This window comes from Neolamprologus brichardi, chromosome 11 (genome assembly GCF_056152115.1).
Source record: "Neolamprologus brichardi isolate AB-2024 chromosome 11, ASM5615211v1, whole genome shotgun sequence".
Taxonomy (NCBI): domain Eukaryota; kingdom Metazoa; phylum Chordata; class Actinopteri; order Cichliformes; family Cichlidae; genus Neolamprologus; species Neolamprologus brichardi.
Genome location: NC_142114.1, coordinates 28,946,370 through 29,068,579, shown reverse-complemented (window position 1 = coordinate 29,068,579; position 122,210 = coordinate 28,946,370). Strand labels below are relative to the sequence as shown.

The 122,210-nt window shown below is 40.0% G+C and overlaps 6 protein-coding genes and 1 long non-coding RNA gene across 8 annotated transcripts; 1 reads left to right on the top strand and 6 right to left on the bottom strand.

The window, feature by feature from the left end:
* Positions 1-12,226: 12,226 nt before the first annotated feature.
* On the bottom strand, positions 12,227-18,510 carry LOC102788757 (protein rapunzel-like). Its single transcript, XM_087848500.1, has 3 exons — positions 18,366-18,510; positions 15,546-16,042; positions 12,227-15,430 (listed from the first exon to the last, which is right to left on the bottom strand). The coding sequence occupies exons 2-3, from the start codon at positions 16,037-16,039 to the stop codon at positions 14,740-14,742; spliced, it is 1,185 nt and encodes a 394-aa protein (XP_087704626.1). The 5' UTR covers positions 16,040-16,042; positions 18,366-18,510; the 3' UTR covers positions 12,227-14,739.
* Positions 18,511-18,530: 20 nt separating this feature from the next.
* Positions 18,531-28,133, top strand: LOC148100701 (uncharacterized). The gene is made up of 3 exons (XR_015719791.1): positions 18,531-18,813; positions 19,332-19,429; positions 28,066-28,133. It is a non-coding gene; the product is annotated as an uncharacterized LOC148100701 (long non-coding RNA).
* rpz (rapunzel) lies at positions 22,143-30,819 on the bottom strand. 2 transcript variants are annotated; one of them, XM_087848501.1, is made up of 4 exons: positions 30,396-30,819; positions 29,355-29,433; positions 26,871-26,942; positions 22,143-24,973 (listed from the first exon to the last, which is right to left on the bottom strand). In XM_087848501.1, exon 4 carries the CDS (start codon positions 24,924-24,926, stop codon positions 24,243-24,245), a length of 684 nt encoding a protein of 227 aa, XP_087704627.1. In that variant the 5' UTR covers positions 24,927-24,973; positions 26,871-26,942; positions 29,355-29,433; positions 30,396-30,819; the 3' UTR covers positions 22,143-24,242. The 2 variants fall into 2 exon arrangements, with proteins under 2 accessions (XP_087704627.1, XP_087704629.1); XM_087848503.1 differs by lacking the exon at positions 30,396-30,819 and having other exon boundaries at positions 29,355-29,450.
* A 1,205-nt stretch (positions 30,820-32,024) lies between these two features.
* LOC118455000 (uncharacterized) lies at positions 32,025-40,033 on the bottom strand. The gene is made up of 4 exons (XM_087847845.1): positions 39,396-40,033; positions 36,144-36,428; positions 34,936-35,026; positions 32,025-33,008 (listed from the first exon to the last, which is right to left on the bottom strand). The coding sequence occupies exons 1-4, from the start codon at positions 39,781-39,783 to the stop codon at positions 32,588-32,590; spliced, it is 1,185 nt and encodes a 394-aa protein (XP_087703971.1). The 5' UTR covers positions 39,784-40,033; the 3' UTR covers positions 32,025-32,587.
* A 2,053-nt stretch (positions 40,034-42,086) lies between these two features.
* On the bottom strand, positions 42,087-54,197 carry LOC148100700 (uncharacterized). Its single transcript, XM_087848499.1, has 5 exons — positions 53,733-54,197; positions 53,489-53,651; positions 44,069-44,163; positions 42,841-43,000; positions 42,087-42,734 (listed from the first exon to the last, which is right to left on the bottom strand). The coding sequence occupies exons 2-5, from the start codon at positions 53,613-53,615 to the stop codon at positions 42,571-42,573; spliced, it is 546 nt and encodes a 181-aa protein (XP_087704625.1). The 5' UTR covers positions 53,616-53,651; positions 53,733-54,197; the 3' UTR covers positions 42,087-42,570.
* A 1,897-nt stretch (positions 54,198-56,094) lies between these two features.
* LOC118454999 (interleukin-21 receptor-like) lies at positions 56,095-61,873 on the bottom strand. Its single transcript, XM_087847844.1, has 8 exons — positions 61,759-61,873; positions 59,484-59,622; positions 59,214-59,371; positions 58,921-59,072; positions 58,668-58,827; positions 58,022-58,118; positions 57,855-57,939; positions 56,095-56,631 (listed from the first exon to the last, which is right to left on the bottom strand). The coding sequence occupies exons 1-8, from the start codon at positions 61,871-61,873 to the stop codon at positions 56,095-56,097; spliced, it is 1,443 nt and encodes a 480-aa protein (XP_087703970.1).
* A 13,133-nt stretch (positions 61,874-75,006) lies between these two features.
* il21r.1 (interleukin 21 receptor, tandem duplicate 1) lies at positions 75,007-85,644 on the bottom strand. Its single transcript, XM_087847843.1, has 10 exons — positions 85,522-85,644; positions 82,614-82,798; positions 82,266-82,347; positions 81,911-82,022; positions 80,675-80,853; positions 80,107-80,249; positions 79,810-79,996; positions 79,571-79,646; positions 78,204-78,297; positions 75,007-75,812 (listed from the first exon to the last, which is right to left on the bottom strand). The coding sequence occupies exons 3-10, from the start codon at positions 82,324-82,326 to the stop codon at positions 75,105-75,107; spliced, it is 1,560 nt and encodes a 519-aa protein (XP_087703969.1). The 5' UTR covers positions 82,327-82,347; positions 82,614-82,798; positions 85,522-85,644; the 3' UTR covers positions 75,007-75,104.
* Between the last annotated feature and the right edge of the window lie 36,566 nt (positions 85,645-122,210).

Genomic DNA, 122,210 nt, shown 5'->3' with positions numbered 1-122,210 from the left:
AGTCGTCCAAAGCCACTGAAACGTAGGATCAGCCGAGCTGGTTTTCAGTCACCGAGATGTCTGCGCGGTCTTGTGGTTACTGACTGAAGGAGAAAAAAAATATACAGTGGAAACCGTCATTGGTATCTGGAGGAAAAGGTGAATGGGCAGGTGCCAATTTACGGCCCAGCAGGAGGTTTTGTTTTAGGTGATTTATTCTAAAGGTGATAAACAAAAAAGAAGAAAATCTAATTTTTAAAACTTCTGTTAGAACAACTGTTAGGTAACATGAATTAGGTACCTCATTACACTGCTGGTAAATGATGAAGGAGGTTATAAAACGAAAGATAAACAGAGAAGGACAATAAAAAGAGAAGAAGAGAAGTCAGAAGGAAATAAAAAGTGTGTGTGCCCCTTTTTAGTTTGAACTCTTTTCTTTGTCCAATGAAAAAATGATCTTTTCATTTACTTATCAGAGCAAGTAGCAGCACACCGAAAAGCCGAGGATAGAAAAGGAAAATATAAATATATTTGTAACTACAGGGGTCCAACAAAGAATGGCCACGCATCATACTGATGTCTTCGGAAATTTATTTCTCTCTCTCTCTCACTCTTATTGTCTTCAGACACCGTGAAAACTGAAGAAACACAAAGTTTACAACATAAATGTTTTGAGCTTATCAGTCTCTCATATCAGTGTCCATAAACAGTCTTGTGCAAGCAGAACAGAAAAAATGCACAATAATGGATATCACAAAAATGTCCGTGTAGAACACGTATGCAACATTATACAAACAATATACATGAAACCATACCGTGTGCGCCTCTCGGACCACATGCAGAATAACATTAACGTTGAGGCTGTAAATGCATCTGTAGCCATGTATCCATGCTAGCTCCGGTCATGTGACAATTACAAACTTTACCTCATACAAACTTTACAGCACTTTACATATTTAACAAACCCATATTTTCTAATCACATATTTTAGACATGTTTTTTTAATTAATGTTACACTTTTATCATCTTATCTTGTAAATAAATGAACTAAATTAAGCATGAATCTATCACAGAAACATGAAATAAACAACTTTATTTTAACTGTCTCAGGGACAGTTACAATATTTCACAGCAGGTATGTTGGACATGCTATGTGTGCCATGGTCAGTGTTGGGAAGGTTACTTTTAAAATGTATTCCATTACAGATTACAGATTACATGCCCTAAAATGTATTCTGTAACGTATTTCGTTACGTTACTCAATGAGAGTAACGTATTCTGAATACTTTGGATTACTTAACATATTATCATGCTGTTTACAACTACATCAATGTACTATTGCTGTGATTTATTACTGTTACTGAAGGTCCGCGGCTCCGAACCGTAGTAAAGGGACCTCTGGCTAATACGGTTCCATGTCGGCTCGTAGCTGAAAACTAGCTTTACTTTGTCGTCTGGGTCAACTCTGCTTGCCAGAGACAGAGAGAGGCGTTGAAAGGCTGCTCCAACGGAACTTATTGTTTTTGGAGGAAAACACGAACACGGTGTACAGTCGAGTCTTAATAGCTTACTTACAACTGGGCTCGTCAGGCTCTCTTCTTGGCTGCAGTGGTTATTATTATATTTACATGCTTCCAGCTCCCGTTTTTGCTCGATGACAGCTCGTACTTTTCCTTTTTCTCCCTCCCTCGCTCACAGACACATAACGTGTATGGCAGTCCATTCTCCCTGCAGCACGGACTACACTGCCTATGATGCTACATTCTTTAGAGCTATACCTGTAGCATTCTGCCTGTTAGCTTAGCACAACAACAACAAAAAGGCCTCTCTCACCCAGGAAACACGCAGAGAGAGAGCGTCACCCTGTAACCATGGCAACCGTAACGCTGCCGCCTGGAACAACAGAACGTAGCTGTCAAACAAAACCCAAACAGTCCTGACCCGCCACAGCATGAAACAGGGAAGTACCGCCGTGTAATCCATTTATTTCAACAAAGTAACTGTATTCTAAATACCACCTTTTTAAACGGTAACTGTAACGGAATACAGTTACTCATATTTTGTATTTTAAATACGTAACGGCGGTACATGTATTCCGCTACTCCCCAACACTGGCCATGGTGTCTACATTTCAGGGGTTTTAATGCGGTTGGATCATTGAAAATGAGCGGAGATGGAGAGAGTAAGTTCTTCTATGAAAAGACTATTGGAGACTTCATTGCAAAAAGAATATTCTGGAGAATTAAATGAGAGTTTTTGTTATTTTGGGTTTTTTATGAACAGAGAATTTGACCCGTGATACAAAGACATTTGTATAATTTAATTCAACAATTTAAAGGGATCATCACTTTAATGGCACGTGATGGCGGTGCCTGAGAGATCAGCAGCTTCATCCTCCGGGGTGATGGCTTTCTGTACAAAACATCAAATTTGCTAAAATATTTCACCCCTCGCCAAAGCAGTGCACTAAGCAGCCAACCAGCTCCCTGTGCCTTGCATGCAGCTTGTTTGGGTTAAAACACACTTACATATAAACACCATCTTGAGCCTGGAATTTCAGAGATGCCTGAAATTTCTCTATTTCTTTATCTAAATGTCCTTCAGGGAGGTTTTGTGATGAAGTCAGCCCAGAATGTCAGCACACACTGTTTTTGCACAGGAATGTGTCCAGTGTGGGTTTTGGAGCTCACGTCTGCATTCTGAGTAATGTTGGGTTTCCCCTCGCTGGTCCAGATGCTTCCAGGTCACAGAGAAGCGGGCATAAAGAGGCAGACTGAAGCATCTCTTTGGTCTAAATAAGTCAAGAGAGAGCAAGGACAGAGGAACAAGTACTTCCTCACTTCATGTTCATGGAAAATGAAAGCGACCCAGCAGCTACCAGTTCCCCTTTGCTCATTTTCAATAGTAATAATATGCTTAACCTGAACCATGTGGACAAAGTTGTTGCTTTGAGACATTTTAGTGTCTCAGATGAATCTGAGGTTTAATAATTAACAATAACCACATTCAGTGGACCAAAACGTTGGAGTCAAACCCTTATCTATCCCCAGCCTTCTTTTTATTGAGTTGGTGTGTACAGTTTTTACAGGATCACCATATAACACAAGTGAACTTTGCCCAGTCTGAGTCACGTACCAACAATCTGTATGCACAACAGAGACACTGGTGGCCGTCTGGCTGTCCTCCTTGATAAAAATCCATCTCAAGCAGATCGATACAAACTCGGGTTGGATTTAAGGAAATAGATGGGGAATCACAGGCTGAAAGTAGGCAGCGTATTGATTGCAAGCAAATCCACCTCACGTCAATAATTGCCCTTCTACAAACTGAGCCAAACCACCTTCAAGCTCCATGTAAATTGGAAATCCAATTACTTCTTGTGGCATTTCACTCAATCGTTTAGTTTTACTACTAATTCTCTGAAAACCTCAAAAAACTTGTTCTGTAGTTGGTTTACAGTTACTTTGGTCATTACAGCCTCCTGTTGGGTTTCACTGACTTCTGAAAGTCAGTTTGGAGCTGTGAAAGGAAACGACAATTAGACATCATATGTATTTTTCTATGTCAAAGTTTCGAGGTCTTAAAAATGAAACTAACATACAGGATAGGAAATGACCACGGTAAGTCACTGATCTCTCTGCAGATGCATAAATAAGCCTGGGGGACAATTTGTACTCTTCCAGACCCTCCCTGAATGTTGAGGTTACACATCACCATGCTCTGCCTGGCTCCTAAATTATACTGTTGCTTAAAGAAACCACAGTGTGATTGCTACAGAATCCCTCCCACACTAACTAAAATAGACTGTTCCTTCAAAATCTGCTTTAACAAAGTGGATCGCTGCAAAAGAATCGTCTTCTCCAGTTTTTTTCATAAATATATCAGAAAGAAAATCAAATTTCTGAGAGGAAAACAAACTTTCCATTTTATCAGAAAAAAGTATCAGATAACACACAATGCATGAGAAAAAATCCTAAATTTATAATGTTTGATTTTAATAACGTGTGTGTGTTACTTCCTGTTTTATTCTCTTAGTTCCCGTCTCTCGTGAGCATTCAGTTTTGTTTTTTCTGTCTCGTTAGTCAGAGTCAGTTTACCTGTTCCCAGGTGTGTTCCAGTTTGCTGGTTACCTCGTGTGTATTTAAGGCCTTAGTTTTACTTCAGTCCCTTGTTGTGATCTCTCCTCATGTTCCCTTCTGTCTGTCAATGTCAGTTTTTCCAGTTAGTGTGCTGCAGCTCTGCTCTGCCTTATGTTTTGTTGAAGCTGCCAGAAAAGTTGTGATTTGAGTTCACGTTTGTTTGCAGAGTCCACTTCCTGCTTGCAACACAACCGGCCGATGACACGCAACTATGAGCAAGTCACTAATAAATGACTAATGAACCTACTGCCTGCAGTCTTTGGACTGTGGCAGGAATCCAGAGTACTCCGACGCAGCAAGAACACAGAAAGACCCACCATGACCATCTTCATGTGACAGAACAATGCTAACTACTGCACTGCCCTAAAAAAATATTTTAGCAGGATTCTGGCAAAAATAAGATTTATGAGAATAAAACTCACAGATTTATTAAAACAAATTAATATATTTATGAGGGAAGAAATTTCATTTTTTTTACCAGATCTAAAAAATTCAGGAGACAAACATTATATTAACTTAAATCTTACACAAATACATATGAAAGTTAAACAGTTTTTTTGGGGTAGAGTTATCAGTTATCAAGAATTCAGATTTTTCAGTTATTCTAAACTGGACGTCTTCATGCTGGTATTTCCCTGAGGCCCTTAAACCATTAAGGCTGCGCCTGCATCTGATTCCCTGCATTTGTTGGTCTTCTCATGAGGATTTGATTTCGCTTGTGAGGGATTATCCCACTGAAGGCAATAGCTCCCTGTGACGTGGCATTTCCTGGTTTTCCTCTCTTTCATTTCCCCTTTCTCACGCTTTTACTCATTTACCTCCCACTCCCTCGGGATCGTGATACACAACTTCACCGCCCCCCTCTCTCATGATCATGCTGCACAGCCACACTCACCTACTGCTGTTACAGATTTGGCAAAAGAAAGAGGATGTGCTTTTTTTAGTCAATATCAAAGTTTCTTTAGAACTATAAAAGCATCACTGCTTTCTGTCAGCACATTAAAACCAGCGACTAATCCAAGAAATGTTTCAAATGACTGATGTCCCGATTCGTGATTGAGGTGTGAGACAAATGACTGCTGGTCGGAGGAGGAAATACACCATCACAATCCTCAGCATAAATCCCCCAAATAAGCATACTTAAAATGTTTTTATATGTCAGGGTATAATGCTGCCTCATGTGTCAAAGCAGATACACAACATGCAGCTCTTCTGCTGACAACCTTTGACACACACTCAACAAGACATTTTCTCCGTCTCCACGCCAGGTGCTTCCTGTTGATCGTCTTATTCTCGCTTATCTCTGGAACATCAGAAACACATTCTACAAAAACTGTTACTTATGCATGCACAAAATGTAGTTACAAGCAAAATGTGTCTTAACTCTACCCTAGAAATGAATCTATGTACTGTCTGTGTATGCAGGCGAACTGTCTCGACCTCACTGCACTCTGTCTCACCTCACCAGATAAAGCTTGTAACCTCTTACCAGACAGAAGGCCAACTCTTCTATGAACACATTTTTGCAATATGTGTAATAACATGATTGAAACTACATGTGTAATATATTGAATAAATGTTTTAATCAAATGCCACTATTTAAAGCTTAATAAAAAGGATATAAGAGAATAAACATGATATTAAAGTGATATAAAATGATATAATCCCCACACTGACAGTCAGTACATTCTGTACAAGTGTCCTTTTTTCTTTGTTTCTCATAAGATTGAAAACTTGTCCAGCTTTTGGGGGGTTAGCTTATCTATTTAACAATCAGGGGACATGTGGCTAAAGAGCTGTAGATTACAATTAAGCAAACATAGTTAAGTCAGTAACAGTAACACAGAGTAAAAGCAAAAGAACAGATTCACTTTCTGAGATTCTTCATTACTTAAAGGGTCGCTGACCTGCTGCAAAGGAATCTGAGGTTCTGTATGAGTGCGCGAGGGGGGGGGGGTTCAGACTGCAACACGCTGGGGGTTTGAGTGAGACAACATGGGGCCTTGCAGAGGGAGACTGGTATCAGAGGAGAAAAGAGAGTGTTGGAAGACGGGAGGGAAATGTTGAGGCATTGCAGATGGCCAAGACACGTGTTCACCACCCAGTAGATTTCCATTTAAAAGGTTTTCTGACAGATGGATTCCCCAGATGCATTCACTCTTAAAGTCCTTTGCAGATCTATAAAACCTGCAACAATATGTTAAAACATGCACATAAAAGCTGCAGCAACTCTACAGTGAAGTAATGTATAGTCAGGAATTGTATGCAGAGATTTTTAAACACTTATTGTTGGAAAACACTAAGAATTCTTGTGTAACAAACAACATACAAAAATAATTGTAATACCAACGCCTGCTTCCTCAAAGGGGATCGTTTGATTGTTGGGGTTTTTGCTGTATTACTGCAGGGTCTTTAAGTTAATATACAGAGTATAATATACAACCGACTGTTGCTGTGGCAACAGTTTGCACTCAAATAAAACTGAACTGAAAACTTTGAAGCTGAACCTGTTTGGCACGAGTGTTGGTACGAGACTTTCCAGGCATGAGATGTTACCATCCCGTACATTTTTTTCATAAACTGAAAAATTTGTGAATCTGTTTCGACTATCAAACAAACATCTACTAAAATACTAAACCTAAAAATCTTCTAACATGTTACAGAAACAGAATTCAAGTGAAAAAGGTAATTATTTATTATAAATAAACTATATTATGAATACAAGAAGTTCTGTTAATGAGCTTTACATATTTGAAAGTTGCACCACTTATTTATTCCTCTTTCCAGATGAAGCTTATTTAATATCTAATTGTAAATAATAAAATACAAGCTTGTAATTTTGGTAAATTTCTGAATATTTTTTTAATTCTGAAAATTTTAATACTGTGTTGTTTTTGTTTGTTTGTTTGCTTTTGTTTGCATGTCATATTACATTTATGTACTTTTAATTTGAAATGTTTGTGTTTGGGGTTTGCAGCATTCTTTATAGACTTTTTATTTCTCAGGCTGTGATTGGGTCATTGGCAGTCAGCATCTTTAAAGACTTTAAACCCTTTAAAGAGGCCGTTGCTGCAGAACGGCCTGTGCTAAACCAGGATAGATAGATAGATACCTGTGAGCAGCTAACTACATTTCTAAAGGTAAAACTTGGTCAACAGCATTAGTCTTTGGGTTTGTTTACCTCCTGCTTGAGAGAAAATAAACTTTAGCTAAATGACCCATACTGTATTTGAGTGTGTAGACCTAGCTGCACAGCTGTGCATTTCTAATATGTGGCTAACTGTGGCTAGCAGCTGCATATTGCCTGAAGTAACAGACGTGGCATGGCATTCCTACATGGTTAGATGTACCTTTGTGCATGTGTCAGATGCCACCTTTATGTGGCCTCTATGTTGAATCCTATACTTTGAGATCCACTGAGAATCATAGAATAGCCCATGTTGCTCATGATATTTGGTATCACTACACAGAGGTTAATAGAGCAAAAATTAGGAGTTATGCATTTATTGACTGACTCATCACATCTGTTGGAACGCCTTTTTCTGACAGACCCTCTTTACTCTTTATAAAAAACTGACTAGCTTTCATGGTACTGGGCCTGCGACCCAGTATTTTTGTTTCCGACTTTGGAATTATATTCTTTGATTATTGTTGTTCATGGTTTGCTTTTCTTTAGTCTCTTCATTCTCCCTCTTAGTGTTTATCTCAGCCTGTGTTTAGTCTCGGTCTCCCTCTCTGGGCCTTTCCTGCGTTCCTCGTTTCTTGTTTCTGTGTTCATTCATCTCCCATGTCTCTCCGGTCAGTCGTTGCTCCTTGTCAAGTCTCCATGCCAGTTTCCTGTTTTATTTTGATAGTTCCTTGTCCTGTGTTCCTGTCTAAATGCCTAGTTCTCAGTTCTAGGTTTGTTTTCTTGTGGTCTAGTTTAAATTCTAGTTTCCCATTGTTTCAGTTCTTAATTCCCATGTTCAGGGTTTTGGTTTGTTTTTTGTGGGTTTATTTTATGGAGGTTTTTCCAGCAATAAAGCCGCTGTGTTCATTTAACTTCCCATGTTTTGAGTCCTATTAGTTTGTGGAAGCCTAGAGTTCAAATTGGATAACTGACAGAAGACAGCAAGCGATGCAACCTTAGTCACAGTCCGAAGGTACCCATGCTTTTTCATGAGTTTCACTCAACCACTGCCCATAATTGTCTAAGTTATATCGTACGGTAGTAAGAACACTTTAAACTAAAGCACAGAGACCATAAACAAATAAGAAAAATGTGTCCTGAAGTCAAAAGTAAAAAGAGAAGTAGGATCGTTTTCTCTGACTTTTATAGACCCAGACTTTTACTGCATCCAGAGTCACTGCCCCCTACTGGTCAGAATTCAGATCCTACACATTGACTTCAGCACCATTAAAAAAACTCAGTTCTTGGCTCTGGGTTCGGACCTGCAGTCGGTGTGCCACTGAACAAATGTTTTAATGCTTTTTATTGAATTAGTCCACTCAGAGAGCAGCAGGCTGGTCGATGGGCCACTCGGACTGATGGGTAATACCATTATCCTGCGTGGACAGGATTGGCAGACACCGCCTCACAGCGCTATCCTACCATCCATCGATTGACTGTCTCCTCCAGGGACAGCCTGATGTTAGCCTCCATCCAGTCTTTCATTTGTTTATGAAATATTGATATTGGCTGGTATCTCCTCTTGGAGATGAGGAAAGTCAGCCTGATGGAAAGGACTGTGTTAGAGGAGTTTCTGTTTAGGGAGGTTTGTAAACTGATTTTCAAGTTAATTATTATTTCCGGGATTTCGCCATGAAGGTTTTTTGTTTTATGAAGTCATATTTCCGCTGTTAAAAGTCCCTTAATGAGTCACAGCCTGTAGGAGCAGCAGAGAAAAGGGAAATGTCTGCAAATATTTCCTCTTAACCCTGTGAGCCCTGCTATAAGTCATCATCTGTGATAACTGAACATGTAGTTTGATTGTTTTTCTTAGAAAAAAAAGGGGGGGGGGGGTCTAAAGTCTGGGCAATCATTGTAACTGACTTGCATAATTTAGTACATGCTTCCAAAGCATGGCGTTAAGGCGACTTTAATCTCAAATCGTAAAAGTCCGTTTAAAATGGTGAGAGAAATGAAATGTTCACCAGATACTGAAACAGAAAACGCTTTGAACTGTAAATGGACGATGACAAATGGATGAAAAGGCAATTTATTGGAAATCGTGGCAGCAACAGACTGCTTTTGGAACAGTTACCTTAAGATCTGTTTGTTGATAGCGCCCTCTGTCTGCAAGCCACCGCTAGTACCACCATATTTCCATATTTCACTCTTTCATTCTTAAAATCTTGCCTTAACCTCCTTTCAACCGCAAAACACTACAAGTCTGACTGCTGCAAGATGCCAGCTGGTCAGTAAACAGATGCTTCCACATAATGACAGCCAGGATTGACTGTTTACCGCAGCAAGAGCCTTTTATGCAGGAGAAGAGCCTCTCGGATCAATAGTTGTTACCTCGGCAAAGCCCACACAACCACTAATGAATCCACTGCCTTACAGTGCCGGCTGAATCTGCTTTCCATTTCTCCACAGGGGAGAAAACCAAGGAAATGTTAAATACTGCTGGTGGTCATGTTAATTTTAACATCCAAATCCAGCCACCACAGAGGAAAACAACGAAAAAGGGAATATAAAATGACTGGATTGTTTTAAATTTAAATTGAGCACAATAACAACAGACAAACCGGTCTGTTATCCGTCAGCAGACGCAGGTGTAACGTTAGCAAGCTTGTTGTTTGTTTTATTGTGTGTTGTCGTTTCAGTGGTCTGCACAGAGACTGGTTCTGTGAGTGTTTGAGGGCTGCACTGTTGTCTGGCACACCCATCCGCCCGTCTGCTCCACGTTTTCTGTTTTTTCAGCGCCAGATCAAAGGTGGTAAAACTGTTAGTCACCTGTCTGGGATTTGTAATCACAAAAAGGCTTTGTGCCAGCGAAGTAGCAGGTGGAGTGTTTAGCATCACGGGGAAGTCTGTGATACGTTTTCCTTTGTGTTGTTTTTGTTCTCCAGCATTTTGATTTAGAGTGAAGACGTTTGTGGTTTAAGGCTATTTATAGGGTGTTCTCATCCATATTAAATGACGACTGCAGATCTTAGACCAGTGACAGGTACAAGATGTGCCCAACAAGAAACAATCCCAATCTAAAACCTGTTTTTTCTGTTTGTTTGTTTGTTTTACTAAGTTTAAAAATTAAGTCGATACCACTGCCAAGCTTAACATCTTAGCTTAACTCCCTAAGACCTGAACTCTTTAATGGCATGCATTTTTAATTTCTCTTTGCTATTTGGCACAACTGAGTAAAGATGTGCAAAACTCTTTATTTGGTTTGGTGTGTGAACGCAGCAGCATTTTTCCTGAGTACAAAAACAAAATGAGAAACAACAATTGTGGCCCTTTCAGCAATATGGCTCAGTTCTCCATCAGCAGTTCATCTGCATCTTAAGGATAAAGGTCACTCTTTCGAGGATGCCAATGTTCACATTTTGGACAGAGAGGACAGATGGTTTGAAAGAGGAGTGAAAGAAACATCTATGTCCACTGTGAGCGACCATCTTTGAACAGCGGCGCTGGTTTACGACACCAACTCTCTGCCATCTATAATCCAGTTTTGAGATCCTTCCCAGACGCCTTAACGCCCACTCACATCCTGGGCCATCTGACCTCAGGAAATCGCATGATAGGGTGGGGCCAGGTTTCACAATGAGCTCACCTGAAACCCTGGCTGATTGTGACCCACACCCAGTGTCACACCTTGGCTCAGGCGATTAGAGGATCATCAGGGGGTCCTTTTGTCCCTCTGTGGGGGGAAACTCCCACTAGGTTTAAATCTGGGACTCTCCACCATTTGACCCAAGAACTGAAGAAGCTTCTCGGATGAGAGGTGAAACATCTTCAAGCAACTTAAAGAAGTCCAGACGCTTTTCTTTGGAAGCTCCTTTGACTATGACGCTACAGTCTCGAGACGGTTTTCTTTAGGGTAGCATTTAGGGTTCAAACAGGGGGAAACTGTTCAACTTTAATAAACTTCTTATTAAAACCTCTTAATCTTCTTTCTTAAAATGCCAATTAGAAATGTAATGATTATGTGTCAGATTACTTTTTTGTTTTAGGACAAATAAAGTGCTGGTTTACTGAATAATTTGAGAAATGTTCAAAGCTTTGGAGAAGACTGCTCAAGCTCTTTTACTCTTGCATCCAATCAGGATTTCCACCAGTGGAAAATGATCACAGCATCCAGCCTAGACCTCATCTACTGGTCTTAGACATATGAACAAAATAAGGAACGTGGCTATTGTTATTGGAATAACAAAAAAAAATAGTAAATCTGAAGTGCAACACACATTGCACACTATGATCAATTAATTATCAATTTCTATATAATTCAACTTAATAAATGAATAAGTTTCTTCATGTTGACTTCATGAAGCCCTGATATTGGGGAAAAACACTCATCACAGAATTGAATCCTCTTACACAGGTCACATTGGAGTCTTCGTCTGTCTCTACTTTACTTTTACTTCTGGATTTTATTTTATTTTATTTTATTATTTTGAACTTGATTTATTTTTGATTTTATTCTAGTTCTGATCTTGTCTGATGTTTCCTCCCCCACAGTCTGCACCCTAACAGTCTCTGAAATAGTTTTAATTAGGCTTTTCTATACGTAATTCTTTAATTAGCTTTTTTTTATATACATCAATTTGATCAGCTGAATTATCAGTTGTTTCCCTTTGAACACAGTCTACTTCCTGCTGCACTGCACTGGGTCTTAGGAACAGCGCTTGATGGATTCTGACAGGCTTGATTTACGACACAGGAGCCGAGCAGCTAAAGACCCTGCAGATCCACTGAGATATGACATGAAGGGCATCTCCACCCGCGCTGCACCTACTCGGAGCATTATGACTGATACCATCCTGCTAAGTCAAGCACTTTGCTGCTCGTCTGCAGGATATTAGCTCAGCCAAAGGTTATTCATGGACTATCAAAGCAGAGCTGCAGTCAGGAAATGCTGACTTATGTGTAAATATCAATTCAATTAGCCAGAGTCTGTGTTGCTGAGGGTGCACTGCTTCGGTTTAATGGGCACAGGCACTAACAGTGCTACATAAATCACATTTATACAAGAAAAAGGAGACAGATATTAGATTACACGTGTTTACACATCCATTTGCTTTTGCTTTTTACTCATTAATTATCATAAAGCATAAAAAGACACGCTAGCATTCATTATCCACTAATTTTGTTAACCCTCTCAGGCTCAAATTAAATTTTTTGTTGCTAATGCACAACCAAGTCCTGCAGTGAGTAAAAAAAACTCATAAAATATGTATGTGGGGTAATCAGGTTGTTAGTTTTTAACTGTTACAAATTGGCAACGCCTGCCTGGAGAGGGTTAAGATGGTTTGGTATGAGTAACAAAGCAGATGCGGTTTAAGCAAGCAATAGTTTTTATCTAAATGTCGTGGATTTAAAACAAAACTGAGTTCATAAAAATTTCCTGGGAAAATCTTTGGTTGATTTTTAAATTTCAGACAAAACAACTGAATATTTAATGTCAGGAACAGATGAAGTAAATTGCATTGAAATAGGTGAATTGATACATAAAACATAAATGATGTGAAGCAGTTAACTCGTGTTATCATGTTTAGGCAGAGCACTGGTCGGCAGTGCGCGTCTGGTTCAACATCGAGGGCTTTCACTGTGTTTAGAACACAAGGCACATTGTCGTGTTTCCAACCTCCAAGCCTCTTGTTTTTCACGCCTGAAAAAGTAACCTCTCCGCTCCCTGTCAGGGTTATGTAGGCCAGCCTGCTGAGCACGGACAAAAAGGGAGCAGAGAGCTGTAGATGCAGCCTCAGCAAAACCATCTCCTGAAAGCTGTAAGTAGGTAGAGAAGCCGTTTCTCAAGGGAGACGGTGTTATTACTGCATGCAGCTGAGGTAAAATGCTTTTGAAGTAAACTGTTAGACATGTAGCAATACAGTTTGTAATATGCAAGTGATTTTAAAGAGCTATAACTACGTTTATGTAGAAAATATCCGAGAGTATCTAAGAGCTCGCGCAGCTCTGCAAGAAGTGCATTTGTGGTTTTATTATTTTAACAAAACATTAAAACATGAAACCAAGTTTTCTGAACGAGCTGCATTGATCGGATGTTTTCCAATATTGATTCTAACGTGTCGGTTTGGGTGATGGCGTACGCAGAGCACGATCCAGTCATGTGCAGCTCTAATGTTGGAGTGTCAAATCAATTCTGTTCTCAAATGGGCTTTACTGTAAAACTATGGCGTAACTCATTCAGAAAAAAACACCTCTAGACTAAAAAAAGGAAGATTTTAAAACATAAGCTGCATTCTGAAATCTTTCACATTTATTAAACCTTCCATTCACAACATGAATGTTAAAAATAAGTGCAACAGTGTCCGTTTGATTCAGTCACTGCAAACAAACCCTACAGCTGAAATTAAAAGAATTGTTGTATTAAATGTAGTTTCAGTCAGAGATGCTGGTGCATCTCCGTTTGCATAGAAGCAACGTAATTATTTGGCAACAAAAGTGCTTTGTAATATTTTCAACTTGTAAACGTATTCTTTAATGTGTAGATCGACTGGAAATAATCAGCAAGAATGTGAGTAAATCTCCCCACACGACTAATGCATTAGTTCTGGGCTTAATACCTGAAAATGCTTCGTTTGTGTTAGGGATGCAACGATACCAATTTTTTCAAACCGATACGATACCGATACTTGGATCTGAGTACTTGCCGATACTGAGTACAAAAACCGATACTTCTACCACACACACACACAAATGCAATGAATTGGAAGAAAGGTTTTATTTTATTCTCTGCCGATAAAAAATAAAATCGTAATAAAAATGACCACACAAAAAATTTCAAGTGAAAAATAAGCACTTCTGTTAAATTAATTGTTAAAATTATTAGTAATTTAACAAAATATCACTGAACTATTGGCACTGTCTCGAGCTTTCGGAATAATAAATAAAGACTTCTGTTTGGAATAAAATAAACTTTTAAATTATTGCAGAGTGTCCAATTTCATATCGTGGCTCGAGTATACCTGTGGATTTTCTCTTGACATTTTTCATCGCTTTTCCAAAACCTGAGTTAAAGTTGGCTGTTCCACACCACTGACATTTTGTTTAGCCTAGCTACAGCAGCCTCCAGTTTCTCTTTTTTATCTGGAGCCGCCAGTCTCACTCGCCTAACCCTGTGCCTGTTTAGCGCGGGATGTCCCCCTAGTGGCCAATCTAAAAAATTACAACAGAAATGACCAGCCACCCTCCGATTAATGAAATAAGTTGGTATCGGTTCATGGTATCGGTTAACTTTTACGAGTATGAGTACACACACATTTTACAGTATCGGCCCCGATACCTGATACCAGTATCGGTATCGGTGCATCCCTAGTTTGTGTGATTGGTGTTAATATAAATTATCTGATGATCAATGCAGTGTATCATCAATTTTTCTTTCAGCAACAAAAATGTTAAGTGTCTTCATTCGGATAAACCTTTCTGCCTTAAAATCTTAAAGCCTGGATTATCGCAGCTCTACTCTGAGTGCACACACACAGCCACATTCTTGTGCCTCTCCCAGTAATGACAGTCTTCCGGAAAGCTCCACGCAGCCGCCGACTCCTTGTGACGACTGACTGCGTGAACAACAAACCCGCACAGCTGCTTCTCCAACACCTCCACCACCGCTGGGGCGTTTCCCTTCTTCCCCTGACCCTCCATCACCTGCCTGATACAGTCGTGGGGCACGGGCTGCGGTTTGGTGCTGAAGGACACCACCAGGTTGATGTTGTTCACCTGGAGCACTTCGAACCAGTTCTGCCCTGCCACGTGGTGAAAATGCTCCCCTGCTCGCCAGTTTCGATAGGTGCTGCTCGAATGGTTGATCAGCCGCACTGACCAGCTGACCCAGTCGTACTTTTTCACCAAGAACTCTAAAAGCTGCTGAGTCGAATCCTGAAGATTCTCTTCGTGGTTTTCCTTCAGGAGGCGTTCGGTGTCTAATTTCGCTTGTTCTGGGAAAGCAGCAATGCAGGACTCAATGGCCGACTTCATCCTGGATTCAACTTCTTCAATTTTGCTGCTCCACTCTTGGATTTTTTCCTGCTCTTCTTCTTGGCCCTGTGTTAAGGCACAGTGACCCAGAAGAGCAATCAGACCCAAGCAGAGAAGCTCCTTCATCCGAACACAGAAATCTTCCAGAAGGCGGCGGTTTCGTGCCACATACCTACAACACAGAAGATCAGTTTCATCATACTTTCATCTGACACCCCATCCACAGAAATATGCAGTGGTGATTTGTAAATCCAGAAGCATAAATGTGACAAAATGGAACAATTTACCTTTCTACCACATCTAAAATGGGCTCTCCAAAGCAGTTAGTCCCCATGAGAGCATCACAGAGCACAAGCAGGTTCTTCTCTCCTCCGGTTTTGGCAAAGTGCTCCAAAAAAAGTCTCTTCTTCACCTCCCTAAACTGCTCTTTTGCTTCCAGTATATCCATATACTTCCTAAACTGGTTCCGAATGTTCTCCTCAACAGAGAAGTACTGGGAGTCCAGTCTTCCCTTCTTGAGCTCACAGTCGATGTCTTCCAGCTGACTCGAGAGCACGTCGAGTTTGTTCTTTACTGTCAGGAACTGTTCTTTCACATAGAAGACCTCTTTGCTCTGAACATTATCTAAGGCCAGACGCAGGACAGGAGCAGCAGCCTCGCAAAGAGGAAAGAGCTCGCCCACAGCACTGGCCAGCACCTCGGCCCCCCTCTGAAACATATCCATCACTGCCTCAATGGCCTCCTTCTTCTGGGCCACAACCTTCTCCAGTGGATTAGTCATGTTCTGGGATACAGAGAAGCAAAATATGTCAAACATAGAAACGTAGAAATTAAGCGGCGATTCTTTATGCTGTTATCATAATCATACAAATAATGATAATATATCTTTCCATCTATGATCTTCATTAAGATGAGGAGAAAGTGGTCATTTAACTGGTAGTGCAGTAGTCAAAGATTAGATCTGATGGTCTGAATATAAATCTCTGCACCATGAAAATACTTTTCCAGGTTTTTTGTTAGTTTTCTGAAAAATTCCCACACTGTGAATGAAAAGTTCCTTTTGTTGTGCAAAGAGTCCTTTGGAAGAGAGAAAGGGCCGAGGGAGAAAGGATGGAAAAATCCAAGCACGTGTGGGATTCTACATTTTGCACTCTGCTCACATAAGATAAGATAAGATAAGATAAAACTTTATTAATCCCTCGGGTGGGTTCCTCTGGGAAATTCGGTTTCCAAAAGCACAGCACCGACAGAAGTTACAGAGTTACAGAATATTATATACACACACACACACACACACATATATAAATACAGAGACATATGTAAACAAAATATACGAAGGGGATAAATAGAATAAATAGGAATAAAAATAAAAATACAAGTGAATTGCACATTTCAAGTATGGAGTCTATTGCACCGCTGATTATTAACAAAAAGTATTGCACAAAAGGTAATTGCACAGTGAAGTGAAGAGGCACTACAGCTTAGTTGTTCCCCCCTCCCTTGTCCTCCTGTCTCCCCTCCCTCTCCCCTCCAGAGAGGAGTTAAACAGTCTGATCTTGTCTACATGTTTACACATGTTGTGAAATGGCACTATATAAATAAAAATGAATTTAACTGTTCAGACCAAAAGTTGTTGAACGGCTTGCTTAGATGAAAAAAATCCAGCTTCAGCAAATAATTCTCTTCAGACTGTTATGACCTTGTGTCAGCTGCCTGGATTTACCAAGAATTAAAAATGGAAATATGATCCAACTTCCCTTTTTATAAAGACAGCAGAAAAGGGCGGTAGCTTGCAGAAGAGTACAGAACATTTCTAACTTCTGGAAATGTTACTGTTCCAGCTGTTGGCTGTACTTTTAAAGGCGATGGTTCCCCCACCGGCTGTTAGATGAGAATAATTATGGAGCGCAAAATGGTCCGATGCAAAGTGAAGCTTTGTGTTGGTCAGAACACACTGTTTGACACATTAAGTTTGTTTTGTTGGCATATTATTTATAAAAAATCAATTTCCAGATTTGTTAGCAATTTGTTGCAGACCCCTGGGGGTCCCTGGTCCTTACTCTGAAAGCCACGTCTGTATCTGCGTTTAATATTAAGACAACAGATGTTGCAGGAACAAAGCTCAACTGAACTGTGTGAAAATGAAGGACACTGGTGTTGCTTTCAAATAAAAGCTTTAATGTTACCTGATTAGTAATTGTAGTGTGTTCACTGAATCTAAGAGCAGTGATGCTCTACAGTTTAATACTGTGTTGCTTCACACTGGTAATGAACCTTTTTTCTAAATATATTAAAGCCAACTCTCTATATTTGTTTTGTAAATAGTAGAAAAGATCAATTTGATGCTATAAATACACATTTTCTGACAAACAAGTGAAATGACATTGGTGAATGCTTGTTTTTTTTAACAATATGTCACTGAATTATTATTATTATTTAATCTTATGTCAAAGACTCTTTCTTTCAGAAGTGGAGGAGAGATGTGATGTCAGAAATCTGAGTTCAAGATGAAATTCTGTATTTTCAGAGCATGGTTTGGCTCTGATGGGCACCATTATGTCCTTGGATTACATTTCATTTTTTAAACTACGCATCCAAAAGGATGTAGATGATGATGTCATGTGAACAAAATGGGGGCCTGGATGAGAAGATGCCCTTGGCTCTGACTCATTTTAGATTCGCAGATCAAGGCCAAACCATGTTTAAAAATCATCTTTCAGTCTGACATGTATGAATTACTGTGCAATCCCAGTTCAGACGCTATTTGTGTCTGAACTCGAATCTGCGTCACCGACAACCTGCGACAAATCATTTTGTTTACATTTTAAAAAGCCTCGTAATTCGTTGTATTAATAAAGACAAACATGAGATAAGATACCAACTATGAACATCAAGGTTTAAGTAAATATTCTAAGGATGGGAATTCATGTGCCAGAATTGAACCATTTCTATCTGCCATGCGCGCTCAAAAGAAATGCGCAACGTGGATCTTTTTACGCGCAAATGCCCTCAGAGGATCGGACACACCTTGGAGCATGTTAACCCTTCTGATGAGGGAGGAAGATAAACATTCATGACATTCTTATAGTAACAGTGTTTTTCTGTACCTGAATGAAATGCTTCTACTGCTCCTTCACGGCTGATAAGCTCCAACAGCTGCAGACACGTTTCCCCCCCTTCAAGTTTGAGAAAATTCCCACGGTTCTCTCATGCACTGCTGAGAAGGGTCCAAAACCGGACTGAGAGCGGAGATGCGCATTGAATGCCTGCAAAGGGGGAGAGAGCGCGCAAGAAGGAGAGATAGATGGAAAGAGAGAGAGGAGGAGGAGAGCGCAAAACTGCGCAGGGTGAAATGTGCGGTGGGTCCATTTTCTTTTCAGTCAGGTCACCATGACTGGAAGGTTTAACTTCTTCAACAGAACGGAAATTAATCAAACTGTTTTTCTAGTGGGCGTTTCTTCTTCTTCTTGTTCTGGGGCAGCGTTCGTGCACACTTGTCGCAGATTTTTCACCATTTTATGCCTCAGCTGCTGTGAAAATGATCCAGAAGTTGAGGTAAGACGATCGAAAAACTGTTGTCTTTTGTCTCTTTAGCGTCTGAATACGATGCACTGATTTTCCTTTTAACCTCAACCGCGTTTTCGGATCATTAACGAATTTATTTGACCTTCTGCAGTTTTAGAAACCCCAATGCGCAGAGCCTTTAAGAGCTTTGATGCTGCTGTGAAAATGTTATCACGGTAAAGGATATTTTAAATAATCAGCGAGGGGAATCTGACAACTACCCACTGTGTATTTTTAGAACTACTGCGCATCACTATGTCATCATTTTCTGTTCAGATTTGCCATAAATTTATATACATCCGTGAAACATCTCTTATAAACTAAAGACCATATGTTGTCATTTTTCATCATTCTCATGAGGCTGAGATTAAATTAAACCTCACACACCCGCCTTTTCAGTGCGCACACGACGCGCCCTGAGCGCCGAGGCTAAAACATCACATGTACGGATTCATACTCGCTGTGACGGAGAGCTCTTACAGTTTTCAAATAATACAAATTTTCTTTAGATTCTTCGAAAGGACCTCGTGTCACGAAGAGGGGAGAAGAAAAAGCTCCATCACACGACAGAGGATGTGCGTCGGTGGTTCATTAATCTGCAGCGCAGGTAAGCGCCTCAAAATCTTTGTGTCTCAGTAATCCGCACTGCAAATGCCCGTAATGCGCATTTTCCTGTTTCGATCCCCCAACACTGAGCTGTGAGTCAAACCTGTTCATCTGGATAATAATGCATGAGGGCCATACCAGAGGGACTTAAGCTCGGCGATGCGCTCTGCTTACCTCACCTGAGGCGATTTTTTTTTTCACTCGTTTGTAAATTAATTTCGGGTTTTCCAGCAGAGTCATTTGGCCTCTAAAAATGGAAACAGCTTTTATTAGGCTGACAGCTTTGATACACAGATATGACTCCGTGGACCCTGAAAGAGCGCCGAGAAAACAGGTGTAATGGTGACACAAGTGAAGTACTAACGCCCCCTTGCGTACAAATGAGTAAACTGCACTTCAGCTTACGCCTCTTTGCTGCTCAGAGGAACCGTAATAACAAAGTTCTTATTCATAGCTAAAATTAAACGAGGTATAACTTGTTTTCGGGGAAATTTACACGTTTTGTAAGGAGATGATGATGATTGATGGTTTTGATTTTATGTATCTGGACAAAATAACAAAAACTCAAAAAATGTTAAATACATTAAAAAATGTCAACATTATTAAAGAGTAAAATATTCACTAAAATGGAAAAAACAAAACAATAATTCATGTCACAGATACTTTTTCAGTTTTGATCTTTTTTATTTAGTTTTGTGCTCTACACACCTTAATGTAACTGAGCAGTGACCTTTCTTTGTACATCTTTAACAATATATCTAAAATCTCATTTTTGGGACCAAAAACATTCTTTTAATGGCATTAAATTTATTACATTTGTGTTCCCACAACACATTTTCTTAGTTTATACATTTTAAATGCCACATTTATTACACATCTAAACCCGTTCTTTGGCTAGTTCAGCATTTTTAGACGACAAAAGAGTCAAAGAAATAAAAGAAATAACTGAAATATCTGAAAAAAAATTCTTTAAATAAATTCCAAACCTTTTCTACTTTGGAAGTGCTTTCCATCAGATTGCAGAACCTTGTTGTAGACAGTGTTGGGAAGGTTACTTTTAAAATGTATTCCACTACAGATTACAGAATACATGTCCCAAAATGTATTCTGTAATGTATTCCGTTACGTTACTCAATGAGAGTAACGTATTCTGAATACTTTGGATTACTTAATATATTATCATGCTGTTTACAACTACATGAATGTACTATTGCTGTGATTTATTACTGTTACTGAAGGTCCGCGGCTCCGAACCGTAGTAAAGGGACCTCTGGCTAATACGGTGGGTTCTGTGTCGGCTCGTAGCTGAAAACTAGCTTTACTTTGTTGTCTGGGTCAACTTTGCTAGCAGAGACAGAGAGAGGCGTTGAAAGGCTGCTCCAACGGAACTTATTGTTTTTGGAGGAAAACACGAACACGGTGTACAGTCGAGTCTTAATAGCTTACTTACAACTGGGCTCGTCAGGGACTCTTCTTGGCTGCAGTGTTATTATTATATTTACATGCTTCCAGCTCCCGTTTTTGCTCGGTGACAGCTCGTACTTTTCCTTTTTCTCCCTCCTTGCGCTCACAGACACATAACGGGTATGGCAGTCCATTCTCCCTGCAGCACGGACTACACTGCCTATGATGCTACATTCTCTAGAGCTATACCTGTAGCATTCTGCCTATTAGCTTAGCACAACAACAACAACAAAAAAGGCGCTCTGTAACCATGGCAACCGTAACGCTGCCGCCTGGAACAACAGAACGTAGCTGTCAGACAAAACCCAAACAGTCCTGACCCGCCACAATATGAAACAGGGAAGTACCGCCGTGTAATCCATTTATTTCAACAAAGTAACTGTATTCTAAATACCACCTTTTTAAACGGTAACTGTAACGGAATACAGTTACTCATATTTTGTATTTTAAATACGTAACGGCAGTACATGTATTCCGTTACTCCCCAACACTGGTTGTAGAAAGTAAATCACATCCAGTACTGATGACTATACTGGGTAAAAGGTCAGGGCTCTGTGCAGTCCTCCTACATCCAACAGAGACTCAAAAAGACTAACTTTGCCAACCTCCTAAGTAAATATAATCAGCACAAAGAGGAGCGTGTCTTATACAGCAAATCTGCTGTTCCATCCACGAATATCAGGAAATAGGTTAATTCAGTTATAAATAGGTTTCTAGTCTTATTGTAGCTTTGTTTTTATTATGACGTTTGGTAAATGGTCTGTATTTGTAAAGCGCTTTACACTAAACACAATCATCCACACATTCACACACACATTCACACACTGGTGATGGCAGCTACAGTGTAGCCACAGCCGCCCTGGGGCGCACTGACAGTTTCCGTCATGTTCTGCTGTAAACTGCAAAACCTGTGACGCTGCGGTGACCTGTAATGTTCTCCCTTCGGCTGTAGAGGGCGACAGATTAACCTGATCGTGTCAGTCATACCTGCTTTTTTCACAGCAGTTTAACTCAGAAAAGAGACTGTTGGAGCAAATCAAAATGCAGGATAACAGATGAGCTTTAACAAAAAAAATGATGCGTCCCATAAATAAAGGGAAGTCTGGTCACCTGTATGTGCGAATTACTCAGTTACACGCACACTTTCATAGTGGCAGAAGCTTATTAACATAAGAAAATAGACTTTTTCTTAATCACAAACACACCGATCCATTCTTAATGCTGTTAAATGATTCAGTATGCCAAGTCAGTATTATTGATTGTTTATTTATAGTGCATATACAATCAGGCATCAAATCTGCAGAACAAAAAGAAAACATGTTCACATACAGGGCATACCAAAAAAAGGGCCATATGATCTCCCAAAATATCAACAGAATTTTAACTATATTTACGTAGCATATAGTGTTGTAACAAGATGGTGGCAAACTGCAACAGAACCATAAACCAGTCTGTAACAGAGTCTGTGTTTAAAAAGTAGGAGAAAAGTATGGCTATATATATATATTAAAAAAAATAATTTTAACTGAGGTGTTACTGGATAACTTCTCCAACAAACACTGTGACAACTGACGTTCTAATGCAGTAAACCCACCAACCATCTGATACTCTTGGCATCACCAGTTTTCTAGAAAAATAAGAGAAATTGTTCAAAACATAAAGATTGCATTAAAACAAACCCCTTAATAAAAACACAAAAAAAACGGGACATTCAGGCACTGTTGTTCAGACAGGAAAGGACACAAAACGCTAAAAATGATACATAGTTGCTCAGGATGGCCTTAAAGAAAATGACGGCTCAACAGATGTTAAAAACCTCCCACCAAAGAAACCCTCGGATATCTCCTTACATACTTGGTGCATTTCCTGCATCGCTAAAAAGCTGTAGTGCACATTAGATAGGAAAGTAAGAGTTGCACAGCTGCACAGAACGAGAGCTCAAATACCACAGGTGTGTATTACAGGTCGGGGAAACTGAACTGCAGCCGTCGCTTCATTTGACCTCATAAATGGTAAATAACGACATATTCAGTGCTTCTTGCTCCAGTGAACTGCTCGTTATTGGCAGGTGTAGCGCTGCGTGGAAAATCTGTAGTGTCTCAATGCTTCAAATATTTTCTGCACTCGGGAAAGAAAATAAAGAACTCAGCACAGCAGCATCACTTTAGTGTAAAATAAACTGAACGTAAGAACAAGACAGACACATTTGTTTGATAATTTGCTTAAGATGACACGATTGATTATATTCAATAAAGGATTATATCACAGTAGTCGGTTATTAGATTCATAGATATGAGGCTTTGAGATGCTCGTCTCTAGGTCTAGTTGATTTCATCTGAAGGCTGGTTTCTCCTGCCGTCACACTGATTTTCTCGTAGTGTAATATATTTTCACAAAGTGCATTTGGCTGGAATAGACTGCATGTAAAGCTCTGCAATAGATTATGTTTAAATATGCAGCTGATGCACTGACAGTCAGTTCTCATTCCAAAGGTTTCAGATGCTTCTGGTCATTTTCCCGCAAAGCCACCAGACTCTCCCAGAGAGAGCAGACGTGAACGAGCGCTGGTTAAAGCTATAACGAGGCAGCTCGCTCGCTGTCAACACGTCACATACAGATACTTGTGAAGGACACTTTAGTGTCACATTTAAACACACTGGGGAGGGGCTGTATTTGATACCAAACTAAGATTGTGGTGCTCAAAGAATCCTGAACAGAAATTTCAGAGACATGTGCAACTTCAATGGAGGGAAAGCTTTTTAAAGATTTTTCTTATTTTGGCGTCAAGTTGTTAAACTTTTTAAAAGTGTTTTGTGTGTTTTTTTAATCAGGTTAGACTGGTCCCAGATAAATAACCACAGGGACTCTGCTTAAACTAAGTGCAAATTAATCAGCAAGCAAAAATGTCCGATGAAGGACATGAACTAAAGTCTTCTATCTGGCAAAGTGTGGCACACCTTGTGTGAGCAGCTGAGAACGGGAGTATTTGATGCCCTGGAACGAAAAAAACTTACTTTTTAATGTTTTATGTATAATTAAGTGCGTGCAATTTCTTTAGCGCAGCATACTGAACCCATGGATGATTAATATCTTTTCTTGCCATGAGCTGAAACCACTGCAGTAACATTTTTTTTAAGTTGAGGAATCAGCCAGTCGATGTGAAAGCAGCAGAAACGGGCCATGCTCACGTCTCACACACAGCTCACATGTGCAGCGATCACCAGGCTTTTAAAGCAGTGAAGGGAGACGTTGTCATTGGGAGAGAAAACGAAAGAAGGAATGTGGACCGGCGAGTCCGAAAAGTGAAGAAAAGCACTGATGAAGCAGAGACAACGACTCGTCGCGGTTCTTCACTTGCACCTGCTGAGAGCTTCCTGCATTTTCTCCTGTACGTGCTCCATCTTCTCAGCCCACTCCTCGCTCAGGCCCTCCTCGTCGTCTCCGATGACGGCCGCGTACCCCATGAGGGCGATGAGCCCGATGCAGAACAGGTAGGTGAGGCGCGTGCACAGTCGCTCCATTGTCTGCCGATCGCCTTGCGAGTATTTCAAGTAGACCTCCAGGATGGGTCTACTGAACAGCTTGCGTTTCCCCACCACGCCGTCGTACAGCGTGTGCAGGTTCTGGTCGCCCAGATCGTTGGCGTAACTCTCCTCAAAGTCGTCTTTCTTGCGCTCGCGGTGCTCCGGCCGCGCCTCCACCATCTCCATGAACTTCCTGAACTGGTGCTTCAGGTTCTCTTCGACCTGATTGTACTGGCCGTCCAGCGTTTCCTTCTTGATCTGCACGAGCGTGCTGCGGTTCAGCTGGGAGAGCTGGTCCAGCCCTCGGTTGACCGACGCAAACTCGCGCTTCAGGGTACGAATGTCTTCATCGTCGATGTGGTGCAGCACCACCCGGATCAGGGAACCGGCAACGCCAAAGATGGGGTTAACTACAGCGGCAGCTGAAGAGATGGTGGCCACACACTGAAGCACTTTGACCAGACCCTGCTTCAGCTTGGCCTTCTCCTCGATGATCTCCTCATCCATCATGGCTGAGGTGCAGGTGCTGAGGTCAGAGTCAGGAAGTGGGACGTGATCTGTGACAGTTAGAGATTAGATTAGTTTTATGCATTTCGATCCTGTGCATCTATCAAAATGTCAGTTTGGGTACATGTTTGACCTCAGATTTGGATTATTACACTCTTTGAATTTACTGTGACATAAATATACTCTTGTGCTTTAGATTTCCCTGATCTTTATTTGGTACATTCAATATTTTTCTTAAACAAAGATAAGAAAACATCTATTTTGTTGAGTTAGCTAAAGAAGAGGATTTCAAGCCTCTCAACCAGCGACCCTGGTTTGCAGCGGGCTTTGCGTCACTTGATAATGAGACTGACATGAGAGGACGTTATCGACATAATGTGCTTGTTTTATTAGCAGAAGTTTCTGGCTATGAGTCAGAGAGCCATGGATCTAAAAGGTGAACATGCAAAATTTAAAAAGACAAACATAAGGAATTATGTTTTCATTATTCTGCTCATTTCCAACCTCACTCTTATTCTTAGCCTGTACCAGAGCAGCTTTGCATGATCCACAGTTCTAAATGGTTCATGTTTATCTTGTGTAGCTCCCTCAGTTCACAGTCAGTCTAACTGGCCCCAACCGAAACCAACAGCCAGTGGGTGGTGCTTGTGTGGTTATCACCAAAGCTGCATACCTGAGTGGAGCAGGGATATCTGCTCTCACTGATATCCACTATGATGGATTTTTTTAAGTAGTTTTACTTTTAATAAAACAAACATATTTAGGCTCCCATGTAAGACATTCATGTAAAATTTAATGAATATATTAATAAAGAAAAAGCTTATTGTTTCAGTCTGAGGCAAAGACATAAAATGTCCCGATCATGGTTGGTGATATGACCAAAATCTCATATCCTGATATTAAGACATCTAGATAACGATAACGATATAAATCACAAAAATGTAACATTTTCTGTAAATTCTGTGAATCTCAGGCAGCTCGACTTGCGGAAAGTGTTTCCAGCTGCGCGTCATGTAGCTGGAGTTGAGTGTTTTAACCGATGCATGAAACGATACATTTTTAGACATAAGTTGTAACGGCCGCCGTTTTCTTTGTGAGTATTTATTACACGGCGTGCTGCGGGGAAAAGCCTGTTCTAACGTTTGAGTCTAAGGTTTATTTTTTTTAGCACCTGACGGCTCTTTTTTAATTCTCATCTGTAAATAATCTGCTCTTTCACGTGATTCAGTTTATTTTGAAAAGTCTCAACAGCATCTTGAGCTTTATTGTGAAAGGTTTATGTGGAAAATAAACAAGCAGACACGCTGTGGTTTTACCGTCGTTGTTGCTAACGACAACGCATAAAAACAGGCGCTTGTCCGTTCGTAGTGTGGTTATATTAAATATAAGAGAAAGAGAACTTTAAGAAATTAATATAGCCACTACAGTGACCATCAAAACCATGAAAAAATATTGCCGTAAACAGTTTATTTTGCGACACCACGAAACAAACTATAGCGTAAAATGAAACGATAGACGTTTTTATATCGTCATCTGATATATATGGTTATATCGAACAGCCCTAGTTGGTGATATTATGCTGGGTGACCAGTCAACAATTTGTAGTACACTAATTAAATATAATGCTGTATAAACACATTTAAGTGATGCTAAACTGCAAAAGAATGCAGTGAAATATAATTTATGTCATAGAAGCCTAGTGTGGATCCTTCAATCATCATCATAATAATAAATGTCCCCTGGCTGTGATTCGCCAGGCAAATTGTGTGTACCAGAAGTCTAACGTGTCAGCTGTTTGATAGAAAAGCAGCATTTATTTACAGCTGCCGCTCGCTGTGCTGTGACAGCCGCAGAAAACAAGCATTTCATGGCAGTTTCACAGAGTTTCCAACGTGACAGAGGACTGTTGTGTGTCAACAGTGACACAAAGGTGCTGCTGAAGCTTACATCAAATTTCCTCTCTTCAAGTTCACACTGGAACAATGAGAATATGGATGCTGGTCCTGATGAAGATGATTCCTGAAACAAAAGACAGAGAGACAGATTCAGCACGCTTGGCTCCAACAAAGACGTCTCATGTTACTGATTCTGAACCAGGAAGTAAACAGATTTTTGTCCCTCGCTGGCTACAGTTTTCAGCAGTGAAGGAGTTAACAGCTTCTCTCTCTTTCAGCTGCATTCAGCACCAGGCTGCTCTCTCTGTGTTCCTATGGCCCGAGCAGATAGCTCCTCAGAAGCAAACAGGACGCGCACCGAGACGGCCGGAGTAGCTTCAGGGCGGGACAAAGACGCTCTTCAGCCGCAGTACAGGAACAAAAACAAACGTGGCACGGCCGACTGAGCTGACAAACCCGTTATTGTGTAACAGCAGCTTCTCTGGAAGTGCTTTCAGCCTTCAGTTCAGAGGAAGATTGTGGAAGTTTAAAGTTTAAACTGACTGCTGTAAAGAGCTGATGACGTCCAGTTGTTATTAACAGAACTATACGTGGGTGTTTTCTACAAAGACTGCACGCTCAGCCCTCTCATTTTCCTGTAATTGTCAGAGAAGACCTGTTGGGTGCCGTGGCGTCTCATCACATCAGCGGCGCTGTGGTGACCAGAAGGCTGAGCGAGTGGAAACAGGCCCCACACTCACTGCACGGTCTCGTTCCTGTCTTTGTAAATCCCCGTGACCACCAGGGGGGGGCGGTAATATGCCCACAATAAAAACACGGCCCATAGCAACCATCCCTCTGATTTCAGCACCACCACTGTGGACTAAAAGCACTGACGCTCACTTTTAACCCTTTAGCTTTAGGATAACTTTAAATGTTCAGTTTAAATGCTTGTAATCAACAAAAGTAACAGGATACGATCGACTAATCTAAGTACTTGTGAAACCTGCACTTAGAAGATCACGTTGAATGATTTTACAGCTTTCTTAAATGTCATTTTTTTCAGGAATTTACAATTTTTAAGTGGTTAGTTTTTTTTCAATTTTGGCTGAAATACATTTTTTCTGTCAGTAAACGTGCCTCCACTTTCTGTTTTCCCACCATGACGTTGATAAAAAGCCAATTCTGCTTCATTTTTGGTATCTGATGGCAATTAAATCCTCCTAAATGTCTTATTGTGTCTCCAACCTGTGTCCTTAATTTCACAGAAGGTGATCTGGAGGAGAAGATGCCCCATTTCACAACATAATACAACAACCTGCACGAGGCGATGAAGGTAATGAAAGGGTTAACTGCAGTTTTAAAGCTTTGATTATTTAATACTACAGCAAAATGTGAAGTCGTTTGTATAATCTGAGCTGTATTAATAACAAACTCAGTGAAATGTGCACCAATAAAGGAGCACATGACTGCTGTGCTTCTATTAGCGGCATTAAATTAACCCTTTGTGTTAATGAAATTAATCTTATGTTGACCTTTGACCTTTTCTTAGCAAGTGGTCTCCATCATTCTAAGATATTCGTAGTCATTTGAAGAAGAAACTCAATCATATTTAAGTATATAAGTTTAGGACGATTAATAAAACTCCTAATTAAATGTGAACAAAGTGGAGAAGCTAAAGCTCGTGAGGTTAACGCCTTCTGAAAGGGTTAACCAATCAGTGCTGAGTGGCAGCGTGGCCCTTACAGCCAGCGGGCTGCACACTTCTCAGGAGCTGACAGAAAGCTGTGATTCAGCAGTTGTGACTCAGCTTCTGCATGAATGTGCGTCTGTGCAGAAACCAGCAAAGGAACAATTAGAATAATTTTATTTATTTATTTATTTTTACTCTTAAACAAACATTTGGCGACACCTTGTAACCAAAGCAGCTCTGTGACGTAATCAGGAAATGTCAGACGGCTCTCACCTGTTTGCAAGCAGAGGAGAGGCCATCTTGAATGTTTTCTATAACGTCACCAATGCTCGGCTAGCGCAAATTTACACAATAAACTCCGATAATATTATTCCTAATGTACGCCACTTACATTTTCATTGCTTATTCTGATTATTTTTGTGCTTCTTATTCGTGTTAAATGACAAGATACTTTCCCTTCACACAGCTCAGCCTGTGTGGGGCTTTCCTCTGGGGAAGTGCTCCCTTGATGGCCAACACAGCCAAACAACTACTTTGATAAGGAACAAACAACAATGAAGGGCCATCCGGAGTTCTCGTCCGTGTTTGTAAGTAGTTCTACAAGAATAACATCCTCTCCCAACAGCCCAGGCCCGGCACACTGCCTTCTTGCCCCAGCTCTGGCTCCCCCTAGCAGTCCCTCCATATTTCCTTGTTACTGCACACCATAATGCCCTGACCCTCCCTGATCTATTATACAGTAAAAACACCAAAATACATCTTAAAACCTAAATTTCTCTGTCTAAATAATGACTATAGAGGCTCTACTTGCCTTCCAGCCAACATTAGGCACCATTGGCCACATCAGAACAGAGGATTGCTTACCTTTCAGACAGTGGCTCTAACTATACCTCCCTCTCCAAAGTCCCAACCTCGACAGCCTCCTTCTTCTTCCCAGCAATCCCTGCAAAAAGGACACTTCCATGTCTGTAGCTCATGTAGGGGTGAACAAATTTGACAAAATCATTTCAAAAAAGCCCAGAAAGTCCCCCAAATCTAAAAATGGCCATTTGGGCCCTAAATAAACATGACCTCCAATAACCTATTATAAAATAATTTAAAAAATGGCATTAAAAGGTAAAACCCCCTCCTCAGAAATATACTGTTCTACCCCTATGGTTTCAACTTATTTTGGTCCATCCAGTAGTCATACAGTTAATACTGAACAGGGATTGTCCGTGAGTGCGCAACTGAACTCTTAGGAACTTGCTGCTGCTTTTCGTGCGTTTGGCAAGTCATGGAGCATCTCTGAGAGGCTACACAGACTCCATTGGTGGGATTAATTGGTAAAACGGACCCTTTTCTTATGGACTAGATCAAAAGAATCCGAAGAAAAATATTTTCACGTGAATAAAATCCAACAAAGCCAAAAGTGAGCCGCGAATCCAAATGGACATCTCCAAAAGTGCACAGGTGTATCCAAATGCTCAGGGAGCTCTCAAGAGGCCACAGGAGTATAAAAGAAAATTGTATCCAGCGTAAAAGGTAAATATAATCCTAAATATAACCAACATTTGCCAAATGTGCATAGAAATTAAAAGTTGCATTTTAAAAATGTCCAATTTAAAGTCTACTAAAAAAGTGAAGGGCATTCAGAAAGATGCTCCAAAATGCGCAATGGCACTGTCGACAATATTTTTTTAATCTAACTTATTTATATACATAATTTATTGAAAAATACATTTGTTATTACTGACAGCACCGTAGAACATGTTTTTAAATGTAGATGAGCGCCTGTCTGACCAACAAGGGCTATCTAGCAGACAAAAGCCTGAGGTATAGGCGCTCCCATTCAGTGCGCCAAAGTAATCGTGTATAGTTATGATTTGGTCCTTCATGCGGCCTTAAATAAGAATAAATGGAAACCTTAGGCACAAAAAACGTGCAGCCAAATCCGGTGAATCCTTTGGTGTGAGGACCAGCCTGCTGCGCCGACGGTTGAAGCTGTTTCCCCCAAAATAAACCTCATGCAAATCCTGCTGCCAGCGACCAGCACGATACAGCGTTAAAGCACAGACTTGTTCCTCATTTAACCCGACTGTTCCTTGCGTCGCTTTTTAGAGCAGCACACAGCCACAGTTAGGATGGGCGTTTGCCTCCCAGCATGTCCAGACCTGAGCAAGCCGCGAGTGGGTTAGAGACCCCGCATCCCCTCACTGAGACATCCAGCCTCAAGCAGCAGCAACACAAGAGAAGCCCTGTCCTCCCCGCGCTGTGAAGTGGGAAAAATAGAGATAAAAGCCGACTGTTCACTAGAAACGACAAAGCTTTCAGTTATCTGCTGGGAAAACGGTCCGCATCGACGCTCAGGGCGTGCTGCTGGTACAATAGCGCGTCTGTGAGCCAGTACAGCCTTTATTCAGCACCGCAGCTGCAGGCGGAACTGCAGCCGGACGCACGCCTGTCCTCAGTGAACAGTTGCCACCGCAGCTGTCAGTCGGCTCACATTTCAGACTGTGTGATGAATACACGCAGACATATACTATACTGCAGTAACCGCATTTGTGCAAGATCAGCTGTGCGTAATATTTACGCTCCGCGGTGACAAACCTGTGTTGCAAGACCTTGTTTTGGGTTGTTTTTTTAGCTGGGGGGCAGGAGGAGCGCCTTGTTGACACGTTGAAAGCCACAATATTGAAGCCCCGGGGCAGAGGCTCGGCTACCGAAAGATATTCATGTACAGTGTCACCATTCTTATTATCTACATTAAACAAGCTGCTTTACTGCAGCTCTGTGTGCTGTATACTCTGGGACACCAGACAGATATTGTTTGCGAATGTGTTTAATATTCTAGAATAAATAAATACAAAAAACATGGAAACATTGTCATTTGTTTTATTGTACACATTTACTGCAAAATGAGACATTTTAACATTTCTGTGTTCACCCTGTCTGCCTGCTTCAAATACTCAAGTGTAACCCAGAAACTGATGAGAGTTCATTTCAACGGGAAAAGGGGAGCGACAGTTTTTGTAATCGTGTTTTTAATATTTGACAAAGTCCAAAAATACACTTTAAAGTTTACCAGCATTGTCTGAACTAATAATTCTTTACCCGACACTAAAATCAAAGATGTTGAGCTAAAATTGTAGCCACTATTGATGCACTCACACTGTAGTTACAGATGTTACACTCCAGGGGCGCTGTTCTGCCATGTTAGTTAGTGCCATATTGCCTCATGATACATTTATTCAGGCTCTTTTCCAGTAAGAGTTTCGTACATGCAAATATTGCTGACATGAAGGAAGACAGATCAGAATGTAGAGTTGATCTCATGACGGTTAACTTCAATAACAGTCTGAGACTGCCAAAGGAGCTTGCAAAGAAAAGCGTCTGGACTTCTTTAAGTTGCTTGAAGACGTTTCACCTTCATCCGAGAAGCTTCTTCAGTTCTAAGGTCAAATGGTGGAGTCCCCCAGATATAAACCTAGTGGGAGTCAGGCGATTAGAGGATCATCAGGGGTCCTTTTGTCCCTCTGTGGGGTGATACTCCCACTAGGTTTAAATCTGGGACTCTCCACCATTTGACCTTAGAACTGAAGAAGCTTCTCGGATGAGAGGTGAAACGTCTTCAAGCAACTTAAAGAAGTCCAGACGCTTTTCTTTGCAAGCTCCTTTGACTACGATGACCTGGATGACTGAGAACCTTCACAGACAGTCTGAGACTGCATGACTCCACCAAAAATTCCTGGATGCAGAAGGATGACGGGAGCCGGATTAACTTATAATTTTTAAAGAACATCAAGACAATTTCTTCCAATATTTCTTTGTTTGATATCTTTTTGAAATGTGTGATATGTGAAAGGTTCGATGTTGCTAGTACTAAGATTCTGATGAATCCTGCTGCCTAACACATCATCAAGAGGTCATGAACCGAGGAAATGCACAGATGACTCATCTGAAACACCAGGTTCATGTTATTCAGACCTGAGACAATTCCCATCATCGTTAATTCAAAGCCACAAAAACACAAACAGATTTCATTATTCTTCACACCGCAGTAAAAGGAGCCTCCAACCTGCTGAACAGAAACATCTAAAATGTAAAACTGCTGTCTATCAGCTGCACATTATTCCTCCAGTGTTCATGTGAGGTCCTTCCCTGTTGGGTCCCTGCGTGTCTCCGGATGGGTTCATGTTCTCCAGCAGGTTTCTGTACTGCGTCGTCTCCGTCTGGTGCCGAGCGATTTTTCTAGCGTAGTACCTCCTGGATGCGGCTCTCCAAGCTTCCCTTTGCAGCGTCTGCGACTCTTCGGGTAGCTCCGATATCAGCGTCCTCCTCCTCTTATCCACAAAAGAGCTGGGCTGTGAATACTGAGAGTTTGCGATGTGGGGGAAGTGGCTGGATCGCGATGGGTTTGCCTGCTGGCGAGCTATCTTTCGAGCATAATATCGTCTGGAAGCTGCTCTCCAGGCTGCCCTCTTCAGTCTCTGAGCTTCCTCTGGCAGCTCCGACATTGGCACGCTCTTCTTCTTGTTCCTGAGGAGGTAAAAGGTTGAAAAAGCAAGATTTTACACCAAAATTATTTCTGTTAGACACTTCTAAACTAATAGATATTAGAAATTAATCAACTAAAAGACACCTTGGGAATTTTTGTGCTCTGCGTTTACTTGGTTAGTCTCCAAGCTGTAGTCCTGTATCAGTGTCTTGAGGAATTACCTTTAAACATTTTTTAAAATTGAAAGCCAAAAAAAGAAAAAAGATACGAGGCACGGACTTTGGTTAAGTAGGGTAACGCAGACTCATTGCCCGCATAGAAACTGTGCTGACGTGCGTAATCATCCCACTAAGTCCCGTTTTGAGACAGGAAACACCCTGCATGTGTTAAGTTCCTGCACCGCTGAGGTTGCCCTATATTCCCCCAGTTCTCGCTCTCTTACTCATTTGTTCTCTGTTGTGGTAGAATAACATTTAAGTTGTCGTCAGAGGGTCCACAGATGATCTAATGCACCATGTCTCTTCAAATAAAGTTGGTCAGAGGGTGCATAACACGTTCCTGGAAGTATCGCAATAAAAGCCTAATAAAGAAGGAAAAGGTTGTCTCCAGTAAATCCTTACAGAGATGTTCGTTTGAAACAGATGTAAGAGACGTGGAATTATAATAATGAGTTCATAAGTTCAACAAAATGAGAGGATACTAAATTATAATCAATTGCATGAAAGGTGCCCAACTCTCACAACCACCTTTACAGCGCTGACAGTGTTACTTTCAGTAACAGATGAGTTTAACCCTTTAAGACCTACCATAGAACCAAGTCCGCCAGAGCTTATATTATATTTTTACATGCTGTGGAGCCATTTTTGGGAGCATTTCAAGTTGCTATACATCAATACAACCATTATAGCCTAAATTTTAATAATATGTCTGCATTAAGTGCATAGTAATTACATAAATCGCAAAAAAGTGCAATAAACTACAAAAAAATTGAAAATCGTTTTTGCTTTTTTAACATATATTTCTAGTTAGAGAAATTTAAGAGGCTTATCCCTCAAAACTGTAAATACAAAAAAGTTGCACAAAATAGTTTCCCACCACAGGACATTTATTTTGAGTGTCTTCATAGTTTTATTTTTGAAATACACTAATTTTTATATACTGCAGGAAAAACGAAAATAAATATTATAATGCAAATTTGCAAAAAAGCAGCATATGCATCAAAATAAACTATTTCCAGCAGTGCAATATGAGTCCTAAGCATCCCAGAAACGACACAGAAAGTCATAAAGTCAAACATAACTTTTAAAAACACCAGTATAGGCTTATGAGGCCCTGATGATAAAAAACTACATTTCTGCAAAATGACGTCACTTCCGGTTTTGGGCAGGTCATGGAGGACATGCGATAGTTCGCACTGATGGACGTAGGAAGTGTTATGAACAGCTGATCGGATCGGCAAAGCGTGTTTCTGGAATATTGTGTTTTTGTTGCTGCAAGTGCTTTTTATGCAGTTTTTGCAAAACTATATGTGGAAGGAAACTGTGACCGAGGACAAGCTGATGGCATAAGATGTAAGTACAACTCCTCCGGTTTCATATGCAAAAAAATTTATTGCACTAGCTTACGTGGTTGCAGAGCTACCGGGATTTAAAAATAGTTACGCAAAACGGAGCGTGTCCGCTCTGACCGGCTTTAAAGGGTTAAAGGTGATGGCTGCACGCTGCTGTCTGCACTCCCACAGTGACGATGAATCAATAATCTGCTGCTTTTCTTTCTTTTAGTAAACTGAATCTTTTGCATTTTGACTGCTAGTTAGACAAAAACAAGCACTTTGGTTTCAACAGTTTATAGAGAAAAATACAACAAATCATCAAGTCCCCGAGTAAATAATTATTATGTTTCTGTATTAGCATCCCCTCTGAGGGGTCGCTGGATTATCAGCTCATTAGTTTCTCTGATATAACTCACCTCATGTGCTCCGCCTCAGTCATTGCAGCTCCGCCCGGGTCTGCCTGTGGTTTCTCCCTGAGCGTCGTTCCTTCTCCGGTCTCCATTTTTTCTACATGGATCAGAAGAGATGAACATATTTTTAGTCGTACCACTCCAATGTTGATATTATTTTTACTGTGATTTTATTTAATTACAGTGTTTTTTTCTTTGGCTGTATTTATTTTCAAGCTTCTCTGTTGCTAGATTCCAAAGCCAGACTTCCATGTTAGACCTTCAGTGTTTGATGGGTCAGTTAGGCTACGTTCACACTGCAGGTCTTAATGCTCAATTCCGATTTTTTGATCAAATCCGATTTTTTTGTCTGCTCGTTCACACTACAAATAAAATGCGACAGCAAACGCGCTCTAGTGTGAACGCTCAACGCGGCCGCATGCGCAAAAGAAGACGTCACACACAACGCGCTCTGTTTAGACCCAGAGCAAACAGTATTGTTTGACTGATGGCCCTTAATATAAAGACTTCGGACTTTACGTTTCCCAATTTTTGCTTTAAGTTATTTTGTTATTTACATAATAATGTAAATAACCTAATAATGATCCTTATTGCTGTTTTAGAGGAGCGGTGCTTCAAAGGATAGTTGCAGATTTCTGTCAGAATCTGCAGATTATACAGTACAAATATAATGTTCACGTTTCTCCAACGTTGTCTTCCCAACAGTTTCACCGGATGGCCAGGAAGCGTTCGCGATGTCTTCTCCGGCGCTGATAATTGGCGTCTGTCTTGTGTCAGTGACGTAAAAGACGGATTTAATGCGACTTGACCATCAAACAGCAGCTTTCTAAAACATCGGATATGTATCGGATTCAGTACCACATACGAAAGTGACCCAGATCGGATTTGAAAATATCGGATTTGTGCCGTTCACACTGTCATACCATGATCGGATAGATGGTCGCATAGGGTCAAAAAAATCGGATTTGATGCGCTTTCGCCTGCAGTGTGAACGTAGCCTTAGAAAACAGTGATACTGATGAGTTTAGCATTGTTAAAACAGACGAGTCATTTCCCCCTAATGGCACCATGTGACAGGACTGAGTGGAAAAAAATGTCCTATATTTATATAATATTTCTCATTTGTGCAAACAGCAAAACAAAGAGAAGTAGAGGATTTGCTTTTCCAGTGCTGAGAATATTAATGTGAATAAATTAAATGCAGAGTGCATTACTTTTTACACTGAGACTCTCTTTGTCCTGACACGGACTGCCCGTGCTCTGTTGATGTTCATTCATCTCCCACTTGATTAAGACCGTGTCGACGTCACATGGCTCTTGTTTGACCACGAGGCTGCTGGGAGATGTCGGCATATTTCTGGCTGACTCCGTTACACCCGAAACCTCGGAGGAGCGGGAGGTGCAGCTGTGCTCCAGGACCATTCTGCTGGGGGAAGATGGAAGAGCTGACTCCTGGCTGTGGGAGGAAACGTGTGAGGGGGGTCTTGCGAAAAAACCCACTGTAAAGAAAGGAAACAAACAAAAGAAAGGCTTATTTTGTGTGTTATATTTCCATAATATCCACAGTCACATGTACTCAAGTTGTTCAAACACTGTGTTTTCTAGATGCAACTAGGGCTGCCACAAACGATTATTTTCATAGTCGACTAGTCACCGATTATTTTTGCGATTAGTCGACTAATCAGATCATCATCCATTGGACGTAAAACTACAGCTTATTGCACCAGAAGCATCTGCTCTTATATAACTATCATTAGCTTACAGCTTTAAGTGTTTAAGGTATGTGCTAACTAAAAATAAAGACAAGATGATAGTTTATTAAATTTTAATTAAATTTGCAGATTGTTTCGGTGAAGTTTAATAAACTCCTTGCTATCTAAAATATAACAGGACACTTCTGATAATCAGCTGTCTGCTTGACGTTTATTCAGTTGTGTAAAAACTATAACTTTAATCTCAGCCAAACCGATTTATTCAGGAATAAATAAAATACAAAAAAAAGCCAAACAATAACATTTTTAAGTTATCTAAGTGACTTATATATCATGTTTAACCTGAGTAGCGAAAGACGGCAGTGGGTTTGAAAACGATTTGCCAGGAGTCCAGGGTTCTCACCGGCTCTAGTGAGCCTAGCCCCCGGCTAACTATCAAGCTAGTGGGTAACAGACATCTCCGAAAACGTCGGAGCGCTTTTGAAAATATGTGGTGTCTTGATAAACTGAGCAGATATTTGAGGTTTACACAGCTACATTCTCGCCTGAAAATATGTTAAACGTTTATTTTGTGACCCAGAAGGAATAATAAGAGTAATATTAAGACTAAGTAGCTGCCGCCATTGTTGTAAACTGAGCTGGGCTGCTTCTTCTTCTTCGGGGTTTAACGGCAGCTGGCATCCTTGTACATGCACTGCTGCCATCTTCTGTTTCAGTCCGTTATTACACTCTTAAATCCTACTACTTATTCCTGCGTCTTTTGGGATCTTACAAAGCTTCAAACGACGCATCGACTATTAAATCAATCGTCGACGATTTTAATAGTCGACGTAATCGTGACTAGTCCACTAATCGTGGCAGCCCTAGATGCAACCAATCAAAAGGCAGTATTCCTTATAGACGGAGGAGCTACAACAGCTTCTTTTACACAGAAGATGAACTGGGGAGCTTATAACACAACTATGGATTCATGTAAATTGTGAAACATGCAACTCAGTGTGAGTAGAGTTTAGCATTAAAAACAAGAGCTTGAAATGACAATAACAGGCACCTTTTCCCTGATATACTCCAAAAGACTTCTATAGAAAATCACTCAATTTTCTAATATTCGTAAATCATTACTCAAAAAAAAATCTCAGGGCTCAGTGAGAAATGGTTTTACTCAAAACTGTGAAGTGGAATAATACTTCAGAAGATGAGGTGGAGGAGGACCAGACATGAGAGCGAGAAGATGAGAGCTGAGAGGAGGACATGCCTTTGAGGAGCCTGAAAAGGGAAAAATGTGTAAGCTAGGGCTCTGAAATTGTCGGAGAGGACACGAGCCTGTGAAGGGAATCGTCTTTCCATGGCAGTCTTGTTGATGAGTACCTCCCACTTGTTTGTGTGCTCTGATTTTTTGTTTTTTCCTTTTCTCAAACCCGGTGGCCTAGTTTCCGTTTATAACCACTTGTTTGGTAGTTGTGGCCGCCGGTAGTTTTTTCAGGTGTCATATTAAAAACAATTTCAACCCAATTTCAGTATGGTATTAATGCTACCTTCAGAAATGAGCACCTCCCCTGTGGTCTGTGGTCTGTGTTTTTTTCTTCTTCTAAAACCTGGCTGACTACATGGTTGGTGGCTGTGGCTAGCATTGCCCTGTTTTACGGTTTCATGCTAAAAAAATAAAAAATAATATCTGCCCAACTTCTGTGTGGCTGAAAGTGAAGTGATAAAGACAGGAGACATAGGACTTAGTGCACTTTTAGTATATAAATAAAGTTGAATTCTATTCTATATATTAATTATATAAATCAACAATAAAGGAAGAACTCTTAGCTTGTGTGTGGGACTGGGTGTGTATGAATTCCACTGGAAAGGTTCTAGTTTCCCCTTCTAGTTATCATAATGCCTAAAAACTTCAGAGCCCTACATTAAACAATTTTCCATATAATGGAGAGGGGGTCAGAAGCTCATACATCTTCCTCTGAGCTTTCTCCTTCCTGCTATAATGTCTAGCCTTCCTCCACCCCCTCTCTTAACAGCAGTAACACTGCCTGCTCTACCTCCAGAATTACAGCCACCCCAAGTATGGAGTGCAAATCTAACCCCCATGAATATGGCATGAATAGAAAGCCCAGGATGGCCCCTTGACATTACAGCAAGTCTTATATAGATTGCATAACTGGTGCTTGACATAGAGGTCACAGACTCCTGTCCCCAACAGCAGACAAAATCTTAGAGGAAATTATAGAAATGTTCTGTAATAAGGTGGTGGGTGGCAATGAGAGAGGGGGGGGACAACATATCATATTCAGCCTACTGCAAGAGAAGATTGTGAAGGTGAAGAGAGGCAGGAGCGCACCACATACCATCCAGGGTAGATTATTTTATTAATTGATTTATCTGCACAGCATCCACTAGCTGCTCTTTTCTAGCCTGCCCTGACAAATGAAGTGCAGGGGTGAAAGGACTTGGGCATTGGCCTTTGGGAAGATCAGTTTTTAATATTCTCATCTACTTTCCTTCATGGAGCACTTCCAACAAAACCTCTCAGTTCAAATCCCAATCAGACAGATTGGAAGCGTTTCGGGGTCAATGATCCCGAGGACTTTACAGGCAATTATGAATTGTCAAAGACATTACTTCTCATCTTCTTGTGAACTAGTGGCCTGTAGTGGGTCTATCAAAGGGATCACTCAAGGCAACAGCTGACCGGCTGTAATTTGTCACCAGCCTAAACCTGCAAAGCCAGAAGTGACGCTCGTGTTTACTTACACGATAAACTCGTCTCACAGTCCTGCTGCTCCGCTGTCAGCTCGGTGTCAACGCATCCCGGGTCAAAGTCGCTCTGATCTCCCTTCTGCCGGTCACCGGAGCTCCGGGACCCGCCGAGGCTGTGCTCGTTCTTGAACAGCCCGCATGTGCATCCCTGCCGGCGCAGCACCTGCAGTTCGTGCTCCATCTCTGTCAGTCTGCACTCCAGGCGCTGGATCTCTTTGTCCCTGTCGGCCACCATCCGCTCATACTCGTAATTCTTGGCGCTGTTTACGCCGTACAAAACGTTTATCACCGAGTCTATGGCCAGCCGGATGGCGTTTTCCACCACCAGAGCCTCGTCGTCGCGGAGATGTTGGTGCAAAGTTCTGTTTTTGACCAAATCCATGTTTCCTTTAACTGACCTGTACTGACAGGCTGTGCTAGAGGGAGATGCTAGCGTTAGATGTGAGGATGCGCTGGCTCACTGAAGCGATAAGCCGCGCGCATGCGCCCTCCAAAAAACAACAATTAACACACAAATTAAAGCTTTTTTTTTAGTGATTAAAAATATAAAATGATGGAGTGTTACATTCTTAATGTCACTTATGCCGTGTCTATTACCGCTAGCTGAACAACAGAAGCAGCAGGGGCATCATTATCTTCTTCGCCTAAAAGTGGCGGTCAATAAATATTGACTTGACGGTGATAGCACCGACTACTGGTCATTTGACTAACTACACTAACAGTTACTATAGCAATGGTATGACATTACTGCAAATAAAGTTGTTTTTCTTTAACCTAGAGATTTAACTGACGGACTGATTTTTTTAAATTCATAGTTAAGGAATTAACTCAATCCAAAACTCACAGGTTATCAACATTTTCAGCACTATTTGGTTTATTTTGGGGATAAAACTATGTCCTAATCCTTTTGAATTAGCATAATTTCATCACCCATACTATTGTCAAGTTTTTTAAATCTTTCAGCAATCTTTAAAATATTTCTGAAGTAAAATCATCCAGATCAGTTTGTTGTTTAACTGCAAAGGAGCAAAAGAGAATGGATGGATCTTTTTTTTCCCTACTTATTCTTAATCTATATATTTTCTTTTCTAAAAAGAAAATAAGTTGTTTTAATTCTTCTTGTAAATTACTTTAAATTATTGTTGTGTTTGAATCGAGCTATATAAATTAATGTGCCTTGCTTTGCCAGTTGCCTCAGAGGCCTCACTTGTTTTTGGTTTCATTTGGCCAAACTATTCTGCAATGATCCATGCACTCTGAAATCAAAAGTATTTGTGAATTTCTTGATGCATCTCAATCATCCAGGAAAATAAATCTCCAAAAGTTGATTCTGTTCATCTGGACGTAGCGTTTTGTGGGAGAAACGTTTCGTCACTCATCCAGGTGACTTCTTCAGTCTCAGCTGACTGCAGGTTTCCCCAATCTTATAAACAGAACATTTGCATAATGACTGAAACCAGCTCACTGAAGGAACAATGGGCTGGGAGGTCAGTTCCTTAATCTTAATTATGCAAATTCTCATGACCATTGATCAACAACCACTGACCAAAACCCACTGATCAAAGACCACTGATCAATGGCCATGAGTACCATTCACAGAGAGTTGGGGAATGGTTGCAATCACAGCATTGTAAGATGGCGAAAGATGTACCCTTAGGCCCCGTCCTCCATTCAGAGATGGTCCTTCCCTTTTCACGTAAATGGCCTCCTTGACTCCACGCTCAAACCAGCGTTCCTCCCTGTCCAGGATGTTACATCCTCATCCTTGAAAGTGTCCACTGGCCTGTAGGTGTGAATAGACTGCAGAGTCCTGGCCTGACGAGGTAGCTCTTCTGTGTTGTGCCATCCGCTTCGTCAGAGGTTGTTTGATTTCCCCGATGTATAAGTCCTGGCAATCCTCCTGGCACATTTGTGAATTTATAAAAAAATAAAACTTCATTCATTTTACCATGAAGTGAAACTCTTGAGATCTCTTCTGAGTGTCCTGCGTAGCAGCAATCTCTGACATTTTCCGATGATGGATGAAGCCAAATCTCCCAGACAAAATCTGCACAAGCATGGGCGAACGTGCAAAACTCTGTGAGCCAGCATCATGCTCTACTGATGCTTTTCAGTGGCTGGGACAAGCAGACTCCTCAGAGCTGAAAATTCCTGTCCAATGTGAGGGAGCTTCAAAGCTTCTACCTGGAAACTCTGCAAGTGTGGGGTGAATTAATTTTCATTTTTAATTTGATAATATGGGCTTAATGGATGTAGACTGACTGGCACTTGGATCATTTTAAAAGAAGACAGTGTGCAAGATTTAGGATTCTATTAGCAGAAATGGAATATAGTGATAATAATTCTGCAGTGTTTTCAGTTATGTCAGCTGTCACATTAAACATAATTGAAAATACTGGTGAGCTTCTTTTTGTTGTAAGCTGATAATGAGCCTTTCACATCTGCATAGTGAGCACAATCTCTCCCATCGAGAACACCAGGATGGCACAAGTGGAAACTTATAAACAGTCACCAGATAATCTACCACATGCTTGGGTTGTTGTAATTCACAAATCCACCGCTAGATGTCACTAGTTTCCACACAGTGCACATTTGAAACCAAGTGCAAAAGGAGAAGTCGTTTTTATGAAGAAAATATAAGCAACTAGCAAATAATGTAGAAAAATTAACAACAAAGATGTCATTTTATTGATATCACCACTTTAGTGCGTTTCCTGGCTGGGACTGACAAGCTCACACATGACATAAACAGACAGCATCCTTAAACGTCCCAAACAATAAATGTTTTAATAGTGATGACTACAAGATCTACCTGCATGAAATTAATAATCTTTAGAGTAAAATGAATAAATATGATTATGATTATAGGAAATGGCATTATAAACTGATGCTGAGATATGATTAAAATGCATAGTAGTGTAATGCATGATGAACTCAAACTACAATGGCTATAACAGTAAAAGTGCAAGCATTTTTTAAATAATATTTTAAAAAGTAACTGTTTGTGTTTCTGGTTGTGTCCATCAGGTCCTAACTTACATGTAGCATCACATGACAAACAAACACGACATGATGAATCCTTGTGAGCATTCATTGGAGGGATAGTATTTTTCTTTTCATGCTGTAGATGTAAGAGTCACAATAACATGTGCTGCAGATGCATTTTGTGCTACTCTACACAGTAGTTCCCCATGCTGGTCGCTTCCTTTCCCTTTTCCTGTCTTCTTTTTCTTCCTCCATCTCGGTTTCCTGCCAGCTGCAGCCATCGCTTTATATACCTCTCTATCTCCTCGTCCACGGCATCCTTACAGAACGAGTTCTGCCTGACTGCGTCTGCAGGGGTAAAAGGGGAGCAAAGTGAACACATGAAAGTAAGTAAAGGCTTTAACTGTTTAAAATACACCATATTTTCTTATGTGTCCTGCAGAAGCACACTCACTGAGGATAACTCTCTTGATGGTGAGGTTCTCTATTTTGTGCTTGTTATTTCTTCCCCTCCAGTTGATGTTTTTGGCCAAAGTGTTAGTAAAAAGCTTTGTCATTGTCCTCCACACACTGTGTTTGTTGGACAAACCTCCAGACAGGTCGAAGTAAGAGATCTGCACAGAAAGAATGACGTGCACATTAACTCATTAGTATATACGCCATGTGGCATTCCCCCTCCCCAAAAAACTATATATAATAATTGCTATAAATAACAAACTTTGGTCCTACATGGTTCATATCAACCAGGAAAGAATACGACAAAAAATGACAAAACTAATACTACTCCATATCAACACACCATTGCAAATACATCTAACAGCTGCTTACATTTGCAGAAGTACATAAATCGCTAAACTGTTATTACAATTAAAGATAAATGTTTATTGGTAAAAATTCAGTTTATTTTGACAAAGACCCAGAATGCAGGACCACAGGAAGAAAGAGTCTCACAGTAATTAATCAATCAATCAATCAATCAATCAAAGCTTTATTTGCCACATGCAGGTTGCCCTGCAGTGAAATGGGACCCCCCCCGACCTTACAGACACAACACAGACATTACATGGGGATACAAGTCGGAGATTGGTAGCGTTACAGAAAAACACTGAAATATACACTACAATGGGAAAGTACAAGAGGAAAAAAAGAGACCTCTACTCATGCTGTGCTTCCATGGTAGGACAGCATGAGAACAGGAAACAAAAAAACTCCTCTGCACAAAAAGCACATAAATGTCCACAGCACAACTCTGTGAAAGACATGACAAGCCACAGGATTGGGTGGGGGGGTGTGAGGAGTAATATGAAGCGAACACAGCAGCCGCCCTAATTACAACTCCCTCCCCTCCTTGTGGCACAGTCCTCCTTATTTGTATTAAAGTTACATCATCTTCAGTTTGACCCGCCAAGCAGAAAGTCAAGATGAGAATCAACCAGTCGTCAGACTTCACCAAGCAAAATGCTAAAGTACCAAAAAACAGCACTGGCATATAAGAGCGAAGGACAACTACAAAAACAACTGAGGAGTAAATATAATTTATAAGGTGGCCCAAATTATCATGTTTTCTAAATTTATCAGTAAACCTTATAAAGAGAAAACATTTCCCAGTCATGACATGCAAATGTTAGTGAAAACTGACACAAGTTAAAACTGATAAAATTCCAACATCTGATGATACTTACCATTTTCTTCTTCAGCTGTGGCTCAGCGCAGAGTCTGTGATCCGAGGTTCTTAAATCCTGTACCGACTGCAGCGGCAGAGGAAGCGTCTCAGCATCTGGAGGTTCACACAGCAGATGGATTTTGTGACCGCAGTATTTTTAGAACAGTGCTGTTTTGCTTTTTGATAGTTTCCAGTGAAACGAGAACCTCTAAAAGTATTGCTTAAAAAAGAGATACATAATCACTTGTGTTGTCAGATACCAGAAAGCCTTTTATGTGCTATTCTTAGACTGACTGGAGCTGCATCTACCAAAGTACTGCGTATTTGTAAATGTTCCTTCCTGTTTGGCTGCAGTTTCATTAAGCTGTGACTGACAGGTAGCAGCAGCCTTATATTTGGTTGGTTGGTTATGGAGAAAGAAGATAATTATGTGTGAATTATGTGGAACAATAGTCCAGTCATGAAGGTAGCAGTCTGACCTCCCTCTGCCTATCTGTCACTTCAGCTCCTGTAGCAGAATGCACAGACAAAAGATGCACGTCCTGATATACTAAGCTGGGCAAATTCACACAACACTGATAAGGCAAGAGAGCAAGCAATGCATTAAACAAAGGAAACCAAACTAAAGACTCAGGAAGAGGAATTAGTGAAGAGCTACAGGGCACAGCCAAAGCTAAGGCACTGCACTCAGAGCTTTGAACCATCCTGCCGTGGGAAACGTGACATTGCAGCTCTTTAGTAAATATTGACAGTAGATTTTCAACAGCCAAAGAGGGTTTTGTTCTGGTGCAGACTGTTTGTAAATGTGCCCCATAATCCATTCAGTCTGTCCTGGATCTGTCTCCTTTCAGCAGGACTTGCCTGAAATAACTTACACCTTAGCAGATGCCCAGACCATCTCAAACGGAGCAGCAGCTGTACTCTAAGAGGGGTTTGAGTGTCAGGGTGATCCAAAGAGCTCCACTCTCTGAGGGAGTTTGAGGATGGCAGGGGCTCTCGAGGCAAACTGGTCCTGTTTGAGGGGTCAGAGCAACTGCATGAAGGTAAGAACCAGCAGCCATGGGTCCACCCTGTTGTGAGCAGTGGAGGTCCACTGCTTTGTGTTCAAAGGAAGAAGGCCTTTGGGGTCCAACTTCTGGATGCCTGAAAATTAAAATGAAACCTGATGTTACAGTAACGCTGTAAGAACAGAACCACAGATTATCTCAACAATTTTAATCCATTATGATTTTAAAATACAGAATAATGATGCAAAAATATAATATAAACTGTTATGGTCACACATGGGTTGTGGAGCTGACATAGGGACGTACAGGATATACAGACTGTAATCTGAACCAGCAGTTACATTTAGTCATATCTAGAGAGGATCTAGAGGTTGTGATCTTTAGTAATAAATGTTATTCACTAGGTAAAATAAGTAAAACAATTAAAAAAAAAAAAAATAACCACTTTACATTCAAAATATGCTTGTTTTTGTTTTTTACATTTCATTTTTATTCCACTTTTTTTTTAAAACAGCATTAAACTTTTTAAAAAGTTACCAAAAAATTATAAAAAAAGGAGGAATAAAAAGCAAATAAATTAAACAGAGACAACAAACTGTGGACAACAGAATATATGCATGTTCTAGAAAACCTAAAAACATAAGACATGACAAACTCATGGTTAAACACAGTAACCATACGATTACTATTATTATTATTACTTCTGAATGAAATTAGCACACATCCTTGAGTCACTTTTGCTTGGTGTATTCTGAGTGCAAAGGCAGGAAGTACAGTAACCACCTTTTCAGAAGAGGAAGAGGAAGCAAACCAAACCTACTCACACTTCTTAGAAAAACTTTAGACCAAGTTCAGGAGTTTCAGTCTTTCAGACCCCTGTGAGAAAAATCAAACTGAAACAAACAGTCATAAAGAATTTGCTACTGCACTGAATCCTGATCATCGAAAATGTAGAAAACAACAATAGCGATATACATTATACAGCTTTATTTAAGGAATGGCTTATCCAAACTCTCCCGAGGAGGTGAGAATCATGTCCGAGTGCCAAGCAAAGGTTTTACAGAAAGGAAACACAAAGAGTCTTCATGGTTTCACAGTGAATACAAACTTACCTTTCACCCTCAACAAGACCAACATTTTTTTTACTGAGAAAACTCATGGTAATAAAAATTTTTAGAACTAAAAATATAACAACAGCACACAGAATACAGCCAAGATTATAAATGACACAACTCGTGTGGGCGTGTCCTGCTGTCTCGCCTGCCTTAGGTGATGCCTTTTTGTACAGCTGACTAATCAGCAATTAAGAGTACTTAATTGAAAAAGGTGCGCTCTAGTGAGCTGTGCGTTTGTGTGGTGGCTGTTTGCTCTGTGGAGAGGAGTCCGTTTTAGTTACTAACCCTTTTTAGCTTCTCAGTTTAATGACCAACTCCTGGGTTTTGTTTTCCTTCTTTAACAGGTGATAGTGGATTGTCTATCTCTTTTAGGTTAATTACTAATAAAAACATTACTAAAACCCTTTAATTGAACCATTTTGTTACTTTCCCTTATCCCCAGTCCTTTAAGGGTGGAACGTAACCCACTTTCTTAAAAATGACTTCTTGACAACCATCATTCTACTGATGAGGCTTTAGTGAACAGCAGATGGATCATCCAAAGGGTCAGATGGATCTTTCAGGTTCTGTGTCAGATATTTGCTGGATTGTTTCCTAGATAGTGTTTTAGACAAGCCCTTTTCTTTTGTTCTCCACTTGTCCAAGGACACGACGGACACAATGCTGAGATTAGCAGCTCTGTTGAAATCCATTGTTGATGCCAAAATATTATTTTATGCCTGTTATACTGTATTATCTTTGCCATTTTTCATAGATCTCTGCTAAGCTGTCTGTTACGTGATGACAAACATTCCTTTGAAAATGTATTGGTATAGGAACTGAGCTTAAAATGAGTAAAAAACAAACAAACCCAAAAAACAAACAGCCAATGTCAAAAGGAAAAACTTGGAAAGACCTTCAAAACACCTGGAGATCCATCACTCAAGATCACTTTATGACCATCACAAGGAAGCCCGACTTACTGGAAACAAAGGATAAAGAAATGAGGGGTGACTCGAGACTTTTGTACAGTGCAGTATTTTTTGATTATTCAGTGCTCAAAATAATCCTTATTTATTTTATACTGGGCTCTAGAGTATCTGTGAATGGTCGTCATGGCCATTGATCAGTGGGCCTTGATCAGTGCTCATGAGAATCTCCATAATTATGATGAAGGAAGTGACCTCCCAGCCCAATGTTCCTTCAGTGGCGCTGGTTTCAGTCATTATGCGAATGTACAGTTTATAAGATTGGGGAAAGCTGCAGTCAGCTGAGACTGTCACTTGGATGAGTAGTGTGATGCCTGAGCTTTTAGTTCACAGGTTTAAATTACACACATGTTAGCCTCATGACTTTAAACGTTGTCTTTAATATAAGCTAACTCTATGATAACAGACCAACTTAGCAGATGCACTTTGTGGCTGTAGCAGAGTATGTCTTTGATATGTGTTATAACACTATTATAATCAGTGTTGGGAAGGTTACTTTTAAAATGTATTCCACTACAGATTACAGAATACATGTCCCAAAATGTATTCTGTAACGTATTCTGTTACGTTACTCAATGAGAGTAACGTATTCTGAATACTTTGGATTACTTAATATATTATCATGCTGTTTACAACTACATGAATGTACTATTGCTGTGATTTATTACTGTTACTGAAGGTCCGCGGCTCCGAACCGTAGTAAAGGGACCTCTGGCTAATACGGTGGGTTCTGTGTCGGGCTAGTAGCCGAAAACTAGCTTTACTTTGTTGTCTGGGTCAACTTTGCTAGCGAGAGACAGAGAGAGGCGTTGAAAGGCTGCTCCAACAGAACTTATTGTTTCGGAGGAAAACACGAACACAGCGTACAGTCGAGTCTTAATAGCTTACTTACAACTGGGCTCGTCAGGGACTCTTCTTGGCTGCAGTGTTATTATTATATTTACATGCTTCCAGCTCCCGTTTTTGCTCGGTGACAGCTCGTACTTTTCCTTTTTCTCCCTCCTTGCGCTCACAGACACATAACGGGTATGGCAGTCCATTCTTCCTGTAGCACGGACTACACTGCCCATGATGCTACATTCTCTAGAGCTATACCTGTAGCATTCTGCCTGTTAGCTTAGCACAACAACAACAACAAAAAAGGCGCTCTGTAACCATGGCAACCGTAACGCTGCCGCCTGGAACAACAGAACGTAGCTGTCAGACAAAACCCAAACAGTCCTGACTCGCCACAATATGAAACAGGGAAGTACCGCCGTGTAATCCATTTATTTCAACAAAGTAACTGTATTCTAAATACCACCTTTTTAAACGGTAACTGTAACGGAATACAGTTACTCATATTTTGTATTTTAAATACGTAACGGCAGTACATGTATTCCGTTACTCCCCAACACTGATTATAATTAAACTTAACAGGATAAAAAAAAACTTTATGTCTGAACACAAGAGTTTAAACGTTTCAATATTTAATTGTGTTTTTCAATTGAAGTTACAGTCATTTCAAAAGTATTCAGATCCATCTATCTCTTAAAGGGATATAAATTCTTTATTTTTCCCATCAGTAGTGCCAAAACCTGCATCACCAGTGAAGCATAGTAGTGGTATCATGATTTATTTCTTAACAGTAAGCACAGATCTCTGGTTGTGTTGGTGTTGTAACCACCAGAGATCTGTGCTTTGATGATGTCTTTTTAATTTTTGGTTGAATTTACTTAACCAGAATTTAACCAGAACGTGACCTGTGACCTTTAAAGCCACCTGCAAAACATTTCTAAAAACACGTGTTCACTTTGTCACTAAAACCAAAACAGAAAAATATATTTTTTTAAAAGTACAGGGGTCTGAATTCTTTCTTAAGGGAAAGTAACTTGGTGGTTTTCTAAGTCGCGACTGTGATAACATCTTCTGTGAACTAGCTGGTTTCAAAGCTAATTATGAATCAAATACTTATAATTTATAAAAGGCATCTTGATAAAGAGGTTTTCAAGCTACATCTTTCTGACTCAGCAAATGTCAAAAGGGTAGAATAAATTTTGTTGGGTAAGTAAGCGGGCACACCATCGTTCTTTTTCAAGTATTCAAGCTAGAAAGGCAGTAGGCAGGATAGACCGATTGTTAGCAACAGTGACTTATTCATCGAAGTGATGAAGAAAAATACTCAATATTCAGAGACGATAAAGAGAAAATCCTGACGAAAACTCAAATAAATGAAGATTGTGCGCCGGGCTGTAGAAAGAAGGCTGTAAAGATATGTCATTAGCATCACTGGGAAAAGAAAGGATGTATTTGTCAGTGACAGGCTTCTCCATGATCACTGTTTTAATGACATAACACATCACTGAAATGAAAGATTTGAAGGACTTCAAGGAATGCAGGAAAAAAGACTATTTTTAGATACTTGTATTGACAATCTAATACCTGAAATGCAAAAATAACACACTAAGATTACATTAAAGACTACTCATTCTGTGGTGGTGCTTGTAGTTCTGGCTGATAGTTAAAAAAAATAAACAAGTAACTGAATTAAAAATGTATATTTTGTGCATTATGTTTATAATTTAAATGTCTTTGTTACCCCTGTTTTACGATCATGTGGTGACTTAATTCCTCAAGCTACATTTCTAGAGGTTTGGACTTAAAGATGATGTATTTCACAGGCTGATTTTACAGTGACAGCCATCAACAGTGTCAGATATATAAGCTTTAAACAAACCGAGTTGTTTGAAACTGAGCTATGTTAAAAAGAAATAAATCCTACGGCTTTAATTTTGGCTTCTTTACCACAGCTAGAAAAGCAAACTGATAATTCTGTTTAAAACTGTGCCCATAGATGTGAGGACCATCGTTATATGGCACTGCAAGAGAAATTTATAATAAACACAAACACATTCATTTTAGTATATTCTTGGTACCAGAGGTTATTTCCACGAAAGCAATCGGCACTCATTTCTGTGAAGTTTTTTGCATAAATGTGCACCAGTCTCTGAGGATTTTCTTCCTGCTGTTTAAATCCTCCTGCAACATTTTAATGAAATTTACATTGTTAACGAAGCCAGCCCAAAAGAATGTTCCTTACAGTGTCATGATATGTTTCATATATTTTAGACATGTTATTAGCTCTTGATCTAAGAAATGCCCCCACACTTTTTTACCCCCAGTACCTTAAAGTGGCAGTAAAGCCTAGATGCACATTATTTAAATTAGACAGTGTCACCTAATCTGGAACTAATGACTCCAATTTAAATCTAGAAGTGTACTTGTGTTTTCCTTCTGACTGATGTGCTGTTTATGTATTTAAAGTGATCAAAGAATGTCGTAAAATTATGTTTCAAATATCTTTTATTAGGAGCAAGTATCATGGTTGTTACAAATTGATAGAACTTATGCCCCTTTTTTTTCTCTAAGCTTACAAAACAGACAAATAAACAACATCAAAAGAAAGAAAGAAAGAAAGAAAAAACACCCACTATGGGCCCCAGTCCCCCGACTGCCAGAAAAAAAGAAAGTTTATATTTTCCCAAGGTATGCAAGTAAAGGATGCCAGATTAATTCAAAGTCTTTTACATTATCATTCATGGTATATAAAAAATGTCGTAAAATTAAATGCCATTAATAATGGGTACAGTTATGAGGATGAAATGTTTATCTAAATACATTAAAAAAATCTTTTTTCAACAGCGCTGTCGTTTGTGCTAAAACCTCTGTTGGCAGGTCGCACTCAAAGCCTCCACCTAGACGCACAGCGCTGTCTGTGCTTCAGCATCGACGCGATGAATCATTCAAATGAAGAAGCCACTTTCAGTACTTCCCTCAAAAGTTTCATAATGTTACTCGAAAGCAGTTTTCACACATTCACTGCAGCCGTAAAGTCTTCTAAACATTACCTGAAGCGAGATCGTGAATACCCAGTGCGGTCGAATCGGATATTAGCCGATTTTAACCTCCAAGATCCCTGCTGAGCTCCCTCCCAGCACACTGGGAACGCTCCCTGGCCTAAACCATGCACAGTGATTCCAGTACTGCGAAGTGTTTGTCTGAGCAGACTATTTCCTCCTTTCTGCTACGTGTGAGATAAGACAATTCTAGAAAAACAGTTCAGCTGTTGCTTCGTTAGGTGAAACACTGGAGACTGCTGCTCACTTAAGTCATGTTTCGTTTCCCTTTCTTTCCACTTCCCTGTTTTCCTAGCATTCAGGATATCTGTCACGATGCTCTTTTTTAGCTTCATGATAATTTTTGTATAAAATGAGTACTGCATACATTAAGTTCTCATTTTTATTCTTCAGCCTCCACCTCACCGCATCCTCTTCTGCCACACCAACCCGCTCAGTGGCGGTCCTAGCCTGTTTGGCGCCCCAGGCGAACACTCCCTCTCATTGCTGCTTCACCCTAACATCTGTCTCCCTGTCTCATTCACACACATGAATTCTGTCATGCTTCTGCTGGCTTTCATTCCTCTTCTCCTCAGTGCATACCTCCACCTCTTCTCTAATCTGACTACAGACCTGAAAACCTGATGTAATCCCACCTCCCCTTGAATCCATCTGTCACTTCTGCTGCACAGCTGTCCTTCTTGCCGTCCTCATACATTCAATTCAATTCAATTTTATTTATATAGCGCCAAATCACAACAAAAGTCGCCTCAAGGCGCTTCATAGATACAGAGAAAAACCCAACAATCATATGACCCCCTATGAGCAGCGCTTTGGCGACAGTGGGAAGGAAAAGCTCCCTTTTAACAGGAAGAAACCTCCGGCAGAACCAGGCTCAGGGAGGGGCGGGGCCATCTGCTGCGACCGGTTGGGGTGAGAGAAGGAAGACAGGATAAAAGACATGCTGTGGTTAATAACAGATATGATTCAATGCAGAGAAGTCTATTAATACATACTGAGTGAGAAAGGTGACTGGAAAGGAAAAATTCAATGCATCATGGGAATCCCCCGGCAGCCTACGTCTACTGCAGCATAACTAAGGGAGGATTCAGGGTCACCTGGTCCAGCCCTAACTATATGCTTTAGCAAAAAGGAAAGTTTGAAGCCTAATCTTAAAAGTAGAGATAGTGTCTGTCTCCCGAATCCAAACTGGAAGCTGGTTCCACAGAAGAGGGGCCTGAAAACTGAAGGCTCTGCCTCCCATTCTACTTTTAAATACTCTAGGAACAACAAGTAGGCCTGCAGAGCGGGAGCGAAGTGCTCTAATAGGGTGATATGGTACTACAAGGTCATTAAGATAAGATGGGGCCTGATTATTTAAGACCTTGTATGTGAGGAGCAGGATTTTGAATTCTGGATTTAACAGGAAGCCAAAACAGGAGAAATCTGCTCTCTCTTTCTAGTCCCTGTCAGGACTCTTGCTGCAGCATTTTGGATTAGCTGAAGGCTTTTCAGGGAGTTTTTTGGACATCCTGATAATACATAACCTGCACCACATCCACAACGACACAGTGCATCTACACTTCTCCATCAACGAAGGAAAAATGCTCTCTCTTGGCATGAAACTACTATATAAATATATATATATTTTTTAAAAAAAAGCATAATTTAGACTGGCAGCATGGTGGTTAGAACTATTGCCTCACAACAAGAAGATCCTGAGTTCAATTCCACCATCATGCCAATGTCTTTCTGTGTGGAGTTTGCATGTTCTCCACGTGCTTGTGTGGGTTCTCTCCAGGTATTCTGGCTTCCTCCCACAGTCCAAAGACATGCAGTTAGTGAGGTTAGGTTAACTGGTAACTCTAAACTGCCCATAGGTGCGAATGGTTGTCTGTCTCTAAGTGTTAGCCCTATGGCTGACTGGCAACCTGTGCAAACTGAAGACAGCTTGTATAGGCTCCTGCAACCCTGACAAGGATAAGTGGAAGAGAATAAATGAATGGATAATTTTAGACTTGCAGATTTTCTCTAGGGTTCTTTGGGCAGTAATTGTGTAGTGAAAATCGTGATAAGTTCTAGTGTGTTTGGAGGTCCTTCCTCGTACTGATTAAAGACTGGCATGAAAACTGCAGTATCAGTAAATCAGTCTCAGCTCACTGTTTTGCCCCAGGTTCTTCATGGGTAAATCTATGCACACTTTGCCAACCACAAGCGACTGAAACCTGTAGTTGTGTAGGAGGGAAGCTAAATTGCCTGTTACCACCTCGTTCGTTTTAAAACCTGACTTTATTCTCAGGCGTCTGTCCACGAGTCACGTTTCTCACGTAATGTATTTCTACTGTAACGGCCTTATCTGGGGGTTTTACTTTGCAAACACGCATGAGAAGCATCGTTCTGCCTAGTCAGTGTTATTACTCACTCAGCCCCAGCTTACCTTTTTCTTGACAAATGTTACTGGGCTCGATGCTTACCCTCCCTGCTGGTCCAGCAAACTGGCCTCACACACCTGCAATCAATGATAGCCACTGGGGTCCTGTTTAACAGGTGAGGGCTCACCAGAGTGGGCGTGTTGACGGGGAAAAGGCGCCACTGTGTCATGGCATTTGGGGGAAATTTGTGCAGGAGCAGCTGCACCTACATGTGATGAACAGATAGATGAATAGAAAAATGAGTGGGTGGATTCCATCTAATTCAATATCGACTCATTGTACTTACCACCAGGCTTGACTCAGTGGTTGTTCGGCTGTTTTTAGCGCTGCTGACAGAGCAGGAAAGTTCATCCTGCCGCACTCTGCCCACCTAAAGCCGCAGCACCTTCAGCTCACTTTTACTTTTGTCTGACTTGGACCCCAGCTTTTTTTTTTTATGTCTTTGTCCCTTTCGGCCACCATCCTCTGGTGCTCCCGCACCCTGCTGTTTCAGGTGCCGCAGATAACGTGGGTCACAGTGTTTACAGCCGCGGCTTCCTCTTCGGCCAAATATGGTGTACAACCGCAGAAGTCGGGCTTGTTATTTCCCGAAGTTACTCACACGACGAGCCGCCAACAGATGACAGCAGCACCGGGGGAAAGGAAAGTATCTACAGCCACAGTCTGGTGTTGAAATTCTTAGAGAGGCCAGAAATACGATATAAAGCTTGGTTCAGTTAAACCTCCGCATTTAAATCACCCCGTTCTGCCGAATGACGTCTTCTTCGGTGGTGTTTGAACGTCTGCTCGGCCGCAGCCGCCGAAGGAGTCACAGGGAACTGTAGTTTTCAGTTTAAATCTTTAACACACTCGCACAACATCAGTGAATGATGGTAGAAATATAATTTCAGGATGGGAAAAAAATCAAAACCTTATTTTTGACTAAAGTCAATTTGATGGTGATTCTACAAATGGATTGTATATGCCCTCATCAAAGTTGTAATAGTTAATTAAAGCTGAGGTGAAAATTAAAACTAGATGTGAATAATATTTTAGTTTATTAAAAAATACAATTAAAAAGCTAAAACATTAAAACTACCTTCACTTAATTTCAAAAGCTAGACTTTTCTTTATTGTAATAGCTACAGATTTTCCTAAATCTTACCTCTGACATATATTCTCCATACGATAATGATTAAGAAGACTAAAACTGAACTAACTAAAACTAAATATTCTCAAACAAATAACTTAACTGAAACAAGAAAATCCACTCTGGAAACAAACTGAAACAAACGTGATTTAAAAACAAAAGTTAAAACAAACATAAAATACACTAAAACTAATAATTCTGCCCCTAGATGGTCTGCAAGTGCGATCATTGTTTCTAGAAGGACTTTTTTGGTACATATGTGTGGCTGCCCAAGCTACATACTAATTAGAGACGAGAAATCTATCAGTACTATGGGGGACTCTGGAGGCTCTGTTATGCTGTGAGTGGGAACTTTGCTGGCATTATTTGGGGCCACTTATCCCATTAAATGGTAGAAATAACTGAAAATCAATAGAAAGTTGTTCTGAATGATCTCATTTTGGTGCGAAAACCTGGAGAAATTTGTCACCGTGTGCTGTACGCATGTGTATGAAAAGAGTAACATTTAACATCATTCTTCACCTTAGAAGTGACAGTTAAAGAAACCACCTTTACTTTAGAATCTATTTAATAGCTGTTCAAGTTCACGATAGAAACCACCTTCATAATGTGGGTAGTTTTTTTTTGTCTTTTTCCAAATGCTTCCAAGATGTACCAAATGTAGTAACATGTTGCAGCTACTAAAAGGAACAAAACCTGAATGTGTGCTGAATAAAATGACAAAGCAATTTCCATGGCTGTTACAAAGCATCCCAGTCCACCATGGTGACTGTCATCTGCAGGCTAAAAGACCCACAGCAACAGCACTGGTTATGTTGACTGGAGAAATAAATAGTGAAACTTTCGTATCGAGGTTACACTTTATTGTTCCCTTAGGAAAATTTCAAAACAATTGTTTTCACTGAATATTTGCATCACCTGCACAACAACTTGGAGGTGGATAATGATCCAGGAAAGATCCAAACACATCTCTCACAAGTCAGTAAAACAAGAACAAAGTTACTGATTTAAGCACAGATATGGATCTTTATCTCTTTTATTGTCGATTTCTTAGTAAAAGCTAAATGCAAAGTATAAACATATTGTAAATAAGGTAGATTAAATTGAAAAAACAGAACAAAACACTTTCCCCATACAGCTACAGAAAATCATATCATCCAAAGCTCTGGTGGAATTCACAAATATTCACGTCTTAACATTCTGCAGTCAGAATGCGTCAAGTGTTAACATATGCAAATCAGCCAAAGCAGAAGCCTACTCTATATGTTATATGGTGTTTTTTATGTTTTTGTCATAAAAAATGATAATCACATACATTTGAACAGATATAAATGTATGAAGTTCAAGCACAAACCCGCTGCTATCAAAAACACACAGCAACTTGCAACAAGTGAACTGGCCAGCTTCAAGCCACTTCATGGAGTCTCTCCTGCCATGTGGTCTACAGCCGTGGCTGTCAGTGCCACCACGCTTATGAATTTCTCTGGCTCCAAACAAACCGACAGAACCATTTCCTGCTTTAACTCTCGCGCTTATGCTGGGAATCAGATGAAACTTTTCCATTGCTCTCTTTAGACAATAAAACAGGAACAACACCTTCAGCTGTTTTGTTAAGAATGCAGTAATCACTACAGTAACATGGTGCTAGAGTGTCAACAACAGGACTGCTTGGTAAACTGCACTCTGGGCTTTGTGTCACATCCTCAAAGCTGCAGCCAGAGTCAACACAGCTGATCTCCAGGACATCTTCAGGTGGAGAGGAGGCAATCTCTGCCTCCCTGCTCCTCTCCCAGATGGAGCAGGGGAGCTGAGTATAAGAGGTGTTAGTTGGACAGACCATAACTATAGGAGCAGGAGCCATATCCATCCCAGGCAGGCCAACATAGGAGGTCTGGCACTGAGGGAATGCCAGCTGAATCACTGGAGGGTTTAGGAAGGTCTGGGTCTCTTCTGGGTCCTTCGTTTTGGGTTTTGGCACAACAGCCACTCTATCACTTATCATGCCCTCATCGGCTTTGTGCGTTAGTACATTTTTACCTTTCGGTGAAAGCCATTCCTGCAAATTAAACAAAATGAAGATGCATCAGGTGTGACACAGTAGAAAAAAGCACACTTGTGTACTACCTGCACTCTCAGAATATGAAGCACCAATGCAGTATAGATGTTTAATGGTTTGTCACGGTAACATGCTGCCGTTACAAATTTGACTTAGGGTGTTTATTTTTTTACTTGCAGTTTTTACCATCTGTCATTGCAACCATATTTGAGTGGTTCATTTCTGGTCCTATTGACCGGTGAAAGCTTTCTCTCACAGCAGCCAGATACACAGTATCATAAAGTCTAACAACCAACTCAAGGAGAGACATTTGTAGAACCGCTACATGAACAGAAACAGACTTCTTCTCATGCTTGTTTGTTATCATTGGGCCATCCACTCCTGCTCTGACTGAAAGGTTTCATTCTGCTTCTGAGGGGATTGCCGTGAACTCTTCAATTCATATTTCTAGTGCAGAGTTGAGTATTGTGCTTCCATGAACTGTTTTTAGCTGAATCGTGTTAGCAAAAACTGTGTGATTTGCCATAAAACTTGGTATGAATATGTTAGCACAGGACGAATGTTTTAGTGATGCACCGACTTTTTATCTAAAGTCACTTCTTGTAGTTAGAGTTTATTTATCCTTTGAAAGATCTGGAGCTCTGCGTCACACGATTGAGGGTTTGCTTTCGAGCCACTGGGCTTATTTCAGTAAGACTGATGAACTGTCAAAATCCTATTTTGCTGAATGCTTTCTTTTATCACCAGTTACCAGATGGTCAACGTGATAGACAGAACACATCCTTACACTAAACTCAGCATGTTTGCATTTCTAGTTTGACAATATGCTGGTATTCACATTTTTTGCAGCGTCAGAATGTTACTAAAGTGTCACAAACACCATGAACACTGTCTTTGACTGACACATCAAATAAATAAGGATGCCAGAGATGTTCCTGTTGGGGGTAACCAGCAGATTATCTGCCTACCCATGGACCTTGACCAATCCACTGTGAAGTTATCATTACTATGTGATAGATGTGTATAAAGCTTATACACATCTATCATTAATTATGTGGTCTTCTTACATCTCATTTCTAATGTGTCATTTTGCACTGTGCTTCCATTGTGACCCTTATGTTAGGATTCCTGCACTTAATTAATTTTAACAGAAGTTAAAATTAAGCTAAACGTAAGCATGAAAACCAAAAACTCCTTCAGAAATCACTCATGTATCTCCTCACCTGGAGATCACCTTTATGTTGCTGATACAGAGGCTGAAAGAAAGGAGCCGGGGATGGAGTGTGGGACAGAGTTTTTATCTTCATTCTGCCACACAGATACAAAATATGAATAAGAGGCACATTATCCTCATCAGACATGCGATCATTCCAAAGCTTAGATGGATTACCTTGCAGCTGGACTGTAGAATACAAACAGCAGAGCTCCCACAACCAGACACAGTGGGGACAGATATTTGGCCAATAATATTGATGGAGTTTCTGGTTCTGAAATTACACAGAATTATTGACTCACACTACAAAGATGGCAGCAAGTCCATTATCTATCAAGTATCTGTGCTATTGTTTTTGATAAACATTGTTCAGAGAAAACACCTCACAAGACAACAAAAGGCTCCTTCACACGAGCAGCGTCCCGCCTATGTTTGTGATTATGAATAGCATTAAATAAACCTAAAAATCCATTCCTTTATCATTGTCATAAAATTGCTAAAGCAAATGTAGTTGAATTTTACTGTTAGCATATTTTTAGAAAGCTCCAGATAACAGAGGCCTTTTTTTACTTAATTCAATTCAATTCAATTTTATTTATATAGCGCCAAATCACAACAAAAGTCACCTCAAGGCGCTTCATAGATACAGAGAAAAACCGAACAATCATATGACCCCCTATGAGCAGCACTTTGGCGACAGTGGGAAGGAAAAACTCCCTTTTAACAGGAAGAAACCTCCGGCAGAACCAGGCTCAGGGAGGGGCGGGGCCATCTGCTGCGACCGGTTGGGGTGAGAGAAGGAGATGGAAAACGTGTCCTTTACCTTCTTCTGCTTTGTTTTCCCAGCATGTTGGTTGACTCCATTCACTCCAAGTTTTACTATATGTTGGTCTATATCTTGCTTTAATGCAATATTCACTATTTTTCAGGTGCAATTTCCGATTAATAGATTCAAACTTCTTTTGGGGTGGAACCGTAAAAGTCTGTGGAAACGTTTAAAGAAACAATTATTGTTTGATTCTTTTAGAATAAAACACGTTCTTAGTAAATATACTGCACATAACAGTTCATCTTACTTTGTTCTCACTGCTTTCAGGTGTTTGAAGTAATATTTCATACAGGAGGTAACCATCAAGGTATAAATGGTTATCATACTGACTTTTAAATGTAATGTTGAAAGTCTCTGTTGTTTCTTGGACCACAAGCTCAGGCGGCGGTTTCAGCTGAACTGATTAGAAATATCAATCAAATCATATTTAGGTATATCAAAATGTTCGGGTGCATAATATTTTTTCAGACTATCATTAAAAATGAAGCACATTAACATATTAAGACAAAATCAACAACTACAAGTGTAATTCATACTTACTGTGATCTGCTAAAAGAAAATCATTTTCTAAATTGATGCATTGAGATTCATCACAAATGTCAATTTTATAGGAATCATAGTCCGCCCAAAGCTCATTGTTGAATTGACATTCACAGTAGTAACTGTGACTCATCACCACAAGTGGACAAGAAGTGCTTCTGGAGCAAAAACAGAACATGGACATGTTTGTGAATTTAGAAGCAGAAACACACACTTTCAATTCTGTAAGAAGAATCAAGTATTTTATGGATTTATTTAAGAAAAACTTACTCGAGGGGTTTGAAGTTATCCTGGAAATGTAGGCTGTAGTTCTTTTTGTTCTTTCCCAATGGAATAGCAGTGATGTTGTTGAAGACACAAGTAATGTTGTGTCTATAGTCAGTCACACACATCCATGACGGTACATCAGCTAGAACAAGAAAAAGTAGAAGAAAAGAAATATTCAATTATTATTTCACAGTTTCTGGTATTGATTACTTCAATGCTATACTTATGTATGACAAGGTAACAAATAGTAAGTTATGGAATAGTTTAATAATGATTCAGATCTTTTATTTAAGGAAAAGAGAACATTAGAATTAATATAGACATATAACAGTGTGTAAGTGGGCAGGTTTTAGCTGGTAGAGGTGCAGCTATATAAGGTTGAGGATAATCTGAGGAGCTGCGAAACAAATGAAAAAAAAAATTGAAAAGAATTTTATTTTGTTTGACACACTGGATACTCCTATGTTTTTGTGCCTTATACAATTAACCATGTAATCATCTAATCACTGACTCTGGGTGCTCTGTGGTCTCAGTTCTATTGGATTTGACTTCAGCCTTTGACACGGTTGACCATGATATCCTTTTGGCAAGGTTGGAAATGTTCTATCATGGTTTAAATCATATTTCTCTGAGAGGTCGTTCTCTGTCATGATGGGAAAATATTCCTCTTCTTCTGCCCTTTTTCGCCGTGGTGTGCCCCAGGGCTCGGTATTGGGTCCTGTGTTGTTTTCTCTGTACATGCTGCCCTTGGGCTCCATTTTTGAAAAACATAATGTCTCTTTTCACTGCTATGCTGATGACATTCAAATCTACCTCCACCTGACTGGGGATGTTTCATCTTCACTACATCCTCTGTTTGATTGTCTGAGGGATGTCAAAGACTGGTTATCACGTAACTTTCTTACTTTAAATGAAAAGAAGACAGAAATGATCGTTTTTGATAGAAATATGCCTCTGGGACAACTGACTGGCACACTCGGGCCGGTTGCTAACCACCTCACTGATGCTGTTAGGAATCTTGGAGTTTTCATGGATAGTTCCTTCAAACTAGATAAACAGGTTTCTACTGTGGTAAAAACCAGCTTTCACCAACTACGCCTAATTTCTAAGGCTAAACGTTATATACGACGCAAAGATCTGGAGAAACTCATTCATGCTTTCATCACTTCAAGACTGGATTATTGTAATTCTCTCTTCGCCTCCAATCTTCTCTTCTTCAGCGATTGCAGCTGGTCCAAAATGCCGCAGCACGTCTCTTGACCGGCACTAGAAAGTCTGATTCTATCACCCCTGTTCTGGCCAACTTACATTGGCTTCCTATTAAATACCGAATTGATTTTAAAATGTTATTGTTTACTTATAAAATCCTAAACAATATGGCGCCTGACTACCTAGCTGATCATCGGGCCAACTGCTCTTAGTGCAACCTCGGCTGAAGACCAGAAGAGGCCGTGCCTTTGCTGTTGCTGCAACCAGCTTATGGAATACTCTTCCTCTTCATATTCGCGCATCAGATTCCATTCAGTCTTTTAAATCACATCTAAAAACGTATTTGTTTAACCTGGCATTCAAAGCTAATTAGGGTAATTTACATCTGGCTTTGCATTTAGATTATGTAATTATTTTATATTTTATTGATATCTGTAATTTATATTTTATATTGTGATTTTTTTATCTGTATCATGATTTTACTGGAAAGCACTTTGGTGTACTTCGGTCTTTAAAATGTGCTATATAAATAAATTTTGATTGATTGAATTTTAATAATCACCAGTTTAGAGGGTAAATCTCTTTTGCTAGCAGCTCAGTCATCCCATGTGCACACTCCCTTAAAAGGTTCAATCCTTAAGAAGGCACTCTATTTATTTTTTATTTAAAACCTTGATTGGTAAATAACCAGCATATCCAGCTGTCAAATATGTAGCAGAGTAAAAAGTACATCATTTCTCCACAGTAATAGAAATAACAATCAATTTTACTTGATAAACATTAAGCTACTTTCCATATCTAATAATCAAAATATTAATCAAAGCTCAAAAACAACAACATGTGATATGATGATAGATCACATGTGTGACTATTTGACATTTAAACATATCCTCTGAACCTCCTACTGTTACTGACAACTGGAATGTATGACATTGAAAGCTATGCAATTAATCATAGTAGGAAGAAAAGGATGATATGATACAGCCACAAGATGAGATAAACCATAAGCTGCCTTACTAATGACTTCCCATAGCTAAGTGAAAAACATCTCCATACAAAAGAGCAATACCTTCGATCCCGCTGGTCACTGCAAGGATGCCGTAGCACCAAAGCCCAAACAGGAGCTGCCAGCACTTCATGTCTTTTTTAACACAGGTATCGTTCTGTGGATATGAATAACACATATATGTTTAAAGCCTCTTTGAATTTTGCATTACAATGTATCTACTTTGTGAAATTTGTACCATTTCATCTATATTACAATAGATTGGAATTTATCTTTTCCTACACTTGTCATAGAAAAATAACAAATAAAATGCATCAAGTTTATACGTTTTCATAATGAATAAATTCACCAGCTGACATGAGTTCAGTGATATTTTAGTAAATGTGCCATTACCTCAGATCTGTGGTGCCACTGATGTCTCTGACGGTGAATGAGACATAGAGCTGAGGTTTAAACTTATCAATCACATCACAGGAAGTCTTTTTTTTTTTTTTACGTCATTGGGTTTTTTTTCCCCTCTTGCCTTCTTGGTTTGGGCACGTGCTTTTGATTTAGTTTCATTGTACCAATAAAACTGTTCAGTCTCTGAAGATTATCCTGTTCTTTAAAGGTTTTTTTTCTGTGATGCAAAACCTAAAGAGACATTGTTTTATGTCACTTAGGGTTGCATTTTTATTCGCTTTAGTTTCTTTTTTTAAAAATCAACTTTGTCAAAAAAGAAAAAAAAGATAATTATTCTTCCTAAATGCATTTACTTTTCGGTGGTTTTATGGTCTTCCATAATGTAGTGCAAAGTTTACAATTTATGGGGACCCATTATGTCTACAAACACACACAGACACACACAAACTGTTACTAGTACTAAACTATTAGTGCCCACATTAAACATATTCAAATATTGAGCCAAACAAGTCATTTCTGTTTGCTGTAGGTTACAGAATAAGGAACTCCAATGCAGGAAAAAAAAAGAAGCTTTTTATTAAGCTGAAGGATGAGTCCAAAGTCCAAAAACAAAACAAAACAAGTCAAACACTTCAGAGAGCAAACCAGAAAAGATACACAGAACCAACAGCATAAGACGATGGACTGTGCACACACAAAGGGTGATTAAGAAACGGGCACAGACCTCCAGTAAAACTCTGAACAAAGCACAAGAGGAAAATAAATAAACAGGAAAATAACAGCTTAGATAAATGAAACAAGGAATGAAACATGAACGAACCACATCAGAGGCGAAGCAGGAAGATGAGACAGAGAGAACACTGAGGGAAACCATATAGAGGAGCTATAACATACTCAAAGACTCCAAAATAGGGCTGGAGCAGTAAAGTTATGGGCATCCAAAACTCAACATTTACAAAACCATAAATGGGAACTAAAAAACCCAACAAGAATTAAAGCTTCGTGTTAAAGAATGATAATTAAGCACTAGAACAAGTGAAGATCCTGGACGCAGCTCTGAACACAAATAACAATCTGAGAGCTACTGCACTGGTTTGCTTGTGACTTTTGCTGGGTTTCTCACACTTCAGTGAAGCTACCAACCACAAGTTGATTAGAGATAGGCTCGAGAGAATGGCTGTCTCTGAACGGTTTTCCTTATCAAGATTTAAATCTCATTTGGTGTGGAAAATGTTTTGAACATCAACACAGCTGTTTGCAAAAACTGTAAAAACAAGCTTGGCAGTGACTTTAGATTCGTTTTATTCTTATTACAAGGTCATTTAAATGTAGCCTGAGAAATGCTTAGCCACGCAGGACACAATTACTGGGGTTCTTAATGTGCAGTTTTTATTGCCAATGGCAACTGAATAAACAAAAATGTCCTTTGACCTTCACTTTTGTCAAACGGCAGCCAAATGGACTTGTACTGAACATCAACAGTATGAGAGGTAAGTAACAGGATAAACGATAAATAAAAAGAGGCGCCAGTGCGAGGAATAAGGGAAATGAAATAAAATACAAACTCAAAAATACGGCAGTGGCCTCTCTCTGTGCAGAACAAAATACAAAGAGCTAAATCACACAAGGCTCCTTTAAAAAATGTAAAATCTCAGTTTACTTGCAATACCGGAACACACAGATGATCTCGCAACTTATCCCTTGCATGCAAAAAATGCCTGCTCCGCGCTGCACATACAGGTTCTTTGTATCATCCATTTCAGAAATGCATCATCTTGTTAAAAATACTGACGTTTTACTACTGCACTGCAATTATACCAATATGTTTCAACGAGTTATGTGCATATTTAATAACAATTCAACAATTAAACTCCACAACATTCCCGTTTCACAACTACAAATAAAAGTAAACAAGATGCATTTCTTGTTAAGTTTTCCTGGGAATACTTATCTGGTTTATCTGGTGTAGAGAGGAGAAGTTAGAAAACAAAAATTGCATTCTCCAAAAATTAGATTGTAGCTGTCAAGCACATAAAATAGATCACACTTCCCCACAGCTAAAGAAGCTGCACTAAGCAACTGCAGGAAATTATTCAAAAGCTCTTTTAACTGTCTATAAAGTTTAAATACACTTGCTCCTCTCGACATCAGACACTTTATTTTATTTATTACATAATCCTGACAGATGACTGAGATCCTCCACTGGTTTTCCTTTAATTTCTTATTATTTCTACACTTGGATGTTCACTTTACAAAGAGTGGGTTTTCACAAACCGGGAACGAGAAGTCGACATGGAGAGGAAACTGATAGACATCAGATTGTGAGAAAAGACACATTCACAGTAAACCGACATCGCTCAGTACATGTAAAAAAAAAATCTTTGCTTTGTTTGCATGTTTGCAAATGCATGCAGATGAACCACAGAAAATCAAAACACTAGACTAGAATCAAAGGTCAAGCGTCAAACCAAAGCTATCAACATCACTGTTTGAAGGCACTCCATCACTGAAATACCCAAGTATCACTTTCAGATAGGCCATCGGGAGAGGTGGGACAGAGAGTGGTCGAAGCCCTGTAGCTTTCCTCTCCCTGCATCTAAGAGAGTCTCAAACAACATCCAGACTTTCATGTTTGAAATGATACCAGATGCTAAAAACGACCTCGACCATATTTGTTAATGTCTGTGAAAGTTCTCAGTCATCCAGGTTATCGTAGTCAAAGGAGCTTGCAAAGAAAAGCGTCTGGACTTCTTTAAGTTACTTGAAGACGTTTCACCTTCATCCGAGAGGCTTCTTCAGTTCTAAGGTCAAATGGTGGAGAGTCCCAGATTTAAACCTAGTGGGAGTGTCCCCCCACAGAGGGACAAAAGGACCACCTGATGATCCTCTAATCACCTGAGCCAAGGTGTGGAACTGGGTGTGGGTCCCAATCAGCCAGAGTTTCGGGTGAGCTCATTGTGAAACCTGGCCCCACCTTATCATGCGAATTCCTGAGGTCAGATGGCCCAGGATGTGAGTGGGCGTTAAGGCGTCTGGGGAGGATCTCAAAACTGGATTATAGATGGCAGACAGTTGGTGTCGTAAACCACCGCCTCTGTTCAAAGATGGTCGCTCACAGTGGACATAGATGCTTCTTTCACTCCTCTTTCAAACCATCTGTCCTCTCTGTCCAAAATGTGAACATTGGCATCCTCGAAAGAGTGACCTTTGACCTTTAGATGCAGATGGACAGCTGAGTCTTGTCCTGTGGAGGTGGCTCTTCTATGTTAATAGTAAATCATCTTTATCCTTAATCAAATATGTAATCAAAATGTAAGTTTGGCCAATATGTTAAATGCGAAAATCATTGTTCTAATGTCTTAATCTTGTGTGTGGACACGATCCAGCTTTGACCTTGGTAGATTTGTGTGTGTCTGCAGGAATGTGAAAATATAAGAACTTTGTCGCCAAACTGTCATTATACATGATTTTGAATAAGAGAAATGGTATTAAGTGTTGTAATGATAATACATAATCCTAATTCATATGTGACTGATAGTTACTGACTTGACAAATTATGTTATGTAAGTATAACATGGAAAAGAGTCAATGAAGCAACCTTTGCCTTAGTTAGAAGTGAAAGGTCGAAGATGGAGGAAAGAGAGACGGGGAGGCAAATGGGCATTTGCAGTGTTTTTTCATCTAGTTCTTGTGATGAGCAGAAGACATCATCTGAAGATTCAGTCCCTGAGGTCCATAGTTAGAAATGCTAGTGCCAACAGGTAGTGCCAGAGGAGCCACCACCACCCAACCCTAGTGGACCTACAAGTTGGTTTTATTATTTTTGACTTTTTCTCTGCTCATTTTTACCATAGGTGTCACGGCTGCCGAGGCGAGTCGTGTGGTGTTGGAGGGAGAAAGGACCCAAAATGCAAGCCGTGGATGAGAATGCTAGTGATGTTTATTTACAAAGTGGAGTGGTGGCAAACAGGCAATGAGGGAGGACAATAAACTAAAGAAACCTAAACTGGGAAAACTAAATAACTAACCTGAGAAGATACCAAAAGGGATGCGGAACGGGACACCGTGGGACACAGCGTGACGCAGACGAACTGGCAACAGGCAGGAGAACACACAGGGCTTAAATACACACAGCAGTAATCAGGGGATGAGAGACAGGAGGGCAACACAGCTGGGAGAAATCAGAGCTGACGGGACAGGGGAAACGCAAACTGAACACACTCACATCAGACGGAGACCTTCACAATAAAACAGGAAACTCACAGACACAGAACTAAACAGACAGATTCACAAGCAGACAGTGTGACACCATGGACAGACGGAGGGAACACAGAGAAGTGGGAGCAGGCAGGCAAAGAACAGAAACCTAACAAATGGCAAATCACAACAGAATACATACTCGGAATGAACAAAAGCATAAGGAAACACAAAACACTGAGTCGGCAGGCTCAGGACCATGACAATAGGGGCAGGGTAGGTAACAGGGGCAGTTAGTACTGGGTGAATCCCCTCACCCATTCACCCATCCTTAGGCTCCATCTGAACTCTGTGTTGCCATAATATTCATAGAATCAGAATAGGACTTTTTAATTAGAGCGCTGAACCAGACTTCCTGTGTTGGGGTGCAAGGTCTAAGTGAATTCAGCTTCATTGTTAATGTGTTGGAACAGAAAATCTGGACCTACAGTGGAAGAAAAAAAAAGTGGATATTTTTGACTTTTTCTCCTCGGTTCTGAACGAGAGCGTTGATGTTGCTGGCAATGGACAGTTGCATTAATATTGATGGTTACACCCTAGTGCAAAAAAGGGGATGGACACAAGTCTTTTTGTAGAGGTTATTCAAGCCGTGGCATTTGTTAGGGTTGAAAGGACGACTGTAAGCTCCATATTTTTACTTTCTTTCCTCAAAATAGCCTCAACTCTTTTCTCTGAAAACACCATTTCATGTTTAACTTTAAAATTTCAAACGGGACAACATTTTTTTCTTAATGTGGCACTTATAATTAGTCACACTTTCCCAGTTTTTCCTTCCTGATTTTCTTTCAGAAAAAGGTTCATGAATCGGCTCTCTTATAGCAGCTGTTTATTGATGGTTGTTAACAATTTCTTCTTGCCTTCTTTGCCTTGCTGTTAATTCATTATGTTATAAAAGGTAAATAACATTTAATGAAAAGTCAGAAATGTTCATAATAAACAGAAGTAACAGTGTGAATTCAGAATCTTTATTGTTTTTATTATCCTTCACTCACTTGTGGCCTCAGGTGAAAGTTTAATTCAATTCAATTTTATTTATACAGCACCAACTCACAACAGTCACCTCAAGCGGCTGTATATTGTAATAATACATACAGAGAAAAACCCAACAATCATGAGACCACCTCTGAGCAAGCACTGAAACTGAAACAGGAAGAAACCTCGGGCAGAAGCAGGCTCAGGGAAGGGCCGTATGCTGCGACCGGTTGGGGTGAGAGAAGGAAGATGTGCTGTGGGAGAGAGCCAGAGATTATGTTTAAAGGATGTAATGTGTCAAATTAATCATGAAGACTAAACTGAGATGTTTTGATGCAGTTAACCTATCCCCACTTGTGGATTCCAAGTCCAAAAGTCCTGTTGAAGCAACTATTAGACTGACTATGGTCACACATGTGTTCTCTTTTCCCTCACTTACTTCACTTTTAATGTCCATCACTCATTCTGATTTGATAAATGCACAGAGAAAATCCTGAATGCAGTTTGAACACACAGAAGAGTGTGCACCATTGGATGGTGAATTCACAATTGTTGCTTCATTACCTGCTCAGCTTACCTTTTGCTAAAGGTGGTGTCTCTTGTACTCACTTTACCAAACATTACTCTCATGTATAATTGCTGTAACATATAAGTGCTCATACTCAGAAACACACTTTTGGAAGTCGGCTCCAGTAAATGATCATAATACCAGTGCTTGCTTTGCTAGTCCAACCCTCACAAATCTAAAAAAACTGGTTATGTTTTGATTCTGAAACTATGATACACATGATGTTGATGCTCAGTGTTGGTTACAGAAATAATCGTGCTGAACAGAAACAAGATTTTGGCTTCAGATTGTGATACTTGGAGTGGGTGTAAATTTGGTTGCACTGTTTTCTCAGCCCTGAAAAGTCTCCTGTACTTATCAAGTGTTGTTTTAAAAATTTGACCCATTCACAGTGTTGGGAAGGTTACTTTTAAAATGTATTCCATTACAGATTACAGAATACATGCCCCAAAATGTATTCTGTAACGTATTCCGTTACGTTACTCAATGAGAGTAACGTATTCTGAATACTTTGGATTACTTAATATATTATCATGCTGTTTACAACTACATGAATGTACTATTGCTGTGATTTATTACTGTTACTGAAGGTCCGCGGCTCCGAACCGTAGTAAAGGGACCTCTGGCTAATACGGTGGGTTCTGTGTCGGCTCGTAGCCGAAAACTAGCTTTACTTTGTTGTCTGGGTCAAGTTTGCTAGCAGAGACAGAGAGAGGAGTTGAAAGGCTGCTCCAACAGAACTTATTGTTTCAGAGGAAAACACGAACACGGTGTACAGTCGAGTCTTAATAGCTTACTTACAACTGGGCTCGTCAGGCTCTCTTCTTGGCTGCAGTGGTTATTATTATATTTACATGCTTCCAGCTCCCGTTTTTGCTCGATGACAGCTCGTACTTTTCCTTTTTCTCCCTCCCTCGCTCACAGACACATAACGGGTATGGCAGTCCATTCTCCCTGCAGCACGGACTACACTGCCTATGATGCTACATTCTTTAGAGCTATACCTGTAGCATTCTGCCTATTAGCTTAGCACAACAACAACAAAAAGGCCTCTCTCACCCAGGAAACACGCAGAGAGAGCGTCACCCTGTAACCATGGCAACCGTAACGCTGCCACCTGGAACAACAGAACGTAGCTGTCAAACAAAACCCAAACAGTCCTGACCCGCGACAATATGAAACAGGAAAGTACCGCCGTGTAATCCATTTATTTCAACAAAGTAACTGTATTCTAAATACCACCTTTTTAAACGGTAACTGTAACGGAATACAGTTACTCATATTTTGTATTTTAAATACGTAACGGCGGTACATGTATTCCGTTACTCCCCAACACTGCCCATTCACATGTACTTTCAGAACCTGTAACTCAAAATATTTAGTGTGGAGGTAAATGTTTACATGGGTACACTCAATAAAGCTATTGTACAAAAACATTAAATAAAAATCAGCTGACTTGTAAAGGTTTTTCATGGGATGACCAACATGAAACTCTGTGTATAAAGTATTATTTTAGTTTTCAAGCCTATTAACTGCATTCAAATATCATCGAGCAAATAGTAGATATGTAAATGGATCAACTGACCCTGAACCATCCCATAGTTACGCTTCTCAGTTACTGGGGACTCACCATGATGCACCAAGCCTTACTCCACTCATGCCTATGTTTCCACTTGGTTTTGCCCATATGGATTTGATGTGAGAAACCCAAGTGGGTCCCATATATACTAAACAATCTTGAGCCCACATAAAATATATGCCCATATTAACTTAACATAACCCATATGGGGCCCACATAGACATGTTTTCAGGGTCTGACTTGCATTTGCCCATGTGCGACCCATACAGTTTGACCAGGTGGGCCCCACCTGTGTCATCAGTGCTAAAGAAATATATTGATTACCTCACTTTGCCCCATATGGGGCCAACATTTCAGGGTTTGACTTGCATTTGCCCATGTGTGACCCATATAGATTGACCAGGTGGGCCCCACCTGTGTCATCGATACTAAAACATATATTGATTACCTCACTTTGCCCCACCTGGGGCACACAACAACAGCCTATCCTTAAATGACTGTGTTAGCCCATGTCTATCCTAGGTGGAAAACCCAAGTGGGCCCTACGTGTGTTTCCCATTTTGGACCAAGTTAAGTGTTTCCCATGTTTGACCCAGCAAGGACCTACTATATGTTTCCACTTGGTTTTGCCCATATGGTTTTGATGTGAGAAGCCCAAGTGGGTCCCATACATACTAAACAATCCTGAACCCACATAAAATATAAGCCCATATTAACTTAACATAACCCATATTGGGCCCACATAGACATGTTTTCAGGGTCTGACTGGCATTTGCCCATGTGGGACCCATACAGTTTGACCAGGTGGGCCCCACCTGTGTCATCAGTGCTAAAAATATATATTGATTACCTCACTTTGCCCCATTTGGGGCCCACATAGGCATGTTTTTAGGTTCTGACTTGCATTTGCCCATGTGTAACCCATATCGTTTGACCAGGTGGGCCCCACCTGTGTCATCGATACTAAAACATATATTGATTACCTCACTCTGCCCCACCTGGGGCACACAACAACAGCCTATCCTTAAATGACTGTGTTAGCCCATGTCTATCCTAGGTGGAAAGCCCAAGTGGGTCCTACGTGTGTTTCCCATTTTGGACCAAGTTAAGTGTTTCCCATGTTTGACCCAGCTAGGACCTACTAAAAGTGCCCACTTGGGATTCCCCATATGGGTTTAATGTGAAAAACCGAAGTAGGCCCTATACAAAAAGCCCAGTTTGAGCCCATGCCCATATGATACCCATCATCCAGCCCGCACAAAAACCAGGTGGGGCCCATATATACATGTTGGCTGGGTACTTCCCTCTCGAGTGGCAAGGTGGTAGAAAATGTTCTACCACTGCTACACAGAAAGACCCCAGCCAGGGTCAAACCAGGAACCTTCTTACCTTGACTTGCAGTCCACTGGGGTGGTTGTAGCTCGGGAGCTCTCTTTGGCTGGTGGTTCAACCCCTGGCTCCCCCAAGTCTGTATGCCAAATATCCTTGGGCAAGTCACTAACCTAAGCAACCCTAAGTTGCTCTCTGATGAATGCGTGTGAATGTGGCATGTTGTATAAAGTGCTTTGAGTGCTCTGGTCCATTTACCATTCCAAATATTGAGTGGTCAATAAGAATAGAAAAGAGCTATATGAATGCAAGTACCTTACATCTGTAGCCCCATTATATGCAACTATTGCATGCCAGTAGCATTTGTATAATCTCACTCTCTAGTTTTAAGTTGTTTTTCTTTCTGCTGCTGGAGATGCTGTCAATAAAAAGGAGTTCTTATTTCACAAAGTCTCTAACTGATGCTCATAGGGGACCTTCTGATAGTTGGGGCTTGTTCTCTAATATTGCAGGATCCATATGTCACAATAAAAAGCGCCTCAAGGCTATCACTGATAGAATGTGAAAATGATATGGATGCTAAAAGATGACATGCTAAAGCAATATTGTGATCGCAGCATATATTTCATCTTTAAATATCCTTTCTAACTTATTTGATTCCGTCTTGATCAGTTAAAAGTTACACAATGTCACAGTGATTTGCAAACCATGAATTTGCACTATTAATCAACTTTATCTAGATATTTACTTTAACCCAATACATTTTTGCAGAAGATACTAAAAATTTTGTAACATGTATTACAAATTTTCTCAGACTTATGTCTGAACTGCACGTTCATGGTTTTAACTTTGTATGATGCAAAATTGACACAATATTAAATTTTGAGGTGCAATGACATCTCCGTAACAATGCAAAAACATTTACCATAGAACATCTCATCTATTATTCATTGATTGTGTTGACACTTTTATTTTACTTTGAAGCTGTCCAGACTGGTTATAGTCGGGGATTTTAATATACACGTTGATGATGACTCTGACCTCTTTGCCAGAAGTTTCCTTAACGTCATGGATTCTTTTCATTTTACTCAGCATGTGTCTGGTCCCACACACACCAAGGGACACACACTTGTTTTTACTTTAGGTTTAAACATTGATTTTATTTGTACTGAGGACATTTTTATTTCGGATCATCATTGTATTCTTTTTAATCTGTCTTTTCATTTGTCCCTCTCTCCTATTCGACATGTGGTTAGCTCTCGCATCTTAACTACCTCTACTGCTGTTAAATTTTCCGATGCTTTTAATTTAGTTTTATCTCCTTATAAAGATGTTCATTTTTTAACAAATCTTTTTAATAATCATTGTCTTTGTATTTTAGACAATGTTTGTCCTGTCAAAGCTAGACTAGCTCCTGTTTCAAAGTCGTCTCCCTGGATAAATGACAGCATTCGCTTCTTAAAGCGTTGCTGCTGTAAGGTTGAGCGTTTATGGAGGAAAACTCTCTTTTAACACTTCAGTTCGAGATGCGAGGGCGGCCTATTTCTCAGATTTAGTGTCTAAGAGCAGAGGTAACCCCAAGGTACTATTTGACACCATTAGTGATATTGTTGCTCCTGCTCCACATGCTGTCCCAATTTCATCAAATGAAGATTGTGAAAAATTTCTTTCTTTCTTCGTTGAAAAAGTCAGCAACGTGAGGAACAATATCTCTCCTTCTGTGTCTCTCTTGTCTGCTCCAACTCAAGCTAAGCCTGTAATTTTAGAATATTTTTACCTGTGTCCTTACCTGAGCTGGTCAAGTTAGTTAATTCAATGAAAGCATCCTCCTGCTCTCTTGATATTTTACCTGGATCTTTGTTTAAAAATGTCTTTCAGTCTGTTGGTCCCTGTGTGCTCACAATTATCAATACCTCACTGGTTTCTGGTCGGGTCCCTGTTTATTGTAAGAATGCTGTCATTCACCCACTGTTAAAAAAAACCTAAGCTTGATGCTTCTCTTCTTAGTAACTACAGACCTATTTCAAAATTACCGTTCATTTCTAAGATTTTAGAAAAATATTGTGGCTAAGCAGCTTATAGCTGTTTTAGATGAATACAGCATTCTGGATAAATCTCAATCTGGCTTTCGTAGAGCTCACTCTACTGAAACTACACTTCTTAGAGTCCCCAACAACATCTTGATGAGATGTGATGCAGGAGAATGCTCCGTTCTGTTGATGTTGGACCTGACCTCTGCCTTTGATACTGTGGACCATCATATTCTGCTAGATAGGCTGAGACACTGGGTGGGTATATCAGGGGCTGCTTTGGACTGGTTTGAATCCTATTTGCATGAACGATCCTTTTCTGTGGCTACCTCTAAGTACAGTTCCTCTTCTACTTTTCTTGCCTATGGTGTGCCACAAGGTTCAGTTTTGGGGCCTTTATTGTTCTTACTGTATTTACTTCCTCTTCAACACTTGTTGAGCACTTTTAAGGACATTTCGTATCACTGCTATGCAGATGATATTCAGTTATATATCTCCTTTAAGCCCCATGATGTTTCCAAGCTACAGATTTTGCATAAGTGCATAGACTCCATTAGATGTTGGATGGCTGGAAACTTTCTTCAACTAAATGAGGAGAGGACTGAAGTTCTTGTTTGTACCTAGTGTTATGGAAAACTTGGGTCCACTTGCTACATTTGCAAAACCGTCTATCAGGAGCCTTGGTGTTAGTATTGACTCAGCTCTGACTTTGGATGCCCATGTAAAATCTCTGGTTCGCTCCTGTTTTTATCACTTGAGAAACATTGCTAAGCTGAGTCCCATTGTATTGCGCTCCGAATTAGAAATTGTCATTCATGCATTTGTTTCATCTCGTCTGGACTATTGTAATTTTTGTTTACTTGTTTATGTAAAGCCTCTTTGGAGCATCTGCAAGTTGTTCAGAACGCTGCTGCAAAGCTTCTGACCAAGTCCTCCAAGTTTTCCCATGTCACACCCCTGCTGATCCAGCTGCACTGGCTCCCCGTTAAATTCAGAATCCAGTTTAAGGTTTTGACCTTGACCTTCAGGGCTCTGCATGGACAAGCACCAACATATATAAGCGAACTTTTACATCCATACATTCCCAGCAGGTCCCTGAGGTCATGTGACCAGGGCTTGCTTGCTGTCCAACACACGAGGCTGAAAACAAAAGGTGACAAAGCTTTTGGAACTGTGGCCCCCAGATTGTGGATCTCTCTCCCTTTGAGCCTGAGATCTGTGGACTCAGTGGTCGCTTTTAAAAAACAGCTAAAAACTCTTTTTAAACTTGCTTTTTGTTGATTTTTATTTTTAGGTTTTAGCTTCTGTGAAGCACTTTGTGATTTTTATCTTGAAAAGTGCTATATAAATAAAGTTTTACTTACTTTACTTACTGATCAATGTTTTAAACTGTTTTAAATATGGATTAAGTTACATTTAACACTTTCAAGTGAAACACAAAGTCTGAAGAAAGAAGACACACAAGCAGACTCTATACAACTGGAGATGCAGTTTTTCTGACGCACTTGTCTCCTTCCTGCTGATGAATGAGATGAAGACTGGTGAAATAATCATCCTCAGATAACATTTTGCTCCAAATTTGCACTTTTGTCTGACGTTGCACAAAGCAGGACTTTCAGTGGTTTCTGCCAAAATGCATTTGCAAGGAAAACAGACATTATCAATATCTTGATAAGGCAGCATGCATGCTAACAAAGCATGCTTTGATAGCAACAAACTAACAAAGCGTGCATGACCATGAGAAAATAAATGGATTTCAAAAAATAGTTCAGGCGATCTAAATCAAAGCAGAATTTTGATTGATGATTTGTTAAATTCTGTCGAGTCAGCATTGAAATAATCAGACTTTTGCAGCATTTTATTATTAAATTAAATCAACACTTATAAGTACGTATATAAATGAATTTGCATTTCACAGAATCACTGTATTTTTATTAAATATTATTTATTTCATTTATTTTTATCTACTGATATTTTCAGGCATAGAGTCTCTTTCTCTCTCTCCTCTCCCTTGGAGCTGTTCTTTTAAAATAACGGAACAAGACTATAGTGCAAGAAAAAAAAAACATTCAGACTATAAAAATACACAACATTACAGCATGACCACTCAACTAGATTCTTTTTCTAATTCAAATATCATCAACAGATCCAAGTCTTAAATAAACGTGTGCCCCACGGCCCAACAATCTGAAACGGTAGCAGTCAGTCAACTTTGAATCATTGTGATTCACGGAGTTCATTCTCCAGGTGGCTTGAGTCTTCTTGAATAGTGCTACATTATCATCCACTGCTTGACATAATTTGAATTTGAGTTCGTGTGCTGATGAAATAAATCAGAGTTGATCTGATCTGCTGTATTTGAGTCTGATGCTCCGGGGCTGCCGCACTCCCCAAAACCACTATCGATTGTGTCCAAGTCCACATGAGGGTAGCCATCCTCTGACTGCTCAAATGAGTCAAGGGATACCCTCTCTGGTTCATCAAACTGATCGTGAGGCTGGAAGTTTAGGTTTTCCACTAATAGGTCATTGGATATGCGGTTTTCATGCTGTGGTAATACCCCACTTTGTCTGTCCATCCTGGACACGTGAGGCTCCTCTAAATCATAGCTGGCATGCTCTCTGTTGTCTTCCTCAAAGGAGCCCAAGCTTGCTCCATCTTGGTAACTTCTGAGGGAGCTCTGTGATGTAACTTCCTCATCAAAATCTTCTCCAGATAAGGTTACAGTATGGATGGAGATGTGTCCAGTGGAGTGGCTGTTGCCCTGTGAACTGTCACCGTCTGGAAAGTGCAGCAGCACGTTGCTGTGAGGCTGCAGCATGTGGTGGATGTCGCCACCTTGATTCGTCTCGTTGTCCTCGTTGTCTCGCTGCTTCTCGTCGCTCCAGTGAAGTATGTCGTGCTGCTTCTCACTCATCGTCTGAACATTTGGACTGATCCTCAGGTAATCATACTCACTGAATACAGGCTTCACCCATTCCTGTAAGAGAAAAACGGGGAAAACATCAACATGCTGGACTAAAGAAATGCTAAAAAGTGTCAGCTGAATGTTTAAGAGCGTGCTTTGTCATCTTCTCATGGAAACAGTCTGCACCAAAAGATTTGCATGAGAATTAAAATCCTAACAGTGTCATTCACTGGCTGCAGCGTGAGTGCCTGCCAAGCATGCTGCTACCCTTCTGCACATCCAAAAGGTTGTGCAGAAGCTGCATGACAACCCACTACATCCACTTTTCCACTCAGGAAGTGTTTGAATTTGAATATCATATCTATTATCATTGCTCTAATGTGTGGGGGTCTTGCCGTTTCTCTCCCCACCTCCAGCTTTCAGTGTATGTATGTGGAAGCATGGGGAGGTCCCAGAGGAGAGCAAAGCTGCCAGACTGCTGGCGGAAATATCAGTTCATTTGACTATTGTGGTAGATAATGGATTTCAATATTTTCACTGTTACCAAAGAACTAATACTTAATTAAAAATCACCTTTTACAAAAGCAAAACAAGTTTGCTTTAATGTTGAGAACCTTGTCCTTATCTTAGGTTCTTTTGCAAGTGTGGTTGAGACATCCGGACAAGTACCTAAGTGTCTGGGGCTTTCACAGGATCAAAAGATTTAACTGTTAGTGCCAGGACCAGAAATGTTTAAATGGTACAGGTCCTGAAATTTTTTGTTTCTACTAATACAAATACTAGTCGCATGTGGAAAGACTGCAGGGAGTAGCTCAAAAGGAGCATATATGTCCTATGCTCTGAGAAATTATTTGTGATTCTTACTTTAATGCACTATTAAAGTATGTCTCTTTCTTAAAATGCACATTACTTTACAGCGACCCATACGTGTCAATGAGGTGTAAACCTTCTGCAATTACCACTGGTTTGCAGCAAGCTGATGGCCAGATAAGCATGAATCAGTTTCTCAAAGCATAGGCCACCACATCCTGGAAAAAAAGCTCTTCAGCACGACAGTCTTTTTAAAATCGCTGAGAGAAAGGAAGCACTCTGCACCACAAGGGTGAAAGACACTGCAAACAAACTACAACCATATCTGAGTGAAAGACGTAATACAGAGTTTTGCATTTAAGGACTTAAAAAGTGGGTAAGTGGCAGTGGAGTGGGTTACCCAACAATTAGGAGGGTAGCAGTGCGAACCCCACTCCTCAAATGTTCCTTGAGCAAAATAATCAACCCTGTTTAGTGCTTAAAGCACCCTGGGCATTCTTTATGAAAGCGTGTGGGAATAGGTGAATGTGGTTTGCAGTAAAGTGTGTTTTAAGCCCCCCCGAAAAAGGTTCAGTTACCAATAACAATACTGCCACCTTCTGATAGGAACTGGTGCCAAATAAAGAGTTACAGCGGGACAGTCAACATTGACAAACCAAGTAAGAATAATCTCCTGTTGCCTGATGTTGTTTCTGACATTTGCTGCAGCAGCGCACTCTACTGAACAATGTGTGCAACTGCATCCATGGCCAAAGCTAATGAATTCGACTTGTTGCTCGTACTCGGGAGCAATTCATCAACTAGAGTGAGAACTGAGGCGGATGTGTGGGTTTTTTTTGTCTGTCACCAAATTGCTGCGGGGCTAATTTGATACTTTCTGGAGATGTGGAACATTTGCAATGGAAGAACCGTTCTGCGTAAAAGGTCTATTTTAAAGGTATGTTTAAATTATACTAGCAGGTTCTTTCAATGTGCTCTACACTCATTTATAAACGAGATGTGGTGAAGCTGCTCTACTGGATTGTTTTTATTCTAAAGAGGCAGCAAATGAGAAGCAAAAGCAGACATGATAGGGTGTTTTTAACCCAGCTATTTAGAAATACAGTGCAGACTATCTGCTTGGATTTGAAATGAGTTAACATAAAGAAAAGGGAGTGCATTTTGTAAGAAATAATGATCAATATTTCCCTAAGCTTAGAAAGAAAAATAGCATAAATCACATTAGGGTAAATACACGGGGTAATAGAAGATGACGCGATTCATAAAGAAGCAGCAAAACTATTTCAAAAGTGCAAACCACGACCTTTTCACTTGTGTGCCTTTCAGGTGAAGAGCAGGCTGTTTTTAGTCTAGTACTATGTCAAAGCAAAGATCAAAATAGATTCACCGGTGGTATTTTCCACTGGGGTGGAACAGGTTTGACTTTTATACACAAATATCAACCCACAAGATTTCATACTGATATCTGAAAAGGTTCTTGAAGCCCCTGCACACTGACTCATTCACATCACGGAGTCCCTTAGTGTGAAGTCTGGGGAAAGTCCCACAAAACAGGGTCCAGATGTGCAGAAAGTCCCCCTGTGGCAGCACCTGCTGGCTCGATTTGGAAATTACACACAAAACGCAACGAGTGACGTCGTTTTGCCGTCTTACCTTGAAGTTCCCTTCGTAGTTGTGATACAGGGGTTTGAAGAACTCATCCGGTCTCGGGATGTACGTGATCACCTGAAGCTTTCTCTGCCAACACCTGAGACAAATGTGAAATGATTTTTAAAAACCGAACAACAGGCAGAGAAGGAACAATGACATTTATAGCTCAGTGTCGCGTCTTGTGGAGGTGATTTTCGTTTTCAGTACGCGAGCTGAGCAGTTATGAAGTTGTGGTCAAAGGCAACAGCTCTCTCAGTTACGAACTAGAAATGCTGATAACACAACAGATTTCATGTGAAAGACTATACAGAGTTAAGCAGAATTCATTAGTCACATCTTGCTATTTGACTATTTGTTATCTATAAGACATAATGATAAGTTTATTACGAGTAGAGAAAATTTTCCTTTCTATGAAATGAACACTTGAAAGTTGTTAACAGCGCTGCGACTTGACTCGACTAATCCTTGTCTGGATTTAGATTCTTTACCGCCATAAGACGAGGAAAACTTTGACGCACGTTTCAGCATTGTTTGTGGCCTAAACTGAGATGATTCTCAGGGCTGGAATGATAATAAAGGACTTTTTTTTTATTATAAAGCTCCCTGCAATAATTACGATATACATAGTGTCACATGTCGTGTCACTTGGAGCGTTTTTCTGTATAAAACAAGCCACAGGTTTAAAATAAACAAAGCTGAATCCAACAGTTTGTCCCTGAAACAGTTTCTACTAAAACTGATCGTTCAACGTTTATCAGTGTATGATCGCTTTCAGCTGTGGCTAACACTGTGCCAGTGGCTAACACTGTGTTAGCCACTGGCACAGTGTTAGCCATTCGTCTGTACCCAAGAGAGATGTGTTAGAATCATTTCAAAAACCCAAAACCAAAAGGTGCGATCACTCCTCTGAGAAGAACATTTCATCGTCCTTATTTGAAACAGGTAAGAAAGAAAACAAACAGAACAAATGTAAGCACAGAGTTCATGTGCTTTTGTGAACTTGTGTAGGTTTCTTGTAACCGTGTGAACTTGATAAGCGAGGTGTTCTCGGTTCTCTGACACTGATGCTCTGCATAACTTCCTATGTCTGCTAGCCTTTTCAGTGCAAGAGCTGCACACGTACATGCTGCAGTGGTTTCTCTATATGTGGGAGGTGATGCCAGGAAAATGCAGATTAAAGCTTTGTTAATCATTTACTGGAAGCCTTACTGTTGACCTCCACTATTAAATTGTTTCAACTCTGCTGAGTTGTTTCTTTTTGTGCAATTAATGAAGATTTGGCGGAAATCTGACAATGCAAACGATTACGTTTTTAATTGTGATTGTTTGCTGGGGTTTAAAAAAGAAAAGACAGTGTTTCAAATACTTACGTTTTCTGTGAATAACACAGAAGCAGGCAAAAAATGAAGACAGTAACGATGGACAGGAAGATGTGCCACCAAGTACCTGGAAAAAAGGCATTTAAAATTTTTAGTCTTAGACAAACAAATGACACCCTTCCTGTTACTGAAGCGTATGCATGAAGACACATGCAGAACGTAAACGCATAAGACACTTTCAAATAAGCTTCCACCTTCAATATTGATGCTACTTTGAACATTAAGGCTACCTTTGACATTTAACGCCTCTGTTTTCCAGTTTGCAGTGGAACTCCATTCACTCCATGGACCCTGAAGGAAATATTCAGGACAATATGTGGCTTGAACATCCACAGTATAATTGGTTTGTGGTTGTAGTTCATTGTGGTTGATCAGAATGTGCATTTCTGACACTCTTTCCTTGGACAAAACTGGATCCTGTTAGGAACAAAATAAAAAACGTCAGAATTTCGTGAGCAGAGAAATTTCACAGTGATGTTTTTTTTCCAATCTCACGTCCAAGTTATTGGTTTTTATATTTATATTACCTTCAACAAGTTTTCGCTCGTTCTTATGCGGACTCTGTATCTGAGGCAGGCGGCGGCGGCGGCGTCGTCGTCATGGCTCCAGGTTATGTTGTAGAATCCCGCTGCGTTTTCAACTTGAACGTTTAAAGGAGGCTTAAATTTCACTGTGAAAACAAAGCCCCGGGGGAATATTATGAAAATGTGTGCATGCCCAGAAATGGCAGCTGGACGTTATTTTTAGCTTTTGTTTTAATTTCGAGTATAAAACAGATGGGCGGGCATTCACCGGCAAACAACAATTCGGGTAAATTGGGAAAGTTGCCAGAATGATTCTTGTAACTTCTGGATTTTCTGAACTCTCAATCTGTGTTGGAAATTGTTTAATGTATGGACGGTGATCAATAACCATACGCCTATAACCAAAATAGGGAACATATTTAACATGCCTTAATTTGTCTTTAACACACACTTTGACGCCACTGAAATGTCACTGGAGGACCAACAGCCTGTTTTCTGTAACCTTTTTATGTGTTCAGCAGAGATGACACATAGTGAAATGTCAGACTGAGGAGTTATCAGTTTTACTTACCCACTTCACTCAGGTTCCAGCTGGATGACTCATTTATGAATGAGCTGCCTTCTTCGCTGACTGTCGTGCTGCAGACTGTTCCAACTGATGCAACATCATCAAAGCGCTCATCAATTATTTGACACCAGGACTGAGGCGGTCGGATAACACAGCTGCCATCAACGTCTTCATCTTCACCCCTAAAAAAAAACAACCCAAAACTGACTGTTTTTAATGGGGTCCTGATGATTTGCAGGTGGTTCAGTCATGCGCTAATATTTCTATAAGCAAAACACACCTGAATAAAAACATAAATATTCATTAGCCCGTTAACATTTTTTGAAGCCCACTGTTAAATATTTAAAGTGATTTTTAAAAACCCCAAACATGTTTTTATTTGTATTATCATATATAAAAAAGAAAAGCATCAACTGATCAACTAAATATTTAATAAATATAATGAATATGAACTAAAGCGATTAAAACTTCAGTGGTGTTGAAACAGTGTCGCCGCCAGGGAGTGCAGTTTGTCTCTCTGCTACATACGCTGTATGCTACATAGTGTCTCTTTAATGAGACATAAATCTAAAAATGTTTGTTCGTGCCAAATGTTTTCTGTGACAGATAAAGATTAAAGGCTTACACTTGTTTTAAACCCATCTTGGGCAATCAGTTCACACGAAGACGGCTGTTTGTACAAGTGTAAACAACCACCAATAGGCTAAGTGAGGGCTGCTTTGTAGACTAAAAGCTAATGTGTCCCCAACAAGACCCCAACAACAAAATACGTCATCAGTGCAGGACGTGGTGGTCCTTCATTGGCATCTCCTGCACCTTATTGCAAGTCACAAATTGTGATGTCTTTTTTGCATAATTCTTCCTAAGCAAAGTGTGCAGGGGAGATCCTCCAACCTTCTAGTTGAAATGACACCGAGTCAGGGAATTTTGGACCCAAATGATACAAGAAAGTTCTGATGTGTCCACTTGTGGTTAGATTGACCAAGAAATAAAGTCTAAGATAGCCTATTATTGTTGTATTTAATTCATAAACACTGGTAAATGCAACACTGGTCGATCAGCTCCTCATGCCAACTATGGCAAATAGATGAAAATCAGTTTATGCACTAAAACTGGACGATTTGACAACACATCTATACCGTAAAAAGGTTACTGAAGCTGGTAATGCATAAACCAATCAATCATTTCAAACAAGCCTCCACAAAGTGTTTGCATAAATAGCCACACTGCAACTTTTACCTGCAAATGACACTGATGTTAAGGGGATTCATCGGCACAGAGGCTGCGCACGAACAGTTCAACAACTCGCTGTAGTCTGTCCAGCAGGTGACATGGCAAAATGATGCAGATGCTAAAAAAAAACATTAACATTTATTCGTTTTCCAGTTTAACAATAATCTTCAAAATCAAAGCATTTCTTTTTTTTTTTTTTTTGCAGTTTTACTCAATTGAAGAAATTAATTTTGATAAAAAATGTAGCCACAAAAACCACGACAAGACAAACCCACAGCGCATCCGAAATACAATAAATGGATCGATATCTACAGAAATCAATGAAGTAAGAAAACAAAAAGATTACAAAGAGCTTGCTTACCTCCATGAAGGAAAAGAGCGAGGCGCCACAGCAAGAAAAAGAACACATGTTGGGGAGCCATGGGGCCACCCGCTGCTAACAGCTGCATGAAACACAGAAGAATTTAGAAAAAGCTGTGGTTGTGTGGCAGAAAAAAAGTGTTTTAAAAAGATATAAATAAATAGCTTTTTTGTAATGGACTTCTAAACTTGGACAAAGTGAGTAAGTGGCTAAAAATGAATATCCGACGAGATGAGCGTCAGATTTAGCAAGAACACTACAGCCTATACTTTTCTTAACAAATTCAAAATCCAAACTAATCAAATTAATCTTCAGCTTTTCACTGAGAAAAATAAATGATGATCTTACCGTATTTTAATTAAAACTCCAGCAACGTTACCGGTGAGCGAAGCGTCAGAGTCACAGATGCGCTGATGTCTGTGTGAGAACGCCAAGCGGAACAAAGCTGAGGCTGTCGGGCGTCATAGTCACAAGCGTGACTAAGGATGTGGTTTCAGACTCTTTGAGCAGAGTCAGTGTGGTGCTTCCCACCACTATGAATATGCAACAGATAAGAGAGAAAACGTCAACAGGAAACTGAAATTATCAAGACAATGCTGCCATATTTGTGTCACCTAATTTTAACAAAAAGCAGGACAAAAATAGATTTTTGAAGACCGAGCGGTGAATCCATTTTAGCATATTTAGAACCCCAGAACATTTTATTCTTTTACCGGCTGTCGTAAAATGTTTTACTCTTAGAAGAATATCATATAATAATAATATAACTTTAATAATGCATCATTTGTTCAAAGCATAACAAAAAATCAGTTTCATTCCTGTAATAATTTTGACACCTTCCCAAAGACCCCTATCACACACCTACTTACTACCTAATAACACTTAATTGGGGCTTTTTTAGAAGATTCCAGCAAACTGCGATACGTCTAGCCGTATGAGTCATAATGCTGATGCCGAGCCCCTCGGCGCTCGCTTTCAGTAATCAAATTAGCTCCAAATGTTTGCAGCTCTCCCATTTAATAGCAGCTTTCTCGAGTCGCGTTCCAGGTGTAAACACTTTATTATCTTAAATATAAAAGAGCACAGTATCAAGCTTTATATCAGGGGGTGTTATCAGACTGACATCACCGTGTGGGTGTGCAGACACGTCTATTTAATGTCATTGTATCAGTATTAGTCAAATCCAAATGCCATTTTACCACACAATTACACAAAGCCAAGCACCTGCAGTGGCTTTAACTGGGTTAAAAGACAAAATAGAAAAAAGTGAAGAAAATAACAAAGAGTCAGAGCTTAAAATATCACTTCACCCCATGATTTCTTCTAAAACCTTCAGACGATAATTCTGATTGCTCCAGTGCCCGACAGGACAGGCAAACATGTGTCATCTATGCATAAGATGTGCAAGGGAAGTCGTGCATAATACAATAAACAATACGTTTGCACAGTCATATGTCTTTCTTTATTACTCTGTCTGAAGAGTCTAAAGGTTAGTAAGGGCTAAAGCCAAATTATTAGCAAAATGGAGCTTTGACAAGCAAACCGAGCGTTCACTGAAAGCAGCACTGCTCGTCTTCCTCTTCCTCAAGTGCAACTCTCAAACAAAACACTAACCACCATTTAGCGGTTAGACACCTAAATGTAAATAGGAAAAAGAAGTGACGATGGCTCCTGTAATTCCTGTGTGGTTTGTCTGTCTGTCCACATGTTTCTCAGCATGATTAGACAAAATCTACCAGGTTCAATCTTATGAAATCATGCAGTTGAGAAAATAGGAGTGAAAACACCGGGCACAAATATCCAGCTGATGCGCAGCCCTCTTTGCTAACACACAACACGAGTAGTATATTTAGACATTTTACAGGACGATCCTGTTGTGTTTTGCATGTAGATCGCTGTCTTTATAATTCTAAAAGACAGTTGATTTGTCTTTGCAGTGGGCCTGCTGGCCTTTTAGATTCCCCAGAGCTCTGCATTATAGTGAGAAGTGCTTTACGCTTTTGATACAAGAGAAAATCATCAGTATATAGATGTGCCGGGTAGTATCACATTCATATAACAGCTGTGTTGACCTCGAGGCATCTCCACTTCGTTTGTTGTGTTCTGTGCTTTGCTTTGCAGCAGGTAACTGAGCAGCAATATAAAAGCGTCTTCCTTCCTGCAGTGACAGCCAGCCTTCAGATGTTCACCAGCTTAGCAACAGCACGATTCTGTGTTTTAGACACACTCTGCCACGTGTATGTGTGCGCTTTACACCACTGACAAACACACTCTTTTATTTAATTATGTTTTTGTAAAGTATCATTTTTGAAGTTACCACTTTATCTGATCTCTCCTCTTCTCGGGCTGTGACCGAGTGTAACACGAGACACAAGGTTGTTCTTCATATTTTTGCTCTGTCAGAAAATATACTTTAATTATTATATTTTATCTTGTTGTAAATTTCAAAACCTAAATCCAATAAACTGATTGATCAGGAAATGTTTACACGCAGCTGCTGAGGCTTGCACAAACGCTCCATAGTCACTAGAGGGCGCTGTGCATGAGCGTCACTTTAAACCCCCCCGCCCCCGCAGGTTTTAATGTGAACTGCTGATTTGACCAACACATTAACTGAGTTCTGGTTCTTCTTTCCTTAGAAACTAGAGCGCATGTGCAAAAAAAGCAAAGGCAGTGAATTTAGACTTGTACTGCTTATTTTTAAAATTATTTGACACTTTTCACAGCTTTTACGTGGACATTTGCGTTTTTATGAACAAATATAAAAGGTTCAGCTTATAGCTTATAAAAGGCGTTCAGGGGTCACATTAAAAGAGCGACCGTGTCAGTTATCAGAGATGTGAAACTAGTAGCACACGAAGCACGGCTGTAAAAGCCAGCGCTTAAATTGCATTTAATCATATTATAACAGTTTAAATATAATAATAATAAAATATGTAAAACTGTTTTTCTTTTTGTTTTGTTTTAATGCCTGCGTGACTTTACTGGCGGGCCTTTTTTGCGCGCGACACACTCTTAGACGCGCAGACCTAATTTTGGATATGGTCCATACTCACCGGGGAAGCCCGCAACGATGTTTTCCTCGTTTCGTTTTCACTTTGTGGACTCATGTTGAGACTCGTTTTGTCCCAGCAGTTCTTTCTTTTCTTTGCTTTTTTAATTTTTAAAAATTGCTCTATAATTTCTCTCCTCCCCCCCTCACCACACCACCTGACATTCATGTAATTTCACGTAATTACCTGTTGAATGTACTCACCAATTTATTAGCAGCTTTTTGTAAGAGAACCTCTTCTGTCGTGTTTTCAGACACGATATTTGTATCTACCGGGAGACTCTGGGACGTTTTTGACTCCAAACTTTTTTGGAGACTGAGAATCCAAAAAGTGGAAGAGGACCTTTGGTGCACGTACCAGCCCCTTCCTATCAGTTTATCAGTTTACAGACCCCATATGAAATACACAGCGCCCATGTGTGGTCCAGGCTCGTTATAGCAACGACATTCCTCAAAGTCCCCAAATTCCACCGTAACAAACGGGCCAGAATAAGTCAGCAACAACTTGACAACCTTTGATTTTATTAGTAAGAGACATTCAGACTCTGGCATGTCTGGAGACGGATCTAAGATACTCTAGTAAAAGTTAATATTTAATGTCTATTAAACATTTAATTAAGTAAATATGGTGCTGAAGCAAAAAATGATAATACTATACTACATATTAGTCATGATTTGTATTTTTTTGCACATGTATGTGGGAGGTAAAGAGTTCTCAGACCTCACCTCTTGAGATCAGCTTCCTCCTCCTGCTGCACCTTTCCTTTCTAGCTTGCTTCTTACTTTGCAAGTGTTGCACCTCCACGGTGTCGGTGCAACACTCTTTGCTGTGTGTACCAATCGGCAATATACTTTTTGTCATTGTGTGATTTTTCCATCTATAGTAAAAACAAAACAAAAACACTTTGGTAAAGCGCTGAGCTCAGTCTTAGAGTTGCTGAAGAAAGAAAGTAAAAAAAGATTAAACTAGAAAACTAAGTATGGTTTGGGAATTTTCCCTGTATAAATCAAGATTGATGCCCAGTCATACTGGGAAAGTCGTGACATGTCCTTTGTGGCGATGTTATTCCCCTTCTCTGTCCCTTTGTTTTTGGATAGCCCCAAACTTTCATGTGACAAAGCTGTTAATAACACACGAGAAGAAGAAGAAGATTGCATCTCGGTAGTAGATATGTCTTAAACAATTCACCATCCCATCTTTATACTTCTGTTTCTGTTATGTGTGCTCACCATTTATCCCTGAAAGTGATTACTTACAAATAATCGCATCTACCGTTGCTCGTCCCTTTAAATTTTACTTATGTAAACTTGCAGGTTTATGAAGTTCTTAAAAAATCGTAAAATATTTTTATTTGGAGGTGTTAAAAATATTTTCATGACGATAAATGCGGAACAGTAGTCAGAGAAACTCCTGGAAAGTCTAATCAACTTCATTGTTTCCTTAATTTCTTTTCCTGAAGTCTGCAGAGTTCTTATTTTATACATGCACGCATATGCATAAATAAATTATAATGTTAATAAGATAGATAATAAAAAAAATAGACTGAATAAGTGTTTCAAACTCAAATGTTTCAAACTTTTCCTTTCAGAGCGACCATAAAGCAAAGGTTTCGTGTGACAGGATCTCCGCCTGGAGCAGTAGACAACTTTCTCCACTGGGTGGCAGTATAGACAGTTTTGTTTTATGGGGAGTAAAACCATCTAAGTAGTTTCACAGCTTTATTTCTTTTTGTGCATACACACAGATATTAATTAATTTTTTTGTGTTTTCTCCAGTGACTCATTACTCAAGTTTTATTCATTTTTATAGTGAAAAGGGATCCAAAACAGAGGAAAAGTGTCTTTTCAGTAACAGGATACTGAAAACAAGACTTACCATCCAACCCTTCTCTTCCCCTTAACCTTAACAGGGTTGTAGGGGGGCTGGAGCCTACACCAGCTACCATAGGGCGAGAGGTGGGTACACCCTGAACAGGTCACCAGTCTGTCACAGGGGTAACACAAAGAAACACACAACCATTCACATCTATGTGCAATTTAGATTCACCAATTAACCTAACCCCACTAATTGCATGTCTTTGGACTGTGGGAGGAAGCTGGAGTACACTGAGAGAACCCACGGAGGCATGGCGGGTGTTTATTTTAATTCAAAACGTTTTAAAAATGACAACAATCCACAAACTGCTAGTTCCTTCTTTAGTTTGACGTTGAATTGTAATGTTTGTTATTTGTTTCTTTGAGCCCGTTGTGTCTTATTTACCACTGCTGCACAAGGTCAAACGTAACCTAACTAAGACACTGTAAATTAAATAGAATAGAATAGAATAGAATAGAATAATCCTTTAATTGTCCCACAAGGGGAAATTTGGTTGTAACAGCAGCCAAAAAGACAAATATACAAACAAACAGTACACAGAACAGAAACATACACAATTTTTCTTACATATTTACATTAAGGACAATGGTTACAATAAACAGAGAGAACTGTACAGTTATTAAATTAAATAAAAATAATTACAGGTAAGAGGCAAACCAGGTTGTAGTGCGAATTGGTTAATTAATTAACTTATTGCAGTTACAGCATTGATGTAAACATCTATGTTTGTTGGGAGCAGTTCAGATTGTACAGTCTGACAGCTGCAGGGAGGAAGGACCTGCGGAAGCGCTCCTTCATGCATCGAGGATGCAGCAGTCTGTCACTGAAGCAGCTCTGCAGTTCAGCAACATCTACATGCATGGGGTGGGAGACTAAAAGTAGTCCTCACAGTATTTTGAATAAACAAAATAATACCAGAGACCAAAAAGTGTGAGCTAAGTTATGCCCGTCCACTTTCTGTGGTACAAACTTCTCAATGGCAACAAGAAAACCGAAGAAATCATTTTAAAAAAAGAGTTCAAAAACAGTTGCAACATGTGTGTTTGTGACCTTTGTCAGTTTTGTCATATCTGAGAGGTGCTCCTGGGGGCACAGTGTGTGTGTGTTGGGGGGTGAGGTTGAGGGGGAGTTTGCTCTTTTTAGTCGAGGTGGCTGAAACAGCACTCCTCAGGTTGAGAAGGCTTTTTATCCCTCTCGAGGGCTGCAGGCTCTCGTTGAGTTGTTCTGTGAAGTGACCCGCACGCTAAAGCAAAGTGGTGGAGGTGTCTTTATCGTGAGGGTGGCAAAGGCGGTGGTGCTGTTACATGCTCAGAGGTGGTGGTAATGGTGGGGTGAAGAAGTTGACTGTGTGTGTGTGTGTGTGTGTGTGCCGGGGAGGGTGTTTGGGTTGTCGTGGGCAGATACGCGGCGTTGCAGCTGTGCGTGTGCTTGTCCATGTCTGAGTGAATAAGGGGAGGAAGGGTCAGCCAGGGAGGGGGGCTTCAGGTTCAGAAGTGTTGAAGCATAAAATATCTCTCTCTCTCTCTCTTGCTGGGCCAGACGCAAAGCAACAGCAATTTGTGCGATTTCACAGCTCACCGAATCCCTAAAACTCTGACAGCCTTGTGCTGAGGTGGGGGGTAATGAAGGGGCGGGAGGGAGAGATGGAAGGAATGAGGAAAAATGCAGAGATGGACGGATGGAGCGGCAGACGCTACAAACACGCAAGTGACAGTGGAAAGTGAAGATGGACAGATTGGAAGAGAAACAAGCAGCTGACGACTGACCAGGAGGAGAAGAGACGGCCGCTCAAGAGATCTGTGTGTCGCACTTCTAAATTATTCTAGAAGTGTTTCCAACTCCATCTGCTCCCACTTAAAACGACACGCTCACATGATTCAGCGTCACCTTGTTCACGAGCCGAGACACAAAAGCTTTTATTGATGTGAAACATGTTTAATAATAATGAATAATAATGGACTGCATTTATATAGCGCTTTACAATACCACTATTCATTCACTCTCACATTCACACACTGGTGGAGGCAGCTACAGCCGCAGACTGACCGAGGCGAGGCTGCCATATCGCGCCATCGGCCCCTCTGGCCAACGCCAGTAGGCGGAGTGTCTTGCCCAAGGACACAACGACCGAGACTGTCCGAGCCGGGGCTCGAACCGGCAACCTTCCGATTACAAGACGAACACCCAACTCGTGAGCCACGATCGTTTAATATGATGCATGAATGTGATCACCTGACAGCGAATGATCAAAGTGACTGAGTCAATCGTAACCTTGAGAAAAACTCACATGATTTTGTTCTGACGTTGGACAAATGACAGAGAGACTAAAATTGAAACAATCATTTGGATTCAGGGCAACATGATTTCTGAAGTGCACACTAAAAGCAAACATATTACCTGACTCACCAGCTTACTGACGAGATGTTTGCGTACCTTTTATTTAAAACCCACTTGTTACTTTTTAAACTGGCCAACTACAGCAGGAACTCGTGTTTTTTATGCTAATGCTTTCATCTTTTTTGTTAGAGATGGGGGCGAGTCACTGTTTTTGGACAGACTTTGTCTCATCCTTGCATTCACCATCACATTCTGCAGCGTCTTTTCTTTTCATTTGGGCTTTTTCTCCAGAGAAACCGTTGCTCATAAATAGACAAAGGTGCAAAGAGTTTTTTCTAAATATTTTTAATGTATTGAATAGAATAGAATAGCCTTTATTGTCATTGTACAAAGTACAACGAAATTGGAGTGCCACTCCCTTGGTGCAAAATGCAATAATAAATATAAATGTAAAATATAAAAAGTACAATAAAACAACTGAAGTACTCAGACAATAATAAGTATGATATATACAGGATAGCAGCATAATATAATGATAGTATGAATAGCAGCATAATGTAGTGACAATGGCAAGTATGGTATAGTTAATCAGGTTCAATTGTGGTATAGTGGTATGTATTGTAGTCTACATCTAAAAACTATGACTACAGCGTTGTCTTTATTTTTGTTTTTAATGTAAAGGTTTTAAACATGCTAAGTAAATAATGTTGACTTTGCTGAGATGGTTTGAACGTGTGCAGAGGGACATTGAGTTATTAAGTCATCGAGTTGCCAGGAAGGAGGAAAACAGGAAACCACAGAAACTTCGTGGCTGTAGCAAAGGAGGACATGCAGAGGGTTGGTGTGGCAGAGGAGGATGTCGGGGATAATGTGAGATGGAGATGCTTTAATTAATTTTTGATCTATAGCCACAAATAGGAAACCAGGTCAGAGGTCACTACAAGAATCTTGGTCATGGTTGCCAGTTGTTAGCTAAACCCACAGACTATATACATGAGATGGGAGCCTCAGGCCATTGTTTCCATGTTTTTTTGTTTACTTGTTTTTCTTAGAGCCAGAAACCACAATCACTCACAAAAACTGAAGTGTAAATTTCTCGGATGATCTGTACTTTATAGCAACCCATAATCTTTGTCATAGTTATATTTAAAAAAATACTCCAAAGCGCACAAACACACCACCACAGTGGTCAAATTAGCAAAGTCAGCCTTTCAGTCATACTGGCCATGACTCTAACATTAAACCATTAAAAAAAACGGGTCAGTTAAAACAAAATCACCCAAATGGGATATAAAAGGATAATCTAGCATTACAGTTTTTAAATACTAAATTGATGAATTGATAAATGTCTGACATTTGGACCAATTCCCAAGTGGCCATTAGAGGAACTACAGTTATGCCTGTCACTTGGATCAACCTTAGCACTGTTCTCAGTGACAAAGTCACTCACCCTTCACAGCGATCAAAATCTAAACACAGCTTAACTAAAAACAATGACCAGACTTCACTAATATTTTTTTAACTTGCTTACCAGTAGTGAACAGATCCAAATTCATAAAAAACAAATCACAAATTATTAAATTAAACAAGTATAGATGCAAAAGTATAGAGAGCTCAGTGTAAGCATAAAAACTAAAGACCTAAATTAAATTTAAAGTTCTACAAGTGGCAATTAAGTAATGACATGTGATTTGACTGCAGCATTTTTCAACTATTAGCATGATATGTCCCTCACTTTAACCACAGATCTCATGCACTACTAGTGCAAAGTGAACATTTTTTTGCAGGTTTTTCACTGTTACCACAAAATTTGAAATTTTGTATAATTATCGTGTATTGACATTTGCCAACTATCGAATCTTCGGGGGTAAAGTCTCAGCCCATCGAGGCAAGGACTTACACGAAACATCATTTTCTACATAACTAATCTCACATTTGGACTATTTTCAGATTCGTGAGAGTCTTTTGATTAAAGTAATCTGGGATTGCCACCCAAAAGGGATTAAATCCATTCATTGTTCATTGTGTCCGTCTTAGTGTTAAGTGGCGCTCCGATTGGGTGGTCACTATTTTGGTAAACATATGACCGTAGCCTCTGATCTCACCGGGCCACTCAGCAACCTTCATAGAAAGTGTTTATTTCCTAGATGTGCCCTTCAGCATCACTCAGTGTTTCTGCCACTGCCTCTTGACCTTGGCTTCTTTTTTGAAAACACACTTGAACCAAAGGGCAGCAGTGTATTGAAAGTGACAGACTCATTTCCATGCTACAGTCATTGAGAAATCTGACCATGCTCAGTATTAAAGGACAGCTGAGACCGGAAGGAACCTCTTTTGGGAAGAGAGGGACAAAAAGGGATCAAGAAAAAGAAAGTTTGTACTAGTTTAACAAAACCTGATCCTTGGATTAAAGGATCATCAGTTTGGATATCACAAACTAGCTTATGATATTAGAGTATAGTCACAGAACCTGTTTCCATTTCCTTTATTTTTTGGGGCAAGGTCAGAGGCTCACAAGCTAACTTACAAAATACCTACAAGTTATACAGATTCAAGTCCATTTTCAGTTCATTTCAGGTCAGTTTTGTTTATATAGCACCAGATCCAGACAACAGTCACCTCAAGGTGCTTTATACTGCAAGGTAAAGACCCTACAACAATACGAAGAAAACCCCAACAATCATACGACTCCCATGAGTAAGCGCTTTGGTGACAGTAGGAAGGAAAAACTCCCTTTTAACCCTTTAAGACCTACCATAGAACCAAGTCCGCCAGAGCTTATATTATATTTTTACATGCTGTGGAGCCATTTTTGGGAGCATTTCAAGTTGATATACATCAATACAACCATTATAGCCTAAATTTTAATAATATGTCTGCATTAAGTGCATAGTAATTACATAACTTGCAAAAAAGTGCAATAAACTACAAAAAAATTGAAAATCGTTTTTGTTTTTTTAACATATATTTCTAGTTAGAGAAATTTAAGAGGCTTATCCCTCAAAACTGTAAATACAAAAAAGTTGCACAAAATAGTTTCCCACCACAGGAAATTTATTTTAAGTGTCTTCATAGTTTTATTTTTGAAATACACCAATTTTTATATACTGCAGGAAAAACTAAAATAAATATTATAATGCAAATTTGCAAAATAACAGCAAGTGCATCAAAATAAATTATTTCCAGCAGTGCAATATGAGTCCTAAGCATCCCAGAAACGACACAGAAAGTCATAAAGTCAAATATAACTTTTAAAAACACCAGTATAGGCTCATGAGGCACCGTTGGTAAAAAAAACTACATTTCCGCAAAATGACATCACTTCCGGTTTTGGGCAGGTCATAGCGGACATGCGATAGTTCACGCCGATGGATGTAGGAAGTGTTACAAACAGCTGATCAGATCGGCAAAGCGTGTTTCTGGAATATTATGTTTTTGTTGCTTCAAGCGCTTTTTATGCAGTTTTTGCAAAGCTATATGTGGAAGAAACTGTGACCGAGGACAAGCTGATGGCATAAGATGTAAGTACAACTCCTCCGGTTTCATATGCAAAAAAAATTATTGCGCTAGCTTACGTGGTTGCAGAGCTACCGGGATTTAAAAAATAGTTACGCAAAACAGAGTGTGCTGCTCTGACCCGCTTTAAAGGGTTAACAAGAAGAAACCACAGAAGCAGGCTCAGGGAGGCACAGCCACCTCTCGCAACTGGTTAGGGGTGAGGGGAGGAGCACAGGACAAAGACATGCTGTGGAAGAAAGCCTGAGATTAATAATATTCAATAATTAAATGCAGAATGGTGCATAAACACATAGTGAGTGAAAGTGTCATAGGAAACCCCAGCAGCCGAAACCTATAGCAGCTAAACTAAGGGAGGATTCAGGGTCACCTGAGCCGATCCTAACAATAAACTTTATCAGCAATGAACGTTTAGACCCTAATCTTGAAGAGGGGCCAGAACACTGAAAGTTCTGACTCCCATTACATTTTTAAATACTCTTTTCAAAAGAGAGAATTCAAATTTAACTCACTGAAAAGAAAGGAATCGTCCTCCTGCAGAAAGACTCTTAAGGTTGTGTGTTTGTTGTCCTTTGCTGACATTAGCAAACCATTGTCTCAATGTTGTAGCTGTGTACTGCCACCGGGGGCAGTGTCCAAATGTTTGTGCTTGGTCCTTTACCTTAGCCCCTGCTGCAGAGATAGCAAAAGTCAGAAGATATACGAACTTCTTCAGAGTGAAGTGAAACCATGTGTTACAAGGAAAACTACCCAATACTGCCACTGCTTGTGCTTATCACCTGTGTGTTTTTGATATTTGATTTGTTTTTCATGCTTCTTACACTCAGTCCAAATCCCTCACTCTCCTTGGATTTCTGTAGAGGTCTTAGTTTTTTGTTTTCTTCTGTGTTTTTACTTCCTTTGCTCCGCTTTACTTCGAGTGCACCCATATCTTATTTTCCCACTCCCTGGTGTGTGTATTTAGTCAGCTGCTTCTTGTTCTTGAGTTCCTCTTGTGGTTTTTGGCTGCTAGATCTATTTATTTATTTATTTTCAATTTATTTGCTCTTAGGATTTTATTGTGTTTTGGATTACCCTGCTGTATCACACAGAACTTTGTTGTTACCTATAAGTAAGTAAAGTAAACTTCCAAAAAAAACAAAAACTCCCAGCCCGTCCATCTTTGTTGTCTCCAACTTAATTACCCAATTGCTATTGTGATAAGTTCCCAAACACAAGCTGTGACAGAAACAGGCAGAGAAAGCTCAGGGCCAACTGATAGGAAATGAAAAACTATTCAACAGTTTAACCCTGGAAATGTGCAGCTAGTGTAAGAAGTGGAAATCAATCATGACCATTCTTACTGTACACACAAAAATAAACAACCCTATCATTAAATGTGTTTGTATACATAAAAAATTCCATATATTCAGTGTTTATATTGTTGTCTTTTCGCATCCTTTCAACTGCAAGTCTACATTTTTGGTTATATTTTACTTAATTGTATAGAAAATATTATATGCTCAATTTAATAATGTAATGTGTGCATCCCGGGCAAAAAAGCATCTTTGAATTAAATTGATTTGAACTGATGAGCAAGATGTGGGAGCAGATGAGATATTAGATACACAAACACCGGGTGATAAGAGGTGTCACCTGAGTGCTTTGTTTTGGTTGAGAAGTCGAGGGAAAGCTTAAAGAAGAGGGCTTTTTTGAGTGCGGTGTGGGTGTGTGTGTGGGGGGGGGGATCAAGACATCTGCACAGGCTTTGAAGAGGTCAGCCACGGGACAGGAACCATTCTTAATCCCCCCAGCTGGGCCTGCGAGAGAGGATTTGGACCTCTGCTCGCTCTCCACCCCCACCCACAACAGTAGCTAATTGAGTGCCAGCACTCTGATCGCAGCATTTCCATGTAAAGCCCTGCGTGCTTTCTCAGGGCTTTGGAGTTATGACCAGGAAATCCCTCTTACTGTATACCTGCGATCATCAGCGATACCGGGCAGAGGATTATACACATCCTCGAACACATCCATTGTTTTGTCTGTGCTTACAATTGTGTGCCTATATAATGTGTTTTTGTCATGGTTATGTTTTGGTATTTTTTAGTTGGATGCAGCAGTTCCCCTAATTCAGTTCAGTCTTCTGCAAATAGAAAAATATTGTAGCTTTAAACGTAGCCTGCATCAGCCAGTTCTCATTTCCAGTGCCTCAGTAGACATCTCTGCATTTTGTGCACTCGATTCTTGCTTTTTATGCAGATGCTGACATGTACATTAAGTTGTGGCAATAATGAAAGGTGTCTGCTACCCCCAGTTCATCATATGTGGAGGTTTGCAAGGGACCTCTGTGAAGGGGCGTATTTAAAACTTTTTTTTATTATGAAAAAATGACTGAAAACAAACAGAAACATGAAAAAAGAACAAAACAAATTGTAAAACAAAAAAAACTACATTAATGCATTTAATATCAGACGCAGGGTTGGCTACATTTTGTAGGGCCAGTACGAATCAGGTGCAAGGGATGACTCTGGCCAGAGTCTCTGCTGAATCTGGAAACCATCAGCTAGTGTCTGACAACAATTTAGCCTTTTATTACATTTATTTGCATTCTGGAAGTCTTGAAATGGATATTTACTCTCTGTTCTCCAGCCATTCTCCCAGAGGCTGCGTCAGCTGATTAGCTGATAAGTTTACAGATTGGTCATTAACTGCTGCTTGTGGCTGTATGTAAGCTAGAAGCATGCTGGCATTTGAACAGGACTTTCCGCATGATGTCTGCAGCATGTCATATGGCAAAAATATCCAGTCTTCTTTAACATTTGTTTTTAAATCACTAATATTAGTCTCAATGTGCAATCATTTTATAGTTTTGCAGTTTTGCACTTTGAAATTCTTTTAATCAGATGAATAAAACGTGTTCTTTTCTCAGACATCATGTTACTTGGACATTCCCAAATTGAGTTATGCTACTGGGCTTCAGCTTCTGCTGCACTGACCCAGTTTGATCAGTGCCCCTCCCCCAAGTATACCATATTACCATGCAGGCTAAAGCGGGTCAAGTGAAGGTTGTCGGGGTGATCAGCCAACTGGAAAACTCACTGGTTCAGAGGTCATGGATAAGCCATGCTGTCGGGTGATTGGTCAGACAAATCAAATTAGCATTCACCGGTGATCCCGCCCCAAACCGCCACCCAGGAAGAAGGAGGTGAGGTGGATTCATGCATGTAGATCTTGATCTGTAGCTCTACCAAGAATGGTACAATCATTCAGACATAACACAGTATTTGTAGTCTAGGGTTTTTACCAGCACAGGATGCTGAATAAAGCTATAGGATTACTCGCTTTGTCACTCTGTCCCTGGAAGAGGATGATCTACTTTCACAAGTGTCAGAATAAGCTTACAACAGCACGCAAACCACAGCATGGGACTTTGAGGGGAAAAAAAGTATTGCATAATAATTATGCAACCTGTTACTATCATGGGTAATGCTGTGCTTATGACAAGGAAGCAATGTCTTTTTGAATTAGCACTGCTTCATAGCAGTCTTGTAAAGCTCACAATCAGGTATCAGTTCAAAAATTTCTAAAGAGAAGAAATTGATGACAAGAAGAAAATGTTATGAAAGAAGTCTAGATGATTATATTAAATGGTCTGTATTTGTATAGCGCTTTTCTAGTCCCTAAGGACCCCAAAGCGCTTTACACAACCAGTCATCCACACACTGGTGATGGCAGCTACATTATAGCTGGGCGCACTGACAGAAGCGAGGCTGCCGGACACTGGCGCCACCGGGCCCTCTGACCACCACCAGTAGGCAACAGGTGAAGTGTCTTGCCCAAGGACACAACGACCGAGACTGTCCAAGCCGGGGCTCGAACCGGCAACCTTCTGATTACAAGGCGAACTCCCAACTCTTGAGCGACGATCGCCCCCATTATGTAGCTTGTGACTTACTTTAAATACAGCGAGTACCTTAAGGTCCAATAAGCCAAAATTGAAGTGCCTTAAATGGCCAAACAGGGTGGGTGGGGGGCTTTGGTTACACAAATAAAAGAGTCTATGGGGAAAAGACCCTACTGTCCACTTGATGTATGACAGTCGCTGGTTTAAAATGTTATTAAATAGAACACAGTGTTCATTTTGTAAATTCTGTAAACATTAAGAGTCAAATAAATAATAATGAGGTGTTTGCTTTGGGCCAGGCCCACCTTCTGTGAACAGCGTCTTAGATCAATCGCCTCACTTGTGAGAAAAACCTAAGAACAAGTGAAAAGCAGTTTATACAGCAACTGTAATGTGGTAGATATCAAACTCTTAGTCGCCTCATCCCACAGTTCAGTCAGAGACGCTTTATAACAACCAGAGATGGGCAGTAACGCGTTACTTGTAATGCGTTACTGTAATCCGATTACTTTTTTCAAGTAACGAGTAAAGTAAGGGATTACTATTGCAAAAACGGTAATTAGATTACTGTTACTTTTTCGTAGGAACGCTGCGTTACTGCGTTACTAAAACCATGATTTTTTTGCCAGAATGTCTCATGACAGCATGTTCGTGACAACAGCTGTGTGCAGATCAACAATGGATCATATATCGAGTGCGGGAGAGAGTATGAGCGTGCAGCGTTTAAAGCGTGGAAGTACTGACCTTACTTTGAGTTTGAGTCCATAAAAAGTGACAAAAACATTAGCGAAGAAAACTTCTTTTTACAGCGAAAAAACCCCTAAACTTCCGAGCAAGCACCGAGTAGCTACGACGTAATGGGAAACTCACAGAGAAACTCGCGGATTCTTCCACTGACCGCGGCACACCTGCACCAGGGTAAACCTCCGCCTACCCCACTCCTGCTTTACAGGTGAAAATAGAGCAACAGGACCGCTAGTCTTTGACTTTATTTATTTTCTGCTGTGTTTTACTTGCATCTATTTAAAAGACTGAGTGTAAACACAAAATATTTTATTTTATGTGCTGGAATGTGCAGAAAATAGGTTTAAATGTTAAACAAATTTCTTCCAGTCAGAGAATGTTGCAGATAATTTAATTTTTGCTTGATGCATAAAGTTAAAAGATTAAAACTAATAAAACAAGTTTTAAAAAGAGACTTTTCCATTTGATTACATTTTGTATGATGGATTATGTAGAAAAAGTAGAATTGGGCTGAAAGATCTATCGCTTTATCACCTATTCAGGTTGTAAATCGTGTTTTTAAAAAGTAACTAAGTAACGAAGTAATTAATTACTTTTGAAAATAAGTAATCAGTAAAGTAACGGGATTACTTTTTTGGGGAAGTAATCAGTAATTAGTTACTGATTACTTTTTTCAAGTAACTTGACCAACACTGATAACAACCAACAATTTTTTACAAACAATTATAGAGTACAGAGCTCCCTTGAAGGGCAGAAATTGCTTCATGACTGAGAAAGAAGTTGGGGTAGTTGAGTCACAGCAGGAAACAGCACTGGCATTAGAAAATCATCAGAGTACCAGAGTTATGGCAACTGAGAAAAATATTAATCAGTAAGACAGGTGATGATAGAGAGCCAAATGCAAATAAGGCTGAAACTGGGAGTTTTCAAGAGCCAGCCCTAGCTGCAGCTGGAAATTATGTGTTATGTGCCTGATTAAATATATATCTCCTGTGATTAAAATATCTGGGGTTCTTTACGTCTTTATATTACAGCTATATATAGCTCTCATATGAAACGGACAGTGTTGGTCAAGTTACTTGAAAAAAGTAATCAGTAACTAATTACTGATTACTTCCCCAAAAAAGTAATCCCGTTACTTTACTGATTACTTATTTTCAAAAGTAATTAATTACTTAGTTACTTTTTAAAAACATGATTTACAACCTGAATAGGTGATAAAGCGATAGATCTTTCAGCCCAATTCTACTTTTTCTACATAATCATCATACAAAATGTAATCAAATGGAAAAGTCTCTTTTTAAAACTTGTTTTATTAGTTTTAATCTTTAAATTTTATGAAGCAAAAATTAAATTATATGCAACATTCACTGACTGGAAGAAATTAGTTTAATATTTAAACCTATTTTCTGCACATTCCAGCACATAAAATAAACATTTTTTTTGTGTTTACACTCAGTCTTTCAAATAGATGCAAGTAAAACACAGCAGAAAATAAATAAAGTCAAAGACTAGCGGTCCTGTTGCTCTATTTTCACCTGTAAAGCAGGAGTGGGGTAGGTGGAGGTGTACTCGGGTGCAGGTGTTTCTCTGTGAGTTTCCCATTACGTCGTAGCTACTCGGTGTTTGCTTGGAAGTTTAGGGTTTTTTTCGCTGTAAAAAGAAGTTTTCTTCCCACGCACAACGGACACTAATGTTTTTGTCACTTTTTATGGAATCAAACTCAAAGTAAGGTCAGTACTTCCACGCTTTAAACGCTGCACGCTCATACTCTCTCCCGCACTCGATATATGATCCATTGTTGATCTGCACACAGCTGTTGTCACGAACGTCGCACTCGCTTACGTCACTGTCATGAGACATTCTCGCAAAAAAATCACGGTTTTAGTAACGCAGTAACGCAGCGTTCCTACGGGAAAGTAACGGTAATCTAATTACCATTTTTGCAATAGTAATCCCTTACTTTACTTGTTACTTGAAAAAAGTAATCGGATTACAAGTAACGTGTTACTGCCCATCTCTGGAAACGGACTAAAGAGTTACTGTTAGAGTCCATTGTTCAGTCACATTGACTGTTGGGCAGGAGAAAATTCAAAATGGGCCTGTGTCAGGAATTAATGTGTTAATTTTGCTTCATGCAGTCAAATCAAGATCAATACGGTAGTCGTTTATTGTATGAAGCTCAGTTCTACAACAGGACACCGACCATGACCTGCTCGCTGTTAGCTCAATTTGTTTAAATCCATAGAAAAGAGTGGGAGGATCAAACTTCTATCTAAACTGTTTATGAGCACCAACACACAGGACGTTGATATTGGCACTCAGCTTGACCTACTGTCTCTATAATTTCATTTTTATCCCCTTCCACAACTGTGACCTTGCACACAACCAGCATTGGGTAAGCAATGATTTATCTGCCAAATAAATGTGTTAGCTCCTTTGGAATGTGTTTAAGGTGTGGGGTCACTCACTAGGTCACGAATGGCACCTCATAAATTGAAGCTAAGCATGACTTTAAGAGGGAAGTGAGAAGATGGGCTTTTGGAGGAGAAAGCGGCTTCACAATGAAAAATTGAATGACATTTCAAAAAAAAAGTAAAACTATCTGGAGCAGAATACTGTGCAGCTTTTGAGCCGAATAAAAGCAAGACACATAAGATGCCATCATTGGACACCTTACCTTGGGTGAGACCCAGAGCTAAGATGCCATATCAGTCATTTTGACAGTGTGAGGTTAGAGGGCTCATTTGAGAAGTGAAGGACAGTGTCCCCCTCAGTGATGTGAGATCATGAAGCTTTAGTTGCAGCTCACCTACCTGGAAAATCTGCCTCCCATTCCAACTTATAAGTCTTGTTGAGGTAAGTGTGTGCTGTCAATTGTGACATTGACTGTCAGAGAGCAGAATGATAAGTGGCTGGCTCTTTTAAAACTACTGAGGGGTGTTTGTGGAACATGGTTTCATGGTTCCTGTGAAGCTCCTTAACAGAAGTAAAACAGAAATTAACATCTAATTGTAGATTATGTATTTAGCCTAGGTCAGATAACTGTTCTTCCACAGGACCAGTGTTGGTCAAGTTACTTGAAAAAAGTAATCAGTAACTAATTACTGATTACTTCCCCCAAAAAGTAATCCCGTTACTTTACTGATTACTTATTTTCAAAAGTAATTAATTACTTAATTACTTAGTTACTTTTTAAAAACACGATTTACAACCTGAATAGGTGATAAAGTGATAGATCTTTCAGCCCACTTCTACTTTTTCTGCATAATCCATCATACAAAATGTAATCAAATGGAAAAGTCTCTTTTTAAAACTTGTTTTATTAGTTTTAATCTTTTAACTTTATGCATCAAGCAAACATTTAATTATCTGCAACATTCTCTGACTGGAAGAAATTTGTTTAACATTTAAACCTATTTTCTGCACATTCCAGCACATAAAATAAAATATTTTTTGTGTGTTTACACTCAGTCTTTAAAATAGATGCAAGTAAAACACAGCAGAAAATAAATAAAGTCAAAGACTAGCGGTCCTGTTGCTCTATTTTCACCTGTAAAGCAGGAGTGGGGTAGGCGGAGGTTTACCCTGGTGCAGGTGTGCAGCGGTCAGTGGAAGAATCCACGAGTTTCTCTGTGAGTTTCCCATTACGTCGTAGCTACTCGGTGCTTGCTCGGAAGTTTAGGGGTTTTTTTGCTGTAAAAAGAAGTTTTTTTCCCACGCACAACGGACACTAATGTTTTTGTCACTTTTTATGGAATCAAACTCAAAGTAAGGTCAGTACTTCCACGCTTTAAACGCTGCACGCTCATACTCTCTCCCGCACTCGCTTGTCGTGTCCAAATTCATGGGCTGCATCCTCCTGAGGCCGCATTTGTAGACCGATTACGTCACAGCGACGCGCCGAAGGCTGTCCAAATTCGTAGACTCCTCCGAATGCAGCCGACAAATGCGTCCTCCTTTTCCCCGAATTTGAAGGATGGGTCGGGTGTGTCCTTCGTGGCCCACCATATCCCAGAATTCATAGCGCGGCCCAGCCAATTCCAGTTTCCAACAAATACTAATCTTTCTGGATCACAAAATAAACTTTTAACATATTTTCAGGCGAAAAAGTAGTTGTGTAAACATCAAATATCTGCTCGGTTTATCAAGATATTGCATATTTTCAAAAGTGCTTCGACGTTTTCGGAGACGTCTGCTACCCACCAGCTCGATAGCTCGCCGGGAGCTCGAGGGTTACTGATGCGGCCGAGAACGGCACAACTCCCGGCACATCATTTTCAGATCACCGCGGACTTTCACTACTCAGGTTAAACGTAATATATAAGTCACTGACAACCTAAAAATGTTATTGTTGGGCTTTTGTTAGTGTTTTGTTTGTTCGTGAGTAAATCGGTTTGGCTGAGATTAAAGTTATTAGATTAGATAAAATAAAACTTTATTAATCCCCCGGGTGAGTTCCTCCTTGGTTTTCACACAGCTGACTAAACGTCAAACAGAAAACTGATTAAACAGAAGTATGAGACAGTCGAGAATTTACGCCAGTGTCCTGTTATATTTTAGATAGCAAGGAGCAGACGGCCGAGTTTATTAAACTCCACAGAGACCGCGGTGACGCTAATCAGAAGGCTAGACCGTCCAATTTCCCCAGCCATTTACTTCCGGCCTACCCGACCTTCTGAGGACCCGGCCCATGTAGACCGCGAAGGCCGGGTCCTCAGGAGGATGCAGCCCATGAATTTGGACACAACCGATATATGATCCATTGTTGATCTGCACACAGCTGTTGTCACCAACGTCGCACTCGCTTACGTCACTGTCATGAGACATTCTCGCAAAAAAATCACGGTTTTAGTAACGCAGTAACGCAGCGTTCCTACGGGAAAGTAACGGTAATCTAATTACCGTTTTTACAATAGTAATCCCTTACTTTACTCGTTACTTGAAAAAAGTAATCGGATTACAGTAACTGGCAAAAACTGAACTTCTTAATTGTAAAAGAAGCAATCTTGTTAAAGACATGCAATACGCGTTAACGCGTTACTGCCCATCTCTGCACAGGACAGCAATGCAACACCGAGTTGAGCACCGTGGTCACCGTTTGCTGAGCCATTTAAAAAAAAAAAAAAAAAAGATTGCTTCTTTTACAATTAAGAAGTTCAGTGAGATCAATACATTATTTGATGATTCTCCGAGCTTGCATTTCACTCATTTTCAATTTTGCATGCGTTGCAGATCACATTTACTTCCACTCCCCTCCAATGCCAATGAGCTGCTTTGCCAGTGTAAGCACAATAACTGCATGCGTGTGCACACACATGCACATGGCACTGATGTAAGGTGACACGTATTTTATGCAAATATTATCTCACCCACCTTCCACTAATTTATAGCTTTGTATTTAATTTCAACCACACTAGCAGCAACAAATATCGGCTGGTTATTTGGTCCAGTATAAAATATCTCATGAACTGTTGCAAACACAGATGCAGTCATAGATGGTCGTCAAAGGACTTTGGATGTGATTTTACTCTATTATAGGGTTGTCAGGCGTAAGGCCTGCGGGCCAGAATCAGCCCGGCAAACTGGACACCTTTGGAAAAGGTGGAGGGCATACATTTAGGACTTTTAACTGTATTTTGATCAAATTAACAGCTTTTCCAACTCCACAGTGTAATAGATAAACGATGACAGAAAAAATCCTGTTTTTTCAACACAACTTTCAGTTTTTTTATGATGTGTCCACAGTAAAATAAATACATAAGATTTTTTTCTCTGGGCAGTAAATTACCAGAACATCAGAGTAGCATTTCGTTATCATGTAGTAATTTCTTTTGGTTACTGAGATTAAATGTGCAGCTAAACCTATTTACACTGACAGAAAGGGGAGTTTTACTGGTCCCACTGAGGATGACAGTGTGTCAGGTTGTAGTGGCAGCCAGAGATGGGCAGTAACGCGTTACTTGTAATGCGTTACTGTAATCCGATTACTTTTTTCAAGTAACGAGTAAAGTAAGGGATTACTATTGCAAAAACAGTAATTAGATTACCGTTACTTTCCCGTAGGAACGCTGCGTTACTGCGTTACTAAAACCGTGATTTTTTTGCGAGAATGTCTCATGACAGTGACGTAAGCGAGTGCAACGTTGGTGACAACAGCTGTGTGCAGATCAACAATGGATCATATATCGAGTGCAGAGAGAGTATGAGCGTGCAGCGTTTAAAGCGTGGAAGTACTGACCTTACTTTGAGTTTGATTCTATAAAAAGTGACAAAAACATTAGTGTCCGTTGTGCGTGGGAAGAAAACTTCTTTTTACAGCGAAAAAAACCCCTAAACTTCCAAACAAGCACCGAGTAGCTACGACGTAATGGGAAACTCACAGAGAAACTCGCGGATTCTTCCACTGACCGCTGCACACCTGCACCAGGGTAACCCTCCGCCTACAGCACTCCTGCTTTACAGGTGAAAATAGAGCAACAGGACCGCTAGTCTTTGACTTTATTTATTTTCTGCTGTGTTTTACTTGCATCTATTTGAAAGACTGAGTGTAAACACACAAAAAAATATATATTTTATGTGCTGGAATGTGCAGAAAATAGGTTTAAATGTTAAACTAATTTCTTCCAGTCAGAGAATGTTGCATATAATTTAATTTTTGCTTGATGCATAAAGTTAAAAGATTAAAACTAATAAAACAAGTTTTAAAAAGAGACTTTTCCATTTGATTACATTTTGTATGATGGATTATGCAGAAAAAGTAGAAGTGGGCTGAAAGATCTATCGCTTTATCACCTATTCAGGTTGTAAATCGTGTTTTTAAAAAGTAACTAAGTAACTAAGTAATTAATTACTTTTGAAAATAAGTAATTAGTAAAGTAACAGGATTACTTTTTGGGGAAGTAATTAGTTACTGATTACTTTTTTTAAGTAACTTGACCAACACTGGTGGCAGCTAACTGTAACTTATTTTACATTTTACAAAAAGGATACTGTGGTTTGCAATAAGTGATTACAAACAAACACTTTTAAAATAGGCTGAACCGTAATATCAGATAATGCTATATCACTGTAAAAACTCCCGTGTGTTTGCAGCCTTGTGTTACAATGATCTGTTAGGATTAGTGTGAACTTTGGAGCAGACATTCATGTCGCCCACATTGGTTTATGATCCACAAACACCTGCAAAATGAATGCCATCAACTGCGATCGCCCTCAGTTATACTGTGTTACGTGTTAGACGGCAGATGTTAGAAAACCATAAACCAAAATATGTAACACCTGCTAAAGATTAGCATGTTGTCATTGTCATTGTTGTAACATCCAAGCATCGCCCTGGCATTTAGGTCAGTGGTGTGCTTGAGTACAACCCCACAGACCCACGGGCGCATCTGTAAACAAAATCAAATGCTCAGTATAATGCGAGCCTTTGCAACTGCTGTTAGCATACACGTACCACAGGGAGCTGTTTACCAGCCCAATAAAAACTGGACAAAAAATCCAAATAGCTGTTGGTGTTTTGCGTCTGTTTTGACATCGTCCCTGCTGAACAAAAATACAAAACACAATTTGTGAATCAGCTGGGAAACGGTTCAGAACTTGTACGCAACAGAAAAGGCAAAGCATTTACTGGGTTTTCGGCTGGAACGCAGCCTCAGCCTGTGGGCAATCTGCCCTTTGTTTGGGCTAATTTGCCACCTGCAGTTGGGCCGCATCTGAGGGAGTTAATATCTGTGCTGGGGATTTATTCACACAGCTCGAGCCAGATTGCATCGTGAACTGAGAGTGAAGCGGTCAGTCCTCGAGGCAGATGTTGGGATCCAGACATTAACAATACCTAATTACTAATTAGGGTGGGGTTCTAATGAAGCCCTGTTAACAAGGCCTCCAGTCAAGGTTTGGCAAAGAGTAGGGCGGACTAAAAAAATAACTGTAATCATGCAGTAATAATTAGTTGCACATAAATACATGCATGCATCCACGTTTACCATATGAGCTATTCTAACAAAACAACATACACAGGAAATCCAAGGAAAGAAAACAAAGCTAATCCTCTGTGTTGTTATCTTTGGGCTGAGTCACGGGTGCATCGACTGGTGGGGACGTGAACTGTACCTGACCCCAGGGTCAGTCTCAGTGTTTGTTTGTACTGGAATATGACTGACTTTGGTCTGATGATGCATTTGCCCTGTGGACCATTCACAGCAAGGAAATCAAAAGCGGGAGAGTGTGAGAGAAAGAGAGGACCAGATGGGAGACGGAGATGGATTGGCCAAACTAACAGGCAGATGTTTATGGGCCATTATTTACAAGCTCTTTAATCTGGGCGATTTCCTCGCCCTTGGCAATGGATAGGTCTGTGGGTCACGCTGCATGAACCCCTCCACCAGTGGTCATCCATCTCCTTTTTTAAAAGACAGGGAGTGAGAGGTATGGGAGGGAAGGAGGGACAAGTGTGTGGTTGAGAAAGAGAGAGCAGTTGACTGATACTCACAAAGCAATTTTGCAGAACGAACCGAAAACTAAAACACGTAAAAACGAGGGGGTTTTAGATATTAATTAGTCTCAGATTTATTGCGAATCCTTTCTAAATTTTTGTCAAAAAGCTAAATTTCAACTTGGATATCTCATAGAATCTCAACAGGAAAAGCTGAAATACAAAATGAATGAGCAGAGAAGAGGGAGAAACAAGGGGCGATGTAAGAAAAGTCATATGATGCATGATGAAAAGAAAGACAATATAGGAGAAAAAGAAAATAACCCGATGAGATGCCAGGTTAGTAAAAAGCATGTCACATCTACTTCATGCTGTCATCCTTTCCAAACTTGTCTTTCGCTGCAGAAACATTCAGTTTGAGTAAACGATGCAGTGACTGTTGGGTGGACAGCATGTCTCCTCTCCTGCAGGCAGACTTGCACCTAATTTTCCCATCTGCTCGATGAATATTAGACCAATTGCTGTCTATATCGATTTGCGCTAAGGTTAAAAGCTTGTGAGACCTTGGTTTAAATATGGGTTGCCTGGCAACTGCTCTGTGCGACCCCCCTAAACTCCATCCTGTTCCAGTGTGCATGGACATCTTTGTGTGGGATACGGGTGAGTGAGGGTGAGGCTTGAGGGGACGGGGGTGGCAGGTCAGGCCTACCCAGATAGCAGAAGCCCGGGTCTTGATTTGGAGCCCCATCAGTGATTAAAAGTTCCCCCTTCTGCCTGACATTGTGACCTTAACCCCCAGACCTCCATGCTCCAGGGTCACTTAACCTTGAACCCAATTACAAGATAAGGTTACTTAAGTGTGACCCTCACCGTGCAGCTCACTCAGTTAATAGGACGGGCTGTAGGAGAAAAGGGCCAGCGCAGCTGATACGCCTCTAGGTTAATTCGCTGGGCTGAAAAAGGTCGCGGGCAGCAGCCATAAAGAACAGGACAGCACTTCGATTTCTCATGCAAAGTGAGACTCAGCAATACGATATCGCGGTGGGAGCCAAAGAGCAGAGGCAGCAGAGGTTGGGCTCTGATAAGATGGCTTCAACGCCATCGCCAGGTGCCAATGCTGAGCCCATCGTTTGATCCAACCCCACAAAACGCTGCCTGTGCATAGAGGTGGTCAAATTAATGACTTGGAATAATGTTTGCATGTTGCCTAAAAATCGGAAATATTCATTCTGAACTAAAAATGTATGTTTAAAGAAATCTCCCTATAAAGTTTCCATGTCTGCCCGCACAATCATCAGAAAATAATTTATCAATAATCATTTTTTTCAATATTTGAAAAATCGTTTGCAGCACGAGCAAAGGATAAACCAAACATCAATGATCAGTGGTGGGGCTGACATTGCAAAGCAGTTTGCAGATTAAAGCAACTTAAGTTGAACCAATGCCAAATGTTAGCGTTTAGGTTGCTAAATGAATGTGTAGCTGAGCCGTCAGCTGATTTGGGTACTGAAATCAGCTGGTTTGTGATGACTTTTTGCCCTGGCTGATGTAATGCTATGCTTCATTAAAATTCAAAATTGTCAACTCAAAATCATGCCAAAATGTATATTATATTTTGGTGGGCATTGCTATTGTTGTTGTTGTTGTTTGTATATCTTACCTTTGAGAATAAACCAGTGTATTGAATATTATGTATGATTCCCTCTTTGTTTTGCACACTAGTGCCACAGTGCGCTGCATTAAGAGTCCAGCATCTCATCTTAACTAAGCCAATAATGTGGGACTGGGTTTGTTTTGTCCATTGTCACATCTTGGCTGTATCATGTGGTAAACTCTTACCCTGCCTCTCACCCCTTCAATCTGGCATTAGCCCTCTTGGATGAAAGCCAGTGGGCTAGTTTAACAAGCCAGGCCACATCAGGGCAGAAAAGCAGGAGGCAGGAGGGGTGCAGAGGTGAGGTGAAGGGTGAGCACAGCAAGCAAATATGCACTGTATGTAATGGCAAAGCCCGCTGTGATACTGGCTGTGATACTGGCTGTGATTTGCTGAAGCTGAAACAGCACTGGCCTGTCTCAAAAGGCAAAAACTGGGGTGAGTTTTGAATATAATGCACCTAAATTGTGCTTAAAGCATCAGTGAAACATCTCTAAAACATCTCGTCACAACCAGGCACCTCTTAACCTCTGGATTTTGGCAGGTGTAGTTCAATAGAAAGGAAATAGTTCCTATGCAAATTTGCTCACAACAAAAATTTGGGATTTTTTTAGAAAACTTGTTAAGCACCAGAAGAGACCTCTAGTTCTCTTCTGTTCAAGAGAAGGAAGGCGTTTCTACTGACAAGAGAAACATACACACATAATTTAGATTTTCCTTTTTGTTCTTCACTGAGTACTTTTTCAGCTGCAGGGATGATGATAAAATTCACCCAAGAGCAACATAGTGGAGCTCAATTTGTCCAAAAGAAAAGGCCAGATGACAGGTTAAATGTCAGGACGTAATAGATAATCTCCAAAAGGCTTTGCATTCAAACGCACCTAGGTCGTCTGTCTTAAGTAATCTCTAAAACACCTGACCAATTAAAATGATTTAATTGGGTCCTGGAACCATCGCCTTGATTAAATCTTTATTCTGCATTCGGGTCTGAGATAACGGCATTTGTCCGAACATTTCTGCTCAGACTGGAAACAGCTGCTGTGAAATAATGAACCTGGTTATTGCACATAGAGCGGTTGCATTTGGGCAGAAGCTGCGTTAGCATCAAGAGGAGAAATATGTGAAAACCAGTTTTACCGATAAAGTCAACAAGGGCAACACCTGTTCAGCTTCTGACACCAACAAAGCAGAGAACCCATAGTTGAATAGATTTTAATGTTTTGCAGTATTTTAAAGTGATTTGCTCCGTTTGGCTTTAATCTTGTGAGCCAGCTCCGGTCAGCCACTTTCCGTGGCTCAGCCCACAAATCGAGTCTCAACACTCTCAGCTGCACTTTGTTTGAGGTCAGCTCCTGTAATGAGAGACAAAGGGGTTTCTGATTAAATTTCGCAGACATAACGGTCACCGGGCTCACGGCGCATGTTAGTGAAGCAGAAAAGGACTGTATGTCCTCATCAAAATTCCAATCATAAAACCAAAACAAAAGCTTTCAGGTCCATTTGTATGATGTGGATAAATGACCTGAAAAAAAGGATTAATGCTGAGTCAATTCAAGCCAACAAATCAAAACCTTTGGCTTTCGGCGAAAAGCACTTTGCTTTTATGCTTATGCTTTATGTACCGAAAAGGGCAAGTCGGAGTGAAAACATGTTAAGGCATGAACAGATACACTTAATTTAGCAAATAACTTGGCAGTGAAGGACTTTGTGCATGAGACCTGCACATATTTGCTATATTAAGATGAGGCAAATCTGGACTATCACCTTATGAAGCAAACTGGCAGCATTTAGGATCTCAGCTAAGAAGGTAGCCTAACAAAATGCATCATCTTGTTTTTGTTGAGCTAGTTTGCCCGCTGATTGGCCCTCAACCTGGGTCGAACAGAAGGCAAATTATCGGATAAGAGATACAGAGAGGGGGGGAATTTGAATAAAATAGAGAGCTGCATGTACAGAAAGGGAGAGAGAAAGTATGCAGTGCTGGTGGTGGTGGTGTTGAGGGTTGGGGGGGGGGGGGGGGGGGGGGGGGTGTTGGTATTAGGGAATCAAAGCAGAGAGAGAGAATAAGCTTTAACAGTGGCCCGCTGACCGGCAGTTGAACCTCTCTCTGAACTGATGATGAACCCAGAACTTGAGCATCACAGATCTCCCTGGGAGCTACAAACCGCGGCAGCTAGCCCACAGAATGATGCTCACTCAGACACACACACAAGAGTCACACACATCCAGTACAAGCTGACAATAAGCGCGCACACTTTACAGTGTTACCCAGCAATAATTCTACCCTCATCATCATCGTAGCGTAAACAAATCCACTTAAAACTATTCCAGTTCCACTTAATTTGCACGCAGGCACAAAAACAACCCCAAACATCCACATATTGATCCTCGCTGCACGCACGTTAGCCGTGACCTTCACCCTGCATGCCTTTTTTTAGCTGGTACATGTTATTCCACAGGGCTTTGTGAACTTGTAGAAAAGTAACACACTGAACGTAAAGACGTGTGATCCGCACGCACAAATATACGTGTAAACAACAAAAAAAAGTACACACACGCATTTTTGCACATCTAACATAACACTCCAGCAGACATCTCAGAGGTTGCGCTGGCTCTTTAACCACCACCCCCCGTGGCACACCCAGTAGGGCACAGCACTCCACTGTGGGGTCATGGACAGGCCACCACACAGACAGCACACAGACAGACAGACAGAGACAGGGAGGAAGAGGAGTGATGAATATAGCTCAGGGTAGAAAACAACCTTCTGTTTTCCTTGATTAAAGCCTATTGCAGCATTTTAACACTTGTAAAAATCACATTCTGCATCAGATTATTGCTACTTAATTAAAACTGATATGTACAATAATCTCCTTTCGCACCATTTTCAGATCTTTTATGTTTAATGCGCTACATTAGATAAGAAGTACAGGAGAAATATATAAATGATAAATCATTTTGATTTGAATATTTTGAATTAAAATTACTCTGTGGCATGTTCTCTATCTCTGTTTGACAGATACAATACATTAGAGGTGGGAATCACCATACAACTCACGATACGATATTATCACAATACTTAACGCACGATACGATATTATTGCAATTTTTAAAAATATTTTGCGATATTCAGATTCTGTACATAAAGGTAAACTTTATCAATATTCATTTTCTCTAATATCAAAGTCTCACACTCAGTCTTTCTCTCATTTCAGTTTTATTGTTGACAAACTGAACGGTTTGTATTACAGTCTAGTCCAACTTAACTGAACGCAACCATCTGGTACAATTATAGCTATTCTGAACTATGCAGTTTATGAAAACTATGCAGCCCCTTCAGCAACTGAAGAATTTGAAAGTAAATTAAAACAAAATATAATTTTACATTAAATAAAAAAGTTTTAACTTAATTAAAATAAAACATGTCTTAAATTAAAATAAGTAAACTGTCATGTTTATTGCTGCCAAAAACAAGTTAAACACATTTGGACAGTGAAGGAATGTCAGGATTCTTGCTCAGAAAAAGGATCAACATGCTCTGAAGTCAGAGCACAAAAACCTTTTTTGTAACAAAATATCGATTTCTGCTGTCCCTGTATCCATACATTATTAGCAAACAAAATATCACGATGCTACACAGTATCGATTTTTTCCCCCACCCCTACAATACATACAAGTGACTCACCTTACTCTCTGAAACAAGAAGTGACCTGACTTTTGTATTCAGCTGACTGGCAAAATAAGACTTTCCTCTAATGACCGATTTTATATCCCGGAGGTTCAACTCGAGGACGAAAGTGGAGGTATATATTCCAACAAATGGACCTTAAAAGGAAATGGTAATTCAAGTTCAACCCTTACCCGGAGAACAGCTTTCTCAAGCATGCATGCTCATTTTAAGGACCACTATACCTGGCAGTGGTACATTTACACAAATTCACTCCGGGCAGCTGTTCGGTACAACCACAGTGCACGACTGCAGGCTGGTGTCCAGCTCCGGTTGAGCAGCTGGCAGGTCAAGGGCATCCTGACGGTGGCTGTCGAAGGGCAGACTGGCATCTCAGTTATACAAACATCTCTTAGAGGCAGAGCTGTTCCAGAGACAGAAATAATGTCCTTGGTTATAGTGCAGAGGCAGTGCAAGTGTATTTGAATAGTAACACTCAGCAGCACAGCAAAGTGTTTCGAAAGGAGATAAAAAGGAAGAAAGGCAATCAGGACAAGATAGGTTTGGCAGATTAGTGTTAAAATTATTTTGTAAAAAATTTATTAGTTAGTTAATTTTATCTGAGTTAATATCCCTGTGGGCAAATAAAAACTTAATAACCTTAATAATCCAATGGCGATCAAGGCTTTATCCCATCTGTGCGCCATCACTCCAAGACTAACGAAACCGGGGGAAGGACTAACTAATGTTCATACCAGCTGCTTCAGATAAGGTCAGCTCTGCAGGAAAATCAAAAGACAATGATGGGCTTTCACGCTCAGTAAAATGTCTCCGAACTCTTTTATTTTTATAGCTTTTATGGCTGAGCGCTGAGCGTTTTCAGCTTTTTAGTATTTGCCATCTCAACATCTACCCATGAAACAGAGAAGTCTAACATTAGCTCCGTACAATGCACAAATACAGCACTCAGAGTGCAGGAGCTTAAAATAACTGCATCCCAGCCACCTGTTTTTAAAATGTTGCTTTTTGTTCTGCTTTTGTTACAGACGAGTCTGAGTCAGCTGTTTTCCTGGTGTGCTCACCGCTTCTGTCAGCCTGCAAGGTTGGTTTTATGTTTTTTAAGGAAGTCAAAAATACATAAACATCCATTAAATTATGGCTTTCAATTACATCGTCTTACTTGTACATGTGAAGTAGTTGTACTTCGTTACACACACCTGAACAGACACTGGATTAAACTTAATTTTTTCTCATTAAAACATTGACCTATCATTTAATCCCACATCTTTGTAATGTCAGTGTATCTTAATGCACCTAGGATCTATTTATTAATGAAAACACAAAATATATACTTTACAAAAAGCTAAATGTTGAAAATAATGTCAATAAAAGTTATTTTGTCATACGATTTACCAATAAAACACAAAAAACAAGATATTTAAGAACTTTAGAAAAGATATGTTAAAAAAAATAAGAATAAATGTGAATAATTACAGTTTTTTCTGAATGCTTAAACCCTAACTGTGATTCTTATAGCACAATTTCTAAAACTATTAATACTTATAGCAAAACCACTCACTGAGTTTGCAAAACTAAAAGCACAAACACTGCTTTGCACTCAGTTTGCCATTTTGTAACACACACTTTGCAAACCTGTAGCTACAATCCACTGCACAGCACTCTTTTTGCAGAACTGTAAACACAACTCACTGCTTTACACTCAATTTCCAAATGATCAACGCGCTCCTAGCAAAACTATACACATTTACGGCCATTATTTACACTATTTTGCCAACTGTCTGGCACACTGTCACATGTAAAAACTTTTTTAGATAATTAGTCCACTTTGCAATCAGCCCAAGCTCTATAATACAGGTAAGCTCTGTGTGTGGAGTACAATGGAGGGAGCAGGAAGAGTGAGAAGTAGAGGAGGCCGAGGAAGAGGATGTGGAGGTGAAGAAGTAGGATGAAGAGGACGACAAGGACAAGGAGGAGCAAGAGGAGGACGAGGAGGGGGGAGAGGAAGGGTAAGAAGAGTAAGAAATAGAATTGCTGATGACATCAGAGCTACAATAGTGGACCATGTAATCAACCGTGGAATGACCCTGAGGGAAGCTGGCCAACGGGTTCAGCCTAACTCGAGCCGCTACACTGTAGCAAGTATCATAAGGATATTTTGAAATGAGAATCGGTTAGCACTGTCACTTTGCACTAAGATTTGTAGCACTGCCCTATGCCAATGAGGAACACAACAATACCATAGATGTGAAAATACTGAAATTGTTACTTTACAGAGTTGCTAGATGACCTGATGCTGGGGCAGAGGAAGCATGTTCACTGCAGACCAAGAAACCCATATAGTCAATATGGCGATTGCAAATAATCCTATACTTGGAAATAAACACTTGTGTTTGTTTTGATGTGTGTGAATAAACACCAGGACTTGAAGTTTGAATCCCTCTATGCTTACGGATCTATGACAAAAGTATGAGCTCAAACTGACGTAGCCTATCTTGTGCACAGAGAAAGCAAAAGCCAGATGTGTTTTTTATTCATACCATCAGTGTGTAGTTGGTGCATTGTGTGCTTATTAATATGATGGCTTGTGTGTACTGTTGGATACAAAAATACCATTTTTACAAAGGTGTGGAGAGTTAAGCAAGGGTTATTCGCTTTTACAAGAAAACTACAATGTTTTGCTGATTGGGTGAAGAGTTTTCTTATTTGTGTGTAGAGTTTTGCAAAAATAGCCAATCGTTACAAAAAATGTGCTCAAGCCATCAGAAAAAACTGTAATGCACCTAGGATCTATTTATGTATGAAAACACAAAATATATACTTTACAAAAAGCTAAATGTTGAAAATAATGTCAATAAAAGTTATTTTGTCATACGATTTACCAATAAAACACAAAAAACAAGATAATTAAGAACTTTAGAAAAGATATGTTAAAAGAAATAAGAATAAATGTGAATAATTAAGTAGGATGGGCAATAAGAGTCCAGCAGGAATGAGAAATGAATTTTTATAGCTTCATTTTTAAAATTGTGAAGTCTAACACTTTACTGTTCGAGTGTAGCATTTCAGATATCTATGGTACTAGACAAATAAAGGGCACATATTTCTCTATAGAGGAGAAATAAATCTAAGATGTGCAATAACATTACTGCCATCGACACAATTACAGTAACAAAAATAAAAACCTAACAATTCAAAATGATTACTGTGGCTGCGTTCTCAAGATAGAAGCAGAACGCACATTTGTCAACAATATTCAAAGATAATTCAACTGTAAGGGTTTGTGTGGTCTAGACAACCGTAGATTACATTATATTAGTTAAATCTAATGAGCATAAGGATATTATGCATTTCAGGCTCGTGCTCATGGTTATTAAGACAGTTGTTTCCCATCGATCTCTTGTCTTTTGCATTAACATTGGTCTCCTCTAAGGTCACAGAGTGTGTCAGCCAGAGATGCAGAGATGACAGTGACAGCATGTGTGTGTGTGTGTGTGTGTGTGTGTGTGTCACACATGGACCTCATGCTGGTGTCCCGCCTGGAGGCCATCACAGGGTTCTGCCAGAACAAGTTGTGTTACTTGTGCGACTACACACATTGTATGTGAAAAGGTCACCGAGCCATCCCTGGAGGTATGGCCGGGAGACCCTGTTGTTTATAGACTGACAGTGTGTGTCAGAGCCCTGGCATTTTCCGTCCAGGCGGCCCACCTTAAATGCAGACACGTGTTAAGTATATATTTCATTTTGTTTGATTACACATATTGAAACAGGTTTTAATCAGGTTGGTGCAGTTATTTGGTTCAGGTTATTTCTTAGTTGCACTGCAGCATGTGACAATAATTAAAAGCTACACTTTTGCTAGTAGCAGCGGCTCATTTTACCTGAGTTCCTGACTCTCTCCCTTCCTGATTATGTCCCTTCATCTATTTTCGTTCTGCATCAATTTCATCTTCCTCACTTCTCCACAGCTGGCAGCAGCCTCCTGTGACTGTGAGGTTACTAGTTGTTGGTGCTACAGCTAACGTGTCTGTTAATCTGACACATTTTGCTGCATCTATTTTTAGTTTTCATTGTTTTTTCTCAGATTTTCAGCTCCACCTTCTTCCACATTAAACCTTTTCTGCAGCCTGTGTTAGTGCACAGTGCAGGCAGGGTAGAGGCCCGTATTAAGAGATCTGATTGGAGAACACAGTGTCACTAATGAAAATGAGCCAATGAGCTGCTGTCAGTGCTTGTACGGCCGGTGCACAGCGGTCCTTCAGGCCGGGCCAATGGCCCAAAAGTTTGTCAGCCCGATCCACAGGCTACAATACTAATACCAAAGTGTTTTTAAATACGCACCATATCATGAATATTTTAACTTAATTAATCCCAGAATCCATGAAAAAACCCCAGAAACTATAAAAATGTATATTTTCAAGCTTTTTCCTTGTTTTGTGAACTGCACTAAGCTGAAATCCTCTGACTGCGCTACATTATGCCCTTTTCAAATTGCCAGTCATGCGTAATAGCCTTTGTGTAATGTATTATGTCCATTAACATGAGAGTGCTACATCAGTATCCCTCTTCCTTTCTGTCTTCGGTGTAATCACGATGGTTCTGCTGCAGAAAATTACCTTGTTTTTCTTTTGTTACTGTTTTCTGGCACCATGTTGTGAGTACATCAGCCTTTATAAACACTGCTCTTAATCACCACATTTTAACATGATGCAGCTGTAATATGCAGATAGGTGTCAAAATAAAGGAAAAACATATGCCAACATGTAGCTCTGTGGGGAAATTAATGGCCCACTTCTATAGCACAGGGAAGGGTCACTGCAGATCAAAGTTACATCAGATTGATCATGTGATGAAACCTTTCAAAAAGTGGTTCCTTATTTTGGGGCATTTTTCCATTATTACTTTACAGAGCACAGAGATTGCCTGTCAGTGGCAGTGACCTGGGACTGAACTTTGTTGGCGGCTCGAGGTAAACTGACCCATCCATGGGTCAATACCCCCTGTTAAACCCTGATCCCATAATGTAAAGTGGATTAGTCTATACCTAGAAAATCGTGTGTCTTTTTCTTAGTACAGGATTTTGAACAGATCTTTTTGAATCAAGTAAAATCAGATTTTTACTGTAAACATCTCTAGAGCAAAGCCTCACTCATATAGTGATGCTTGTTTATAGGCAAAATGTTGGAATTAAAAATAAAGTGGTATTTAGTTTTCCCCTAGGTCATGACAGGTGTTGGTGTCCCGAAGCCGTGCTAATGCAAGCAACTGCTGAGGAGATCAGGCGGTGAACACCCAGGCTACATGTAGACTGACAGGGGGGAGGCTGGTGTCAGCAGCAGCTATCCTGACCTGGGATGGGGTTTCACCTCCAGGGCCAAAGAGGGGTCAGTGCGTCCAGGTCCAAGAAGTTTCCATCGTCAAGCAACATTTTTGTGCTAACAGATGGCTTCAATTGCATGTGTGTAATTTTTGTTGACAGCTTCTACTTGCCCTACTGTTGATTTGTGGTCTGTTTCCAGACCTACAGACCTTTAGCAATATCATCAGTGGTACACATGCACCTACAGAACCAGGGTGTCCCTTGCTTTGGGGCCTGGAGAGAGGCTAGTTTGAGATAGTCTCTGCCCACCCATGTCTCCACTGTGTTAAAACCATGCAGCTCTCATATAACTTTTCACTAATCCATCTATACACTTTCTGATTTGTGTAGATTTAACACATAAACCACCATAATTATTAATTAATCTGTTCATCATATGGAATATGTCTATGTATATTTCTTTTTTTGTTGTATGATGTTACTTTGGCCCCATTTTCTCTTTTACAGATGACACACCAGTTCCTCAAACAGGGATTTTGGCCATCCAGCTTCACAAGTACTCTGTTTAATCTGCACTGGTCACTCCACTTTATTGTTATTGATATTTATATTTAAAAAGTGCAATACTGTAATTTTCTGCTGCTCATTGCTGTGCAATATCCCATCTGCCCCCCGTCATATTTCTTTTCAAGATTTTCTTATTTAATCACTAGTGTACATATATTTATATTTATAGATACATATATATTTAGTCATCTCTTTTACCACGTCTCTCTAATATTTTGCTCTTTACTATTTTTCTATTTTTATTTTATTTTATTTTATGTTATTTTATTTTATGTTATTTTATGTTATTTTATTTTATTTTATTTTATTTTATTTTATTTTATTTTAGTATATTTTTTTCTACTGTACCATGCTGCTGAGTGACTGCTGCTCGTCAAACACATTTCATTGCAATGTTGTCCCTGTGCTAACTTGCATATGACAAATAAAACTGAAAACTGAAACATCTTATGCCAAACAGTTGATAAAGCGGCTGCAGCGTCTTCATGGATCAATTTTCTAACTTTGCCAAAGTGTGGAAATGAAAGGTATTTAAAGGTATTCTATAAACCGTTTGACTCTGGGTAATGTCATCAAACGATGTTTTTGCTCGGACAATCTGTTTTCTTTGTATCAAACATAACGAGACCAGAGCACAACATGATCCCAATCCTGATGCTGGCCTTGTGCTGTTCCTCAGACTGACAGTTTGTGGCAGTAATGTGCCAAGAAATATAATCATAATCAATCTCCATATATTAAGGAGGTGAGGAAGCCAATAACTGGATGCAAACAATGCATGATTTTTAAAAAGTCGACTTTACAATGTGTCTCGTGTATGTTAAAGCTGCTTACATGCAAATCATGGAGATTATTGACTTTTGTCTACTTATTTCAAACACGGGGGAGTTTTAATGACATCAGGTACCACATTAACAGCACCAAAGTCTGAACAATAGGAATAAGGGTGCTAATAGTATAACAGGGCCACTAGAGGTAACAAGCTGGGATTTTGATGACACTAGTGCATCACTAGTATGTCTTTTATTGGACACAGTCAGAGAAAATGCCACTATTTCATAAAAAAGACTGCCAAACTAGTGTGAAGAAATATCCAGCCAGTGCTGACAAGATCAAACAAGTGTAGGAAACTAAAATGCACAATAAGGAATTAAGGATGAGGTTAAGGAACAGTTTAAATTGTTTAAAAGTGCAGAACAACAACTCATTTAACTGTACAGTGCAAGAAATTTAAAGAAACCCCAAATGTTGTTGTGCTGTTTTTTTCTTTATCACCTATCTGTATGTTCCTGCATTTAATCTACATGTATGAGCAGGAAAAAAATGAATAACAATAAAGTCAAGGAGTCCGTGAATGTCTATAGTATACTGTTTCCTGCTCATGATGAATAGTAAGCGAGTGTGCCCCACAGTACCTGTTTATTTATACCCTTAACCTTAATCTGGAGTGTCCTTCACTGCTGCGAGTGTGACTTCATGCAGAGTAACACTCAGTAGCGCAGATGGAGAAGACACCGTTTGGAAAAGAGCCAGGCTCTGTTTTTGATTTTCCCCATAATTAAGAGTCTAATTTCTCATCATTCTGTTCACTTTTGAGTGGATAAAGAAGTGATTGTGTTGTACATCGCATCATATTTAGTGGAACAAATTTAATTCGCTGCTGGTTCTCCTTGAATTTAAAATGTAGCATGTCACATAAAGAGAATCAGCTCCCATCTTTGCAGATTAAAGACAGATCTGGGAAAAACTCAATCTAAAAAAGAAAAGTCTGCATTGCTAATACTGTCCATGCACACCCTGTGTAATGTAGAAAAAAAAGTACACAGTTGGAAGTATACACACACAAACACACATGTAGGGACAGATACACACAGCTGCATCACACCAATTACCACAGCTGTGACCTCACACTTCCGGGTCAGTAATTCCCACAAAATGGACAAAAAGAAACTTGCCCTGGAATCTCAGCTCCCAATTATTCTGCACTGAGCTCTCCGGGCGCACAATGCTGCAGGTGAGAAGTTGGACATGGTTCTGTCACAGCTTGGCAGAGGCACAATGGAGCCCTGTAGCATCGCCTGGAACGGCTGCAAGGCCATTCACAGAAGAACTGCTCAGCTAGAACTACTTTAGAAACAGGGCTTTTACGAACAGACAGCTTCATTTGAGGTTTCTTGATATCAGTTTATTTCACTGCATTTGTAACAAATGGCCAAAGGAAGATATTTAAACTTGAGGTAAGTCTATGTATGTAACAATCCCTGGAAGCCTTAATGCTTGTTTTAGAGAGTTACTTTCTACTCTTAGATGTGCACGAACTCAGATAAGAGCGAATAAATATATTGCTAACTAGGGCTGCCACAAACGATTATTTTGATAGTCGACTAGTCACCGATTATTTTTGCGATTAGTCGACTAATCAGATCATCATCCATTGGACGTAAAACGTACAGCTTATTGCACCAGCAGCATCTGCTCTTATATAACTATCATTAGCTTACAGCTTTAAGTGTTTCAGGTATGTGCTAACTACAAATAAAGACAAGATGATAGTTTATTAAATTTTAATGACATTTGCAGATTGTTTCGGTGAAGTTTAATAAACTCCTTGCTATCTAAAATATAACAGGACACCGGAGTAAATTCTCGAGCATCTCACACTTCTGATAATCAGCTGTCTGCTTGACGTTTATTCAGCTGCGTAAAAACTATAACTTTAATCTCAGCCAAACCGATTTACTCAGGAACAAATAAAATAATAAAAAAAGCCAAACAATAACATTTTGAAGTTATCTAAATGACTTATATATCGTGTTTAACCTGAGTAGCGAAATGTGGCGGTGGGTTTGAAAACGATTAGCCGGGAGTCCGGTGTTCTCACGGCTCTAGTGAGCCTAGCCCCTGGCTAGCTATCGAGCTAGTGGGTAACAGACGTCTCCGAAAACGTCGGAGCGCTTTTGAAAATATGTGGTGTCTTGATAAACTGAGCAGATATTTGAGGTTTACACAGCTACATTCTCGCCTGAAAATATGTTAAATGTTTATTTTGTGACCCAGAAAGAATAATAAGAGTAATATTAAAACTAACTAGCTGCCGCCATTGTTGGAAACTGAGCTGTGCTGCGCTATGAATTCTGGGACAGAGCTACTTCTTCTTCTTCGGGGTTTAACGGCAGCTGGCATCCTTGTACATGCAGTGCTGCCATCTTCTGTTTCAGTCCGTTATTACACTCTTAAATCCTACTACTTATTCCTGTGTCTTTTGTGATCTTACAAAGCTTCAAACGACGCGTCGACTATTAAATCAGTCGTCGACGATTTTAATAGTCGACGTAATCGTGGCAGCCCTATTGCTAACATAGCTATCTCAGGTATCTCACAAATCTCTCTGTGAGTACAGCAGGAAACCTAACTGCTGTTCATCCTTCTGTTTGTAAAGCACAGCCAATGAGATGAAAGCTGGTGTAAAGGGAGGGTGACCTGAAAGCAAGAGGAACTCGTTTCAGATTGTTAATGGTTAAGATGTACACCCAGGATTATTTCACCTTTGAATCATGCACAGAAACAAAATATGATGCAGACTTCTGTGCTGAGAATGCCAGAATAAATGTGGGACAAACAACCTTTTTTCTGTTGCCCTTTAAAAACATATGTATGCTCATTTCTACTAAAACAACTTAACACCATAGTGTTTTTTAAAGCCCTTAAATCAAGTAATTCTCCTGCATTTAAATCTGCTCCAAAGCATTTTTTCCTTTTATTTATGTGTTTTCTTTCAGATTGTACAGTAATAAAAAATACAATAGCAGAATCTAATTGTTAAGTAATATTCCAACACAATCAATACATTGTTCTGAACTTTAAGCCACAGAAACAAGACTGTTTCCTTCACTGCAAATACATAAAAAACCCAACAAACCAGAGATAAGAGAGGTGCACTTCAGAGAGATACAAAACCTGATTTCCACAAAGTTTCAAGTGAGACAGATCAAAGCAACTACAAACAAAGAAAGTCAGTGAAAGGTTAGCTGAAGAAGAGAAAAGAAAGGAGTAGGAGAGATACTGTAGGAGGGCTGTCTTTACACAACATAGCAATGGTATTTGTTGCAGAGAACAGCTAAGGTCAACAACAGAGCCCTGCATTGATTCCACATACATGGTAGGGTCAGAAATTATCATGGGAGCTCTGCCTCTGGGCAGTTTCCAATCCTTCTGTTTTTCATAATCTGTGGAAAACCCTCCCTGCTTTTTACAGCTCAATGACCACTCGTCTGTGCAGCAATTACAGCGCCCTTTTTGCACCGTGACAGTTCAATGCCATGTACAAGAGATCTAATGGGATTTGATTTCCCCACTGCTTTAAGCACACTGGATATTTTATACCGAGGTGGGTTGTGATTGCACTAGTTTGGTGAAAGCAACAGAAGAACAATAAATACAAGTAGCTTTCTACAGATCTATGTGATGTTTCAAGAGTTCTGTTACCCCACTGCACCCTATCAGAGGTGTTAACAGTTATTTGGCCACGAATTGTGATGGCCTGTTTCTGCATGCAACACTCAATTGATAAACCCCAGGGGCACATGAAGATGACTTACTGGGTCAAATGCAGCCTGCAGACAGAGTGAGAGATGCACCAACGCACACACACAAACACGCAAACGTGCAGAGTGTGCACAAAGTGGAAACAGACGGCGCTAAAAATAAACCATCTGAAATATTTAACTTACTGACCCAGAAAACAACCTCAGCATAATCTAATGTTTGCACAAGCAGAGGAAACAACATGGAGCCATGATATCATTGGGGCCAGTGGGTTATTTCTTATTATGAAAAGCACAGTATATTTAATAGTATGCATCACAGGTAAA

Excerpts from the sequence above, each read along its gene's own strand:
- LOC102788757 (XM_087848500.1), bottom strand. The coding sequence starts at position 16,039 with ATGACTAATCCACTGGAGAAGGTTGTGGCCCAGAAGAAGGAGGCCATT. Across the intron at positions 15,431-15,545 it reads ATTTTAGATGTGGTAGAAAG|GTATGTGGCACGAAACCGCC; the intron begins GTAAATTGTTCC and ends TCTGTGTTGTAG.
- rpz (XM_087848501.1), bottom strand. The coding sequence starts at position 24,926 with ATGATGGATGAGGAGATCATCGAGGAGAAGGCCAAGCTGAAGCAGGGT.
- LOC118455000 (XM_087847845.1), bottom strand. The coding sequence starts at position 39,783 with ATGGATTTGGTCAAAAACAGAACTTTGCACCAACATCTCCGCGACGAC. Across the intron at positions 36,429-39,395 it reads CTGTGAGACGAGTTTATCGT|TGGGTTTTTTCGCAAGACCC; the intron begins GTAAGTAAACAC and ends CTTTCTTTACAG. Across the intron at positions 35,027-36,143 it reads AGAGAGTCTCAGTGTAAAAA|AAAAAATGGAGACCGGAGAA; the intron begins GTAATGCACTCT and ends TGATCCATGTAG.
- LOC148100700 (XM_087848499.1), bottom strand. The coding sequence starts at position 53,615 with ATGACACAGTGGCGCCTTTTCCCCGTCAACACGCCCACTCTGGTGAGC. Across the intron at positions 44,164-53,488 it reads TTGCTGGACCAGCAGGGAGG|ATGCTGAGACGCTTCCTCTG; the intron begins GTAAGCATCGAG and ends GTGAACCTCCAG. Across the intron at positions 42,735-42,840 it reads CATCAAGAGAGTTATCCTCA|ACGCAGTCAGGCAGAACTCG; the intron begins GTGAGTGTGCTT and ends TTACCCCTGCAG.
- LOC118454999 (XM_087847844.1), bottom strand. The coding sequence starts at position 61,873 with ATGTGTTATTCATATCCACAGAACGATACCTGTGTTAAAAAAGACATG. Across the intron at positions 59,073-59,213 it reads TTTTCTTTTAGCAGATCACA|TTCAGCTGAAACCGCCGCCT; the intron begins GTAAGTATGAAT and ends ATTTCTAATCAG. Across the intron at positions 58,828-58,920 it reads CTGAAAGCAGTGAGAACAAA|ACTTTTACGGTTCCACCCCA; the intron begins GTAAGATGAACT and ends ACGTTTCCACAG.
- il21r.1 (XM_087847843.1), bottom strand. The coding sequence starts at position 82,326 with ATGGCTCCCCAACATGTGTTCTTTTTCTTGCTGTGGCGCCTCGCTCTT. Across the intron at positions 80,854-81,910 it reads AACATCAGTGTCATTTGCAG|GGGTGAAGATGAAGACGTTG; the intron begins GTAAAAGTTGCA and ends GTTTTTTTTTAG. Across the intron at positions 80,250-80,674 it reads CTGGAACCTGAGTGAAGTGG|TGAAATTTAAGCCTCCTTTA; the intron begins GTAAGTAAAACT and ends TTGTTTTCACAG.